The 144,179-nt window shown below is 43.8% G+C and overlaps 2 protein-coding genes across 2 annotated transcripts; one reads left to right on the forward strand and one right to left on the reverse strand.

Annotated features, from left to right (window-relative positions):
* Positions 1–24,143: 24,143 nt before the first annotated feature.
* Nhlrc2 (NHL repeat containing 2) lies at positions 24,144–75,368 on the reverse strand. The gene is made up of 11 exons (XM_041660729.1): positions 75,007–75,368; positions 70,831–70,983; positions 58,019–58,474; positions 52,512–52,633; positions 50,402–50,531; positions 38,663–38,762; positions 35,862–36,093; positions 35,248–35,370; positions 33,987–34,193; positions 32,867–33,086; positions 24,144–30,318 (listed from the first exon to the last, which is right to left on the reverse strand). The coding sequence occupies exons 1-11, from the start codon at positions 75,182–75,184 to the stop codon at positions 30,062–30,064; spliced, it is 2,178 nt and encodes a 725-aa protein (XP_041516663.1). The 5' UTR covers positions 75,185–75,368; the 3' UTR covers positions 24,144–30,061.
* A 3-nt stretch (positions 75,369–75,371) lies between these two features.
* Dclre1a (DNA cross-link repair 1A) lies at positions 75,372–96,256 on the forward strand. The gene is made up of 10 exons (XM_041660728.1): positions 75,372–75,652; positions 76,133–77,185; positions 78,163–79,782; positions 81,128–81,261; positions 82,127–82,245; positions 83,335–83,475; positions 85,327–85,472; positions 86,468–86,622; positions 94,112–94,253; positions 95,752–96,256. The coding sequence occupies exons 2-10, from the start codon at positions 76,717–76,719 to the stop codon at positions 95,910–95,912; spliced, it is 3,087 nt and encodes a 1,028-aa protein (XP_041516662.1). The 5' UTR covers positions 75,372–75,652; positions 76,133–76,716; the 3' UTR covers positions 95,913–96,256.
* The last annotated feature ends 47,923 nt before the right edge of the window (positions 96,257–144,179 follow it).

Raw genomic sequence — 144,179 nt, forward strand, 5'->3', positions numbered from 1 at the left:
TGAGTGTGTAGCTTGTGTTGGCGTGTTTGTGAGTGTGTAGCTTGTGTTGGCGTGTTTGTGAGTGTGTAGTCTGTGTTGGCGTGTTTGTGAGTGTGTAGCCTGTGTTGGCGTGTTTGAGAGTGTGTAGCTTGTGCTGGCGTGTTTGTGAGTGTGTAGCTTGTGTTGGCGTGTTTGTGAGTGTGTAGCTTGTGCTGGCGTGTTTGTGAGTGTGTAGCTTGTGTTGGCGTGTTTGTGAGTGTGTAGCTTGTGCTGGCGTGTTTGTGAGTGTGTAGCTTGTGTTGGCGTGTTTGTGAGTGTGTAGCTTGTGCTGGCGTGTTTGTGAGTGTGTAGCTTGTGTTGGCGTGTTTGTGAGTGTGTAGCTTGTGCTGGCGTGTTAGTGAGTGTGTAGCTTGTGCTGGCGTGTTTGTGAGTGTGTAGCCTGTGTTGGCATGTTTGAGAGTGTGTAGCCTGTGTTGGCGTGTTTGTAAGTGTGTAGCCTGTGTTGGCGTGTTTGAGAGTGTGTAGCCTGTGTTGGCGTGTTTGTAAGTGTGTAGCCTGTGTTGGCGTGTTTGAGAGTGTGTAGCCTGTGTTGGCGTGTTTGAGAGTGTGTAGCCTGTGTTGGCGTGTTTGAGAGTGTGTAGCTTGTGCTGGCGTGTTTGTGAGTGTGTAGCTTGTGCTGGCATGTTTGTGAGTGTGTAGCAGCTACAAAGCTTATATCTGGTTAGGTCTCCTTATTTTGACAAGACAGGAGAGGCTGCTCCAGAGCCAGGCAGCAGGAGAGGGGAGGGGAGAAGGTCCAGCTGAGACGGGGAAGGGAGCCACAGCTCTTTCTAGTGCTCCCCTATCCCACTGGGACGTCAACTCAGGGATCTTCATGCACACAAACATCCCAGAATCAGAACCAAGGGACCCTTCACCCTGGCTCAACTCAGCACTGGAAGGGGGTGGGGGTGGGGTGCCTAATCAAAGTCTCTTAGGTCCCAAAAGGAGGACAGGGTCAGGCCAGGACATTCGGGGTCGAGGACCAGGAAGTCTGTTCTAGACAAAGTGTGAGCGAGCGGTTTCGTAGGACTCACCCCAGCACAGACTCCAGCAGATAATACCGTGGCAGGCTGCCCCTCAGAAGAGGAACATCAAACAGGGAAATGAGAAGTCACTTACCTAATATGGGGAACCCAGCACAGAACCTCTTAAATCCCTGCTGGCCTCTGCAGGTTGTGACAGAAATGAACCCTTCTGGAAGAGGTGGTTAGGTATTGACCAGATCAAAACCTTCTTAGCTTTGGGTCCAGTGGTTGCATTAATTGAAGCCCCAGGATTAAATGCCAAGAGTCCTTACTCTAATTCTGGCACCCCCAGTCAGCATGCCTCCGGGGGCCAGCAGTGTTTATCACGTGGGTCCTTTCTGGGGGTGATGAAATGGAAGAAACAGGAGGGGTGTTTATGAAGCATTTACGGAACTCCAGGAAAGTACGGAGCTCTTTTCCACGTGGCCAACCTGAGTCAACAGTCCGCCTTGATGGTGTGGAGAAATTCGTCTTTTTCCAGTCGAGCACGTGAAATCACACGAATACAGATTCTATTGTCTCTAGGTTCTGCTGGAATTTTGTGATAGCAAATATTGATTGAAGTTGCTGAGCCGCTGGCAGGGTCTTGTCAATGTTTGAGTTCTCTGGAAACTGACGGGATGTAGGGGAGAGCATTGGAGTGGGTTCTGGCCTGGTCTCTGTTACCAGCCAACAGTGTGTCCTTCCATGACCTTCAAGGACTCGTGGCCCATACAGCTACCACATTTTAGAATGATGGGGTTGAACTAGATCTTTTCCAGATCTACGAATGGGTGATTTTATAACATGAAGAGGGGGACACAATGGTAAAATCATCTGATGTTAATTTGGACTTCAACCCCATTTTGATAAATGTTTTCAGGCTCAGGAGGTGTCCTGAAGTGCACTTTCAAAAGCCAAACTGATCTCTTCCAAAGGCCAAGTCAATGGAAGGCTTGTGGCCTTGGAGAGCCACTTGGAATCTCCAGCTGCCCAGATGGTACAGTGTTTGGTGCCATTGACAACAAAGTTCGGTCCACATCTGGTTGGATCCTGCAATTAAACCAGTTTAAGGTTTTTGTGCTCCCATTTCTAGCTGGATAGGCACTGTTCAACTATGACTGGAAGTTCCCAATGAAAGTGATTGCCAGAATTTCAGTGATAATCTCTCAAGAATATTAAAACCCTATTAAGGAATGTTCTCAGCCCCAAATCCTACTGATACAGACTGACTCCCAGCAATCAGATGAGTCTGAAGTTGTAGACACCAGGCAGAAACAGGGCAGCTTCTCCTTGAGGAATCACAGGAACCCTGGCTGCCGGCAGGGTCTGGCCCCATCTCAAACATCCATGGCTCCCCTTTCTCAAGTAAGGGACAAAGTGAAAAAAGGTTTTCATTGATACAAGGGATATCAAAGCAGCCAATGACAATGAGCAACTTTCTTAATGGTGCAAACTGATCACACCTATTTTGGGATTACAGACACAATTTAGCTTCTAAAGCATTCTTTAGTTTGTTTATATAAGTGTTCCTTGAAGAGAAAGCCGTCAATATGGACCTTGAAACAGCACATTTGTGGTGCGCTGAGTAGTTAGGTACCCATGGCTGCTGGCCATCCTTGGGTGATGATCTGAGGAACTAGCTTTCTCCTGCAATCCCTATATGACACATCCCTTCCCTGTGCCTACTGTTTGCATACACATTTGTGACATAGGGGGAAACTCTTCAGGTCTGTAAGAAAAAACGATGCAGTGTACAGAATGTCCCAGCCCTACAAGCAGCCCCATGAGACACCGCGTTAATTGGAACTCCCGCTTATTTCCAGTGGTGGTGGTGTGGAGGTCAGATGCCTCCAGAGAACAGACTGTCCATGAATGTTTAGATTAGGCATGGAGATTATTCTCGTATACTTCATCTAGAGTCACATTATGAACCACGTGGTTTTGCAATTTGAAGATTAACCCATTTGCCCATCTTCAAAAGTTGTACTAACAAGACCTGCACAAGCTTAAGCCAGTCAACATCCCAGAATGGAGGTGAGAGAGGGCCCTGAGACCCCACCTGTCATGAAGGTTTTATTGACAGTGGATGGTGGTGAAAGAGGGACTCTTTTGGTGTCCTGGCTGTTGGTAGATTGCTCATACTCCAATGGATAACCGCACACCCATGTGCATATGTGGGCAGAGCCAACCGGATGCAAAAGCTCATCAACAGCAGATGGATATGATCAAAGGATACATACGCATACCATTTTCAAGGAATAAATTTTAAAATTTACTGATTTTTCTTAGTGTACCCTATGGTAGTTCTCTCCTGGAACTCTTCACATTCTTTGCAGTTCATTCTCACTTCTCCTTAGTTAGTGTACAATCACACTTTTAAATAAAGAAACACATTCACTCTCATCAGGTGTGTACCACTGCTGTGGGGCAATGCCCTTGTACCCTGCAAAGATTTGTCACCTGTATTAGTTTAATAAAATGCTGATTGGCCAGTAGCCAGGCAGGAAGTATAGGCAGGATGACCAGACTCAAAGAATTCTGGGAAGAGGAAAGGCAGAGATGCAGTCACCACCCAGATGCAGAGGAAGCGAGATGAGAATGCTGCACTGAGAAAAGGTGCCAAGCCACGTGGCTAAACATAGATAAGAATTATGGGTTAATTTAAGTTGTAAGAACTAGTTAACAATAAGCCTGAGCTAATAGGTCAAACAGTTTATAATTAATGTAAGCCTCTGTGTGCTTCTTTGGAACTGAACAGCTGCAGGACCAGGCAGGACAGAAACTGGACAGAAACTTCCGTCTACAAATGGTGCCCAAACATTTGGCAAGAATTTCCACATTATCCCACAGCATCTGTGTGTGTGTGTGTGTGTGTGTGTGTGTGTGTGTGTATGAATGCATGTGTACTTGTGTGTGCGTATGTGTGTGTGTATACACAGGTACACACATGTGGGGGGGTGTTATGTGGACAACAAAGGTCAATCTTGGGCGTTGTTTCTCAGGAGTCATTACCTTGATGTTGCTTTTGTTTGGCTCACCAAGTAGGCTGTGTTTCCTGGCCAACAAGGCCCAGGGATTTCTCCTCCCCCACTCACAACCCTTGCACTAGAACTACCAATTGAAGGAGGATGACTATGAACCATCTCCTAGGAGTCTAGTTTGTGAGCACTTACTTCAGCACCTCTAGAAGGCACATACAGGTGGAATCTCTCATGTGACTAACCTCCCAATGGCTGCAGAGTCCTGGAGGAACCTCTAACTTCTAATAGAAGGCCCAGATGCCCACGATCACCCATCTTGCCCCAGGCTCAGCCTCTACTCCCTGCTCCTCCAGAGGCTCCATATAGAACTCAGTTCTGTCCCTGACCAACCCGCATACAATATCTTTTCTAGGTCTGAAGCCAAAGTCCCACCCAAGGCTGGGGTAAGAGAAGGGACCCAGTGGAGTCATTGCCTGTGATGCCAAATGATAAATATTACAGGACACAGGCTTGAGAACGTGAGGTTTTTTTTCTTCTTTTATGTGACAGGCCAAAGATGAAAATCTCTCTGCCCTTCTCCCACTCATATTCTTGAACTTGAATGCACTTGAGCAGCTTGCTAACAGCAGCTCTGTACGTCCACGTCTCTGTCGCCTGTAACTGTGCTAGCTTATAATAAGAAGCTAAGGTCAAGGTTCAGCCAGACGAGGGGGTGGATGTGGTGGGAACGTCTGTGGGACATGCTGTTCTGTGCATTCAAGTTGGCAGGTTCACACAGAGGAGGTCAACAATGCTGGGCACAGAAAAGGGAAGCCAAGGGGACACTCTTCAGATTCAATGCCATGGCCAGGGATGCTCACATCTGCTGAGCACACGGAAAGCACGAATTTCCTCCTGTGGGAGGGCACATTCACCAGAGCCCAGTAACTGGGAATTTATAGTTTTGGTCAGATGGAAGGAACATGAGACATGCACCCAATACCCTCCTTTAGCAGAGTGAGAAGCCTGAGCACAGCGATTCTCTCTAGTTTTTTCCCCAAACAAGTGAACAGAGGGCTCTGCTGTTTCTTTTTACTTCTGTCCCTGCTGTCCTTTCCTTCAGATTTCCCTCCATCTTATAGAGTTAGACCTTACATTACCTACAGTTTAAGTTGTAGGTTCCAATAGGGTATAACTATCCAACTACTCACACGTCCTTCCTTCCACCCCTCTATCCACCTACTTTCACATCTGTGGTGATGGATGTTAATCGTCAGTTTGAGACAACACACATGGGAAGAGAGCTAAAGATTAGGTTGGTCTGTGGCAGCATCTGTGGGGAGTTGTCTTGATTCCATTAACTGATACAGGAAGACCTAGCCCACTGTGGGCGGCACCACTCCCTAGGCAGGGATCTTAGCCCGTGTAAGCTAAGCGTAGAGAGGGGTCTGAGCACAGTATGCACACATTCTTCTCTTCCTCTTTCTCTTTCTGTGGATGTGACTAGCTACTTAAGTTTTTGCCTTGACTTCCCCATAATGAGGGACCATTATCTGCAACTATAAACCAAATAAATCTTTTTTTTTGCCAAATTTCTTTTAGTTATAGTGTTTTATCACAGAAACAGACATGAAACCAGAATATCACCCACTCCATCCCATACTCATTGAGCAGACAGCTATGGATACACCACTATGTGTGTTGGTATCTCTAATGGATGCAGAGATTATTAGAGCGAGATCCAGAGAAACAAACGATAGTCTAATCAGAGAGATAAACCATGTATGCAAATAGACAGTCTCAAACTCATCCCCTTCAAAACAGTAGCTCCCCAGTGGGCAAAACTGGAGAGTTCTTCCCCATTGAAGGACCAGAGAAGTTGGTGGTGGCGGCGGGGAGCATAGGCAGGTCTATAAGTAGGACTATCTACTGACCTATATAATTTGAAAAGTTTGTGAACTATATATTTAGCAATGGACATCCTGAGATTTTAAATAACTTAAAATATTCTATTCTCTTTTTAGCTCATGTGTCCTGGATGTTACTTAGTTTCCTGCTACAATCATGGCTTTTGAACTCAAACTTTCTCCATGGCTTTCTTTAACATCACAGAATGGTTCCTTGGACTTCAATCCTAGAGTCCCCTGGTCCAGTGTATCCATTCAGCATAGAACAGCCCTATGGAGACTATATCTTTATCAATCACAGAACAGATTTCCACGGGATGCATACGAGAAGCTACATGAACGGGAAGAGCACTATTGTGAGTGGGAGGCAAGGAATGTTGAGGGATAGGCATCAAAACTGTGTAAGACCTCTTCCCACCAGGGCCGCAAGTGCTGGGGACGAGGCAGGACATGGTCTCGAGAGATGGGGAGGGGTCATAGTGTTCTTTCTCTTTGTCATTACTTGCCCTGGTGTGAACTCTGCTAGCCCAGAGCTCAAGGGATGGGGCCTGAAGATTTAAAGCTCACAGGCAGGGGTCTTTAAAGTCGTCACAGTTCTGTTTTATTCATAAAAGAACTCCTGCCTTCTTTCCCCAACAGTTTGGAAAGAAAAATAAGTGAACTCTTCCCTTTAGTGAAAATGCTTTTTTTCCTTCTGTGTTTGGACATGGACAGCCCCCACGTAACCATGGACAAACTTAAGCAGAGTCGGGGAGCTTGCCAGGGATGGTCTGAAGACACCAGGCCTTCCTTCAACTTGCTGGCCCTCCCTGTGTGGCCTCTGTGGTAGCCCTATTGCTCTCGCAGAGACTCTCATCTTCTCATAGACATTGTCTTTCTGGGCTCTTAATTAGAACTGTCAAAGCCATTTAATAAGTATGTTATATGCATACTCCAGGTATAATAGACAAGCTTAGATTAAATCTGTTATGAACAGAAATTTTCCTTCAAAAAAAGGAACTTATTCTGTTCAATAAAACACATATTGAGCACCAACTATGAACCAAACCCTTCCAGAGCTGAAAGGTCAGGAGTCCTTGGAATGAGGTGAGGAAGTGAGGAGGAACTATCCACCTGGAACAAAGAGAAGGGTGCCTCCTCCCTCCTGGGGGAGGTTTCCTCTTTCAAAACAAGTCGCCTGGACCTGAAGTGTTTTACAAATCAAATCATGGATAGACACAAGGCGAATGCCCTAGATTTCTTCCTGAGAAACCCCAAGGCGCTGGTCCAAATGCTTGTCTTGATTAGTATTATCTAAAACGAAGTTCTGAAGAGCCGTCTGAAGACAGTTGCTCAGGGCTTGCCCTTGCCACCCTGCAAAAAACACTCTCCAGTCTGCCAAAGATCCTCCAGCGTCAGGCATGCACTGGGTGGTAGTGGGTACCATCGTCAGGTGGGAAAGGTTGGGAACAACATGTTATGTGACAAGGCCCTTGCTTTCCTTGTGAAGGAGCCGAGCTCCTCTGTGGGTTATTGACACATGGAGTCTGCAAGCCGGACAGTGCTCCATTTCTCTTCTGTAATGTCACAGCACCGATTCAAGGAAGACACATTTCCTGTGTTGGTGGTGCCAGGCGATGACTGGGCCTGGGCTTGCCCATGTCTGGGAAAAGATCTGCCCTGATTTGTTTGCTGTCCTTCCACTCACAGATGTGACTGAGTCCTGTCATACTCCACTCTGTAAGCGGAGGAGATCCACTTCCCCATTGCACCCATGGATGCTATGGTGCAGAGCTGCCCTAAAAAAGTCCGTGTCTTCCAGGTCCCTGTGGCCCCCAAACCTTCACCTCTACCCCATGTCATCCCTGGACTGCACCTGTGGCCCTCTCTTTGCTTCAGTTTTTCTGGGAAGTTAAATTTGTGTGGCTTTGCTTGGTGTGTGTGTGTGTGTGTGTGTGTGTGTGCGTTTAATTTTTCTTTCTTTTTTCCTGAGAAACATCCCCGTCTACAGGTGCCAGTCACCTCCCCGCCCCCACCCCCACCACCTTTTCCTCGGGTGTAGAAAGCTCTCGTTAGAACATCTGGGAGTTCAGGGCCCTCTTCAGAATCAAGGCAAAGAAGAAAGCTGGAGTGTGTGTCTCTTGACAAGACTGCTTAGCTATAATCATAGATCTGTCTGAAAATATGCAGGCTTATGAGGGGTTGTCACAGTTTTCCTTGAAGTGGAAAATGTCTGAGCGGGGAGGGGGATTCGCTGAAAGGAACAAAGAGAAAAACTCAAGAAGCAAGTGACTTTGTGATTTTTACAGAGCCACCATGCTGCAGACCCTGTCTTGGCTACAGAGACTGCAGAGGATTCCAGAGAAAGAGAAAGATGAAACTGCAAGCTGAGCGCACAGGAAAGGGTCTCCATGCTGCTGTTCCTGCAGGTTTTGGTTCTTAGCCTTAATTCTGAGACAGTGAGGTGGGGGAAGTGTCTATTCCTCATCATTCTAGTGGAGACATTGTTCTGATGGGCAATGCCGAAGGCCACTGCTTCGTAGATGCCCAAGATTCTCTGATGCTAACCTCCAGGGAGTCTATACCATGACTCCAGATGATTTCTGGATTCTCTGGCATAAAAAAAATTCCTGGGGCTGGAGAGAAAGCCTAGTCCATAAAGCGCTTGCTCAGCAAGCAGAAGGACCTGAGTTCAAGCCCCAGTTCCCACCTACAAGAGTCAAGTGGGGCGACCTGAGCTTGTAGTCCTGGGCCTGCAAAGGCAAGACAGGCAGCCTCTGGGGCTCTTTGGTCAGCCAGCCAAGGTGGGTTTGGATTGTACTGGGCTAGTGCGTTGTCAACACGAACACACACACTTCTTTTCAAAGTCATTTGCGTTTATATTTCAATACAAAGGAGGGAGGAAATGCTCTGAGTTCTGTAGATGGGATCCCTGGAGGTGTTCTAGTGTTTCCAGGCTGGTCTCTTCACTGCTCCTTGACCATCAACCTAGCCCTCTGAACTCAGGATACCTCCCTCTCTGTCCAGGATACTCCCTCTCTCTGTCCTCAGCCCTTAGCTGTTCCTAGGGTGTATGCCCCGGCTCTTCACTGCACAGCATTTGGAGATAGGGTTAGTGTGTGTGTGTGTGTGTGTGTGTGTGTGTGTGTGTGTGTATGTATGTATGTATGTATGTTTCCCTTGGGCCATCTGGTAGACCTGGAGTCCTGGTCTATGGGTCTCAGAGTCCCTAGAACACATAATCCCAAGGAACTCCACCTCTTTGAATTAAATAAGGTTTCAAGCTTACACTGAGCCTTCCTTTCCCTCCTACCCATTTCTCCCACCGCTAAGCCCTGGATGAAAGGTCTGTCAGCAGGCACATTTGTTGAGCCCCCAGCTGCCCAAATGATACGTTTCCTTCCTACAGTTCTCTAGCAAACTTCTCACGCCCCGGCCAAAGGAGAGCTCTGCTTGGCGATGCAGCCTCCTCCAATCCAGAAAGCAGCCCCGCCCTTTCAACTCCCCAAAACTGTAACAAGATTGTCGCAGATGCCAATTTTCAAACACAATGTAAGCACCCTTTCAAGTACCTAATCCTAATGTAACTAAGGTGGTGTTGTTGGATCAGGCGGATGAGGGCTCAAATTAAGTTAGATTGTACGTGCACATGTGAAAGCAAGCAAGGGACATCAAAGAAAGGATCCATTTGGATGGCAAACAGAAATAAATGCTGGCTACAGACGTTGAAGACATCTGGCTTGTTTGGGAGTCTGATGTTTGTTTCTTAGGTGGGGACAGTTAGCAACTATAAGGAGAGCTGGATGAGCCTTGTCTCTAACTCTGCTGGGGATTTGTTTCTGAAGGCTTATTTTAAGAGAAGGTTGTTTTCATTTTAATTCTGCCTATGTGCCTGTGTGTGGGTATGAGCACAAAAGTGCAGCTGTCTGAGGAGGCCGAAAGGGCCGATGGGTTACAGGTGGCTATGAACTGCTCCCACGTGAATGCCCAGAGTCGAACTGGGATGCTCTGGAAGAACTCCTGCTCAGAAGGGGTGAGTCATCCTTCTGCTCTGCCCATAGACCAGCGCCTCGCTCAGCCATCATCAGAGAAGCTTCCTCCTGCAGCAGATGGGAACAAACACAGAGACAGGCATTATGCAAAGAGTTAGAGACCTTGGAACACTCAGCCCTAAATAGGACGCCTCCAGCAAACCCCTCCCCTCGGGGCTCAGGGAATCCTGCAAGAGAGGAGGCAGACAGTAAGAGTCGAGGGGATGGAGGACCCAAGAAGCTCCCTTTGGAGGCTTTGAAGGAAATATACTTTCATTCCTTGCAGCCTCTAGCAATCAAGAAAGACTTTGGGAGAGGGAGGTATTTAGAGCTTGCTTACATGGAAAAACAGCATTTGTAATTAATGTGTCTTTTTATGGACCCAAATATCTTGTGTTAGCCTCTTATGTAATTTTTACTCTGTCTCTTATGATCTTTTTATAGTCGATTTCTCTCTCTGCAAAGGCAGGCTCTATTGATAATACCTCACTAAAAGGGTTTGGTCGTCCACGAGGAAGCAATGTCCACCACAGCACTGGAAGGGTGATTCCGGGCATGCCCTTCCCTTCTCTGGGGTTCGGAAAGATGCTGGCCTTGGCTTCCTGGTTGCCCCTTACCACAGGGCGGGGCTGGAGAGGGCAGAGCAGGAGCTGCTACCAGGGGATTTCTGCGAAAGGGCAAAGACTGACTCACCAGCATTAGAGTCGGGAAAAGGTCTCCGTGCTCAACGCCACCTTTCCTAGGAGGAGCCCAGGTGACAGGACGCCTCCTGCTGCGCCAGTTTAAACCCTGAGTAAATGACAGGCTTCCTCTCAAGGGAAGCAAGGGCATTTTGTCATGGGCGCAAACACATTCTCTCACTCTTCAGACGGTAAGCGCCAGCTGAAAGGACACCGCCCCCACAGTTCTTGGGCTGTGCAGAGTGAGAAAACGCCCGAGAGTTTCTGATCAGCCTGCGGAGCAATGGTTGAGCCCTGCAGTGCTGCTGCTTCCCCAGGGGACTTTCTGGGTGCCTGAATGCTGAGCTTGATTTTGTCTAGTCTGTTCTCGGTGCTGAAACACAACACCCCACACGGGGTTGTTTAGAAATGGCAGAAATGCATTGCTCAAAATTGTGAAGACTGGGTAGTCCAAGATACCTTGTGAGGTGCCTGGCACGACCCGGGGAGATGTGGCATCCCGAGAGGTGCCTGCAATCACCCGGGGTTTGAGGGGGGATGGGGGGTAGAGGTAGCGCCAGAGCCTCTTTACACAGGCTCTAATTCCATTTGCAAAGAAATCCTCATGGTTTAATCTCTTCCCAAAGCCCCTGGTTCTTAACATGATTGCACTGGGGACTTAATTAACATGTGGCTGTAGAGCCAGGTGACTCAAACCTGTAACCCCGCTGCTGGAGGCAGAGCTGAGGGTCACTGCACGTTTAGGGCTGGGCTGGTCTACACAGTGGATTCCAGATTACTGTCAGCAACAACAATAGCAGCAGCAACAATAATAAATTTGGGTGGTCATTTATTCAGACCATAAATATGGCTTGTGGGTATCCTTTCCCCTAAGGTGTGATGTTTCTGAGTTGAACCCCATGATTTCTTGAGCTCTTGGTGCCACTGACCAGCCCTCACAGGCTGGCATTTCCCACTTTGGAGTTAATGAAGGCTTCAGATGGTAGTGTTGGGATCATCTAAAAACACCTATCTTGCAAAGAGGCTCAAGGTAAGCTAGGATTCCCCCTAAGTGGTTATGTTCTTGGAAAGGACCCCTCCCAGTTGTGCTCTGGAGTGACCGGCCACAGGCAGGCCAGCCACCACCTCATGCATCTTTGTCATGTATCATTCAGTGGGGCTGCCCCATCTCTCTGATGGGCGCTGTGGCTAATGGGGAATGGGGTCCCTGTTTGATGAAGAAACAAGCCTGACAAAACTTACTATTGACTGGAACAATGGATGGTCTCTTAGGAGAAGTTCTGGAACTTTCCATACTTAGCTCCAAACTGCAGGCCCTCGAGTCCGTACTGCAAACATGCCAGCTGCCCTTCAGTGGCAGTGCATGCCACAGTGACTTCCCCATCTGTGTTTCCCCAACACCGGCAATTGCACTTGCTCCACCTGAAGGCCATGTCCACTCTGCCTGTCAAGAGGAGCTTGCAAACTGAGTCCATCTCTGCTCCTTGTTAGACACTGAAGCTGCCGTTTGCAGTCAGAGGGTGAGCAGCCACTGAGCAGTGAGTGAGTCTGGTCTGACAGTTTATTTGTTAAGATACAGACAATGAGTGTAAGTAGAGCGTGAGCGTGGTTGCAAACCGGCAGACTCAGTACAAAGACTGTAGCTGCCCTGCAAGTCACTCCTCTCTCCAGCCCTCTTCCTCTGTCTTCTCCCCGGTGCTTGCAACATCTGCCTCAAGGCCTCCTTGCTTCCCACAAACGAGCGATCCTCTTGTTCTTCTCATCTTCTTAGGCAGAAAGGGCTGAGAGTTTTTTGTTTTTATTTTGTTGTTGTTGTTGTTTCTGATTTTTTTTTTAGGAGGCTTTATTAGTCCTTCATTTCTTTCAAGCAAAGGCTGGGATGACAGCTATTAGTGCCAGCCTACAATCCACAACCCCAGAGAACCTAGACAACACAGAGGACCCTAAAAGAGTCACACATGGATCTACATAGGAAGGAGAAAAAGACAAGATCTCCTGAGTTAACTGGGAGTGTGGGGGTCATGGGAGAGGGTTGAAGGAGAGGGGGAGAAAGGGAGGGGAGCAGAGAAATATGTATATCTCAATAAAAACAATAAAAAATGTGGCAAAGGGTGATTTAAATGCTGGATTTAGGCAGCATTGACAAGCCATCGGTGACTTGAGGGCCACCTCTGCCCAGGTCCAGGGCTGGGTTATCGGGAACCGGCCTGGCATTCAGACTCATATTGCCAGTCCACTCCGGGAAGGCAGCCCTGTCAGAGTAGATTGATGCTGTGGGTTACCGCACATCTTTGCTGGCTAGGGAAGCTGAGGCTGGAGGCCTGTTCTCTTTCCTGCCCTTTGTTAATGATGTGGATCAAGGGCACCTGGGATTTCCTAGGGTCATAGTACAAAGAATACAGGGACTTATGGCCAGAGGTAGATATAGAGACAGTGTATTGAGAGCCCTGAGGCTGGACATGAGCAAGAGATAGAGGCCTCTGGGTCACAGTCAGCATCCGGGGGGTGGGGGATGTTTTTCTGCACATGTATGTCCCTTACATGTAGCCTTAGTGGAGGGAGTCTTTCTGCCAACTGACCTCTCTCTCTCTCCCTCTCTCCTTCCCTCCCTCCCTCTCTCCCTCCTTCCCTCCCTCCCTCCTTCCCTCCCTCCTTCCTTTCTTCCCTCCCTCCCTCCCTCTCTCCCTCCTTCCCTCCCTCTCTCCCTCCTTCCCTCCCTCTTTTCCTTCCTCCTTCCCTCCTTCTCTCCCTCCCTCCCTCCTTCCCTCCCTCCTTATTCTCTTGCTCACTAGGAAGTTATTCTTGTTTCAGTCTCATTACATACTCCAGGCATGCCTCAAACCTGTGATCCTCCTGCCTCAGCCTCCCCAGTGCTGGGACAGAGCACAGGCATGCTCCACCACACCCAGATCTCCCTGTCTTTTCTATACCAGAACATCGCGTCTGTATTAGTCTTCCATGCTGATCCTGAACATGGCGATTCAGAACACCGTGCATCTATTCTCTGTTATGGAGGCCACAAGTTCAAATGGTCCTGAGAGAACCAACCTCAAGCTATCAGCAGTCATGTGCCCGCCACAGGCTTCCTGGCTGTTTCCAACTTCTTGTCCCTTGGTCTGTGGCCCCTGCCAGCCTCAGTGTCACTCAACCTCTGCTTCTGTGGTCACAATTCTTACGAGAAATCTTGATATCTAGGGTTCTCGCCCCACCTTGAGGTGTTTAATCACACCTGCACAACACTGCCCTACATAAGACAGTGTCACAGGTTCCAGGATATCAGGCTGTAGACATCCTGGCGGGGCCACTGATCTGCTTACCACATGATCCAGCCCCCTGAGTTCTGGATGGGAAGTTTGGATGGGGTGGGAAGAGGCCAGTAGTGATGCAGGGGAGTGCCTGGATGAACAGGGAGTCCAGAGACTCTGCAGGACTTGGAACAAGTCCATCACTTATGCTATATTCATGCATAACTCTAGTTCATATCGTGTGTTGGGAGCAGTGAGACCCCAGATCCTGAATTTCTTGTAAACAACTTGTTTTCCCCTGATCTGAGTGCCTACAGCTGCTCTGAGCACGAGACCTTCAGGAGTTCCTGATGGCAGGAGAGTGGTTTCTGGTGCGTTTGGCTAGGGTGTGGCTATCTTTATATAAGCTTTCCCTTGAACACAATAAAGGGGGCATTCTTGGGGCATTTGGCATCAAAGATGACCCATGTCTATCTCTCTCTATGTGTCTTTGTGTGTTTCAGTCTCCAGCCCCTTGCCCGGGGCACGAACGGTATGGTGGCACATAAAGCACAGAGGGGCGTGGTGTGCCACAATCGTGAGTCTTATCAACTGACATCAGAGTGCCATGTGAGGGTGACTACACACAAACTCACATTTCCAAACTCCCACGTTGAAGTTAGGCCTGTTCCTCATGTGTTTAAGTTGTTGCCTGTTCCGTATGGCTGAGGTGAGCTCCTGAGCCCCCGAGGAAGCGGCTGGAGCTTCCAAAGAGATAGGAAACTCCGCGAGTATAAACACAAGTCAACTGACTTTGCACCAGGCAGCAGAATGGACTCAGGCCCTGCCCATGTTCACCATTGTCTGTGTGCATTCCTCGCTCCACAGTAAATACAATCAGGAATTTCCCCAAAGTGGACTCCATTGTCGGATTTCCTTCCACAAAACAAATGGCAGCTGAGGCCACCAAAACAAGAGCTGTAGAGATGGCCCCAGCCTTGGGACAGTGAGTACCACTAAGGGAAATCGTTTTCTTTGAGGGTCCAAGGCTAATGAGAGTCCCCTCCAGGCCTTTCTCCTTGCTGCGCTTCCCAATGTGAACACAGTGCTGTTAATCCATGTTTGCTCATAGACATTTTAAGTTATTTAACAAAATCCAACATGCTTTCAAGATGAAAACTCTCAAGAAATCAGGTGTGGAAGAAAGGATTTGCTCTTCCCCCGGCTTGTGTGGATCAGACCATGTCCAGATTTGAGAATGGCTGAGGTCAGAGAAGCCATACTATGACAAAGCCTAGTTTGATATCATTGTAATCTTTACAAATGACTAGTTCTCTGAGAGTTTCATAAATGTATGTTGATTGTATTCAACTCTTCGTGCCTCCTCCTAACTTCTGCCAGATTCTTCCCCATTGCCCAGGTGCCTCTCTCTCGCATCTTCATCTTTACTACAGTTGCCATAGGTCAGTCCCAAGGGACTACTAAATTAACCTTATTTGTGGAGCAGGCCTGACTAACATTGGAAATTTGCCAGAAAATAAGGAAAACTAAATAAATGTTGTCAGCTGTATAAACCTCTGAAAATCACCCTACCTCTCTGTTGAATGAAACTTTTGAGTTCAAATATCTTTATTATTATGTAGATTTACGGGATACATCTTAGTCTCTTTTCCTGTTGCTAAGATAAGATACAGACAAAAGCAAATTCGGGGAGACTGTGCGTGTTTCAGCTCAACGTTCCAGCTCGCTGTCTTATCATTTTAGAAAGTCGCAGCGACAGACACTCGACACGACTTGTCACACCACATCCATGACCAAGAATCACAGATAAGTAAGTTAATGTGTGCATGCTAGCGTTATCTGTATCACAGATGAATAAGTTAATGCGTGCATGCTAGGCTCAGCTATCTGTATCATAGATGAGTAAGTTAATGCGTGCATGCTAGGCTCAGCTATCTGTATCATAGATGAGTAAGTTAATGCATGCATGCTAGCGCTATCTGTATCACAGATGAGTAAGTTAATGCACGCATGCTAGCGCTATCTGTATCATAGATGAGTAAGTTAATGCACGCATGCTAGGCTCAGCTATCTGTATCATAGATGAATAAGTTAATGCATGCATGCTAGTGCTTGGCTATCTATGTCATAGATGAGTAAGTTAATGCGTGCATGCTAGCGCTCGGCTATCTGTCTCTACTCCCACAGTTCAGGCTGGAGAATGGTGCCTCCCATAGTGGGACCCTCTGTTTTCACACTTTAGTTAGCACCATCAAGATGAGCCTCCCCTTACAGACTTGCCCACAGGCTAACATGGTCTAGACAATCCCCCGGGAAGACCCCTCCTCCCAGGGTGATTCTAGACTGTGCCAAATCAATGATTAACCACCATGGCACTCTGGTCTATTAGATAAACCCCAGCATTGTGGAGAATTCATTGCATCTGAGCTAATTAACATGAGTACCTTCCTTTGTTTTGCTGGTGAGAACACTTAGAATCTATTTTCTCACCAGTTTCAAGTGGGTAGGGTAGTGATATGTGGTGTGGGAGGTCCTTCTGTCTATGTGTTTCTTTTATTGGTTAATGAATAAAGAACTGCTTTGAGCCTATGGCAAGGGCAAAACAGAACTAGGCGGGAGGGGGGGAGGGGGAGCTAAGCTGAATGCTGGGAGAAAAAAGGGCAGAGTCAGAGAGGTGCCATGAAGCCCCCACTGGAGACAGATGCTGTAACTTTAGCCAGTGAGCCACAGCCACATGGTGATACACAGATTAATAGAAATGGGTTAAATTAATATCTAAGAATTAGCCAATAAGAAACTAGAGTTAAAGCAACGATTTACTTAATACAGTTTCTGTGTGATTATTTCAGGTCTAAGCTAGCCGGGCAGCCGGGAACCAACAAGCGGCCTCCCTCCTGCAGACATGTTATTCATTAGTTTCCAGAACCAACCCACTTTACATTGTTGGACTTCTGTGCCCTGGCCAGCACTGCCTCATATTTTCTCCTTCTAGAACCTGGTGTCTGCCGTTCCACTCTACATATCTGGGAGGCTGATGATGACCATGACTTCTTCTCTTCTTGGTTCTAAAAGTCAGATCCAGAGCTTTGCACACCAGGGCAAGCTTGCGCTGACTCTCTTAGCTGCCACCTAAATAAGATCACATAGTCTTGTTTTCCTGTATCCGGCACATCTCACTTTGCCAGCATTTCCTCCTTCTTGAAAGTCAAATGCTAGTCCCTTGTATGAACATACCACATTTTAAATCCATATATTTGCCATTGGAAGTTCAGGTTATATAAAAAAAATCAACATCTTTTTAAGACTAAAAATGATGAACAAATTTGGTATTGAAGGAATGTTTCTCAGTATCATAAATGACGTATATAATAACTACAGCTAGCGGTTTCTTCAATAATGAAAGACGAGTTTCTTTTTCTCTAAAAGCAATTCTATTCAACACAGTATGGAGAGTCTTACCCAGAGCAATTAGGCAAGAAAAGGAAATAAAAAGCATCCGGATTGGAAAGAAGTAAAAATTTCTCTGCAGATGGCATGATCTTATATATAGAAAACACTAAGACTCTACCAGAAATGCTAGAATTAATAAGTAAACTCAGCATGCTTAATAAGGTCCCAAGCTCTCTCCAGACTGGAAACAGAACGCACGGAAGCTCACGGCTGCGTGCAGAACATGACTGAAAACCTACTAGCAATAACAGTGGTTGATGCTGAGACACCTGCCTGACTTTGGGTCTGTGTCTGTTTTGAGATGCGGTTCAGTACGTACCCCAGGCTGACTTAATGTGCTCTGCGTCACTCAGGCTGGCCTTGCACTCGCAGCAACCTCCCTGCCTCTGCTGGGCAATGCCACGCCCAGCACTGAGATTACAGTAGATTTGGGGGAAACATTCAAACCACAGCATTTTCTTTTTCTTTTGCTTTGAGACAAGGTCTCCCTCTGCAGCTCTGGTTGGCCAGGAATTCACAAAGTAAACCAGGCTGGCCTTGAACTCACAGCCTGCCTCATGTCATGCACATTTTTAAAAGGTCTTTAAAATTCGGTTAAAAGGTAGTCTGCTCTGTCCTTCACCCCGCGGCCCTGTGAAGCTGACTCTGCTCTAGCTGATCCCTCCTTTGTCCCACAGTCCAGTAGAAGCACCCCACTCCAGCCTGCTGCTGCCGGGACCACAGGGTACCTTCCCCAACTCTCCACAGACAGGTGAGACGTCAACATTTCTCACCTGGTCCCCAGCTCATCGGCAAGTGTGGCAGAGAAGTGGCCACTCTCATCCATCCAGCCCTCACTGGTGGAAAGAATGGGTGGGTATCTGCTTCGGAAAGAGCACATTATAAAAACGGGGTTTGTTCTCAAATGAAAAGTTTCATGCCAGGAAAGGTGAATGAATAGATAAACCGAGGCACATCCAGGTAACAGGATGAACCATAGCCATGAGAGGATTTGGGGGAGGCTGGAATGCACGGTACTATGTTCAGGAAGCCATGAAAAAAGGCTCTGTACTGTGTAATTCGGGAAAAGGCAAAAACAAAACCATGGACACAGTGTCAAGATCAGTGGTTCCAGGGATTAGTGGGGACAGAGGGCGGCTGGTGTAGCACAGAGGAATTCAGGACACTGAAATTCTGTGTAACAATAATGTGTAACAATAATGGAAGACAGCATGCTTACCGAACCCACTAAATGCACAGCACCAAGCATGTACCCCAAACTGCAGACCTGATTGTGAGGGTCATGTGAGCTGATGATTATAACTCATGAAGCGTGATCCTGGGGGGAGGGGCTGTATGGTTGTACACGTGGGAATGCATTTGTTATTGCTCTGTTTTAACCTCCAGCTGTGTATGGGATGAGAATGCCGGTGGCCTTGGCCTCTTAAGGAACTAGCTCTTTACTTGGAACTGGGAGTGGGGAATCCCATCTTCAAGGCCACACATTGAGTGGACTGTCCAATATATCCACCCGGGTCAGTGGGTCATGGCTACAGGGTCACAGGTCACAGTCACTCTGAGATTGAAATCTAGATTCTCTTAAATCAATTTATGTTCTGTTTGCTATATTTCCTTAGAACCTTGGAACCATTTCTATAGACTTCAAATGGTTATTTAATTTTATTTTTCTTTTTTTGTTTTTCGAGACAGGGTTTCTCTGTAACTTTGGAGTCTGTCCTGGAACTAGCTCTTGTAGACCAGGCTGGCCTCAAACTCACAGAGATCCTCCTGACTCTGCCTCCTGAGTGCTGGGATTAAAGATGTGCGTCACTACCGCCCGGCTAAAAATAACCTTCAACAGATGTTGACCATTCACTAGAAAAAGGGACTGCGGAGCCCCCGTGGGCCGCATGCAGGAGGCATGCATGCCTTTACTTCCAACATCATTGATCTTCTCTACAAAAGGATCTGCTTCACTCCTGGCTTTCCAGCTTCAGGTAGCTGTGAACAGATTGGGAAGGGCTGGGAGGAGGACCAGAAAGTTGGCACAAGGGGCATGCATGTGGGCAATCCTATCAGAGGGGCTAAAACGGCCAGTCTTAGACACGTGGCCAATGAAGGTCATAAAGACCTAGCTACGTGATCATTGAATAGAGAATGTGTCTGATACAGAGTAAAGTATATGGATTAAAGCCAAGAAATAGTCTCTAGCAGGCTTGTTAAACAGTTGGCTTTGTGTCCCAGAAGTTTCCAGAATAGCATTTAAAAGCATGATAGACCCTTGTCTTTGTAGGGCTAAACTCACAGTAACAGAACCTTAGCTCCTATATTTACACCCATCCTAGACGAATCTGATAGAGACATTTGCTAATTAGAATTCCTCAAATAATTTCAGAAGTGTCTGCTCACATCCAACCCTAGCCTACGGCGAAAGCATTCCAGAGTGCCTGGAAGTTAATAATACTGAGAAGCAAGAGAACCAAAGATTCTTGGCCACGTGGCTATCAGCTCTTCCTTGAGGTGAAGCAAACAGAAGCAGCTGCTTTTCTCTCCTTGACTTTCAGCAGGGCTGATGTGGCTGGCCATGCCACTTAAAGAGAGGAGGAGGACATGGCAACCAGCCGCACCAGGCCCCTGGCAATACTTGGGATTCCGAGGTCGCGCCAGCTTCCTGAACATGACTAAGCCATTGTCTTTCCATTTCCAGGATGGGAGATAAACTACACTCTAAATATTTATTTTTCTTATCTCATGGATCCTAATAAAGGGATTTGGTTGAGGTGACATTTCAGATGAAATGCTAAATATAGAACAATTTCAATTTACACAGAGAGAAATCATTCATTGGGTGATTCTTTTCAAATTCAGGTCATAAACACTAGGGGAAATGGATGCTTCTCACGTGTTGGCAGGGGTTCAGAACTCAGTCTTCCTCCGGAACCCCCATCTGTGGCAGTGCAGTGACCCTTTCAATAAGGGAAGGAACCCCCGACACACGACATAGCAATGCTATCTGCTCACTTCTCTTAATGTTAAAATACTTTGAAAAATGTCATTGGCAAAGTTTGACTAGACAGCAGCTACTTACCAAAAGGACATCCTTTAACCTATAGGATTTGACTGCAAACACAAAGAGAAAAGCAGAAATTGCAACACACACGCTAATTATGCATACCTGCATACATACTGTTACACACATGTAGAGATAATCACACAGCATACATGTAATTCGTGTGTCCATCACAACAGAGACAGAAGCACTTTTTAAGAGTCATGGATGTTCTCAGACTGTGGTGCTGGGATTGAACCTAGGCGAGCACATCACTGCCGAGCAGCATCTAAAGCTTGTTAAGGACTCTGACGAAAAGCAAGGTGACACTCTTGATGTGCCCTCTCTCCCATCTTAGTTTTATTAAACTGATTTACCCCTTTGTTTATTCTAAAGGTATCTTCCTTCTCTGAAAATGAGCACGCCTTGCTTGTTCCTGGATGCTGCTGTTTCAGAGAGGAAGGGGCAGATTCAGGAGGAGCCTGAAAATACAGTTGTCTGTTACTCTGGGAGCCTGCTGGGTAAGTCTTCCCCTTAACCACTGGCCAGGTAAGTAACCGAAGAACAATGACAAAGGATTAGACGTATCCCTGTGCCTTGTTATAAAACAGACAAACGAAACAAAATGAAAAGTAATAAAGAACAGTATACTTTCTAGAAATTGTTAAGATGGAAGTCAAATAAAGGTCTTGGAGAGAGCAGGGATACAAGGGACATACCTAAACATAATTAGGGCAATATACAGCAAGCCAACAGCCAACATCAAACTAAATGGAGAGAAACTCAAAGTGATCCCACTGAAATCAGGAAAAAGACAAGGTTGTTCACTCTCTCCATATCTATTCAATATAGTACTTGAGGTCCTAGCCAGAGCAATAAGACACCAAAAGGAGATCAAGGGGATACGAATCAGAAAAGAAGTCAAGCTCTCACTATTTGCTGATGATATGATAGTTTACATAAGGGACCCCAAAAATTCTACCAAGGAACTTCTACAACTCATAAACACCTTCAGTAATGTAGCAGGATACATGATTAACCCCCAAAAATCAGTTGGCCTCCTGTACAGAGATGATAAATGGGCTGAGAAAGAAATTTGATAAATATCACCCTTCACAATAGATACAAACAGCATAAAGTATCTCGGAGTAACTCTAACCAAACAAGTGGAAGACTTGTATGACAAGAACTTTAAATCTTTTTTTTTTTTTTTTAATTTTTCGAGACAGGGTTTCTCCGTAGCTTTTGGTTCCTGTCCTGGAACTAGCTCTTGTAGACCAGGCTGGCCTCGAACTCACAGAGATCCACCTGCCTCTGCCTCCCGAGTGCTGGGATTAAAGGCGTGCACCACCACCGCCCGGCTAGAACTTTAAATCTTTGAAGAAAGAAATTGAAAAAGACACCAGATATTAATCCACACACCTATAAACAACTGATTTTTGACATAGAAGCAAAAAAATATCAAATGGAAAAAAGAAAGCATATTTAACAAATGGTGCTGACATAACTGGATATCAACATGGAGAAGAATGAAAATAGACCCATATCTACCACCTTGCACAAAACTCAAGTTCAAATGGATCAAAGACCTCAACATAAAACCAACTACACTGAACCTCATAGAAGAGAAAGTGGGAAGTACACTTGAACGCATTGGCACAGGAGACCATTTTCCTAAATATAACCCCAGTAGCACAGACACTGGGAGAAACAATTAATAAATGGGACCTCCTAAAACTGAGAAGCTTCTGTAAAGCAAAGGACATGGTCAAAAAGACAAAACAGCAGCCTACAGAATGGGAATAAATCTTCAACTCCACATCGAACAGAGGGCTAATCTCCAAAATATACAAAGAACTCAAGAAATTGGTCATCAAAAGAACAAATAATACAAGAGAATTATTGTACCATTCTGGCTGAGACAGAAGGATCTTTGAGTTCTAGGTCACACTGGGTTCCATAGTAGAACCTATCTCTAAAAGAAAAGTATTCAGCTTTGCTGGTGGTCACAGCAACATAAAGAGACAACATTTTGTGATCAATTTTGACAGGACAGGGTTGGAGAGCACGTGGCCAGTCCTGGTGTAACCAGTGGGACCTCTGGATGTGTGGCCTGGCACTTCCTCACAGATTTCGGTGGGAATAGATCACTCACTGTTCAAATGCGGCTGCTGAGTCTGGGTGTCCCTGTGTCTGGTTAAGGTAAAGAGCCATTTTGTTATCAACAGGCTCGCTAAGCAGCCTACAGAATCGGCACATCATTTCATTCCTGCAAATTCCTCACAATCGCATACTAATGTCCCCTGATAATTTCCTAAACTGGTACATTCCCAATTTAATAATTCACAATATTAATTCTCTGTCTCTCCTGTCTTGAGTTTTCTTTGATGTGATGGCTTACATGAGAATGTTAGGCTCAGACACTTGAGCACTTGGTCTCCAAGCTGGTGGCAGTTTGGGGAGGTTGTGGGACATTTGAGTGGCACAAGCTTGCTGGAGGAAGTGTGTCTTGCCTCCCTTCCTGTCTGCTTTTTCTGCCTTGTGTTTGTGAATTAGAGTGCTGGCTCTCAGCTTTCTGCCCTGGCTGCTATGCCTCCTAGCCAGGATGGACTCTTATCCCCAAGGAACCATAATCCCAAATAAACCCTTCCTTCTGCTAGTTGTCCAGGTCATGGTGTTTTACTAATGCAACAGAACAGTAACACTACACTTGACTTTTCATTTCTGCTCACTGTGTTACACAGATACTTACAATGTGTATATGGTCACACGCACCAATCTTCGCAGTCATTGCTTTTGCGTCTCAGTAATTTTCAGTAATGTCATCTCCATCCTAGTCTTCATCTTCTGCGCTTTTGGTAATTTCTCTGAAGTCATTAATTCCTTTCAAATTCACAGTTTAGGTAGAGCCCAAACTCCCCCCCAGCATCAAGTAGTGACTTATAGCTCCCTCTTTCTCAGTTCAGCTGTATAAAAATCTGCCACTATAACTGTCTTATTAAATATTTGCTTACAGTGGATGGAGACATTGCTCAGTGGTTAGGAACACCAGTTGCTTTTCTCCGGGATGTGGGTTTGGTTCCTAGCAACTATATGGCAGCTCACACTTGCCTGCAACCACAGTTCCAGGGAACCAGGAACCCTCTGCCGGTCTTTTGTAGGCACAGCATACACACAGTATACATCATCATCTAGGCACAACATTCAAACACTGGTCCAACCACTCTGACTAAGGGACTACCCCCAGGAAGGCGGCTCATTAAGCCATGCTAGAGTTGGACAGAATAATTAGGTCTTTAAGGAGATGTTGTACTTTTCCCTTCCCAGAATCCCTGCCTCTAATGCAGTAGCTCATGAGCCACAGCTACGAAAAGGTCAAAAGTCTGCCTGCTCCAAAAGCCTCTGAATTATCCAGAAATGGCTGCTGCTTCCTATTCCTTTCTAAGTGTGCCTTCCCTTTCCCCAACATTTCCTTCCCTCCACGCGGCTACTTGTCCACCATGTCTCCACCTTCCATGCGAGCTGCAGCGGCTTCTTCCTTCTCCTCTAGGAAGCTGCTGAGATTCAGTGTCTGCCCTGGGGTTTCTCTCCCAAACTCTAATACAACTGTCCTTGGGCTTCCATCTGAGTCCATCATAAATTGATGGAAGTAAGAACTCGAGAGAAGTTCCTGATTTCCCCCGCTGTCCACACCAGCTCAGCTGCTATGTGAGGGTGGAGGCCCAAATTCCAAGCTTTATCCACGAAGCTATTTCTCCAGCCCAGCTTACAGGTTTCTAAGTAGTATAATTAGTGATATACTTAAAACACACAGCACATTAAAGAGAAACACAACTTTAGAGAGAAAATATTTAATTTATTTCATGAAAAAAAGTACAAAGCTTTGTAAAAGAGGTTTAGGTTTCCATGTACAGTAGAATACTCCCACTTCCCAGGACCCCAAGAACCGCATTTCTTTTGAGTTGATGAAGGCCACCAAGCTCTCATTCCATCTAACCACATACTTTAAAATTCACTCAAGAGTTTGGTCTACAAAGAAATGTAAAATACAGTTGCATAAAAATATATTAATCAATCTCTATTAAACACTTAAAAAATGCACAGCAGGTAAATTCTTTTAGACCAAAGCATGTCTAGAATAGCAGTATCTGAACTTGCACTGTTAAGGCATGAAGTCACACGGCAGACCACCTCTAGTCTCACACATGAAACTACAAAATGGAGCCACCCAAGAGGGGGAAGTCTCTAATGTGACATGTCTAGGAAACATTCCTTACAGGACAGATAGACAGACGGACATCTTGATTACACAGCAAGCATGAAGTACTAACAGTAACAGTGTCTGCCCTGGCTCTCCACGCACTCCTACACAGGGACTGAAAACTGCACCATCCGCCCATGTACAATTAGGATGCTTTACTTGAGTCACACAGGGTCCTGGACCCCTGCCTTTGAAAAATAAGACATTACTAGAGATTCTAGAAAAATAACCATCACAACAACATTTCCCCATTCACAGCTTTGTGGAACGCTGGCTCCTCAAAGGCTCCAGAAGCTCCAGCTACTCCTGAGGGAGAAGTCAAGGACTTCAAGAGGGGTTCTGGCTTAGGTTTCTGCAGGTAAACGGCAATGATGACATCACAGGCATGCATCAACAAGACATTCCAACTCTATGCAAACAAAAACCATTCATGTTCCTGGTGGGACTAAAAAGAAAGATAACTAATTTTTAAAAGAAAGGATGATTCAGTGGCTATGTTAGGGACTTGTGTTTTTTCCCCCTTAGGGTTTATTTATCTCAACTTATTTTCTCATGAAACTAGGTACAGAATAACAATTCCCTTTGAACTGCCCATATCTCAGAGGATCTTGACCCTTGTTTTCAAGTGGAAAGCTGTAATTAAGCATCCCAAGAGTACCAACGGCTTGTCTACACTTCAGACTAAGTTTCAGATTATTTAAAAGCAGTTTTGCTCAAGTCCATTTCTTAGGCAGGGCAGACAGAACACTTGTGGCACAGGGCTGCTGGCTTAGTGTTCACTTCTAACCTAAAGCTGACGTGCACACGGGGGAAGTGCTCTTGAAAATGCTGGCAGCCCTTTCCTTGGGTGAGAAGGCTGTCAACAGCAGTGTCCACAGGCACACGAGTGACGTGCCAGGGGAGGAGAGCACACACCAAGAATGAGTAACTACACCCAAGCACGCATTCCACAAGTGTCTAGGGTTTGAGCTTTTTACCTCTCACCTCTGACAATGATTAAACCAAAGCTGCACCAGGAGAACCTGCAGGAGAGCTCGTCCTATTCGTCTCCCAGCCCATGTGCTCTCTCTTACAGCCATCTGAGAGCTGAGCGCCAGTCTCTGCCACAAGTCAGCATATGCAGGAGCCGAGGTTTATTAGCCATAGAATGCCATGTGGCTCAAATCCCATTCTTTCTATTGCCCTGCTGCACAGAAACGGAGCAAAGCACACTTCACTAAGGTCAGGGTGAGACCAGCGGCTTGGTGAGTGCCAATTCTTCATTCAGGCTATGGGACACAGGTGGGAAAAGCAACTGGTGAGTGGCACTGTGTCTACCTTAAGGTAAGTGACCAGGACAGTCAGGCACGGACACCAGGAATGACCCTCGCGACACAGGCAGAGCATGCTCACTGCACACAGCCTACCTCACTACCATGTCACTTAACTCCACCCTGGGATGCCCGTCAGGAAGCAGCACTGGCTTGCAGTGCTAAGCTGACATCAGGAACAACTTCTGAATCACCAGAATGTCCGCCCGCACAGGACCATTAAGGATGGAGGAAGGCAGAGGACTTCACACTTCTACACCTCACTTCTCAGGACCGCACCAGCCCTGTTCTTTGGGATGAGGTCACTCGGACAGTCCTGACTGCTATTTCTGTACACACACCTGCTGAGAAGAACTAAGGATAATGGCTGGAATCGGGGCACAGAAAAATCCTCTGGGAAATAACAATTATATATACACTATTCCAAGGCCCAGGCAGTTAAGAGTTTAGTTAAAGCTACGTAATTTAAATGGCATTATTTGAATTTCAAAAACAATCACTCCTAGGGCTCCTGGAATTCTCCAGATTGATAAGTTACTACATAAAGGCACGAAATATGTGAACCATGCATGTCTAAGAGACAACACGGCAGGCAGCGGGCAGACAACTGTCCAGGCTCTGCCACTTCCTCAGCGTCTGATTGGGGTTTACCCGTCCTCCACTGCGAGGCTGTGCTGAGGACACACAGTCAACACAAAGCACTCGGGGAAGCACCAGCAGATGGCAAGAACTCAATGGCTGTGACTCCCCTGCCCCGTCTTGAAAGCCTGAGGCGGTGGGCGCAGAATTACTCCTCCACTCCCCATCTGTGAGAGCCCCAGTCAGTCCTGCTGCTCACTAGTCACACAGCCATCAAGGACACTCATCACACCCACTCACGCCCACATACTCGGCCCTGTTCTAGGCCCTGGACTCTATCATAGGAGCTTCCTGACCTGCGGATGGGCTACCACCATACCAAAGCAGCACCCGTCTCTACATGGCTCACACCTATCTAGTCTGTATGTTGTACTGAAGCCCACCCCAGGAAATCAATGTGAAAGCACTTTGAAGATCCGGAGAACAGCATCCCAGGGAGAGACAGTACCCTCCCGGGACATTCTGGTTACAATCTCAGGATGCTTGTACAAACTATAAGAGTGTGGTGAGGTTTCCAGCTATGTCTGGATTCTCTATGGAATGGATTCACTGGTTAAAGTCCCAGAAGATCTTTTTAAACCCTTCACTATGGGGGTCCTTCTTTATGAACACAAGGTGGTGAAAGAGTAACACACCCACCACTAAGTGCCCTTTTTCTTCTTGAGCCCAGATTCTACCGGGTATACTAACATGTCAGATGGGGAAGAAATATTTTGCTTTAGAAGCTGGAGTTGTGAAAAAAATGTCAAGCACGTGTCTGCGGCCATAAATTATTGTCATTATTAGTAACCAAACTGATAAGTAGCAGTTCATAAATTATTCCGTGCTAAATGCCGTGTGAACATTTCACTGAATCCTGGCAGCGAGCCCGGGCAGCCCTGCTTTACAGGGTTAGACTGCCACAGAGTCCACGCTCTGGCCACCACACTGTGCCACACCACAGAAACACCACGACTACTCCTTCCTCACCAACTGACTTTAAAGGAAACTGGTAAATGAAAAAACTCTAAACTAGATCCCATCTTTGGTAATGGAAGTGGCTTTAGAAAAGCTATTACATTAGTGCTTTCTATTCAGATTTATCTTTAAAGATATTAGATCTTTCTAAAGTGCTGATCATTGAAAGATAGAGAAGCAGAATGAAAATAAACACCAAGAGTTTGCTCATTTATGAGCATTAATGATGCAGCCTTCCTGCAAATATTTTTGTTATTGTCCACTACAAAACTTCACTCTCCATGATTTTTTTCTCCCTCTGACAATTGAACCCAGGGTCTCTACACATGGCAAAGAAACATTCTCCCACTGAGTCACAACACTGTCCTGCCGATGGCAGCAGGTAAGCTCAAGTCTCTTCAGCTGATAGACAAGAACGAGCAGTCAGTTCTGAATCTGTGGCAAAATTGTAGTCACACATTCTCATTATGCTCCCCAAATTCCCAACCTTGCAAAAAGTAGGCCAACATCCTTATCTCGGCAGCAGGAGCCCCAGAGCAGACAGGCTGTAAGACAAACAGCTCAACAGAGAAAACAGAAGGCTGCTGCAGGTCCTCAAGTTTTTAAACTTTCCAGTGTTTCCTTATGTGATATTATGTCACCCATGAGTCTAGGAAGCTATGTGCACTGTTCAGTGTGAGTTTTCTAAACCTACACTAATCTACTACTGATAACACTGTAGCGTCAACAGGAGCGTAGAGAGGCAGGGTGAGGCTGAGGAGTCAAACTGTGTAAACTGTGCATTCGGAAGACCAGGGAACCACTGAGCACTAAACTAACATTCTGCCCAGACAAAAGAAAACCAAGGAATTCTAAAGAGGATTTGGGGAATTTTTAAGGTATAGAAACTACAGAATACACACTTGTATTTTTAGAGTGAAAACTGTGTAACCCTTATTTCTACATTAGTTAAACCGTATATACTCTGTTCTAGAGAGTGATGCTGTTTATGTCCTCAATCAGGAACAGTTGAGCCAAACTATTCTCATCCTGCCCAACTGGAAAAGAGAAACACAACAAACCCAACAAAGAGGCAGTCCACAGGAGGGTGCAGTCCACAGCCCATGGGCTACAGACGTAGTTACAGACCCTTTGCTGTAGCCGCTCTGCTGCAAAGGTCTCCCGGGCAATCGTGTGCAGCTCTGACCAAGATCTCTGCCCCTTTCCATCTGCATTTCTCTCAAAGAGCAGCTTCTGCAGATTCTATATGTTCTTACTCCAGAGAACTTTTAGCTAACTCAATAATAAAACAAGCAAATTTTACCCGTGAAAACTACTTCAAAAATCAACCAATATATGTGTAGAATGATACTTAAATAATTACACTTCATATCTAGTTCTTTTGGGGAAAAAGGAGGGCATGCTATGCCAGACTGTGTACAGATACTTATTGAATTTATAGATGCTTCTGAAATCTTATAATCTGAATAAATAAAATAGATGCCAGGTTAGTTTTAAAAAACAAATGGGCTTTTAAACCATTATGATGATGTTCTATGACAATGACAGCGACAATGAGAATCACTCCCCGTATTCGGTCTCAGTCATGTCTCTTCCGGGGCTAAAGAACTCAAACACGAAGGCAGTGCGAGCAAACCGCTGCTTCAGCACCAACACTTTAAATCACAGCACGAAAGGGTGATTATACCCGTCAGCTGCACTGAAATACTTTACACGGATCACATCAATTTAAAGGTTTACATGTGATTTTTTCAAAATATCAGAAGTAATGATCATAATTTAAATTCTAAATATGGGAACCAAAATAGTAACAAAAATCCCAAACCCAATAAATCTGTATTTAACTCTTAAAACTGAAATGTAAATTCCCCAAACAATATAATACTTATATCAAGTTACACCATCACAATAAGCTATCATGCGAAGGAATATGGCCTGAATCCCACCTCAAGGGTCAGCACGTCTCTGGTTATCTAGGCATTGTCTGCTAGGCATATAAGAAGAGGTCTGCATGCTCTCAGGAATTTTCTTTTTTCTGTATAAAGTTATAAGGCATTAATAATGGCATGTTAAAACAAATAATTTATAATAAAAATAGATTAAAACTCTCTTTTACAAATACCTCAGCTGAGAAAACACGGAAGAGATAGTAAGCAGCCCTCTTGTACTCTCTGGGGTCTACTGAGCACAGCTTTTGTTCTGGCTTCAGACAGACCAGAGTCACTAAGTGGAGGTGACTCAATAAAGGCGCACGGCTTAGGTCTGTCCCGTGACTATGACCGCCACCGATGAGGGCAGAGAGGTTATTTAAAACACCCAGTGCTATTAGAAGTAACTGCACAACACAGTATTCTCTACTATGGCATGGACTGCAGCCTCGTGGCAAGAGCAGCAAAGCTAATGCTACAGTGGTTTACACGATGCCCGATGACTTGGCTAGTACACAGCTCAAATGAAGCCATTTGTTTAGAATTAAAATGTTAATAAGGAGAGAAACTTTAATTTGGGATCGGTTGTTACAACTAAGCAATGGACTTTTAATGCTTTTTTCCTAAACGGCAGGTGGAGGATGGATGGGGCTGACTCCTAGAATACATGTGTGAGCTCTACAGGAGCTCCACAGCCTGGCTGGGTATCGGTTATCTGCAAAGGCTGCCTGAACAAGATCCCCTTCATCATACAAGCACTGCTGTCTGCACTGCAGTAGTAGAGAAACACGCTGACGGACAGCACAGCTTCAAGTGACAAGCAATCGGTAGGAATCCGCAGGGCAATTGTGGGTTGACTGGAAATACTCTCTATGTCTCCAGATGGGGCCTGCTCCTGAAGAAGCCACTCATTGCCTAGAAAACAGGAGAGAGTATCATACAGACTACAGAAGACACAAGAGGTCAGTACAGCTCTGGGCCTCACCCATGTGAGAACCAGTGGTCAGACCTCAAAAGTCACCTAAATGCTGGGTGTAGGTGACACCTACCTGCAATCCCAGAGGACAGGGGTAGGGACAAGGCATCCCTGAAACAAGCTGGCTGGCCAGTCGGACTACTCAGGACAGTGAGCTCGGGCTTAGGGGCAGACCCTTCCTCAACACTTTAGGTGCAGAGACGTCAGAAAGACATGTGGCAGTTAACTACCTGCACACAAAAACATGTGCATGTACACACATACACACACACACAATGTAATCACACCATGTAACACACTCACACACGAAATATACATACATTTGAAAAGATAAAAGTAGGAAACTAGAAAATTCTAAGAAAAGTGTCTCTTAATCAGCAAGTATTTACTATAAAAGTCTGTGAATGCCGGCACTTTGGTCTGTGGAAATGACACGCGGGCGTGAGACATAATGACCCCCACGAGAAGTTCCCAGACTGACAATCTCTGTATTTCGTTAATGCAGCTCTTCCCTTCTGTGAAATCTATAACACAACTGATCTCTCCTGGAATGAAACTGAGAACTGCAGCTATGGCTCCTTAGCTCCTTCTCACCCCTGCTCAGAGTACATCTATCACTGAATACCAAGCACAGGGACAGTGAGACAGCTGATCATTTTCACCCAAGAGGAAAAGCTCCAGGGACCGTCTAAAAACTACAGAATGAACTTCCGAGAGTACAAATGCACACAGCTCTGCAGTGACTTCTAAATCCAGACAAGACAGTAAAAAACTACTTTAACATTAAAATCCAGAAATTAAGACATCAACTATTTCTTTGTGTATTTTTCATATATATCACATTTGTGATTTATAAAGACGTAAGATGCATGTAGTTCTTTAAAACATTCACATATTCTAGCCACTTTAACTATTTCTCAAGAACCAGCCCCAAGAGAAACAATCTTCTATCCCTATGTGAAGACATGGCTCTATAATACTTTCAGAATCTTTGAATTACTAGGATTCTTGCCTAAAAGCTTATTTGCTCTATATAGTGAAAATAGAGACAATATTGCAGACAAGTAATAAAACATTTAGGTATTTGACCCCTCCAGTTTAATGCCATCTTCACTGTATATGACAATGATTCGGAATTCAACTATTTGAAAGTTTAAGAATGCAGAATTAAAAAGGTTAATTGTTGTCAGGTCGTGGTGGCACATGGCTTTAATCGCAGCACTGGGAGGCAGAGGCAGGCGGACCTGAGGCTGTCCTGGTCTACAGAGCGAGTTCCAGGATGGCCAGGGCTATACAGAGAAACCCCTCTTGAAAAGCCAAAACAAAACAAAAACACAAACAAACCAAACAAAAAAACAAAGACAAAACAAACAAAAAAGGTTAATTATCAACATCTTACTTTAAAAAAATACTGGTCTCTAATTACACAGAGAAATTAAATATGTGATCTGTGATTCCCCAATTGCTGGGGTGCTTTGCTACGTATAGACACAGGCAGAATAGCTATACCCTTCCTAGACCTCCTGGAGCCCAGAGAGGGGATGTGCTGTGCCCAGTGTTTGTAGTTTGCCCCCAAAGCTAGGCCACATGTACAGCCTTCTTTCTTGTGGGGATCAGAGGAGGTGGTTCCCACAGGCTTGGGAAGCCACCTCGGGGCCAGTCCAGACTGTAACCAGCAGGCCACCTGCAGATCCCCTTGGCCTGGACATCACACTGACTGCTACAGATCTGCAGCTTCTGCCTGAGAACGTATGAAGGTGGGCAGGCTCAAGGCCAGGATTGGGGGACACAGAAGAACTGTGTGAGAGGGTGTGGGAGAAGGAGCTCAGGAAATGGGAGAGTGAGTGAGAATGTGCCAAAGAGCGTGGGAGACGAGTCAGAGGAAGCGCATCTGAGACGAGCCCAGGGCTTCTCTGTAGACCTGCTGTCCGCTGTCAGAATGGTGCTGCGTCCGACGGCACTGACAACAGCACAGAGAACACCGACTCCACATGAGACAAGACACACACAGGCCGAGAAGGATCCTAAACAAGGAAGCTCCACTTCATGTCTTCTCATCAGACTTTCAATTCTTATTTATTTAACTTTGGTTTTCTGACCGGCTCTCTCACTCTGTGGGCAGATGGCCTGGAAATCACTATGTAGCTCCGGCTAGCCTCAATCTGGCAGTCCTCCTACCCCAGCCTCCTAAATGCTGTTTAAGGGGACAGCAGGAAGAGGGAGACTAAGGTAAGCATGCAGGCAGGTCTAATTCCCAGAGCCCGTGTTGTTCAGAGATGAGAGGGCTCTCGTGGGCCACATCTTCTTAATGAAAAGGAAGAGGGGACAGCAAAGGCCAAGAGAAAAATATCAAACTGGTGTTACAGCTAGAATCACAGTTTTCACATAAATTTCCCTTAAATCTTGCCCAAACACACAGTAAAATATCTAACAAAGCTATCGGCTCAGCCTCGGGGCTTTATCCTGTGTCTGTGGAGCCAGCCCTACCTTCAGCAGTCAGGAACCAGCAGCTGGGCACACCTTCTGTCAGCTTTGTTCCTGGGGGAAGGTCCAACTTGAGCTTCAGCTGCAGAGTCTGGCCAGGACACACAGTCACAGGGGCGAGTTGGATGTTTGGGGCAGACTTGGGCACTTTGGGTACTGTCTTCTGTTTCTCTCTGGGGAAGGGGCCATCCACCATGGCACTGTCAGGCTTGAAGATAGGAAGCTAGAAGACCAGAGGATGGGTTATTGAAGCAGAAGCACTCTTAGGACCAAAGCGAGAGAGCCTGACCTCAGATGGGGCAAAAACACGACATTCTCTATCAATGACATCAGTGCCCCCCAGAGCACAGGGCAACAGTTCACCTCAGCAGTCAGATCACCCCTGAGACCACAGAATCCAACCGCTGCCCCGTGCTTACACACGGCAGGAAACTAAAGCTACACTTTACAAATCTAAGGACCGTGAGGACGATACATGCTCCTAACCTTCACTACCAGGAGGGATCCAAAGATGATACTTTTGCTGCCATTCTGTGGCATTTATTTTTAAACAAAGTACCTCATAAAAATAAAAAGCCCCCTTCCATCCAGGTAAATAGGATACATTAATAAAGCGGTGGGAAACACTGCTTTTTTGAAGACAAATTTGAACTTGGTCACATCTGCACTAGTCTATCTCATTTTCAGAGGCTGGGGGCTGTGACTTCTAGAGGTTCCCTCAGAAGATGACTTGGTAATGGATTTACCACAGGAAACAGACAGATAGCAATAATCTAAGGATCACTGAAAAAAATAAGACAAAACAACAAAAAAAAAACCAAGGCCACATAGCACACAAATACAGTGTGTCATGACTTCTATGCATTTAAAAACAGACCCATTTCTCTTCAAAATCCAACACTTTCCTCATCCACTCACAGCAGATGGAAACTTCTATTTTAAGACTAACAGGAGACCTTCAAAGCAAGTCCCTGGTCTGCTTGTCCCTGAAAACAACAGGGGCATCCACTTCCGGCTCCCGTGCTCCACGTGTCCAGTACACATCAGAGATGGCCAGGGCAGCGCTTTAAAGCTCAGTCGCCCTACACCCACGTCCTCTAAGCTACGCCTTAAGATAACTCACCACAGAGACTGTTTCTGCTTCCAGATCCATCACTTTGATTTGGTGATTATTAGTGTCCGCTACATATAACAGCCGACCACTCTCACCGACACACAAGCCTCCAGGCTCATTAAAAGCTGACTCTGCAAAACTGGAAGCTGCATCATTTACATCTCCGGTCCCTGCTAGCGTTGAGCAGACTTTTGTTTTTGGATCCACAACTTTAATCTAAAGAAAAATGAACAAACATTTCCCTTGCAGTCGGCCCTGTTCACAGCAGTGCCAGGTAAGCCAGGACTCCTGGCTGTTATTAGCATCCTCGATAAATACATCTTCAAACAGTAGATATTTCCTATTTTCCCCAACATCTGAATTACATCATCAAAAGGGAGCTATTTCATCCCTAGTAAAACCTTTAAAAAAAATCTTAGTTATATCATAGTTTCTTGTTAATTTCAGGATTTCCCCTCTGGAATTAAAAACAGCCTTTTTTTTCTGCCTCTTAGAGAACACAGCTAACCCAGCTCCCTGAGAACACTGTCTGCGGATTGCTGCCTCTTAGAGAACACAGCTAACCCAGCTCCCTGAGAACACTGTCTGCGGATTGCTGCTTCTGTTAAACACTGAAGTCTTGCCACATAGAACTCTGCAGGAAAGCAGAGACAACCAGATGGCAGAGGAAAAGGTGCTCAGGATGGATTTGACTGCTCATGGTCACTGTCACCATGCTACAATTCAAAACTCTTCATCTGCTAGTGCCCCCGGGAGCATAACTGGCAACCTGACACACTCTAGTCAACAGAAAAGGGAGCTTCAATCAAGGAAAGCCAGTGGGCATGTCTGTGAGGAGACTCTGTTGTTTATTAATATGGGGAGGCTCACCCCACTATGGGTAGGGCCAATCCCTGGTCAGGTGAGCCTGGGTCTGTGAGCAAGTAGCAAGCAGGCCTGCCTTCACTTCCTGCCCTGACTTCCCTCTGGGACGGCCTTAACCTGGGTGTGAGCCAGATGAATCTCTCTCTTACACTGCCTTTGGTCAGTTTTACCATGGCAACAAAACGCAACTCCAACACCTGTGCTCACACTTTCCTGACTTCCTTACCAAGCAGCTTTGATGGGTCACAGTTCATACATTTAAGTCACAGGCACAGGAATTAGCCAGCATTTCCTCAGGACAGACACCACAAGGCTCCGAGGGCTACAGCTGCTCTCTGCACTAGGGTGGCACTGGCAGGTAGCACCTGGGTCAAAAGCAAGCCCCGTGTCTTCAGCTGTGACTCACCTTATGATTATAGGAGTCTGCCACATAGAGCAGATTCCTCTTCGCGTCCCATGCAACCCCGAGCGGATGCTGAAGCTTCACATTGATGCCTACTCCATCAATATCACCAAAAGCAAATAAATTCTTTTATTGTATTTTTTAAAGAGAAAGAAACAGCAGTTATTAAAAACTTTCAGTGTTTTGTTAGATAAAGTGAACCCTAAGGTCGTCGTGTTAGTAAAGCTAAAGGGGAAGCTCTGGTTCCCGTGGGGAGCTGGGAGTGTGACACAGACTGGAGAGTGCAGCGAGGGTCTGCGGGCTAAGTGCCGTGGCACTCAGAGGCCAGCGTCTGCTCAGGAAGAGGCCAAGTCTGCAGTCTAGTGCTCTGTCCAGTCCACCGCTACACCCAAAGCAGTCTCTCTGCTGTCCAACAGCAGCTACTTTATCAGATGCTCTAAGGGAGCCTCAGCATTACGTGTGACCAGGCAGGGTCCCTCTTCAAGGCCTCACCTGAGTTTCTTTACAGTCACTGTCTCTGGGTTAACTACATTCTATCACAGATAGGCTAGGAATGAACCTCCTAAATTTTATGAATAACTCAAAATCCAGGGAACTGCACATAGTGACTTCTTTACCATGGGATCTCGTTCTCCTCCTACGAGGTGCTTCACGGCTCCATCTTTGAGTGAGATGGTTCTCACTGTACTGCTCTCACTATCCGCCACAAAGAGGCAGCTCCAGGGATCTTCTGAGGCTAGAGCGAGACCTGAAGGTTGGGCAAACCCCGCCTTGTGAGGATATGCATTATTACGGTTCTCTTCATTGCCGCTCCCAGCAACACGCAGGCAGGTTCCTTTCTCTAGCTCACTGAAAGACAAGCATAGGCACAAGTTACAAAAGGAATGCAATAGACCCACAGAAGCAGTGATGACTGCCTGTCCACTACTGTGTCTGTCCAGCCATGCTCTTGGTGAGCCACTGTGCAGTGCTCACTTCTCTTCAGTATACTAACTACTGAAGTCACCCTCTAAATCCCTGGATCAACAATAACGATCAGGTTATTGAAATAATGAGATGATTTTACTCTCATTTTAACTTCTTAGTTTCATAGAACAGCAGTTCTAGAAGGGAATTTATTAATAAAGAGACTAGTTTTCTTTAAAAACGCCTGTGTCTTCTACAAGCATGACCATTTTCAGAGACGACATAACGACTGCTGCACTAAAGGATCAACTGTACGACCATCTCCTCTCCACACTGGGGACAGCCTATGAGAGCAGCGCAGAGCAACAGCTGCCTATGAGAGCAGCGCAGAGCAACAGCTGCCTATGAGAGCAGCGCAGAGCAACAGCTGCCTATGAGAGCAGCGCAGAGCAACAGCTGCCTACTGAGAGCAGCGCAGAGCAACAGCTGCCGACATCATGTCTCAAAAAGTTGATTCCTTTTGTAATGCAGAGAAAGTTTACACCTTGATTTCTAAATTTATGCCAAAAGGATTAAGAAGACATGGTACTGAGAAAGAGGAAGCCGACTTCAAGTGCAAAGTGAGAGACTGTGTTCTCCATCTCCAAACATGGCGCGTCACACAGAAGTCCAATGTGACCAGACTCTGAACTGGTACCTGCTCAATGCTAAAGCAAGCAGAAGCAGGTGATGGAAGGCAAGAGCACAGAATGCACGAAACATGGCCAGAGAAATATGTACAAGACCTACACTGCAAGGGAGGAAGTCACAACATACAGGAAACCTATGATAATAAAGTGGATGAGAAGAGACACTAAAGCATTAGGGGTCACTACTACCTGCGGATCTGCACTAGACACAGTCTGTGCAGTGCTGTACTAACTTTGGAGTAATCCACCAACAAAATTAAGATGCAGGTCAATGTAACTTGAGCAACCATTTTCCTATTATAAATAGTGACACCCCTTCTTACGGGGAGACACAGGCAGCCCTGACAGCATATTCTGCTGCTGTCACTTGTGGGTGCTGGTATAGTCACACCTCATGTATCACTGGTGACCACAGTGCTCACGTCACTATTGTCTCTGGCCTGGAAGACAGCTATAGCCTCCTGAGTCACACCTTGTTCCACTCTGAACACTAGAAGGGTTCTCTCAAGAATACAGATCTAACCAAGTCACTTCTCAGCTTAGAACTTTCTACATCAGCTTCTGGAAAGCTCTAGTCTCTTAAAGGACTCCAGGTGTGACAACCTTTGTCCTGACATCACGGCATGAGTGGTGGCTCAGAAGACAGGTTCTTTGGGGCTATTAGCTGTGGGAACAAGGCAGGACAGAAACCCCAACAAGTCTGCTCCTTCATGTTACAGAGAAGGAGGAACTTCAGTTGAGAAAACTCTTCCATCAGACTGCCATGTGGTCAAACTTATGGGTCATCTTCTTGACTGATTACTATTATGAAAGGGCCCACTGTGGGTGATGCCACTCCAGGACACATGGTACTGAGGTGAATAAGAAAGAAAACTGGGCAAGGCAGTAAGCAGCATTTCCTAATGGCCACTGTTATGTTCCTTCCTCAGGCTCCTCCAGGAGGGACTAGCCTGTCAGCTGAAATAACCCTCTCCTCCCCAAGCTGCTTCTGGGCATGATGTTTATCCCAATAGAAACCTCACCAGGACTTTCACTTGTTTTCTTACTCTAAAGCTCTTACTGAGCTGTTCTGTACTAGACACACAACCATAATGGGGCAAGACTGCTTTCTTTACAAGGTAGTCTAGTAAGAAGAACAAGTTAAAGATAAGTGTGAGCCAAGAGAAGAGAGGTGAGAGAGAAGGCACAGAGTGAAGCCACAGAGGAGAGTGGCCAGCTCTGCGCGAGGCTGAGGGAGAAGTAAGAGACAGTGGAGAGATACTGCCTCCCATCCTCACAGGCTCAACAGTGGCAGCAATCCCATGAGGTGACCCAAGAACATGCGGTGACAGAAAATGACAGAGAGCTAAAGGGGCTCGCCTATGCTTACACAGTAAGTAGCAGCTGGGATTCTGTTTCAGGCCTGACTATGTCTGAGCGGTAACCACGCAGCACTCAGCCACCTGAAGGAGTGACCACAGACACTTGTTCTGTGGCAAAGAATTAAAGCCCCACCTAATCATTTCTAGTTCTCTCTCTAGGTACTTGGAAGAAAGGCCTCCCCTAGGCTCTTAGGAATTAGATGCAGCCACAAAGCTTAACCATGGCTGATGAAATACAAGTCCAAGTGATGTATGTCATTTCTGAGCAGCAGCTTCGGGAGCCAGTTAGTGACTCACTGCCTCCCCCTCTCAGCAGCTGCTTCCTCAGCCTGGGGACCAGTGCTCCAAGCTTTCCTACAGTGTGTGGCCAGCATGCTGACAGGTACAGCAGCAGGTGTTATGAGGATGATGACCTGGGGAAGGGCACCCGAAGGACCCCAAAGAGGCACAGTAGTCACTTACCCTCTCTTTGGTAGGGAGCCAGAGTCCAGGAGGAGCGCCCATATTTGATGAGTCCCAGCCATGGCTATCCACAGGATGTTATTTCTTTGGACCTCTGAACCTTCAAAAAAGTACGTTGAATGTATTATATATCTATCAGATTAGTATGACACTTCTCAGAAATGGAAATTTAATGGCTGATACTAATTTTTAAGTCAGCTGTTTTGGAAAACGCTCCTTAGTGAGAGATCGCTCTACAGATCCATCCTCTCACCTGCAACACTTTCACCAGAACTCAAAGTTGTAATGGTTTTTAATTAAATGCAGTACAGGGCGATAATTCAATACATGTTTACAAACTGTAATGACAAAATCGAAGCCATTAGCATTTCCATTTCCTTCAATCAAATCCACACATTCTTAATAGCAGAATGTCAACCTGCACCTCTGGAAACAATGCTTTTAAACACTGATTCATAAACAAAACTTTGTGACACAAAAAAAAAAGTAGGCTGATATTATGTAAGAAACCCCTGCAATTTCTATGTAAGAAAAGATGCTTTCCAGAGCAGGGCGGTGGCACAAGTCTGCAGCCCGGAGCCCGGGGCCAGAGGGGAACAGCTCAAGCTGGAAGCCTGTTAAGACTGCACAGCAAGTCCCAGGCAAGCCTGGGCTACAAAGTGGAGACTCTGTGTTAAAATGACAACAAAAAGTATAAGGAATGTGTCTTTTATGACCACATGAGATTTGACATTTAGACACAAAGTACAACAGTCATTTAAAAATCCATTGGTCTAGTTGGTTATAGAATTTATGGGCGTGTCTGTGGGAAAGTGCACGCGTGTGAACATGGAGGCTAGGGGTCAATGTTGAGTCTTCTTCAGTCATGCTCTATTTCATTCCCTTAGTAGACAGGCACTCACTGAACCTGGAGCTTGCTATGGCTGACTACTGGGAAGCCCAAAGTATCCTCCTGTCTCAGTCTCCCAGTGCTGGAACTATAGGGACATGCCTCAGTGGCCGGGCTTTTATGTGGGTGCTGCAGACGAGTTCAGATCCTCACACCACATGGCAAACCCTTTAGCAACTGAGCCACCTCTCAGCCTTGGCTTATCAGATCAAGAGGACAACACATTATAGTACAGCTGCTGACTGCACTGCTTTCTCCATTCTACTTCTAGACACTGAATGATGTAACACTTATTAGAAAGGAACAAAGTTCTACTTCTCAGATTAATTCAGTTAACCCATTTAATTTAACTAGGAGGTATTCTGAAATAACAGACATTTTAACTAAAGAAGTCTGGTAACACATTATCTTATAGAAAGTTATTTTATTTGTAATCTCTTTAACTTCAAGTATTTTGTGATGAGAAGGGTATTTCTTCCTTAATTAGTAATAATTTTTAAGCATCTTTTAGTTTAGTAACAACAAAGACAACCCACAATAATGATGGTTCTCAAATAATTACAGATGCTACAATGCCAAGTGCTTCCCCAAAACTCATTACGGTTTTCTCTATTAGAAAGCCTAACTCCAGGAGAGCGACTATGCACGGAGAGGACAGCAGGTCAGGCCAGCGGCTAGTAAAGGAAGAAACTGAACTCTGGGCCCAAGCCAGGCCGAGCTCTGATGTGCTGATGTCCTCTGTTCTTAGCTGCTACGATAGAAAGTATCTCAGTTTACCTCCTTCACACAGTCAGGCCTGCAGATGCAAGTGTACGAACGGGCACACTGCTGTCCGTGTATTATGGGGACTCAGTCTCTGCTTTATCACGTTAAAACCAGATCAAAGATGTGCACAACTAATGTTTTACACACCACACTGCTCCTTCAGTTATTCTAGGTCTACTACTCTCTGGGACTACTAAAATGACTGTCATCTAAGCTAATAAAATATTCCGTTATTTCAGATATGATGACATTCGGATGAAAAGTGCCTACAGGCAACAATACTCAAATGTTAGCCATGACCATTATTCCATGCACCGGCTCTTACTTCTACAGCATGCTGCATTAGGCAAGCACTATTGCGTCTACAAGGCCACACGTCCTAGAGTCCGACACAATGTCTCCCACAGGCGTTTGACTGCTGCTGTCCCACAACAGACGACACCCGACAAAGCACTGAGTTTACAACTGCTCACTTGTGCTAAAGCCGGCACAAATCTACGACTAAACTCATCACATCAATCAATGACAATGAGCTCATGCTCCTGATTAGATAGTGGCATTATTAACTAAGGAAATGAACAACAAAATATAATAAAAGCTTCAGTAAGAAATATAAATAAAAGGCAGAAATGAATAATACTTTACATAATCAGTAATGTTCCCCACTCACGATACTCCACAGCCTGTATTTATCCAGTAACATATTAGACTAACACTCAAAGAACCGTAGACAGTTATAGTCTGAAGCCCTCCTAATTCTCTTAATGGATCTAAATTATGCACCTCGAGTTGTGACAGCCTCTGAAACAAGCATTGCTCCCATGGCTGAGGAGCCAAACAGTTCAAATTTGAATACTGGCTGAAGTTTCTGCGATGCTATGACTGCCCATCTCAAAAGATAACCTGAACGATGAGCAGAGGCTCTGGAAGTTAAGTACCACCACAGGACCGGCACATGCTGGGCACCGCACATCTGCTCAGCTCCTACACAGGACCGACACATGCTGGGCACCACACAACATCTGCTCAGCTTCTACACAGGACAGCACATGCTGGGCACCACACAACATCTGCTCAGCTCCTACACAGGACCGCACATGCTGGGCACCGCACATCTGCTCAGCTCCTACACCAACTTTGTTCCTCTTCCCTCCTCCTAGACTTTCACCTTCAGCCCCTAGCATGGAACTCAACTCAAGACTTCTTTCTTACTTCCCTACCCAACACAGCTTGTTCGTGAGTGAGTGAATTCGTGGCGAGCACGCAGGCATGCACATGTGTACACACACATCTGACCTATTACCCTGCATCACTGTTTCCTGTGGTGCTTGTCACCATCCTATGTGCAGCTTGCTTGCTGCTCTCCTCCATTCAGCACTTCAAAGAGGGAAGAAGCTTTGCTTCATTCAGCTTCACTGTCAACAACTAAAACAGTGGCTTCCCATAGCAGATTCTCGGCAAACACTTACTGAGTAAGTAACCTTTCCCCTGGTCAACAGCAGAAAAATGTTCTCATTTTTCCAGAAGCCCTGAAGTTATCCTAATGAAGGCTGATCTTTCTAATACTGCTAATAATTTGTCTCTAATTAAACAAGTCTGCTATCAATGCAAACCTGTGCTGCTTCCTCCAAGATCAGCACACTGAAGGGGATGAAATCTCAGTCTAAAGCCAGCTTTACACAGAGACAGACATTACCTTGTATGGTAACCAAGACCAGGCCGGAGCAGTGACAGAATGAATCCTTATTTTATTATAAATCACTTCTATTTCTTTTTTAAATGTTAAAGACATGTAAGTGTAGCTGAATTACACACAAAGTGATTTCACTTTGCTTTTTTTTTTCAGATAATTTACAATGGAGCTAGGCTTAGTGTCTCACAGGGCTGAGACTTCTCAAGCTATAGATGAAAATACAGTCTCTCAGTACTTTTTAATGGTTCTAGTTTTAAAAACCCTGAGGAAACTAAGATCCACAGATAACCCATTTAATTTGATAAAGAATACTTTCAAAAGAATTGATAGCAACCATCACAGTTAATGAAGAAAACTCTATGAATACATCCTTGCCAACAGAAATGAGATAAACAAGAGTCTTATCATTACCTCTATATAACATCAGATGAAGGCCTAGCGTGCAAAACAAAAGGAAAAATGCACATATTTTCAGTGGAACTGCAAGTATCAGCAGGTGACAGGATTAGAACTGTGAGTTCAGCAAGGTCAGGGATGCGCTCAGAGAATAAACTACATGCACACTGTCCGTGCGTGACTGTAACGGGGCCAACAACACTGCACAAGTATGCACGTCCCCTCTTCACCAACCACCATTACAGGACCACCATGAACAACTTGGCTTCCCATCTTGCTTCTTGGGTTGTGAGACCTGACGTCACCCTCCTTGATACTTTTTCTCACAGACCACACAATTCACTAGCACATTCTGTTGGCTCTTCATTTAAAATGGATGAGGAATTGGATCAGTTTGAGCCTAAGGCACCATCGGGGCACTCTGCTCACACCTAACACTGGCCCCGCCTCTCTCGCTGGGTATGTGGAGCAAACTTGTAATCCCAGCACTCAAGAAGCCAAGGCAGGAAAATCACAGGGTTCGGGACACAGTCAATTCTAGGCCAGACTGTGCCACACAAGCAACACTCTGCCCAAACAAACCAAAAGAGAAACATGGCACAGGAGAGATGAAACGTTAGGATGGGTGAGTCAGGCAAAGTTTACTTTCAACTTCGGAGTCTCTCGACTAAAGCCTACACAGGAGCTTTGCAAAGGAGTGCTCTGCTGGAGCACACCTGCCTGAAGGATCAATGTGGTCTCCGCAGTCTGGGTCTCTAACTAGGGTAGGTCAGCTCAGGTGGTTCACTACACACGAAAGGTCAAAGTGCGCCTGTCAGAAAGTTTGGGAACTGTCTGTTCTTGGCCTGCACACTGGTTTCCTTTACAAGTTCAAACAGTGAGGTAGACACAAATGTACAGGCTGTGTCTATGGTCTAGTCTTTTGGAGTTTCTGAGAAACACCAATCGGTGAGGGGATAAAAATAGCCATGAGGATGCATTCTGGCACAGGCGCTGAGCTTGGGGAATCCTTCTGTCATCATCTTCCTTTATGAAGGAACTGAAACTCAGAGAGGTTAAGTAATGCTTTAAAAACTTGCACAGCCAGATCTGGAGCTTGAGTTCATTGGCGATTTACCTCGTTGGTGCTGGCAGAAGAAAGAAAGCATTCTGGACGGGAACTTATGTTCTGTCTCTTTGCTGGCATCTTTCCCTCTGGCCCATGGACACTCCAGCCCCTCTATCTAGAGGAGTTTTTATGCACGAGATACTCAGCTTTACCTGCAGGTTTTTACTCCACGATGTGAAGCTAGTTGACCCCTTCTAATGTCTAAAGCCTTTTTAAAAACATTAATTATCAACAAAGATTACTAAAACAGTTTAAAAAATAGGAATAGAGTCAATAAAAGAAATTTGAAAAAATAAATCCAAAGTCCAGTTTTGAAAAATTCTGCCTTATTTTAAGCTACTGTGGCCAGCATCCTCCTGCTGGCCTTGTAGAATCTGTAGTATAAACAGATCTGTCTCCACAGTTCTGAAGCCTCCTGGTAAAAAGCAAAGTGGAGGACTTCTGCCAGCCACAAGCACGGTGGAGTCATGAAGGAGGAAGGAGCAGCAGCGCACACCTCTTTCCTCAGCTGGGCTAATGGTCTTCCCAAGACTGCGCAGCAGCGAGGACAGCCAAGTCCAGAGCCAATCCAGAAGACTGCTCTGGGGATGCAAGCGTACAGAGAGCACCATATGTGGCTCCGTGTCGTGGGATGACAGAACACAACACTGAGGGTAAAGAATGCCATCAATAGGACCCACAGGTCGCTAGACCCCCACTTCCCACACTGGCACCACCCAACAGCCCACCCAGAGGACCTGGGCGGCTCCAGGGCAAGCAGTAATCTCAGCTATAATAAAACCCGGCCAAGCACAGCTTCCGTCCAAACGTAGTTCCCCATGATAACACAAGCACTATTTATCGCAGCCTTTATAGTTCTAGTCAAATATGACAGGAGACAAACATGAAAGCCAGAAGAGGAGGAAGAGGAGGAGATGTGGATGACCACAACATCCACTTTTCAGGCACAAAAACAATGAATTCACAAGAGTTGCTCTGAGACTCCGACTTAAGTCTTCTAAGGACTGGAAGAGGGAGCCAGTGGTCCTAAAGGATGGGAGTTTTCTGTAGAACCAACAGCAGAGCAAACTGTTTCTCTTTAATGCATGGAACTAGAAATGAAGAACTCTTCAAAACAGGGCCATCAGCTGACACGCAGTCCTGCAGACAGGCAGTCCTGCAGACAGACAAGCAAAGTCACCTAAACAAGGAGAAAGGAAGGGAAGGTGCAAAGGCTCTGGGACAGAGGGCCGAGGCATCTGACCTGAGCAGCTGCATGTCTACCAAGTCAGAAAGGAACACAAAGTGAGGATGTGCAGAGATAGCAGGATTCATAGAAAAGAATCAAGGGCACCAAACTACTGAAAAGGAAGGCATCACACCACAGGCAGTCCAAGTGGGCTAACTCAGGATTAACAGCCAACCTGCTGAAAACCAAAAGCGGAGGCCTCAAAACAGAGAAAACACACACCTTACAAACAAAAGACCAAGTGCAAAAAGTAGAGCAAACTGCTCAGCAACTATGCAAGCTCAGCCCACACTTACCTGTGAAGTAGAACTACCTTCTGAAATGAAGGCTAACCATTTTCTCAACTCAGAAAAACACAAGAAATCAGCACAACTGTGTTAAGAGAAATTTAAGCAAAGTCCTACAGGCGGAGGAAAGAGCTTTAAGCACACACTTGGGACTGAAGAAAACAGCCACTTTGGAAAACAACAGCAACAAATTTCATTTCTAGGCATCTACCCAAGAGAAGCAAATGCATCATGACCACAAACAATAGGAACCACAAATGTTGGTGAACGGGTTAGTGTATTACAGCTCCCAGCAACCAGAGGGACCAAAGGGCCTGTGAGGAGCCACTCACTGCACTGCTTCTCAACAACAAACAGCAAACCAGAGCAGGCAAGACCTTGGCAGTGTTAGCTCAGTGGAGAAGCAGACACAGAGCACTGTATTGAGGAAGCACGGACCACTGCTGCTAGTGGCTAGACTGGGCGTGGTGACGTGGGGAGACTGAGCAAATGGTATGAGAGAACTTTTCTGGGATGATGCAGCACCCCTTATCTTGACTGTGGTCATAGTGACACGAGTATACACATTTATCAGAAATCACAGTTTTACAAAGTAAGAACAAAATTTGCATTTGTAAATTTTACCTCATTAACCTGAAATGAGATAATTTAAGAATCTTCTCATAGAGGAGCTTCCTCCTACAGGAGCTGGGAACTAACCCTGGACAATGCAGTGGGAGACTTTGGAGCACTCGGTCCTAAACGGGAAATCTTTTTGAAAGCCTCCCTGTGGCCCCAGGGATCTCTCTGTATAAGAGGAAGTGGAAAGCTTTTAAGGACTAGGGGGGTGGAAGCCTCCAAGGAAGGAGGGTCCTCCAGACACAACAGGACAGATGGACAGATGAATTCAGAGAAAATGGCAGCACAAGGCCCATATTAGTTCAAGACAGATGGGGTCCCAGCACTAAGATGGGAAAATGGATATGGAGTGCCCACCACTAAGCAGGACGCTATCTGCAACTAAAGCTTGCTTGCTAAAGAAAACAGTTTTCTCCAATGGAGTCTTACTGGGTATACAAACCACACTTTAGGATGGGCCCCAGGCCTAGCAGTAGGTAATCAAGACAAACAAACTCAACCATTCTTTTGTAGACTTTTCATGTCTCGTTTTGCTTTGTTTGGAACTGTTTTCTTTTGGTCTTATTGGTCTTTGCTTGAATACTATGGTTTCTGATTTTTGTGGAGGTTTTGTTTGTGTGTGTATGTGTGGTGTGGGTTTCTTGTGGTTTGTTAACCTGTTTGTTTTTTAAAGAAAGAAGAAAGGAGGTAAAGTTGGATGATGGGGAAGACTAGGAGGAGTTGGGATGATGGGGAGGACCTAGGAGGAGTTGGGATGATGGGAAGGACTAGGAGGAGTTGGGATGATGAGGAGGACTAGGAGGAGTTGGAATGATAAGGAAGACTAGGAGGAGTTGGGATGATGGGGAGGACTAGGAGGAGTTGGGATGATGAGGAGGATTAGGAGTCAGGATAGGGGAAAGCATGATTAGAGCATTTTGTATGTCAATTTTTTTTCAATAAAATCACTGTATATAAAAAGAATCTTCTGTCAAATTTTAGGTATAAAGATACAGCTGTTTTTCAAAATAAAAAGTGCACTGGCCACAATGCATAAAATGTATCCCTTTAAACATGCCTGCATCATTGGATTATATTTAAAACAAAATATTTACTGGTATTTCACAGAACATTAATGAATGTCATGTGATATATCTCAGTATGTAAAGGCCAAATTACATTTTGTCTACAGACCATCAGCTGAGCACACTTGGGCTGGATTCTAACCATTATAGGCGAGGGAAGAACAGCTGGGTTTGTATCTAGAAACGCTGATCAGAGTCAGAGGCGGCTGGTGGACTCAAGCACACTGTCCTTTCTATAAAGGCTTCTGAACCCGGGACCATGGGAAGCGCTCAGCATTGGCAGGTTCTGACCTACAGGAAACCCACCCCATGTGGTCTGGCACCAGATGAATCATAGTAAACAGTTGCTAAAAGATGAGTCCATCACAGACATCAGCATCACACAGAGAATTAGGTGGTAGTAATGTGCTAAGATCAAATTCACTTTTGTAAAATTCACTTTGTTAATTATTTCTACTTGTTTGTAGCAGTTGTATAATTAGGTCAAATGTACAGGCACTATTCAAAAATACACACATTTACAAATTACATATATATTTAGAATTAGCAGGCATTTAAAGTCTATTTCTTAATGTCTCCTTGAGGTATGCTGTTTACCAGCTGAGATTCTTGGTCAAGTACAAATTCAACTGTATCTATCTTTGTTACTTTTCATTCTTTTTTCTTACCTATTTTTTCTTTACTGTTTTACTTTTAATTAGATACATCACACAGAGAAATAAATGTAATACCGAAAGTTTAAGTAACTAATCCGATAGGCACTGCAAGTGAAACCTGAGGAGAGCATCATGTGAAGACCTCAAGCACCCTCTACGGTCACATGTCCACTATTCTTTCTGGAAGTCAGTAGTGTAGAAATTGGTTTTTTTCATTCCCTTCTCTTTAAATTTACATCTGTGCGGGTGTATCTCCACTGTGTATCTCCATGGCTTCATGTGTCTTAACTTCTTCAGGAAACCCAGGAGGCCCCTTCCTCAGACTCCTGACACTTGTCCATGATGCTGGGTAGTTGTGTTCCATGCATGTGCACTACACACAATCCACTATTTAAAGATATTACAAGCTAATCCATTTCTCATGTTTTCTTTCTGGTAATTCTGTCTTCTCACATTCACGAAGTACATAAAATATAAGGAAACTATAAATTTTTTAAAACATTAGAAAGAGCTTAAGAAGAAGCATTTTCTGGAGTGGATGATGCTCTCAAGTGTCTTAAGGGATCAGACACTCAAGTGTGAGCATATGGAGTCACTCTCATTCAAACGACCACAAAATGTGTTCAGAACTAAGTTAAAGGCAGAGCTATGAGCTGAGCTGAAGCAGAATTCAAACTAGGGTTAATAAATGCATACCTCAAATGGCATGTCACTTGACTTAGAACCTAACAGAATACCTGTCAACAGAGTTAGAATTTTTCTTAGGGAGAAGATGAGTGTATTTTTAATACAAAGATACACAACCAGCAACACCACACTACAAGGTACAACTGAAAAGCTTTTAGCCTGGATAAAACTCAAAATACTCCTTGGCCATTATGTAACTTTTCTTAGTTAAGTGCACTGTGATTTTAAGCGATGAAATTCTGGTAGACATGATATAAGTTGCACATTTCTGGTTCTTTGCCCATCTGTGTCTACACCCTTCCCATAGACAGCCTCACAGCAGTAAAGTATACATCCCTGTCCTCCAACTTGGAACTAGCTTGTGTGCCTTGTGCTTCTGTTTTACTCTTGGATGCCCTGGAGCCGGAGTTACAGGTGGTTGTGAACACCAACGCGAGTGAGTGCACAGGTCCTGCAGCACTCTTAACGTATGACAAATCTCAATTCCCAGGCCTTGTTCTAGTAACAGTAGGCAAGTACTCTATATGCTGTGAATATGTTTTATTTCCATTGGTTCGTAAAGAAGCTACTTTGGTCTATGGCAGGGCAGAATATAGCAAGGCAGGAAATCCAAGCAGAGATAGCAGAGGAATGAAGGTGGAGTCAGGCAGACGCCATGTAGCTGCTGAAGGAGAAGGAGGCCAGAACCTTTCTGGTAGGTCACAGCCTCGTGGCGATACACAGATGAATAGAAATGGGTTAATTTAAGATATAAGAGCTAGGTAGGAATACCCTTAAGCTGTTGGCCAAGCAGTGCTGTAATTAATACAGTTTCTGTGTGGTTATTTGGGTCTGGGTGGCCGAGAAATGAAGGTGAATTCTGTTTACAAAGTAGATAGAATATGAGCAAAATCTTATGTATGTTGTAGTTTGTCTTCTTAGGTTGTTTACCTTCTGTTAAAATCAAACATGCTACATAGACCACACAAACCAGATGTAGACTCAAGACGCAGCTTGAGAGAAGCCCAGGTCAGCTCAGGCTTAGGTGACTCATTTGCAACACTATTTGTGCGGAAGAAATAAGGAATTGGGTTTGCCGAGTCTTCTTAACATAATCATTGTGTTAATTACTAACAGATACAGAAGACATAAAGTAGCAAATACGAACAACACTATTTAAATACTGGCTATTAATTTTACATATAAAGCATAGACTTTTCCCTCTCTTGAGAGATGGTACTAGCATGGCAAAGTAAGGCAAGTATCCTCAACACAAAGTCATTCAAATAAGCAAATATGATCACATGAACCACTTAGTTTCAAATTCTAGTTCCAATATATTCTACTTTCTCTACGTTTGATCTTAGGCATGTAGCTAACAGCCATCCCAGCACTGCTGAGGATCAATGACAAGAATCCTGGCATTTCTGCTATTGATACGATATTGATGTATTGACATGGGTAACATAGACCACACAGACAGCATGGCTCGTTTATTATCAGCATCTGCCTAACTCATTAGGGAATATTTTATTACTCAAAAGATCTATCTTAGTTCAATATTTGGGATTTTTTTTAATGAAAAAGGTAAGTTAGCTTCCTCTTTGATATCTCAGTTTCTTTTTCAACTAAAGTAAGCAAAGATATTGTTAAGTAATATGGCACTCACGGACAATCTTTGTAGTTCCTGAAACCACAATTCCATCAATTTAAAAATATTTAGACCTACAACAATTAAAGATGCAGATTAGATGAGAGTCTTTAAATTAGAATTTATTGTGTACTGAGCCGATCCAAGAGTGAGTCAGCTAATCGTTTTTGGTAAAGTATAATATGCTACATAGAACAGGTCATTCTTCTTTATGGGGGGTTCAAAACAGGGTTTCCCTGTATCTTTGGAGCCTGTCCTAGAACTTCCTCTGTAGACCAGGTTGGCCTTGAGCTCACAGAGATCCTTCTGCCTTTGCCTGCCAAGTGCTGGGATTAAAGGTATGCACCACCACCACCGTGCAGAACGCGCATTCCTATGGCTGCCTCTGTTTTACACCATCAGTAAGTTCCAAATCACAATACAAATGTATAAAAGAAGCTACATGATTAACCCAAATGATCATTTCAAGAATATTTTAATTAAAAAAGTTAGAAAATAATTTTTTTTTCTCAAGACAGGGTTTCTCTGTACAGCCCTGGCTGTCCTAGAACTCTATAGACCAGGTTGGCCTTGAACTCAGAGATCCACCTGTCTCTGACTCCTTAGAGCTGGGATTAAAGGTGTGTGCCGCCCCTGCATAACAGAAAAGAATTTTGTAAATATCAGATCTTATTTTTATTAGCAGACGTTCCTGGCATCAGTGGCTAAGCTCTCGTACCTGAGGTTCCGACCACGACATCCCAAGGGGAGCTGATGGGCTGCTTCTCTCCTCTCTCTCCCCCCTCTGTATCTGTCCCTTGAATGCCAATGCCAGCTACAGTGCTCACCTTCTCAGCGTCTAGGTCGATCTATAAAAAATTCAGTAAGCCTTTATTCAATACATGTTACTTTGCTTTCAATACATGAATAATTCTAATAGAACACACAAAATATTCGAAACACAATGTTTTAAAGAGTAATTACAGCAGACTTGTCACTTACATATACACAATTATCTCTCCCATTTCCTAGTAATAGAAGGGAATGAAGTCCCAACATGCTACCTCATGGATGAACTGTACAACATCAAGCAAGACTGAAGAGGAAACCATCCCTCACAGAATTCTACTGTGTGAGAGGTCAGGAAGGGCCTATCGAGAGACAGAAAGTTGATCCTAGCGCTGGGTATGGCGATTATCTTTGTGTGACAATTCTTAATTGGGAGCTGAAAAATTCTAAAACAGCTTAAAGTTATGACTACAAAACCTGTTAAACTGATTACAAACTAGTGAGTTCTAATTTACTTGGGTGGTCTTTTTGACGTTTGCATAATAAAGTCATTAAGACAATCACGAGCACAGGACACTGAGGCTTTTCAGGGTCCCATGCAAAAAAGCATATCAAAATGGCTATCTATGGTTTGCTTGTGTGAGGGAATGGCAAGGGAAGTGTGAAGAGTGAAGAGGCAACATAACGTGTAAATTGGCCAGGCAGCGGTGGTGCATGCCTTTAACCCGAGCATTAGGAAGGCAAAGGCAGGCAGATCTCTGAGTTCCAGGCCAGCCTGGTCTACAGAGTGAGTTCCAGGACAGCCAGGGTTCTTACACAGAGAAACCTTGTCTCAAAAAACCAAAACAAACACACAAACAACAACAAAAACAACACCCAAACAACCCTATAGGTTAATCAAGAAATTGTTCTAGACAAAAGAGCGATGTTTGTGTGAGAGACTGTGAGAGGGTGATGAACTTAGAAGACATCTGCAGACGAGGTCTTCAAATTAAAATGCAGTAACTATTACTTTTCCTGTCTTCGCAGACACTGTCCTGTCACACAGAATGTACGGACTTTAGGAAATCCACCATTTTTGTGATTATACTACTTCAATAAACAGGCATTTGAATAGCATCTCATGCAGTACTTGGAAATCACCAAGCTGTGAAGCAGGGGAATGGGCACAGCTAACTAAGGACAAGCACTTCTGCCATGCTGACTTGTCCTCTCACCACTTCCCAGAATGACCAGACAGCTATGACAGAACCATAGGATAACTCCGCAATTATTCAGAAGAGCTCAGTAATTAAAACCGCATCATTTTCCTGCAACCTTTGCACAATGATATTAACAAAGAGCTGCCTAAAAAGGGAATGTAATAAATAATAGATATTCCCCTAACTATATCAATAATATATTAGCATATTCAAATGTCTAGAAAGAGTTTCCTAGACTTAAAAACTCCACTTTAGTTCTTTAAGTCACAATGTATATTTATAAACATAAATACATACAAAATGTTTCACTAAATGCATGTATAATTTGTTAATAACAAATATCAACTGAACATTTTAATAGGCCAAATCCTACTCAGTAGCAAAGAAAATGCATTGCTTTTATCAAGATATACCTCACAGTGGATATTATTATACAGTCTGGGTAAATACTTGCTAACCAACAATGACCCTGGACACCTGATCAACATCAGAGTTTCTTGACTGGAACTATTAAAATTTTAACTTAAAATTGAAAATTACCTCTGAAAAAGCATGGGATAAAACCGGGCTCACTGAACATAGCGGACAATGAGGACTGCTGAGAAGTCAAGAACAACGGCACTGGGTTTTGATCCTACTGCATGTACTAGCTGTGTGGGAGCCTAGGCTGTTTGGATGTTCACCTAACTAGACCTGGAAGGAGGTGGGAGGTCCTTGGACTCCCCACAGGGCAGGGAACCCTGACTGCTCTTCTGGCTGATGAGAGAGGGGGAGTTGATTGGGGGAGGGGGAGGGAAATGTGAGGCGGTGATGGGGAGGAGACAGAGATCTTTAATAAATAAATAAATTGAAAATTACCTTTCTTATAAGGTGGTTTTCAGTATCGGCCACATAGATGGCATTATTCACGATAGCTACACCCTGTGGAGAATTAAAAGATGACTCTGAAAACATTCCGTCTTTTCTTCCAGGATTAGGTCCTAAAAGACAAGATAGTTGTGAGACCATTTTTTTTCACAATAAAAAGCAACTTCTAAGTAACATCCTCCAAATAAATAATTTAAAAAACTGCATTTAATGCTGGAATTTTTAAAAACAAATAACATAGCATTTCAGTATTTCTATCTAAAAATTAAGAAATGGGGCTGGAGAGATGATTCAGCAGTTAAGAGTACTGGCTGCTCTTCCAGAGGACTGGACTCAACGACCAGCACCCACATGGAAGCTCACAGCTAGCTAACTAGTCTCCTCCCGTCTTAGAGGGCGCTGCACACACAGTGCACAGGCATATGTGTAGGCAAAACATCACACACATAGAAAAATGAAGATGTTTGCTACTTCCCTCTATTTCTCTGTATGTCTATTCTGGGTAGAATATAGCAGAAGAAAATAATTTTAAAAGCATTTTAAATACCTGCTACCTAGACTAGAAAGATAAAAATAACTAACCTATCAGTAGTCAAAAAAAGGATTAAAAAAGATTTATTTTACATGTGTATGTTTGCCTGCACATATGTATAAGCACATGTGTGTGCCTGGTACCCACAGAGATCAGAGGAGGTCATCAGATCTCCTGGAACTGGAATTCCAGATGTTGTGAATTGCTATGTGGATGTGGGAATGGAAACCAGGCCCTCTGCAAGAACAAGTGCTCTTAATCACTGGGTCATCTCTCCAGCCTCCAAAGGAATGATCTTTTAAAAACAATTTGGACAATAGACTCCTTTGGCAATAAAACACTCCTTCCCTAGAGAAACCTTCGCCCTCAAAACTGCTGTAAACAGTACCATAGCTCGAGAGCCACCAGTCTTCCCGAGTCAAGAAGCCCAGGCGGACACTCCTTCCTTCCCTGCTTCCCTCTCCTAAAGTCAGGCAACGTTCTCAGGTTTTGGAATACCATGACTCCAAGGAGGGACAGCCTGACACGGCAATACACAACTGCTGCTTCCCAAAGTCTATAGGTCAGTAGCCTCTTCTGTAAAGCAGAACTAGTAATGCCCAGGTTCACAGCCTTACAGGAGTGAAAATGAGGAAATGCAGGCAGCCTGCTCAGAATGAAGCAGGCATATGGCTGGCCACCACTCACCACTACCAGTAACACTATTATTGTTGTTAACCTCAAGAGATTGCAAAAAAAGTAAGAGACGGGAGAAGAGCTCTATGCAGTCCCTTCAGATCTGCAACCTGGAATATCCTGGAAACACTGCCAGAGTGAAGTGCCTGCGAAACCTGACTATACCACCACCACCAAAATCTGTTAAGTCATGTGAAATCAGTAGTTCTTGAAAACATGTGACCAAGGAAATCTTTTTAAAAACTCAGCTGGGGACTGGCAAGCTGGCTTCACAAGGAAAAGAACTTCCCAAGCCTGACAACCCAAACCTGATCCTCTGGCCCATTCTGTGGGAAGAGAGAACCAGCTCCTATGAGCTGTCTCCTTACTGCTGCTGGTGGGACAGGGAAGCCTCCAGATGACATGGGCTCAAAGGAACCCACAGCATCAGCACATACTGGACTTTTCTATCAGGGGGCTAGGGAAAAAGACACTCACATTCTCCCTTGAAGGTTTCCTTCAGACCTTTCCTTAGTCTTCTTTTGCATTCTCTAGTCTTGATTTTCCTGGTGATTTCTCTCTTTCTTGATATTTTCCTTCTAGTTCCTTCTAACTCTTTCATTCTTGATGTTTTCCTTCCAGCCCATTTTAACTCTATCTTTATTCTTATCCTTACAGCTTATATACCCCAGCAAAATCTTTCAGGCAATAAAAAAATTATAGTGTGGTTACATTCTCTTTTTTAAGTGAATGATTATAATAAATACAAAATAAACAGTAAAAAGATAGCATGTTTTCCATATCCCTTACATAATTAAACATTTTACATATTACAGATGAAAAACAAATTATCCCAACATCCCATATATATTCATACCCAAGCAACTTGTTATAGATTAACCATGTGGCAAGTAAGCTATTCTTCTCAGTCAGGTCTTTTACTGGATGGCTAGGTTTTGCAGTTACAAAGAAAGGGCCAATCACTTTATTACTTATCTTGAAAGGTAATCTTATAAGAAATCTTAAAAGAATCACAAACCTAAACTTTTATACATAAAAAAGAATCACTCAGCTCTACTTTAAATCTTTAGGGCACATACCCACTCTCGAAAGATTTTCTCTATCAGGAGACTGAAGAAATAGGTGTAAGGAATTAGTCACCACCTTTGGTCATTAGCCAACCATAGCAAGGAAAGTCGTCAGCTAGTAACAACTGGGCTGCTTTGCATTTTTGACCTCAGCTATGCGTCCTTGTGAACTCCAGGGCTTTTCATCTCGAAGCTATTATCAAAACATCTGATCCAACCTGGAGTTATTTTAAGGTTTTGTTTCAGCTAATGGTGCACACCGAAGCCTGTGACTGCATCTCTCAGCATTAAGAGAATTAGAGCCAGTCTGGCTCCTGGGGACTCAATTGTTTTTCTTTTTTCTTTTGCTTTTTTTGAGGCAGGGTTTCTCTGTAGCTTTGGAGCCTGTCCTGGAACTAGCTCTTGTAGACCAGGCTGGCCTCGAACTCACAGAGATCTGATGGAGGAAGGTCATTGGTTAAATAAAAAGAAACTGCTTGGCTCTCATTGGTTAGAGATAGGTGGGAGGAGTAAACAGAACAGACCGCTGGGAGGAAGAGAAAGTGAGCTCAGACTCCACAGCTCTCCTCTCGGGAGCAGACGCCTCAGAGAGACACCATGCCCCGCTCCCAGGCAGAAGCATGCTATGAAGCTCCAACCCAGGATGGACATAGGCTAGAATCTTCCCGGTAAGACCGGTGCTACAGTTTATTAGAAATGGGTTGATCGGGATATCAGAATTAGTCAGTAAGGGCTAGATAGAAATGGGCCAAGCAGTGATTAAATGAATACAGTTTGTGTGTTGTTATTTCGGGCATAAGCTAGCCAGGCAGCCGGGGTGCTGGGGACGCAGCCCCGCTGCCCCTATTTACTACAGAGATCCGCCTGCCTCTGCCTCCCGAGTGCTGGGATTAAAGGTGTGCGCTACCACTGCCCAGCTTCAATTGTTTTTCTTAATCATTAACTTGAGTTACAATCTATGCAGCTCCTTAGGTGAAACTCATAGGCCTTGGCTGTGTAACATTTCCTTGCATTTATTTTTATTCATCAATACTCTGTATAAGCTAACACTATTGTCAATTAGACAGTGTTATTATCAGCTAGGAAGAAATTATCTTCACAGTAATCCACAGGTAAAAATGCCCAGAACAGGATGTTTCCATGAGATAAACACACTACATTACAGGCAGTTGGGGTCTCCCCACTTCCATTCACACCATGCCAGATACCAGAGAAATATCCTGGTAGCAAACATGGAAAGGCACAGCAGGGGCAAAGAAATTCTGGGGTCTGGGGTCTTGGGGCCTTGTCTATTGGAGACTATCAGGGGATTCTTCCTGGTGGGCTGACACTTTGAACTTCAGTTGCCACCTGCTACTCCTGACATGACCACCCGCATCCTGACCTCTATGCCAGGACACACAGCACCCTTCTACTCTCCAACACACAATAAATCATAAATATAAGAAATAATATTAGGTGGGTGTGGTGACTTATGCTTATAAATCTTAGCACACTGCAGGCAGGAGGTCTGCTATGAATTCAAGGTGAGTCTGGGACACAGTGAGTTCCAGGCCAGCCTGAGCCAGAGGCAGAGACGCTGTCTAAAACCCACCAGGTCAAAGAGGATGTCGGGACACAGCAGCATTCTTTGAGGCACACTCAAGAACACAATTTGCTGATGCTGTCTGTTAACAAAGAACACTGTTGGGCTGGGTATGGCAGCACATGCCTTTAATCTCGATTTAAGAAGCAGAGGCAGGTGGATGCATCTCTGTGAGTCCAGAACAGACTGAGCTACGTAGAGAGTTTCAGGACAGCCAGGGCTGCATAGTGAGACCCTGTATCTTAAGAAAGAAGACCTACGCCATTTTGAATGTTATAACAAATTAAAATCTGGGTGAGAAGAAGGCTCAGTTGGTAATGTGCCTCTATACAACCATGAAGATCTCCATTTGGATTGCCAGTGTACACAAAAGCCGGGCATGGTTAGACATACTCTTAATGCCAGAAGAAGGTGGATCTGTATGAGTTGAGGCCAGTCTGGTCTGCAAAGAAAGTTCCAGGCCACCTAGGACTTCATAGTTAGACCCTATTTTAAAACAACAAGAGCAGCAGCAGCAACACAGTGGGGGAGGGGGTGGTTAGAGGCCAAAGCAAGGCCATCTCTAGAGTTCAGTGGTTAGCAAGCCTGGCCAAACCAACAAGCTTCGGGTTCACTGGGAGACCCTGCTTCAAAAGATTAGGTGGAGAGCACTCGAGGGGACACACAATCTCATGTGTCAGCATACAGACTCACATGAGCATGTACACACACACACCACACACACCAAGACCCATAGAGACTAGTAAAATTCAAGACATTTTCAAGCAACAATTCTCATAACTGCCTGTTACAAGTAAAACTAACAAGTAGCACGAACAAAAAGGCTCCACAAAACAACACGATCTCAGCTGACACAAAAGATGAGAACACTTGGCATACTGCAATGAGCAATGGCTTAGGAGCAGCTGATCTACTCCATATATAAAATGTTTCCTAGGCCATGAGATGGGATTGGCGGTAAGGACATGACCCCTCCCCTGACTAATTTGTTGTGTGTCAGTCAGTTCAGCCCAGATAAGCGGATTAGTCTGAATGTACTTAGGAGATTTTGACTAACAGTGCAGATGGAAACCAGAGGCATGTTCTTGTCTAAGGCAGAGAGATATGGAATGAGATGGCCTGTACTCTCATGGAAAGGGGAGGGACCCAGATGCATGCTTTAGTTCTTAAAGACGAAAGAAGAGAAAAATAAAATCATGTACAAATCCTAGACTGTTTACTTTATAATCTAGATACCGAGTTTCTTGGTTACTGTCCTGAGTTCCTGTCTTGAAAACTGTATGAATAGTATCTTGTTAGAGAAGAAAACATGAAACTTCTACTTAAAACATCATTGACCTAAAATTTTGGCATATTTCCACGAGTAAATAAATGAGACATTTTTATTTAAAAAAAACAGGATGGAACACACAAATATACCTAAAAACCATATAACTTAATGATTTCCTCCTTTTGACAGGGAGCTTCTGGGTTCTGTTTGTTCTGAAAAGGAAAGGGAGGTTAACTCGGATACCACAGACTAAATAACAAAATAACTTGGTGATAAAGTCAGAAGCCAATTCAGGCTGTTTTGTATATCTATTTGAACTATTTTTAAACTGAAAAATATATTACATAGTATGTTAGAAGCAAACCTTACCTCCAATGCTATATTGAATCTGTCCATTTTTGTGAATGACCAAGATTCGATGGTGCCCAGTGTCTGCGACCACCAGTCTACCTGTAGCATGGTCTGAGGCTACTTTGCCAGGGAACAGCAGTGGTGAAGGCGGCAGAGACTCTTTAAAGAGTTTTATTCCAACTTTTCCATCTCTGATCTGTCCCCTGTCTTTGTAATACTTTAAAGCGATAGAAGTATATGAAAATAGTTTATCTTTATGTCCCTCTCCAATCAAAGAAAACAGCATGTTTCCACGAGGTCCCAGTATGACCAGTGTTGGCCAGCAGGAGACTTCAAGCTCCTGCCAGAGGCTGGCGTCTGCGTCGTTAACCACAGGGTGGGTGATGTCGTATCGTAGGATAGCACTCTTGATATTGTCTGAGACTTTTTCATTTGGAAACTTAGCTGAGTGAACACCAACAATCAGAAGACCATCTGAAAATGGAAAGTACATTAGACACTATGAAATCTTAAAAACATCAGCCATATATTAGTTTGCTCAATAATAGAAACAATCCACAGATTCAAAAGGAATTACAATAGTGCACTTAATTTATTTAAACATATGTATACAAAATTCACAATCACAGACAGTCTTGATTTCTACATATAAACACATAGGATCAGACTCACGTGCGGGACTGTTTTTCAGATAAAGCTACTAAGGGCAGTCATAGGGAGGCACAGCACAGCAGGGCAGGAGCCAGGTGTTACCAAGCCAGAAGCTCCACAGACAGCTGAAGCCATATGGGCATCTAACACTCTAACTGAACCCACTGCATTCTGGGCAGAGAACCAGGGAGGCTGGAGAGTGAGGGGGAAGCAGTGAGAATGTTCATGTCTCAGCTTACGAAACTGTACTTGCACACAGGAAAGACCAACAGCACACAACTGCTGAGCACTGAGAACTGAATTACTGCGTAGACAGGAAAGACAGTTACGGATGAGCTGAGGGGTAGAGGGGATGGCTCAGTGGTTAGGAGATTGCTCCTCTCACAGAGGACATACGGGGTGCCTGGCACTCATATGGTAGCTCACATCCATTTGTAACTCCAGGTTCAGCGCCCTCTTACTGCAGGCATGTGTAGCACATACACACAGGCAAAATACTCAAATGCATAAAATAAAAACAAATACCTTTTCTAAAGGATGAGAACTTATTATCAGAAGTAACTGGGCTGAATGGCTACTAAACGAAGCTAAAAACATCCATCAGGACTTCAATAGAACCCAAGTTCCAAAGTTCCACACATTATACGATTTCAACGTCTCAGGGACAACGCGAAACTATGGCTTTACAAAGAATGGTAAACCAATTCCTGGTCATCCAGAGCCACAGTGAGAGCACGACTCAAACAAGTACCACAAAAAAGGGTATGTGCTTTGTCATCAAAGGACATAAAAAACAAACAAGATATTGATGCCGATATAGAATCATTTGATTTAGTAGAGACTTACAACAGCTTTGAAATTGTGTCCCATGAAGTAAAAGAAAAACTCAAATGAAATGAATGAAAAGACAGAAACTATAAACAGAGAGATGAGACTGCAAAGGAAAAACTAAATGCGAATGTTAGAGCTGAAAGCCGGGCAGTGGTGGCATAGACCTTTAGTCCTAGCACTCGGGAGGCAAAGGCAGGTGGATCTCCGTGAGTTCTAGGCCAGCCTGGTCTGCAGAGTTAGTTCCAGGACAGTTAAGGTTACACAAAGAAACCCTGTGTCAAAAAACAAAACAAAACAAAGTAAGTGTTGAAAACACATACTTGAAACAAAGAAATTGAACACGCTCTCTGGAAAACAGGTGCAGGGGGAAAAGCCTGGAGCCCACAGGCAGCTTATGAGAAAATGAAAACAAACACAACTTCCTCAGGCAACTTGAGAGCAGTTTAGGAAATCTAAGGAGTTGCAAGAATCCAAAGAGAAGAAACTTGGGAAAAGCAGACATTTGAATAATGTCTAATCTTCAGATTTTGGCTAACAGCAGAAGCCTACACAACTCAAGGTCGGTACACCACCAAGACCCAACTAGAAGAAAAACATGTCTTGGTAGATCATAACCAAACTGTCAAAAAACAGTGACTAGACAAACAAAAGACAACCAGACAACCGTGGAATCAGCTTTAAAAAAAAAAAAACTCGTGAGGAGTGGTTGCCTGGGAATTGGATAGAGTGGGGAGAAGTGGGAAGGATTTGAAACTTTGGCCAAATTATTTATCCTTTATCAGCTTTCTCACTTGTGAGAAGAAGAAAATATCAGGTATGACTTCCTAGGTTAAATGAATTAAGAGGTAATCTTCTGTAGGGAGTTGAGCATAGTACTCAGTATACAGTGAAACCTCACCTAATTTAACCACTGTTTTTTTAAATTTAAAAAAATTAACTTCCCTAAATTTCAAAAGAAATCAGCAAAATTGAGCTGCAAAAAAAAGACATCACATTGAGAAACAGAGGATGTAACCTGATATACATATATACACTCACAAGACTAAAGATGCACAGATGCATGGGCTCATCTAGTTACAGGAAAAGATTGGACTCTAACATTCTCCTGTATATGAGACACAGCCTACAGAAATTAATTAAGCTAAAAATAAAAGAGACACAAAATCTTAACAGGCTAATGGGACACCAGGAAATGGGAACTGTGACACCCCCACCCCAGCTCTCTACCTATGTACAAAAGGGCACCTGTTAGTCGCTTCTTATCTAAAGCAGAACCTACGAGGGTTCTAGTTTATCCTTCTTCCTTCTGCCTTTCTGTACCCTGTTGGGGAATATTATTTTAAGGTGAGTGTTGCTTTTGTTTATGCTGCATTTGTTTAACTTTGTGAAGTTGCGTTACTTTGCCTGTCTAAAACACCTGATGGTCTAATGAAGAGCTGAATGGCCAATAGCGAGGCAGGAGCAAGAATAGGCGGGACTGGAAGCAGAGAGGAAATATAGAAACGAGGCGAGGAGAGCAAGAGAACGAGGAAGACATCGGGGCCAGCCACCCAGCTACACAGCAAGCCACGAAGAAAGAAGTAAAGAAAGAGATACAAAATTAGAGAAAGATAAAAACCCAGAGACAAACGGTAGTTGTGATAATTTGAGTTAAGAAAAGCTGGCAAGAATGAGCCAAACTGAGGTTATTTATAAGCAATAACAAGCCTCTGTGCATTTATCAGGGAGCTGGGTGATGGGCCCTTCAAAGAGCCAAGAGTGACTTCTCACAATGGTACCCACAGCTCATCTGCACTGCAATACTAGACAGAAGCAATGGCCCCGTGTAGACTGTTCAGCCAGCTCTGCCATTATGTAGGTCAGCTCCTACAGTAAATCCTCCTGTTACCTCCCGTGGTTCTGTTTTGTCAGAACAAACGGTGACCACCACACAAACCTCTATCTACACTGCTATTTTCATCCCAGCTCTGCATCTTCATGTATGATACCTTCATCCAACCATGGCAGTTTCCCTCCTTACCCAGAATTAGGTGAGAGCTCCTCAGCAATGGCAGGTGTACACACTAGCCTGGAATCCTTCAACTTCCAAGTTTGTTACAGCCTTGAGGCTTGAAGGGCAAATGGATACAATATGCTTGCTTTCTGCTTCTTCAGAGTGTAGGCTCTGCAGTCCATTGGGACAACTCAACCAGTCTAATGCACATAGTTTGTAACTAACCTTTTATCTGGAGCTCTTAAGACTTTTCTCTTTATTGGGGGGTGGTCTGTAAAGTTTAACAGTTCCATTAAGCTGTCCCTAGGACTTTTCTGGGCTAATATCCTGGTACCTGACAGGCCCTCTGAAGATGAAGAGTCAACATTCTTTTTTCTCCATATTCAGTTTCCTTCTGTTCTAATTTCAGGTATGAGTTTGGGGTGGTTGTTTTGACTTTGAGGTTCTCCAAGTAGTCTTATGTTGCACCTTCTTTGCTTGTCTTCTTGTTCTGTCATTTTGTCCCTCCACTGTTTTATCCTGTGCTTAGCTTATCCCCACCCCAGAGACCCCACCCCCGTGTTTCAATTCAGCACCACCCACTCCTTTATCATCTGCATTTATCCCCTTGGACATCTTGTAATAGAATCTTGAATTTTTTGTTTCCTAAATTCAATCAATACCTATTTCTTCTTTTTCTTTTTAGTTTGTAATGTTTCTGATCCAGGTTGGTTTCCATTAGTCTCAAATGCTGTTTGAAGCTAGTACTCCCGGAGGGAACACTACAGTTGTCAAGTCTGTGGCTATTAATGACAACTGTCACACATTCTCTTTACTGTACACGGCTGTCATCACCTTTACCGTTTGTTTTTGAGGACAAGGTCCCTAGCTTGAGAGCGCCCTCTTCTGACAGCTGTTTTCTGTGCAGGTGCGTTTGTGGACATCATTTATGGAGGGGTTACAGTATCTAATTCTCCTTCACTTATATGGATCCTTTACATCCTCTTTGGCTTTAGGGATCCATCCGAGTGAAGCCACGCCCTGCCTGTATGCTTGTCCTAAACCGACACTTCTCCAAGCTTTCCATTCTCATCCCTCCGGAACACTGAAGAGCTGTGATCCAGGCATTCACCTCAATGTTCAGTGTGTGCACCTCGTATTAGGGCATTTCTTACCAGGGACGAAGGGACTATTCTGTGTGTTTGACTCAGTCTTCTGAACTGCTCTGCTTTTTCTTTCTTTTTTCAAAATTGTTACATTTTATTTTTTCTTTAACTTTTTTATTTAAAATATTTTCACAGTTTGAGGGTATAGTCTGTGATAGCCCCAAAGTCCTGGTGGAGGAGAGTGAGGCGCCTGCAGTCAGGAGGCGAAGAGTACTAAACACTAGCGGTATTCTGCAAGCTTCTCCTTTCTATTCAGTCCAGGAACCCAGCAACACAGACTGCTGCCCCTCAAAGATAAGGTGGATTTCCACAGTTCAATCATCCTGATACAGTCAATCCCAGAGACCTGTTTCCTAGATAACCCTAGATCCTGTCAAGTCGACAACATTAACTACCACAGGTGGCTGCCATTCTCCTTAAGTTTGGAAGTAACAGACGAAGTTCTGTTTAACATCATATTTATAATTTACATAAAATAATTGATTAAATAAACATAATCCAGCCTCAGAACAAGTCTTTTAATGGAGAGAAACCAGCATAAGCACAAGTCAGAGATCCCTGCCTGCTCTACTGTATTTGACAAGGGGTGGAGATACAGACAGGGAGATGGCAAAGATAACTACATGAGAATCAAAGACAAGAACTGCAAAAGCATTTGCATGCATGTGATATAATCAGTATAGCAGAAAAATCCCTGACAATTAGCTTAAAAGATTCAGCAATTCTGAAATAAAATTAACATGAAGATATCCTTTATATATCAAACAATAAGCAGTTATCAACTTAAAGAAAAAGCTACCCGCATGATAAACTGCCACATTAAGTATGTGGAACGGTGTCTCGACAGGTGAAAGTTAAGACACTTTGCTGAAGCAGTAGGAGGGACAGACACACAGACAAACATACTCTCAACTAGCAGGAATGCAAGTGAGCATAATCCCAGGATGGGAAGTTTAGAAATATGCTACAGAATGACTTCTGCAGTCTCAGTTGTAGGAAATGACCGTAAGAGAGCCCGTCATCACGTGAAAACCTGTCTCTCCATCAGATTATTCACCGTAACGACTGAGAAAGAACCTGAGAGCCGGCATGGAGAGAAACAGCTGAATGAAAGACACAGTACATATACTGTGAAATACTATGCACAAAATGTCTCAAGTGCAGCACTTTCTGTTTAAGAGAAAAGGTAATAAGAAATGAGATAAAGTACAAGGCAGAAGAAGGCAGGAAAACGGGTGCATGAATGGCAAACCTTTCCGTTTAGTTCTCACTGTGAAAACCAGGCTGTATCTCTCTCTCTCTCTCTCTCTCTCTCTCTCTCTCTCTCTCTCTCTCTCTCTCACACACACACACACACACACACACACGGTAATGGAGGTGCTAAAATGAAACCTAAGGGGTAACAGGTGACTCCTCCTGCCCTTCAGATGAACACTGTGACTGCTGCGGGGAGGCAGCTGGAAAGACTTGTTTAGGTCTTTGAGAGGGACTGAACTAAATACAAAGTCAGCTTAGGAACCACGAGCTCCTTAAAGATAGGGTAACTTTGGGGGATGGGCTATGAAAGCACAGGAGGAACTAGAAATATTCTGGTGTGAAAAGGAAGTAGTCCAAAAATGGCATGAGCACAGGAGGCAGCTTGCGGGGCAAGACACTGACTAGATCTAGGACAAGGCAAACGCTGAAATAAATAACAGCAATGATTCCAAATTAGCTAAATTCAAATAAGGACTCACAAGTTAAGCCATTTATGCATATTATATAGCTGTAATAATATTAATCAAAGTGTGTCATGATACTTCCTACCTACTTTCCCCTAAACAATATCTCAGCGATGAGAGATGAAATGAGGTAGAGAGTGACAGAGAAGATTCAGGGAGAAAAGACAGCACATACAACGAGGATGGAAGCTCAAGGTCTTAAGAACAATCAGGAAGAAAGAGCCTGCCTTGAAAATCATGGTCAGAATTTAGCCCTTTATCCTAAGTGCAATGGAAGTTATGTGGAAAATGAAACACAAGTATCAGAGATACTTCAAACTGAATCACAACCTTCCCTCCAGATCCGTATTTTCTTTGGTGTTTTCTGTTATGGAACTACATTATCAAACATGCAATTCTAAAAGCAAGAACTCCATCTAGAATGTCTCCATAATAACCCATGAGCTGCCTTCATTAATCCATATTGAATTCATGACTACACCCTGCTGCTCTAACCCCCTACAGCTGGTTTCTGCCTGTTACACCATCTCACAGAGCAGAACAGCGTTACCAGGCCTTCCATATCCACCTGTAGAGATCACAAGGACCGTGTGCTCACAGGTAAGCACTAGGGAAACCAGGATGTTACACACACACAGGACTGTCTTCTCAACAAAGGAGATGTGTACCAGTTGTCACCCAGAGGCTGGGAGTGGGTGTGGTTAACAGCCTGGTGAGCTGTGCCAACTGCAGGGCCAGGCCACAGCTGAATCCTGGACCCTTCCTCCTAGGCCTTTATTTTGAGCATCGTTTCTCAGTCATCAGAACCCAGCCTTAGGGGAGATGCCACATGTACTTTGTAGCTTGGTGACCTCCATGCTGCTGGTATGACCAAGACCTCACCAGATCCTCCCCTAGGCCCTTAAGGTACAGAAACCATCTTTATGGAAGAGGTCACACATACTTTGCAGAGTTTTAATGTAGGCATGCTTTAAACTTAACTGTGTACGTAGAATTAACTGTTACCTGAGAACTTTTTCCCAAAATTGCACTGCACTTTCATATGCCTAAAACGAACTGACCAATGTCAGCTTCTAAAAGTCTGAGCCAACGGCAGACACTGCCATCGTCACTCTGCCAACCCTGGTGTTTGCAGAGACCATACAGCCCTTACCCACAGCGAGTTTGCTCCCTAGAAGTCAGACTGATCTCTTTAAAGAACAGATATGGCTGAGTCACTACCTTGTAGAAAATCCTTCACTGTTCCAGAAACATCTCCACATCTTTTGCTTTTCTCAAAGGTGTTGTAACAACCTGACCTTCCTTCAGTTCCTTAGAAATATCACCACAGTATCCATCCTTCTTTCTCATCTTTCCATGGCTCTGGTGATCTAAAATTACTGAGCAGGAAATCACAGAGGTCAATAATCATGTTTTAGACTGCACACCCTCCTGAGTAGTACAATGGAATCTCAGGCCCACTTTATCATGTTTGGTGTCTATAATCCCTTTTTCAAAGTATCCATGTTGAATCCACTACCCACATTAGCCAGTCACTTGCTGTATTAGTTCTGAGTTTGTGTAACCAACGTTGTATATGATTATGGTCCTAAAGCTCAGAAACAGTAATGGTAGAAATTCATGTTTGTCAGTGAAGAAGTCATATACTGTCCCAGTGAAAAGGTGAGAGATTTTGACTTAAGGAACGAAAATAAAATCTATGGTAAGAATGCCTATTTATGCATTATCCATGAAGATGGAAAAATAAACCCGTACTTGTCTTGTTATTATATCTAAAATTCAAACATTATTGAAGGCCACAATCTGACAAGCACTCAGCAATGATAAATGGGGCCTCCCAGGTATTAAAGGTCGTGAGCAGCACCCACAGGGCCTTGGGCATGTGCCTCACAAATCAGGGGCACTAACATGTAAAATAGAAGGTAGTACAAATAGGATGTCTACACTAATTCAGATACATTCGGTCGTCGTGTATTTATTCTCACTTTTTGGCATTAAGAATCTTAAAATATACAGATATTTTTCTTAAACTATTTTGCTTTTCTATTACATAGGTCATAAAAGTTAGGATGAGAAGATTCTTCCCCCTATGACTCTTTCCAACATAAGAATCAAAACCAAAAAGAAACATGGTAGGAAAGAACAAGAGAAGAAAGCAAGGAGGAGTGAGAAGGCTGGAATAGAGAGAAGAAAGGAGAACATTTTCCAAAGTATCAGTAACAAAATAACTTCTAAACAAACCTTTTCTTTTCTTTTGTTGTTTCTGTTTTTCTAGACAGGGTAGCTTTGAAGCCTATTCTGGAATTAGCTCTTGTAGACCAGGCTAGCCTCGAACTCAAAGAACTCTGCCTGCCTCTGCCTCCTGATTGCTGGGATTAAAGGTGTGTGCCACCACCATCTGGTCAAACAAATCATTTAAAAAACTTGAAAGTGTGGTGATCTGAATGAGAATGGCCCCATAGGCTCAAATATTTAAATGCACAGTCACCAGGGAATGGAACTCCTTGGGAAGGAGGAGGAATAGGTGTGGCATGCCAGGCCCAATGTCTCTATCTCTGCCTGCTGCCTGCAGATCAGGCTGTAAATCTCTTAGCTACTGATCTAGTATCAGGCCTGTCTGCTCCTTGCCATGGCGACTATGGACTAAGCCTCTAACACTGTAAGCAAAACCCCATTAAATGCTTTCTTTTATAAGAGTTGCTTTGGTCATGGTGTCTCTTCGCAGCAACAGAGGGATGACTATGACAGAAGGATAAACACACAGAGATTCAATTGTATACACTGTAACAGAAAGTATAGTTTAGCAAGTCTACACAAAAATCTAGTCAAATATAGGGACTGAAAATATTTGAAGCCTTCCGAAGACATTAAAAACGTAAAACCCGCAGCCTAAACGGCAAGCATAACTTTATTACATGAAAAGGAGAGGAAATCATCCCAGGCACAGGGGCAGTATGGGTAACAGTATTAAAAAGGAAGAGGGCCGGGAGACGGCTCAGTTGGCAGTGTTGCTGCTCAAGGGGAGATATGAATTCAGATCCCTGGTGCCCATGCAAAGGGTAGAGCAGAGGCCTTGTCATCACTGCACTGCAGACACAGAGGCAGGCCAACCCCAGGGACTGCTGGCCAGACAGCTTAGCCAGTCTGTGAGCTCCAGCTTCACAAGAGAACTCCACAAGTGAGGAGGAAGCCTGAGTCAACCTTGGCCTCTACACACAACAGTAATACAGAGGGCCTGGGACAGGGCTAGGGAGGCTGAAACAAAGCAAGGAGGGGACCCATGGGCAGAGGACACTGGACAGTAAGAACACCTAAAGCAGTGGGAACAGTGAAATCAAAACCACTCAAGATTAAATTGAAGCAGAGATCAGAAACAAAACACAAAAGACAAAAAAAGTTATTAGGTTCTTGGTCAGACTAAAGCCCTGAAAATGTGCCATAAAATGACCGACAGCTCTACAGGAGCTCAGCTATCTAAGAACACAGCATAAGAAATAGATGGATTGGGAAAAATACATATAGGTAAGAGTTAACATAGCAGACCCAACTTCCCAAAAAGCCTAGAGGAAGAAGGGCTCTTGCCCAGCACCTACGTCGACAGGCTCCCACTTTCTCTAGCACAGGCAGAGGGCTTGCCATGTCTAAGCTGTGCAGAAACCGTGTGGTTTAGGCCAAATAAGTGTTTTCATCTAGGGAGTCTGGTATTCTGGAACAGGCCACAGAAAAGAAGCTGCTCCTGCAAGCACCTCCAGTACAAATCATGGGAGAGGAACCTAACAACTGGCAGTATGTTCCCTGGCTGGCAGTGTGCTAAAGGTGTCCCGGCTCCTGGCTGCAGGAGCTGTGTGTTGTGTGTCCATGGAGAGTGGCCTGACACCTTGTGTGTGCTCTCCCCAAATCTGGTCCTTCCTAGCCCCTCTTGACCTTGCTCGAGTTCTTTCACTGCGATCACTTGGAGCCACAAAGGCAACTATCTTGGGAATCCTAGGTTCTAAGTCCTCACTGCTCCTTTATAAGAACTATCATTGAGGGTGGCTTGAAAAAGAAAATGAATTAAAAGTAAAATTGTTTGGTTAATAGCATCACCTCAGCCCCTAACATTCTTATCCAAAAAAGTCTGGAATGCTTGTTTGGAGTTACCAGGATTTTCATATAGTAGCATATTATTGCAGCGATGTTTCTTGGAAATTACAAGTCTGAGACCACTTACCAAAGCAGGTTCCAAAGCTTAGAAATGTATTCCACAAACAATATTCACAACAGCCACATGCAGAGACACAGAGGAGTCAGTCAGTCTGTGGCAGTGGCTCCTAACCTTCCTAACACTGCAGCCTTTCAACACTGTTACTCATGCTGTGGACCCCAACCATAAAATAAGCTCGTTACTACTTCATAACTGTAATTTTGCTAGCGTCATGAATTGTAATGTAAGTATCCAATATGAAGGATATCTGACATGTGATCCCCAAAGGGGTCGTAACCCACAAGTTGAGAACCATTGGTCTACAGTCTACCAGCCTTGCAATAAGCCACTTGGGTAGCAAATCACATCCCATAATATGCTAGCAAACTAGCTCTTTGATTTGATGGAATGATCAAAAACAATTTACAAAATTCCTTGATTTATAGTGTTTGTTGATTCTCATGGTCTAAATACTTCCCCTATGGCCAGTTTCAAGTTTATAGCTGCCTCATAAAACTGTCTATAGAGAGAGAGAGAGAGAGAGCAAATGACCCCACCGCTGGTAAAGAGACTGGATTTCTCCACGGGGGCACAAGTTTACCTCCATAAAGTTAATTGTGAAGACAGAAGTTAAGCGCCCCCTCCTTGTTTGGAAATGGCATTTCACTCTGTAATTCAGGCTGTGCTCAAACTCCTCCCTTTCCACAGACTCGTGTGGGTGGATGCTTGGCCCATAAGGAGTGGCACTATTAGGTGTGGCCTTGTTGGAGGAAGTGTGCCACTGTTGAGGCAGGCTTTGAGGTCTCCTTTGCTCAAGCTATACCCAGTGTGGGACATAGTCTCTTTCTGCTGACTGTGGATCAGTATGTAGAACTCTCTCAGCTGCTTCCCTACCTGCATGCTGCCATGCCAGCCATGATGATAATGGACTAAAGCTCTGAAACTCTAAGTCACCCCACTTAAATGTTTCCATTTATAAAAGTTGCTGTGGTCACAGTGTCTCTTCACAGCAATAGAAGCCCTAAGACACTCAGCTTCCCCAAAGCAATGTGCCTTACCCTCTCTGAGAAGTGGATGATGGGGGAGGTGGGGTGGAAAGTGGAGGGGATGGGAGGAGGGAAGGGAGTGGGAACTGGGATTGGTATGCAAACTATTAAGGTAATTAAAATTTAAAAATTTACATACATTAATTTTATACAATAATGGATTTTGCCATCTTAATGCTTCTTATTCTTATTCAGATTTGTTCCACATTTCCTAAAAACACTCCTTAAGCACGCTCAATAAATGTGCTGGCTTGAATAAGAGACACAGGCACAAACTACCCAGGGCATGACAAAGCACAGCTCTTAAATCTATACACATCAAGTTTTGATGATTTAGTCATTTGTAAATCTTTCAACTAGTATTGTAAAAATAGAATATATTATAGCTAAAAGTATCTAAATCTTTATTTGTATTTTTAGATTTTGTCAGCGGTCTTGTTCAACTACATTCTAAGATATCTGGCTGGCATTTGTGCATACACATGGTCCAGGGCAACATCTGTTCAGAGGACCAGCGGCCCAACTTGTTCACACAGCTTACCGATGCATTTAAACTTAACTACATGAAACCATTTTATTAATTTTACTCGTGTTGTCAACAAAAAATCAAAACCTGATTATTTTCCAACTTGGACAGCAAACTCTAAGCACAATGCTTCCTACCTCCAGAAGCTCTAATGCTGTAAGAGGATTTCCCAGTGTACTTTGGAAAATATTAACTGCAACAAATCATCTTTCAAAGATGCAAGGTCAAAGGAAAAGGATCTGCTGTGCTCTGCCCTCCACTGTGCTTCACGTCAGAGGCCTAATGGCATTTCCTGCGAAGTAATTTAAACCTTTGCACTGTCACACAGAGAGGAGCAGCAATTTGGGGCCAGATGTTTCACTTTTCTCATAGAACATATTTAGTAAAGCCTGGGATAGAAAAAGACTTTTCTAAGTATCTCATCATGAAAAAGTAAATTAGGCAGGAACCCTCAGACAAAGCCTGAACTCTAAATTCTGGTTCTCAATTAAGCGAACTGTTATCACTAAGTTTAACCCATGCTCATGAGGAAGCCCATGGAAACCAGGCACAGCCAGTTTAGTGGCAGCTGGGAGGCAAATCAGGGGCTCTAGAAATGGAGGGCCATCCTGACAGCACAGGAAACGGCGTCTTCCTGCTCACAGGTTAGGACCACGCCTAGAAGCACGCACCACAGTCTTGGAGCAAAGGAGCTATGTACAACTGTCTGTGAGTAAGCAATCAGAAGCAGATACCTGTATCAGAGAACCTGCGTTCCAGGGCGTGGAGATCAGGCAGCACGTGGATACAGTTAATGCAGCAATACGTGAAGAAATCGAGGACAACCACTTTCCCACACAGGTCCTTGTGAATGGAGAGAGGCTCTTCTGTGTTCAGCCACTCTAACCCTGGGGTTTACAAAACACAAAATACAACCGCTGAAGAAAACAAGAAAGAACAAGGGGTAATTGACCTACACTGCCCATTAAAATGTGAACCTTCTCTCCAAGATGAGTGCAAGTAGTCACACACTTTAAGAGACGACAGCACTAAAGTCTGTGGTATCTGAATTATTATTCTGTTTCTACCTGGGCCTCATTTCTATTACTAAATAAGAGACCGTCTTCATGATTGTAACCAGGTAGGTTATGTACGATTTAATGAAAAAGCTCATGTGGAGATTAAAGGCTCAGGGGGAAGAAGCAGGAGGAGGGATGGTAACAGGCTGAGAAAGGAAAATCCGCTGTTACGAGGCAACTGCGAGCATAGTAACAAACAAAAAAAAAGTACTAAATTCTCTCAGAAATAGTGGACTAGTCTAGGGGAAGTGAATAAAATCAACACAGTCAATCAAAAACATGAGGAAATAGGAATTATTTTAAAAATCTAACTGCACGCATATGTAGGGTTAGCCCAACCCATTAGGGGGCGTGTTTGCCTAGGGCTAATGTTTACATATAAATCTGGCTTACAGTTTGGCACCCAAAGTGGGGCGCACAGACTCGTGGGGGGGGGGGATTCAGCTATCCGCCAAGTCGCCCTTTAGGAGTCCCGTTTGCCAACTTTCTAGCAAGCGCCAGGAAAGATTGAGTCAGCTGCTTCTGCCGCTGTAGTCGGGCAGAGCGGATTGGCGAGGAGCTGTGTTGAGAGGCGAGGAGCTGTGTTGAGAGGGTACAATCTGTGTTGAGAGGGTACAATCTGTGTTGAGAGGGTACAATCTACATGGAGGGAGAAGCCTGAGGGGGGGGGCCTGGCTCCCAGCGGTCGCCACACAGGAGGCTCTGATTCAGGGCGCCAAACTGTAAGCGTTGTAATAACCAGGCTAGCTTAATATGAAACAGCAAATTTTAATGAAGGGATAGCTTACAACACCAGGGATCCAGCGATGAGCAGGAGATACAAAAAAAAAAGAGCGGGCAGGGCTCACGAACACGCCCCCTAATGGGCTGGGCTAACCCTACACGCATAATTAAATATAAAAGCAATACCGAAAACAAGATCAAGTTTAAAAAGCAGATATGGAAAAGATCAGGATGTATACAAGGGTAAACATAAAGTGCTTAAAATAATTTTACAAAAGAGAAGTTACCATGTTCTAGAGTTGGACGAAACCCTAAGTATAAAATAAAACATTTTAAATGCAAAGTTAGAAGAAACATTAACACTAATGAAGATCATGTTACCTTCCCTCCAAAGAAAAATAGGAACTTAAACTATAGTTTTTTTAATACAGAATTTATAATTAGTTGACAATGACTCAAAATTTTAAACCTTTAGTATGAAGATTTTGTTAAATTAAAAGGTATAGCATCCTTATTTAACTCATTTAAGAAAGCAAGGATATTTATTGCTTATAAGTAAATAAACAAAGCTATTAAAGCACGAATTATAGCTCAAAGCAGACAGAAATAGTTTAAAGAAACTAAAAGCCATAGTTGGATAGGGAACACAGACACAGGAGTCCCCTCTGGTCCTGTCCGCGGTACAGAGCCTGGTCAGTGGCCCTCTTGCATCTTTACATGTTGCCTTACTTAGCCACATTCGAGTTCCAGGCACACAGCAAAACTGTGCAGTTCTTTTTCCGTGTTCAAAATCTGATGGGTTAACATGCACTCTCGCTACAGACCTCAGAACCACAGCACAGGGCTGCTCTGTAGAGTCAGGAAAGTCACCTTCTCGTTTACAAGAGGAACTTCATGGCTTCTTTGTGGAACAGCCAACAATCATCATCACTCCTGCATTTTGGGCCATTATGAAGTGGAATAGACTATCTGGGCACAAGCACTGATCTGAAAACCAAGACAACGACTGAATGGCTCATGGTGAGGAGCAGCACACACGACGCTGGGATGTGGACAGGTTTGGCTAGTCATGAACAGACAGAAGACGGACATGCTGGAGAAGACACAGGAGAGCACAGTTTCACCGTGCTACTTAGAATAATGTACAACTTAAAACTTAGGGAGAGTTCTTTTAGGGAACTTTTCATTTACTATTTTGAGGTGATTAACTAGAGGGTTCCTGAAACCAGACATAAACGGAGACTACGGTAGCAAAGAGGACGGCCAATAACGGGAACTACAGTTATTCCATTATAACAAAATTCTAGAAAGGATTGATTATCTCAAATCAAATTAGAATTTCCACCAAATACTTTAAAGGTCTCAAGGTTCAATAAACATTTAATTATTTCTCCTTATAAGTATTATATACCTAATTGATGACACAAAACTATTAATTAAATCAACTAATTAACACGTATTTCACATCCCACATGCAAGAAATTTAAGATTCTGTCTCTATAAATTGTTAAAAGCGACGTATTGAGGACACAGAGTGTTATCACATTGAAGTTACTGTGCTAGGTGTTCACAGATATAATAATGTATTTTCAGCAGCAATGATTACAACGAAAACAATGACTGGCCAACTCAGTAAGTCTCTGTTACCCTTCGAATATGCCTGAATTCCCTCCACATAATAACCCTGTAAATAAACCTTAGCTCCACTTTACAAGCAAAACAAACCAAGACCTGGAGAAGCCAAGCAATGTGTTGAAAAGCAAAAGGCTAACAAAGAAGGAACAGGGGCTTAGTGTTGGTTGGCCTGGACCCGCCCATCAGACTGCAGGTGGCAGCTTCTAAGGCATGGGTATTCTCTCAGTTATCACTGAGCTACAACCGCTTCGTTCATTTTTAGCGTGCTGTCCTTAACAGTCGAGTCCAGCAGACTATCAAGCTATCTGGAAAACAAAGTCCGATTATTTCTCATGAGTATGCCTTGAGTCACAGTGGTCAAATACCACAGTAGTAAAGCAAACTGAAAGGCTCTCCCAGAAGTCTAGCCGATGGCTTGCTGGTTTCTAACAGTGTATTTCCTCCTTGCTTTATTACAAAGCTTTCAGGCGATATGGATACACCTGTATATATGTCTTTGCTATTCTGAAGTTTCTCTGATGGGATAAACCTCTACACGGCCATGTTTTTTCAATTCCACACTATTTTAAATCCACTATAATAATAAAGGGGGAAAGGTGGCAACCCCCCTTAAGTCAAGTGCAAAAGGGTAAGAAAGACACTGACATTCAAGACTGTTGTGGGATGGAAGAGGTACTGATACATCCTGAGGGACGTGAACCCTGCCACAAGTGACCAATTAACTATGCATGCGGTTTCAGTTTCCCGCCAGGACCCACGCCAACAGCAGCAAGATAAACAATGACACTCCCAAGCGAAGGTAAGGCAGCATTTTGTTTAAACTACACTGCTGGGAGTATCTATTTCCTCGTGCTCTGACACCCCCACAGCTAGGATTCAACCCTGGCTGCTGAACTAAAAAGGACTCCAGTTTTTAAAACTCAGTAGGTCCGCCACCGCTTTGAACGTGGAAGCGCGCGCGGCAGGGCTAGAAAAAGCATCAGCTCTGAGGTCTGCAGAACGTAGTGCAGTTCGACTCTAGTGTTATCAAATGGGCAGTGCCCTAGTCCTCCTGGGACTCAGTTTCCTTAACTGTAAGGCAAGACACACAAGAGCGCCCTGGAGGTTGTACCGAGCCTCAGGGAAACTCCCGGAATGCTTAAAACAGTCTGTGTTGCACGTAGAAGTGATCGATAAACATCGACGGGAATAAGAAGCGGTGAAGCTGGGATAAGACACGAAGGGACAGGGTGGTCCGGGTACCCCGGTCACTGGAGACCTAAGCCACTCAACATCCCTGAGGTCATGGGAGGCAGGCCAGGCAGAGATGCGAACACTGGTCCTCACCCTCCAGAGCACCCCGCGCCCCCGCGTGTTGCCACTCTGGAACTCCTCAGGGACGTGGGCGGATCGCAGGGACCAGCGCCCCTGCCAGCAGGCGGGAAGGGCTCCGTCCCCCACCCCGAGGAAGGGGAGGACCCGCGAGGGGCCCCGTCCCCGACGCCAGCCCCTCACCTTCCGGAAACTCGGGCACCGCTAGGTCCTGCTCCCAGCCGTCCACCTTCTGCAGATACTGGTAGATCAGGTCGTCCTTCTCCTGCTGGGTGACGGCGTCCAGCAGGGCGTACTCGAGCGAGGTTTGCGCGGGCAGCAGGCCCGAGAGGCTCGCACTGCGCGCTGCGGGGGCCGCCATGTTGGGCGAGCAGCCTAGGGCTCCGGGATCGAGGGCGCGGCTCGGACCGACGCGCCGCCGCCCTCCCGCCTCGGAGCGGTGCCCGGCCCGCCCCGATCTGCGCCACCCACGTTTCTGTCTACCCTAAGCCTTCGTTCTGACGCCAGGGGCCAAAGGGCCGTGCTTCCCCAGCGCGTAACCAAACTCCTGCGCGGCCCTCCCCGCCCCTTCCAGGTCTCGGGCCGCCGCCGCGAAGCCTGGACGTTCGGAGCGCCAGATTCGACACGGGAAAGGCCGCCCAGGTCGCGCCCTAGAGGGGCTGGGGAACCCATTCCCTTTGAAGCCCAGAAGGGTTTCCAACATAAATAAAATCCAAATTAAAAAGATCCTACTTGAGAAAAACAAAACAAAAAACTCCTCAGTTGTTCCACTGTTACACCGCGATCAGCCGATTCGGCACGGCAGTTCCCGCCAAGAAAGAGCTGAAAGGTAAAGGGGGCGAAGGAATCCTCAAAGGAGAAGGGTCGTTATTGTAGGGAGTGAGGCCAGTGGTTCTGTGTCAACAACACCAATAACAACAAGAGTATCCTGTCACTCTGGCGGTGCTGAAAGTGCCGGAGCGAATGGCATGTCCCGCGGGGGGGGGAGGGGAGGCGGCGCGGAGAGGCAGCTGCAGCTGGTCCCGGGCTGCCAGCCCAGGTGCACCCACAGGGATGCCAGGGCGAGCCGCTGGGCTGCAGAGGGCACCGCGCTTTGGGAGCTGTCAGTGCCTAACCTGAGAGTCACTTCTGACCCCCTTCCTTGGCCTTCCCCCTCCCCGATCCAAAGGAAGGGGCTGCGGAGGAGCCTGTGTGCGTTTTTTGTACTTGACCTCTCTGGACGTCAGGACAGGGGGCTGATGACAGGCCCTGCGGTCTGGAGTGCAGTGTGGCCTAAGTCTCACTCGTTTGAACTTTGTTCCCTGTGCAGGGTCTGGTCCTATGGTGGAGGAGAAATGGAGTCACCCGGAAAACTGAAGCCGATCGGATCTCCATGAGTCACAAATAGGGGCAGTTTTGTCACCAACACACCTCTTTGATTATGGTGTGGCTTGTTTCAGTAGTGACCTGAAGCACCCGATTGACAAGGAACTGTGACCCAACTTGTGAGTGGGCGCTTGCTTGCCCACGTGAACGAGAACCAGGATAGCTTCAGTACAGTTATATGGAGCCTGTCTTAAAGTTGTTGGGCCGATACTTCTCAACCATGCTTAATTTTCAAGGCATTATTGATTCTTATTTTTATGAATTAAGTCCTGGAAAAGAAAAAAAGTTCTTGAATGAAACAGTATCGCACTGTAAAGAAAACAGTACAGACATTAGCCTGTGGTAGGGCCTCTTATTTATTGTGGTATAAACGGAGCAGCGTGTTGTGTGCCTATATCGATCATCACCAAAGGTTTAGAGTCCCACCAAGTTAGTTGGCTTTTGGTTATATTTGTTCCTATTAAAAACTGTAGCAAGGAGAGGACTCTGAATTTACTAAAGGCTCACGTACTCATAAAATCATTTGCCATGTTAGAAGAAGACACACTTTGGGAGAAAGACATCTGGGAATATAAATCTAAACGAAAACCAAAACCAGCACATCCAAATAATTGTTCTCAAAATATCCCAGAATCTGTTGGAAAAGCAACAGATGGAAAAGACCAGTCAAAACGAAAAGGAAACAAAAGAAGAACCACAGAGGATAAAGACAACCCAAAGGGCCCTGGCGTATGCCTTGAAGAAGCAGGCTGTCCGATTTCTGTAGGTGCCAGTCAGAATTCTAGCACTGGAGAGGAGGTTCCGCAGTCTGAAAGCAAAGAGACTACTCCAAGAAAGAGCCGTAGGACGCCCAAAAAGAAACAAGTGTCCCCAAGGGTACGCCCAGTTTACGATGGATACTGCCCAAGCTGTCAGATGCCCTTTTCCTCCTTGCTAGGTCAGACGCCCCAATGGCATGTTTTTGAGTGTTTGGATTCTCCACCAATCTCTGACACAGGTAAGAAGCCCCAGTGCTGTCTCCCCATTGCTGGGAGATGAGAATGTGCAGCCATGCCTGGCTTGTTTATTTAAGGGCTGGTAATATGAACCCAGGCCCTTGTGTGTGCTGCAGGTACTTTATTGACTGAGCCATCATCCCAGCTTCTCCGTTACTTTCCATAAATGTTCACTGAAGTTTGCGTGAGCTATTGCCGCTCTGCTTTCTCTTACTTGACTCTTACAAGGACAGCATAAGGTAGATGGCATTAACATCTTATGGATGAGGATTCCTATAAGCTAAATAACCGGGCCAATTTGTTATCCTATTTTAGAGTTCGATAGAAATTATAAACACATTTAGTTTCTAAATATGGGTATATGTATGCATCATGCGTGTTAGTAACCGGAAGAGGAACTAGAAGGTCGTCTGAAATGACTCAGAGTCTCTTAAAAATGTGCCAGCAGCAGAAGTGGTGCCATGTTATTATATTTTAAGATAAATGTCATATTTAACATGTAGAAATTTTTACTTGATCTATATGTAGAATGAGTTATGACTGTTTTTTTAAGTTATCTAAAATTATTTTCTTGTGAAGAGAGTATTTGAAAAGCAATCTAAAAGTATTTGGTTTAAATGTAATAAATAGTACATTGTAAAACTATGTTGGATTAACCTTTGGTGTTTTAATGTTGGTCTCAGTAACAGCTGTCATGCACTTAGACATAGCTATTGCCATAGTTCTTCAAGGCTACCCACGGTGGGCTGGGTGGTAGCACATGCCTTTTATCCCAGCACTTGCAAAGGCAAGTGGATCTCTGTGAGTTTGCGGCCAGCCTGGTCTACAGAGTGAGTTCCAGGAAAGCCAGAGCTATACAGAGAAACTGTCTCAAAAACAAAATAAAATTGTGACCAGTGGTGTTTGTCCTTAGAGGTTACTTTGTTAGTGCTGTCAAAGTTTATGTGTAAAATGATCTTTTTTTTTTAACTATTTTCAGAGTGTCCCGAGGGTCTTCGGTGTACCTGCACAATTCCTTCTCATTTTAAGAAATATACTCACCTCCTGCTTGCTCAGAGTAGGGCTAGCAATGAACCTCTCAGCAGCCCGACACAGGTGTCGGCGCCCCTCAGCAGCCCGTCACACACACCGGCTGGACATTTTACTGCAGCAAAGCCAGACCCTTCCTGTAACCCCGAGGAAAAATGGCCCGTGCATCTGAACACGGAGAATTTAAGGAAAGTTTTAGAGGATTCTTCGTTGCTGGTACAATGTCTAAAAACATCCCAGCTTCCAGCCGAGCCTGACAGAAAGATTCCCCCTTCCACGGGCCCTCAGGTGTCCCTGGTTCCACAACGTGCAGGGTTTGTTAAGGACAAGCTTGTGGGGGGTGATTTGCCTCTTTCCGCGGATGCATTAAATGGTCAAAGCAGCTCCCAGAGTACGAGGGTGCCATCGCCGGAAGACGACAGCGGCAGCTGTGAGATCTCTTACTCCCCGCTGCAGAGTGATGAGGAGACTTATGGCTTCAATCGAGAGCCGGATGATTCACAGCCGGAGCTGTTCTCTACCCAGAGCTCTAAGGACAGCTGCCTGGAAGAAGATGGCTCTGCCATATTTGAAACATTTCTTGATCCCTTCCCGAAAGAGCGAGAGGGAGTCCGCCCGCGGGCGAGAAGCCTGCTGACTCAGGCTGAGTTCAGTGGCTTGTGTGAAGGCAGTGCTGTGAGAGGTTCATTTCAGCTTCCGTCCCGAGGTGCCCCACCACACACAGACACGAGCTTGCTCTTGTTTTCACCTGCATTAACAACAGGGTGTGCTGCTTCTGATGATCAAACCACTAAAGCCAAACCTGGTGAGCCGCGCAGATCTCACTCACTTGGATCAAGCCATCAGACACAGAAAATTGAAACGTCAGCTGTTAGCGGTCAGGTCTCTCTGCCTTTCCGTACAAGTGCCATGTCAAAGCCGCCTGAAAAGGAGGGAGACCACCTGCCTTTGCATCCGACCCAAAGTCAAATAAGAGGGTTAGGGAGTAAGGGCTTGGGTGCTACCATCGCTAACTCGGCCTGTACCTGCAAAAAGGGAGAAAAGCCTTCTGGTGCACCTCTCGCCAAATCTTTGAGCACTTTGCCTTCCAGTCCCAAGTGCAATGCCAGTCAACCTTCCAAGAAGGCAATGAAGCAGATGGACATAGGTGTGTTTTTTGGATTACCACCCAAAAAACAAGCAGAGCCCTCCCCGAGGACAAGTGCGGTAGGTGGGCCAAATGCCAGTCCAGGTGTGAGTCCTAAGGACAAGAGGCGCCCGCTGCACAAGAGGAAAGCGGAAAACTCCCTAAGTGACTTAGAATTGGATTCAGGGAATTTAAATGAGAGTCAGCACTCTACAGAACTGTCCCAAGAGAGGACACAACGTCAAAGGAAGAGACATAAAAAGTCAGATTCACCGTGGGAAGGAGCACCTCAGAGGTTAGAAGTGGGAGCAGTCAGTTTAAACCAAAGCAAAGCCTTTGTAAGCCGGACTCTTGACAGGCGGCAGAGAGGGAGCAGAGGCATTTCAGAGTCGTCTGGTGCCAGGGAAGCGAGAAGAACCTGTCCGTTCTATAAGAGAATCCCCGGTAAGTTGAAATACTGACTTCAGCTTCCCAGCGGAGACACAGCAGTGTTTAACTTCACTTTCCTTGTCACTGGGTGGATATATTTGAAATAATTAGTGTTCAGCATATATTTTATTTGCTCTTTATAACACTATGAATCTTTTAGCAGAATTGAGGCTTTTGTTTTTTGTTTTGGTTTCTCCATTATCACCAGAATTTTATCAAGCATTTATTTTCTATATGCTTCTGTAATGATTAGGTAGCTGTTATAGATTACAGGAAGGCCAGTGAGCAGTGGAGGTTCCATTTAGCTGGAAAGAAAAGACGACGTCGGTGCACATATCATAAAATCCCGTGGCTGAGCACTCCCGAGGCGGCACAGCGGCTCAAGAGAAGGGGAGGATAGCAGGCTGTGCTGCCTCAAGTGCCAGTTTCAGAGCAATCAGAACTCGTGTGTTTATATATTCCAAATGAGTATCTGCCCAGGCCTTCACAGATGAGTTCATACAAAAATGCGCATGGAAATGAATTCTGTTACTAAAGAAACCACTAACTCTTTCAGTGGCATACAATAAGACAGCAGTAATATCCTCAGCTTCTAAATACCACATAAAAATGCGTCACTGATGTTTTGTTTGCAGCGATGATTGCGATTTGCTTTTGCACTCTGTGCTGTGTATTGGTGGCCTCAGCAGAAATGTGAAGCTGAGTCTTTACCCACGCATCACCTGCCGGCACCCTCGGCTCTTTCTTCCATAAGCTCATATCAGAACAGTATTTCTCAACTTAATTTTTGTTATTGTTCCTCTGGGGAGACTCTTGAGGCGATCCCTTCTTCTTTCCTTACTCCCCACTACCCTGAAACGAAACAAGGACTGTAGATAGCCCTGTCTGTCTCTTACTTACTGTGGCCCTACCAGGGAGAACTGCAACCTTTGTAATGCCTTTGGCCCCTACTATTTCCAACCCTAGAGAAGTGAATAAGTGTCACCCCATGGGGAATTCATGGTTTTGGACTTCTAAGTCATTCTTCGTTCACTGCTTTGTAGAAATGAGAGATTTCAATTGCCCCCTAAGTATCAGCATTGTAAAAGTATTAATTGGGGCAAAGAAATGATTGGTTTGTAACTTAGTGTCTTTTAACTAATTGTTTTTGGTGAGACTATGCCCAAGTCTCTATACTGGGATGTTTAGTAGACACAAAAGTTATTCTTACCTTTTGGTAAATTTATGTTTTAAGTAAATCCTAGTTAAATTGAGGGTTAAATGAGAGGTACCTATCAGAGGGGCCTGATCTTTGAGGGAACCCAGGCACATGCATGACCACCTTAGCTCCTGTTCATCCCACGGGGGCATCTCGTTGCAGGAACTGGCTTCACCGTGGACGCTTTCCAGTATGGCAAGGTTGAAGGCTGCACCGCCTATTTCCTCACGCATTTCCATTCCGATCACTATGCCGGCTTGTCTAAGGACTCCACGTTCCCAATTTACTGTAGTGAGGTAAGTTTTAGCGTTTTAAACTCTGGCTCGGTGCAATGTTGTGACTTTGAGAAGCATGGTAAAAAAAAAAAAAAAAAAGAAAATAGAATATTGAAAACTAGACGAGCCAGCATTATAGTGGAGAAGGTGGATAAAGCAGATCCCAAACTGTCACTCTCAAGAGTTACAACCTGCTTTTACCAATGAATTTTATTATGTGAGAATAATAAACGTTCCCACAGTATACTCAATAGTTTTACTCAGCAAACACTCTTTGGAGTGCCTAACCGATATACAGGCAGTACACTTAACCGTAGAGGACTTGTAGCTTCCAGGGCTAACATCCACAGATAATGCTAAGGTGGGGCTGTTCTGCAACAGAGCTACCTCAGACCCTGTCCCCAGCCAAAGAGAGAGGGAGTTTCACCGTACAGAATACCTTCAACTGCCTGTTAGACAGTGAACATTGGAATTCCGGTTCCCAGGGGCTTTTTCTGGATTTTGATTTAATCCTCACAGCAGACATGAAGTGTCCTCTCGGGTAGTTTGTGGAGAGGCACAGGCACCTCAGAAATGTGTACTTTAGGTTTCCAGAAAGTTCAGAGTCTCCACCACATACCAGGAAGAAACACGGGAAAACCCATACTAGTGGGCCGTGACCAGGTGAGGAAGCATTCTGTGCCTCCTGCAGGGAACAGCTAGCTTTCCCAGGTGAGCAGGCAGAAAAGGAGCAAGGCTGTCTTACAGACTTTTTCCTGGTGTGGATGGAGCCTTCACAGGCATCTAAGTGGGGACACTGAGATTATCGAGACAGCATGGTTCTCAGCTGCGGTGACGCACAACTCTCAGGGTCCTGCTGCCGCAGTAACAAATTCACCATCTGCAGATAACCGGCAACTTGTTGAAGAAGAAGCTCCGTGTGCAAGAGCAGTACGTCCATCCGTTGCCGATGGACACTGAGTGTGTAGTGGATGGTGTCAAGGTCGTTTTGCTGGATGCCAATCAGTAAGTGTGAAGTCCCTCGTCCTCTCACTTGACTCAGAAGGCAGGACAGCAGTCTCATGCAGGGTGCCCGTTTTAAAGTGTTGACAAAGGAAGCAGTGGCGGGCTTGGTCTAGAGCCTGGAGCTAACGAACTTGGCTCTTAACTAAAATAATTTTAGTATCAGATTAAGTATAGAGAGAATCTGTTATCTAACCCATGTTGTCAACCCATGTTGACTTATGACACTTCATCTTTTTTAAAAGTACGTTGTCACTGTTCTTCAGAGATGTTTTCCATGTTCTTAAATATAATTTGCATAAAGTGAAATCTTATATTCCATTTGGATACCAGAGGATTGGTGCCTTGCTTCCCACCCTAAACTAAATGATTTTAAGCTAAATAATAAATAATAATAATTCAATTTTAGACTGTAAAGATTTGGAATGTTTCTTTTTCCCATGGAAATAGGGTTTTTTTCCTCTGTCTCTGTTGTTCTCCCCTACCTGTCTCTTTCTTTTTCTTCTCCCTCCCTCCCTCTGTGAGATCTTTTCCCCTCTCTATGACTGTCCCCCAGTATAAGGTACCATCAAGATTCATGTCGCCCAAACACAGCTACCAGCTATGCTTCCTTCTGGGCTGTGAGCCTATCCATAGAGATCACGGGTATTTAGAGAAAGAAGAAAGGCTAAATCTAGATTTGCTGAAGTCCAGGCCAATATTATATTAGCATGTTAGATTATTTAAAAGAAAAAAAAGTTGTTGTCCAGCCTTGTTAGTATTCCTTTTGTTCATGGCCAGTTTGAGTTCTGATATTTTTTGGAGTTGATGTTATTGAAATATTTACCACAGATGACATAGTTCACATAACTGCTTGTTCAAGCTAATATCTTTTCATCAATCAGAAACTATCCTGAGGGCTGAGGGGCCAGCCTGTCCTGGAACCAGGACTTCTTAGGACTGTTTACCTGTAGGCATGGGCAGCTCCCCCTCCCAATTCCCACCGCCATACACCTGTGCTCAGCTCATAAAGTTCATGCTCCCACTGATGCTGAAAGAAATGCCCTTGGTCCAAGTGCTTTTTCTGTGCTCCTCTAAGATGTCTTTGTCCAGCTGTCCAGGTGCTACCATGATCCTTTTCCGTCTTCCCAATGGCCCTGTCATACTGCACACGGGAGACTTCCGAGCCAACCCCAGCATGGAGCGCTCTTTTCTCGCAGGCCACAGAGTCCACACGCTCTACTTAGACACCACGTAAGACATGCTTTCTCTGGGTGTTCTCTTCTCACCGAGAGCTCTGCTCTACATTTTATGGGTAATTTAAGCTTTTGCTTAGATAATTAAAGTGATGGTTTACAGCCAATTATTTTTAAGACTGTTTATCAAAAGGATGCCATTAAAAATATACCTGCTAAAAGGCAAATTTAGAATTAAATGTCATAATTTATTGTTATTTTATTTTTGAAAATGTTTATAGGACAATTCTGTTACTAAAACCAGAAAATTTGGAAAATAGATTTTTAAGAAAATCCCCTTTAAATTATTCTTTTTCCAAAGGTCTGTATAGTTGTTGGGTATAATTGTGAAGGGGAAACGGGCTACAATGTAGTTTTGTTTGTGACTATTGGAATTACTTTTGTTCTTTTCTTAAAAAGGTAATTTTTAAGTAGCACCTTTGAATTCTTCAGTGATAGAAATATAATTGCATAAGAGATTATATTTGAATTATGTAGTCTCAGCTTTATTAAGATGTAATTGACAAAATTATAAATATTTATTATATACTATGTAATGTCATATATTAAAATAACCCATTGATTTGTTGGGAATTAATTCTATTAAACATTTCTAGGATTTGTTTGGATGAGATATAAAAAGCAGACGCACAAAGGACAAGCCTTCCCACAGATAGTGGCTCACAGTGACACTGTTTCCTCCTGTGTCCCTAAGTCCCAGCCAGTGGCTCACAGTGACGCTGTGTCCCTAAGTCCCAGCCAGTGGCTCACAGTGATGCTGTGTCTCTAAGTCCCAGCCAGTGGCTCACAGTGACGCTGTGTCTCTAAGTCCCAGCCAGTGGCTCATAGTGATGTTGTGTCCTCCTGTGTCCTTTAAGTAATAGATAAATAAAGAAGTGTTTATTCTTCATATGGTTCTGAATGTCTTTGTGAGTTTTCATAAGAGAAAGTATCCAGATTCTTTCCTGTTTTTGATGGCTGAATAGCAAAAACAATTCTGAAAGTCATGGGAAATCATTTGTTTGGTGTTTACAGTATGTTATATTTTAGCAAAATCACTCTTTTCATCTTAAAATATATGCAGATAACAGCTGGGAGCCAGTTCTTCACTGGGTGTTTTGTATCTGGGTCCAGATAGAGCTGTTGTATTTTTTAAATGATTTGTTTCGTTATTTTTAATTGTGTGTCTGTGTGGTTTGCAGTTGAGTGCAGTGCCAGTGGGGACCTACGACACTGGATCCCCTGGAGCTGGCGTCACAGGCTAGGCTGGCATCTGACTGATATGGGTGCTGGGAACTGAACTCCGGTCCCCTGGAAGAACAGCATGTCCTCTTAACCCCTGAGCCATCTCTCCAGCCCCATGTCTGCTGTATTCTTGTGATGTATGCATTTATATATCTGTGAAAGGTGATAGCGTGTGGACATCACCGTTAATGTGAAATGCCACATTAAAATTCATGTTAAGTTTTCTATTTATTATGTCAGAATTCTTTCCTACAAATATAATCTCTTTCAATTATATTTTCTTTGATAGTTACTTGGGCTTTAAAAATAGGTATGAGGTTTATCATTCATGGTTAAAATGGGTAACTGGGTGGAAATATTCTTATTGAGAAGAAAATATTTCAACAGGAAATTTCTTTGAGGATGATAAAAGCATAATTAAAATATCTGTGAAAAACTCTTACCCTACCATAAATTGGCAGTGACTGGAAATGAGCATTTTCATTCTAGGCAGTGTGAGGCAGTCCTTTGAATACTTGGTACTCGCGGAGAATGTAACTGGCTGGTTTGTTTTCCTCTAAAGCAGCCTCCAATAGAGCCAGTTTCATATTCCCCTGTTAACGAGAACTGCGTTTCCTTGTCACAGATACTGCAGCCCAGAATTTACCTTCCCGTCCCAGCAGGAGGTTATCCAGTTTGCCATCAACACTGCCTTTGAGGCCGTAACTCTAAACCCTCGTGCTCTTGTTGTCTGTGGCACGTACTGTATCGGAAAGGAGAAAGTCTTCCTAGGTGGGTGCGAGCGGTGTCTAATTTGCATTAATATATTATAAAGATCAGATTCTCTTGCAAAGGGCCCTTTCAGTCTCTGCTCTTGCATTTGATATTTATTTTCTGAAATGATCCAGTATTACCTTTGAAGTTAAAGGGAAGATGGGTAGCGTTTGATAAATTTAAACCAGAAGGCTAAAATTTATGGAAACATTTGATAAGTGCATTACGTTGACACTTATGTACAGACTGTTTATCAGCAAAATCTGTGTAGCATTGTGATTTTAATTAGCTCGGAAAGGTGCTTACTGCACAGCCATATTGCACCATTCCTGCGGTAACCACCAGCAAACTGTCCGAGAGTAATACAACTTTTACTCTTGAGTGGTTTCTCCTGTCTTCCTGTAGTTTGTATAGGTGATGTGTTGTTTTGTCTCTGTGGAATGCTCCCCATTTCTTCTTAAATATGACCATACTATGTCAGCTTCCAAGAGATGGAATGATATGGCCAGGGTTCAACATGTCTTCCTTTCCAACTACCGCTTACTTTTTTATGACTAATTTTATCTTTAATCATGTGTACGTGTATACATATTTGTACATGTGAATACAGGTGCCCACGGAGGCCAGAAGATGGCAGGCACCCAATTGCCTTGGAGCTGGAATTACACGTGGTTGTGAGTCGCCATCTAGGATGCTGAGGACAAACTTGGGGCCTCTGCAAGAGCAATATGCACCCCTAACCACTGAGCCCTTTCAGCATCTCTGCCTTCTATACTTCTTCTGTGGTTTTTAAATAAGTATAGACCTTTAAAAATAAATCTTTGGCTTTGGTTGTTAATTCCACTAACTAAAGAGCAAAGTCATTTGGCTATTTGTGATGAAAGTGTGAATGTTTATTTTTGTGAATTTGTTTTTTATTTGGTAAGTTATTTTTTTTTAATTTGAGTAAGTTATAACCCTGTTTATTTAACGAACCATGATTTTATTGTTTTTCATCTCTTGCTTGCCTACAGCCGTTGCTGATGTTTTGGGTTCAAAGGTGGGCATGTCCCAAGAAAAATATAGGACTTTACAGAGCCTCAATATACCAGAAGTCAGTTCCCTCATAACTACAGACATGTCCAGTTCTTCAGTTCACCTCCTCCCAATGATGCAAATTAATTTTAAGGTAAGCACTCGTGATGTGTGTCTTTTAGGATGAACCAGCAAAGAGTATTTGACTCTAAGGAATTCTGAAAGAATGAAGTTCCCCTCAAGGGAAGTATTTAATGCTTTTAGCTTTTCTATGTGAGTACCTCTGTAGAGTAATTTATATGCCTACAAGGAATTTAAACACTAGAGGATTAGCCCAAAGGAAGGCACACAAACAGAATCACGTGTCTCCATCTGGCTATCCAGACTTCTGTACCAGGACCATGCTTCCTAGGGTGGGGGAGGGAGTTAGACAGGTGTAAGTTCATCCCCTCAAGCCTGTCCTGTTCAGTTCTGATATTCAGCCCTAGTCATTAGACACTGGTGTCTACTGAATGAGTTATTATTTCCTTCTTAGGTCCTGAGGGAGTTGAAGGTTAGATAGTTGTAGTTATAGTTTACCAGATGCAGAAAGCAAGTTACAATAGAAAGTCAATTAGGTACAAGACTTTGGACTCACCAAGATAGGATAGATATGGAGTATTTTCTCTGAACTTATCAAATGCAAATGGACTAGACACTGTTGATGTACTTACTGCCTGTATGGTATATAGTTATTGTACTTATTGTATATAGTTTTTCTTATATTAGTTATAGCCTTTTTTATTTTAGACAAAAAAGGAAATAGTGGTATGTTATTTGTTTTTAATAAATAAAGCTTGCCTGAAGATCAAAGAGTAAACTAGCCATACTAGTGCGCCATACAGGCCCGGGAGTGGTGGCACACACCTTCAATCCCAGGACTCGGGAGACAGAAGCAGACGGGTCTCTGGAAATTCAAGGCCACTCTAGGCTACAGAAAATTGAATCTGTCTAAAAGAGAAACATAAGGTGATCCCAGCACTTGGGATCACACACCTTTAATCCCAGCACTACGGAGGTAGAGACAAGAGCCATATGGCTGGGTGGAGAGAGGAATATGTAGGGGAGGAGACAGGAACTCGGGGGTGGTGTGGAGTTTGAGGATTTGTGGAGACTGGATCTTGCCCCATTGCGGTTTGAGGTAGAGGTAAGAGCCAGTGGCTGGCTGTTTTGCTTTTCTGACCTTAAGGTTGAACCCCAGTATCTGACTCTGGATTTTTATTAATCGTAGCTTTTCTGAAGCTTTTTAAACTAGGAAGCCTGTGCCTTACAAATAACAAGCTATCAAGAAAATGAATGCTGCTTCCTGAGCGGGGATTCTCCCCGCACACCTTTGCGCAGGTGGTGAAAGGATAAGTTTAGGACCTATTTTTCTGGGTTTGTCATCCATACATTTTCAGGTTTCGCCAAGGCAGGGTTTTGCACATTGCTAATTGAGTCATCCCTGTGAGTGTTTTAAGTTTGGGAGCTGCCTGCCTGGCGGAGAGTCTCAGGGGACGCTGGTTACTCTGAAGGATGCATGGCATTGTCCTGCCTGGCGGAGAGTCTCAGGGGATGCTGGTTATTCTGAAGGATGCATGGCACTGTCCTGCCTGGCGGAGAGTCTCAGGGGATGCTGGTTATTCTGAAGGATGCATGGCACTGTCCTGCCTGGCGGAGAGTCTCAGGGGATGCTGGTTATTCTGAAGGATGCATGGCACTGTCTTACCTGGTGGAGAGTCTCAGGGGATGCTGGTTACTCTGAAGGATGCATGGCACTGTCCTGCCTGGTGGAGAGTCTCAGGGGATGCTGGTTACTCTGAAGGATGCATGGCACTGTCCTGCCTGGTGGAGAGTCTCAGGGGATGCTGGTTACTCTGAAGGATGCGTGGCACTGTCCTGGACGACAGGCAGCACTTTTTAATTCCCTACTTGGTTTGTTTCATCTGAGCAGATTGTCAGGGTGGCTAGTTAGTGTAATGGAGGTTGAGGGGTTAGAACTTTTCAAAAGGGTGTTCCCAGATGCTGTCTGCTGCAGAGAAGGCCAGAGGGAAGGAAAGCAGACTGTGACTAGAGCAGCCGTGCTGACCAGCACAGGGGCTGTGCAGTGCAGTCACGATGGGAGGGAGCTAAGGAAGGAGGGAGAAGACCGTAACTACTGTTGAGAGGGCCTGGGGAGACTTGAGCCCTGTGTGTGCTTTGCAGTCTTAGCCCTGGGAAGCAGACAGGGGAGTCTCTAGACCTCCCTGACCAGCTAGCTGAGGTGACTTGGCAAGCTTCAGATAGTGAGAAAGCCTGTTTTAAAAGCAGATGGAGCCCAATGAACAACACACAAGATGACCCTCTGGCCTGCACAAGCACAACACATACCTGAACACATACACGATCACGTGCACTCTCGTATCTGAAAGTTACGGCTGAAATCCTGCAAATGATGCTTAATTCACACTCTGGCTCATGCCAAGGTCTTACAGGCGTCATATGGTTGACTGCCACCTCAGACTTAACCCGTATTGTCTAAATGTGGTAAGACACAATCTACGGATGCTGTGGGGAATGGTTGGCCTTCTGAAGGAAACTAGTGACATTACCAAGGCGTTGTCCTCACAAACTGGTTACTAATAAACAGAGAGAGACAGTCATAAGTCAGGGACTTTGTGTTGACCGAATAGTTTATAATAGCTTTCCTCGTGAGAAGTCCTGCAGTTGTAGCTAGCGTACAGCTAGTGGTTGCTGGCAGCCTTCTCTGCAGATTTGGCTCATGGAACCATGGCTTTCTATTTGTAGCACTGGTTTATATCACATGCTATTTTTAGATTAACCGATTTGTCTCCTAGGTTCTCATTTAATTCTTTCAGGTAGTCTTGAAGAAACAAATAGAAGTGGGTAAGTTGGTAGCGATGCTGCAAACCCAACCCCAGTTTACGGGACTATGCATATATTAAACTTATTATCCACAGTTTATGGGATGATGCATATATTATACTTATTATCCACAGTTTACGGGATGATGCATATATTATACTTATTATCCACAGTTTACGGGATGATACATATATTATACTTATTATCCACAGTTTACGGGACCATGTATATATTATACTTATTATCCACAGTTTATGGGACTGTGCATATATTATACTTATTATCCCCCAGTTTATGGGACTGTGCATATATTATACTTATTATCCACAGTTTACGGGATGATGCATATATTATACTTATTATCCACAGTTTATGGGATGATGCATATATTATACTTATTATCCACAGTACGGGACTGTGCATATATTATACTTATTATTCACAGTTTACGGGACTATGCATATATTATACTTATTATCCACAGTTTATGGGATGATGCATATATTATACTTATTATCCACAGTTTATGGGATGATGCATATATTATACTTATTATCCACAGTTTATGGGATGATGCATATATTATACTTATTATCCACTGTTTATGGGACCATGCATATATTATACTTATTATCCACAGTTTATGGGACTGTGCATATATTATACTTATTATCCCCCAGTTTATGGGACTGTGCATATATTATACTTATTATCCACAGTTTACGGGACTATGCATATATTATACTTATTATCCACAGTTTACGGGACCATGCATATATTATACTTATTATCCACAGTTTATGGGATGATGCATATATTATACTTATTATCCACAGTACAGGACCATGCATATATTATACTTATTATCCACAGTTTATGGGATGATGCATATATTATACTTATTATCCACAGTTTATGGGATGATGCATATATTATACTTATTATCCACAGTTTATGGGATGATGCATATATTATACTTATTATCCACAGTTTATGGGATGATGCATATATTATACTTATTATCCACAGTTTACGGGACCATGCATATATTATACTTATTATCCCCAGTTTACGGGACCATGCATATATTATACTTATTATCCACAGTTTACGGGACCATACATGTATTATACTTATTATCCACAGTTTATGGGACCATGCATATATTATACTTATTATCCACAGTCTCTGTTTACTGTTGCTTCCTTTCTTCTGGAGCACAAAGTGAGGAAAAATAGTAAATAAGAAAATAACCAAAACAAAAACTTGTTAATTGGCAATGCCAGGGATGTAATGGAAACTTAAATGTCTGTAGCTCCTGCTACAGGAGTTGATTAGAAATACGAGTTGTTCATGATAGATAGCTTTATATTTGCTTCACATTAATGAAAGGTTTTGGTTGTTACAAAGGCAGTAGAGGGGAGGCTGGGAAGAGGACTCAGCAGATAAGAGCACTTGCTGCCTAAACATGTGGCTCTGGGTTCAAATCCAGAGCCCATGTAAAAAGCCAGGTATAGGTGCAAGTGCTCACAACCCTGGTGCTGTGGGGCAGAGACATGAAGGTGACAGGGGCTGCTGCCCACAAGCCTGTTCCGGGTTCAGTGACTGACCCTGAGTCAAGGGAACAAGGCAGAGCATGGCAGAGCAAGATACCCATGTCCTCCACACGTGCACGGGCACACACACACGCACACGCGAAAATGAGGCTATTTCATCAATGAAGTGCATTTTGATTCATTCTAAGCTTTTGAAATCCTAGGTTTCAATCTGAAAATCAAAAATGTTGACCTTAAAAAAAAAAATCCCTTTATGTTACCATTCCCATTCTTACTATTACCACTTTTCAAAGATTTGACTTGGAATAGATTCTTTTGTTTGTTTGTTGTTTTGTTTTGTTTTCTAAGACAGGGTTTCTCTGTAGCTTTAGAGCCTATCCTGGAACTCACTCTGTAGACCAGGCTGGCCTCGAACTCACAGAATTCATCTGCCTCTGCCTCCCAAGTGCTGGGATTAAAGGTATGCACCACCACCGCCTGGCCTTGGAATGGATTCTTAGAGGGTTTCGAAATGCCGTAGCTCATTATGACTTTAACTGAGGCACTTTATTCTACTCAGCTCTTACAAGAAGAGCATGTGTGGTGCTTTGGATAAGGGTGGCTCCTATAGACTCATATATTTGAAGGCATAGTCATCAGGAAGTGATAATATTTGATAAGGACTAGAAGGTGTGGCCTTGTTGGAGGAAGTGCCTCATTGGGGGTGGGCTTCAAGACTTCAAAAGGCCCAGTCCCTCTGTCTCTGTGGATCAGGATGTAGCTCTCAACTACTTCTCCAGCACCATGGCTGCCTTGCCTGCTGCTGTGCTCCCTGTCTTGATGTCAAAGGACTGAACCTCTGAAACTGTAAGTAAGCCCCCAATTAAAGGCTTTCTTTTATTAAAATTTCCTTGATATGGTGTAATCATAGAACAGTACCTAAGACAGAAGTTGGTACCAGAAACTGGGTATTGATGCTTGTCAGAGAAATATGGAAGGCTTTGGGAGTTTGGACTAGAAAAATAGTTGGGTGCTTTGAGCAAGGGTTACTGGGTCATCCCAGGAGGGCCTAGAAGACAGTGCTGAGGGCGATCGATCTGTGTGGTTCCAGCTCCCAGAGGTTCAGAGGTGAAGCTTATCAGTAAATGGCCTAGAACCATTCTTGTGGTATTTTGGCAATGAACATGGCTGCTCTTTGCCCTTGTCCTAAAAAAAAATCTTCCTGAGGCTAAGTTAAAGAGTTTTGAATTGATGGCATTGGCAGAGGAAGTTTTAAGACAGCCTAGTATTGACTGTGTTGTGCGATCATTAGTGGTCACTCATATGCAGGTCTATAATGAATATGAACAAACTGAGCAAAGGAAAATACAAAATGTACAGTTTGAGGAAAGAGAGCACCAGGAAGTGCGATGGCGCTAAGTCCAGTGCTCAAGGAGGTGAAAAGTTTAAAGAAAAGCCTGATAGTACTGGAAGAAAGGGAGTGCTGACCTCAGGGCAAGACTCCACCCAGCTAGCTTCCAACTTCTGAAAAGAAATAGAGCTTCCACAGTGAGGGAAACCATCTATAACAGAAAGCTGATGAAGATGCTGTTGAATGAGGGGGCCATGTTCCAGGCCCAGTAAGCAGCAGAACATGGCAGCTTCCGTCACATGGTTCTGGCTTTAGAGTCAAGAATCCAAGAAAAGAACAATGTGTGGAATCCCCTCTATAGCCAGGCGTGTGTCAGGAGTGTCCCTGCGTGGAGGTCCAGGAACAATGTGTGGAATCCCCTCCATAGCCAGGCGTGTGTCAGGAGTGTCCCTGCGTGGAGGTCCACAGAGGCCATGTGTGAAGCTGTGAAGGTGGAGCCTAGACTGCCTTGGAGACCCCAAAATGTTGGAAATGCCAGAGTTGTGGGAGACCTGCCAAGGAAAGGAGAGTGGAATCAGCTTAAGAGGAAGAAGTGTGTTGTAGTCAACAAAGCTGAAAGGCGCTAGAGATCTGAAGAGTGCTTTGGCCTCAGACATGAAGCTGCAGAGTTTGGAGATTGGCCTGCTGAGTTTCCAGTCTTGCTTTGGTCTGGTATTTCCTCACTCTGCTCCGTTTCCTCTCTTTTGGAATGGCAATATGCATTCTGTGCCATTGTATTTTAGAAGCATGTGATTTGGTTTTTTTTAATTTTGATTTTATAGGGGATTACAGTTAGGAGATGTCATGAATCTCAGAAGAAACTTATGAAGTTTGGATTTTTGAATATTATTGAGACTGTCAGAGTATGGAAACTTTTGAAGTTAAACAAAATACATTTGCATTATGATACGGTTACAAACCAATGGGGTCTAAGAGTGGAATGTGGTGGTTTAAATAGGTATGGTCCCTTTAGACTCACATATTTGAATGCTTAGTTACCAGGGAGCGGCACTATTGAAAATATTAGGCGGCGTGGCCTTGTTGGAGTAGGTGTGTCACTGGGGGGTGGGCTTTGAGGCTTCAGAAATCCAAGCTAGTATCCCTGCTTCTGTTTGAGGATGTCGAATTCTTAGCTATTTCTCCAGGGCCATGCGTACCTGCACCGGCTCCCTGCCACAGCGATACTGTACTGAGCCTCGGAAACTGTAAAGATGCCCCAGTTAAGCATTTTATTCGATAGGCGTTGCCTTGGTTGTGGCGTCTCTTCACAGCCATAGAACAGTGATAAGAAGCACGGTACTCCTGATTACAGGGCCTGAAGACTGAAGATGAGCCCAGTTCACATTTGAGGGTGAAAAGCAAGTGCCCAAGAGGAATGCTAGGTGCATTTTTAAAGTGTGGATCCGTGCTGCGTACAGTACCACTCTTAGCTGGAGACATCTGTGTCCTTGTCAGCTTACACACGAAGACTTATGCTGCATGTATGTTTGTTGTTATAATATTAATGTCTCTGTATGTGGGGTTTGGGAAGAGGTGGGATTTTGTAGTTAACTCAGTCATAATTTAGTTGACTCCGTTACTTAACTTGCAAACAATTAATTGTACCTTTTCCCAGGCGTTGCCTTACTGGTTTAGGAAAGTCAAAAAGAGAAGCTGTGTGTGTGTGTATTTCCCATGTCTGTCTTCCTAGAAGCCTGGCTCTGGGCTGCTGCACACGATTCTTAACAGCAGGCCTGCCTGTGGCTGCCAGTGCTGCTCTCTCATCTCGCCCTTTGACCCCACGTGGTCTGTTTCTGCTGACGCTGACCAGCAAACCAACTGTTCTCATTTGACAGGGCTTACAGAGTCACCTGAAGAAGTGTGGTGGGAAATATGATCAGATTTTGGCTTTTCGACCTACAGGATGGACACATTCCAATAACATAACAAGCATAGCAGATATCACTCCCCAGACGAAAGGAAATATATCAATATATGGTAAAGTTGTTCAAGTTTCTCATTTTCATCAATTTCTCCTTTTCTACTATATCTTTATTTGTGCGAGTGTACCATGTGTAGCCATGGAGCTCAAAGACAGCTTGCAGGGTCAGCTCTCCTTCTACCCTGTGGGTCCTGGGGATCAAACTTGGATCATAAGCCATGGCAGCAAGTGTCCTAACCCACTGAACCGTCATTCTGGTCCAGAATTTCTCACTGTAATGTTTGTTACTGTTCATTCCATAAAAGCATTATGAAATTAAGAACCAAGGAAAACAGACAGCAAAGAATTTAGCAGCTCTAGAGTTTCAAGGCTCTCCACAACCCTGAATTCCTATCCAGTCTTGCAAGCCAGCAAACGAGAGTTGGTGACATTCTGATGGTGGCTGAGGCAGATCACTACATGCTGTAGTCAGGGTAGTAGAGGAAATGATAGAAGTACTCGAAAGGACAATGCTGTGGTTTTATAGCCAAGTTTAGCTGGCAGGAAGTGGTAAGGTCTTGATAGGAAGAGGTGGGTTAGATGTGGGGACTTAGGGGTGACAGCTGGTGCATGCTTGCCTTTGTTAGTTCCTTGGGAGACATGCGCTGTGTCTCCAGACCACTGAGGACTTTCATTCAGAGACTCCCATGACCCTCCTCCGTGGGACTTTAACTGTAAAAGACACAAAGGGATTTTTAGAATCCTCTTTTTTTGCTTCTTGCTTTTTATGTACGTAAAGCTTGGCCCTGGCATTGGCTTTCGCTAGAAACCAAAGTCTCCTGCTTGCCGTCCTTCTCATTATCTCACATTTCCTCTGATTTCCCTGACGTTCACAGTGAGTGAAGTGTTTGGAGCCGTGGTTCCAACCTTCCTAGCGCTGTGACCCTTTAATACCATTCCTCATGTTGTGTTGACCCCAACCAGAAATTTATTTTCTTTGCTGCTTCATAACTGTGATTTTGCTACTGTTATAAATCCTAATAAATATCTGTGTTTTCTGGAGGTCTTAGGTGACCCCTGTGAAAAGGTTCTTCAACCCTCAGAGGGGTCGCAGCTCACAGGTTGAGAACCACTGGTTTAGAGGACAAACATTCCAATTAAATATAATTCTAGAATACTTTTTAGGTATGTGCATTTAAAAGTTTTGTTTTGGGGTTTTGTGTGTGTATCTGCATGTGTGCCCTGAGTTTTCTGTTTATGTTTTAATCTTTATTAATCATAAAAACATCAAGTTTTATTATCATAACTAAAGCACTGAATTTTTTTTTTTGAGACAGGGTTTCTCTGTGGCTTTGGAGCCTGTCCTGGAACTAGCTCTTGTAGACCAGGTTGGCCTCAAACTCACAGAGATATGCCTGTCTCTGCCTCCCGAGTGTTGGGATTAAAGGCATGCACCACCATTTCCCAGCTAGCACCAGAATTTTTTAACAGCAATATTCTGTACTGATTTTCTATTTTCTTTTACTTTTATTATTTTGGTTTTTAGTAAATAATCTCTTCCTTTGGGCCTTACAGGAATCCCCTACAGTGAACACAGCAGTTACCTAGAAATGAAACGTTTTGTCCAGTGGCTGAAACCACAGAAAATCATTCCCACCGTAAATGTCGGCAGCTTTAAGTCCCGGAACGCGATGGAGAAGTACTTTAAAGAGTGGAGACTGGAGGCTGGATACTGATGCTGTTGCGGAAGAGTCAGCAGGTGTTGGTGGTTAAGTCTAAGCCAACAGGAAATGCATCTTATGAAAGCAGTCTCAGGACTGTGTTTCTCAACTCATCTTTGAATACTGTATCCATGCTACTGAATCCTCCCAGATTCCTCAGGGACAGCTGAGAGGGCGTCTTCCCCATGCCTTTAATTCTTCATTCTTTCTCCGTGGAAGCAATAGTAATCTTCAGCAATCTGATAGGAGGAAACCAAAAAGATTCATGATAATGGATACTAGACCAAAAGTAATATGAAATAAAACTTTTATATGATATGCATTCTTAAATAAAAATTAATATAGATATTATTAAACCATCTTTTGATGGGTTTTGTCATTTCATTTTCTTTTTAGTAGACTTAATTTTTTAAAACAATTTTATACTTTGCTGTAGACAAAGGTTTCTGTCCTACCCAGTCCCACAGCCATTCAGTCCCAAATAAACACACAGAGGCCTATATTAGTTATAAACTGTTTGGTCTATTAGCTCAGAGTTATTATTAACTAGCCCTTACAACTTAAATTTACCCATAATTCTTGTGTATATTTAGCCACATGGCTTAGTATTTTTTTCTCAGTAAGGCATTTTCATCTTGCTTCCTCTGCGTCTGACTGTTGACTATCTCTGTTTCTCCTCTTCTCAGAATTCTCTTAGTCTGGTTGCCCTGCCTAGACTTCCTGCCTGGCTACTGGCCAATCATTGGTTTTATTAAACCAATATGAGTGACAAATCTTTACAGTGTATTAGAGCATTGTCCAACAACATTTCTCCCTTTTTTCTTTTCAAAACAAGAACTTATATCCTTTGTGTATAGGAAGGCGACTGATTTTTTTGGAGTTGATCTTGTATCCTGCCACATTACTAAAGGTGTTTATCAGCTGTAGGAGTTCTTTGGTGGAGTTTTTGGGGTCACTTATGTACACTATCATATAATCTGCAAATAACGAAAGTTTAACTTCTTCCTTTCCAATTCGAATCCCCTTGATCCCCTTATGTTGTCTTATTGCTATTGCCAAAACTTCAAGCACTATATTGAAGAGGTATGGAGAGAGTGGACAGCCTTGTCGTGTTCCTGATTTTAGTGGGATGGCTTTGAGTTTCTCTCCATTTAATTTGATGTTAGCTGCCGACTAGATGTCCTTCAATGGAAGAATGGATGAAGAAAGTGTGGAATATATACACATTAGAGTACTACTCAGTGGTAAAAAACAATGACTTCTCGAATTTTGCATGCAAATGGATGGAAATAGAAAACACTATCCTGAGTGAGATAACCCAGACCCAAAAAGATGAACATGGGATGTACTCACTCATAATTGGTTTCTAGCCATAAATAAAGATCATTGAGTCTATAATTTGTGATCCTAAAGAAGCTAAATAAGAAGGTGAACCCAAAGAAAAACATATAGTTATCTTCCTGGATATGGAAAGTAGACAAGATTGCCGGGCAAAAAATTGGGATCTTGGGGGTGGGGTGGGAAAGGGGTAAGAGGAGATGGGGAGAGAAAAGGGAGAAGGGGAGGATGGGGGGAACTTGGGGAAATGGGATGATTGGGATAAAGGAAGGGTGAATATGGGAGCAGGGAAGCACATATCTTAATTAAGGGAGCCAACTTAGGGTTGGCAAGAGACTTGAACCTAGAGGGGCTCCCAGGTGCCCAGGGCGATGTCCCCAGTTAGTTCCTTGGGCAGCTGAGGATAGGGAACCTGAAATGACCCTATCCTATAGCCATACTGATGAATATCTTGCATATCACCATAGAACCTTCATCTGGCAATGGATGGAGATAGAGACAGAGACCCACACTGGAGGACCGGACTGAGCTCCCAAGGTCCCAATGAGGAGCAGAAGGAGGGAGAACATGAGCAAGGAAGTCAGGACCACGAGGGGTGCACCCACCCACTGAGACAGTGGGGCTCATCTATTGGGAGCTCACAAGGCCAGCTGGACTGTGACTGAAAAAGCATGGGATAAAACCGGACTCTCTGAACATGGTGGACAATGAGGGCTGATGAGAAGCCAAGGACAATGGCACTGGGTTTTGATCCTACTTCATGTTCTGGCTTTGTGGGAGCCTAGCCAGTTTGGATGCTCACCTTCCTAGACCAGGATGGAGGGGGGAGGACCTTGAAGTTTCCACAGGGCAGGGAACCCTGACTGCTCTTTGGACTGGAGAGGGAGGGAGAGAGGAGTGGGGGAGGGGGAGAGGAGTAGGAGGAGGGGAGGGAAATGGGAGGCTGGGAGGAAACGGAAATTTTTTTTTCAATAAAAAATAAATAAATAAAAACCAAGAACTCAAATCTAATTTCCTTTGTTTAGCTTTTTTTCTGACCATTATCCATAACAATTTATAGCCAACTGTTGCAGGGAGGGTCACTTGTTTGTTTCCTGGCTGCCCAGCAGCTCAGACCCGAAATAATTACACAGAAACTATATTATTTAAAACACTGCTTGGCCCATTAGCTCTATCTTCTTATTTGCTAACACTTACATCTTAATTTAACCCATTTCTAGTAATCTGTGTATCGCCACATGGCTGCGGCTTATGGGGTAAAGTTCCCAGCATCTGTCTCCCGAGGCTACATGGCTTCTCTCTGACTCTGCCTCCTTTCTCCCACCATTCAGTTTAGTTTTCCCTGCCTAGCTAAGTTCTGCCATGCTATAGGTTCAAAGCAGTTTCTTTATTCATTAATGGTAATCACAGTATACAAAGGGGAATCCTATATCAGCCAACAATCTAAATAAAGACAAACATTCATAATCCATTTTTTAAGAATGTGGGTGTGGTTTTCTAGGCTACTTCCTGCTAATTAGGGGCACTGATAATCTTATGGGGACCCAGAGAAAATTTAGGATTTGGTCAAGTCCTGACTGGAGTATTCTTTGAGGCTGGATCATCTCAGCTAGCAGTCTTGAGGCAATTCTGGATGTAGAGCTCAGAGGAAACTGTAACAAATGTACTCTGAAATGTTGGACCATCTGGGCCACCCATTCCCATTGGAGTTTTTCAGGGGGTCTTCCTCAATCAAGCTTTATTTTCTTAACCCAGAATGAACCCACAGCCTCTCATTTCCTGTGAAAACAAAAGTAAATTCTCTTCTCCAAATAACATACCTTTTGACTAAATTTTGAAGTTAAGGCATTTTCAATAAATATAAGTTGAATTAATCCAGCATCATTTATAATCAAATGTCTTTTAGCAATTGTTGCTCTTTCCTCAGCTTTCAAACATTCAAAGTCAACACAATAACATACGACATCCAGATTCTCTTTTATTTTCTGTCTATACACGGCTTTTTCTTCTATATTTTTATTTTTTAGTTATTGTTTTTTTGAGACAGGGTTTCTCTGTGTATTTTTGGCCATCCTGGAACTCACCCAGTAGACCAGGCTGACTTTGAACGCACAGAGATCAACCTGCCTCTGCCACCTGAGTGCTGGAATTAAAGGTGTGCGCTTCCACACCCAACTACTCTATTTCATTTTTAAAGGACTTTCTCTATCCTTTTTCTTTTCTCTCCCAAGACTACCTATATTACTAAACACACTGTAAATCAATTAAAGGTTATTTTTTTCCATTTGAAACTGTCTTTACTGTATATATCTATCTTTTTCTGAGAACATGAGGTTTTAATCTGCTAAGAAGCATGGCTAGGATTAAAGCTGCTGTTTTGGTGACTGAGTCCACCCATTCCTTGGCTTCCTGGGAGTCTAGCTTTATGGTGGATGTACTGGCAAGAGCCATGTTTATTGCCACAACTCTATGGAGTTTCTAGGTCTCTGCCACCACCAAGAAGCATGCTGCTGACTGTTCATAAACACCATTTAAGTGTTTGGTAGCAGTGCTCTTAAAAGAGCTGCCAGGTTTTTGCTGCTAACACTGATTCAAGAAGCCTTTCTTAAATGATTCTGTCTCTGCTCACCACCAGCAAACAGAACCTACTGGAGTAAGGATGGTTACCAAGAAGCTGCACTTTGTTTTTGTCTGTTTTGTTTGTCTCGGGCTTTATGTGGAATTTCTTGCTCCCACATTGGGTGCCATCTGTAGATGGAAGTATCAGTCCCACCTGGTCCCTCAGCCATTAGTTCCAAATAAATACACAGAGGCTTATATTATAAATTGTTTGGCCTATTAGCTCAAGCTTATTATTAACTAGTTCTTGCAACTTTAATTAACCCATAATTTTTGTCTATGTTTAGTCATGTGGCTTGGTGCCTTTTCTCAGTAAGGTCAGTTAGTTAACAATGATTTTAATCATGAGAAAGATACTCATCATGAGCCTCATTTGTGTGAGCTTGGATTTCACTTTGTTGGGGAGGTAAAAGGTCTAGGTTAGACAGAGTGGAAAGGGTTGTGGTGCCATGATTTAACTGTTCTCAGTTGACCAAGCTTAAAATATTTTCAATTGTTTTGATGTTTTAAACCTTTTAAAGTTTTTAGTTAAGGTTATAATTAGAAGGATGTCACATCCTCTATAGGCATTTTTAACATGGGGACATGGTTAAGTCATTAGAGTCATTTTATTGTCTTTTCCTAGAATTGTTTTCCCTCCTCCTCTTCCTTTGTTTCCCCCAATGATGCATATTGTACCTGAACCTGTCATCTCCAGCCCATAGTTTTTATTGGTATTTCTCAATAATTTGTAACATTTATCTTTTAAAATCAGGTGTGTCCCTTTTCTGAGCAGTCCCAGCCTGTAGCCCTCTGCAGTAACGTCCTTTGTGCAGACATCACTCGGGTAAGTTGGCATGGTTTGTGCTATCGCTGCAAAGCATAAATCCACTCTGGGGTCATAGCATACTGTTTTATGAATAGATTATGGCCTCCACCAAATGTTCCAGCTCTGTCAAGCATATGGAGCCCAGTGGTTTGGTTTGGTTTTGTACTACTGTGGATTCAGCCTAGGACTTAGTGTAGTAATAAGGGCGGCAGGGCTGCGTCCCCGGCACCCGGCCACCCCCCCCCCCAGGCTAGCTTTACCCAAAATAATTACACGGACACTGTATTCTTTTAAACACTGCTTGGCCCTTTAGCTCTAGCACTTACAGGCTAATTCTCACATCCCGATCAACCCATCTCTAATAATCTGTGAGAACCGGTCTTACTGGGAAGATTCTAGCCTAGTCCATCCTGGGTCAGAGCTTCATGGCATGTGTCTGCCCAGGAGCGGGGCATGGCGTCTCTCTCTGAGGCCTCTGCTCCCGAGAGGAGAGCTGTGGAGTCTGAGCTCACTTTCTCTTCCTCCCAGCGTTCTGTTCTGTTTTCTCCTCCCACCTATCTTCTAACCAATAAAATGGGCCAAGGCAGTTCCTTTATTAGCCAATGACCTTCCTCCATTATTTTCCCTTTTTCGGTTTAAACAAAAAAAAAAGGCTTTAACTTTAATATAGCAAAATTACATATAACAAAACAGTTATCAAGTAAAAGTTACAATAATCTTTATCATAACAAAGGAAAACTATAACTATAACTAACTATTCTTAACTCCATCAAAGACTCCAGAAAGATACAATACTACCTAAGCAAACAAGAAAAAAGCAACTTTTAAAACTCTAGAAATGACAGAGACATCTCGCTGCCTGGACAGTCACCCAAAGTTCCTCTGTACCGTTGGGGCATCCATCTTCAGCCTTCAGGCCCATAGTATCCAGCAGACATTTCCATAAAGCAGGAAAATTCAAAGTCAGTTCAGTCACTATCTGTTGTGTCCTGCAGAATGTCTCACAGACTCTTTCATGAATCAGGAACCCCGAAAGATCATCTCACCTTAGGCAAGTTCAGTAGTCCTCTCTCTGCGGGTTCTCTGTGTCCAGTTTATGCAATAGTCCAGGCAAGAGCAGTTTCTTGCCCAAATGGCTATCAAACTCCATAACGAGCCTCTTCGATGCCCATCTTCCTCTTGAAGTAGATTGGTGCTGCCAGGAGCAGAGTGTCTCATTGTCATGAAAAGTCCTAAGTTATTAAAACATTTAAAATGCCATATTCTATAATCTTTGAAAAATATGAAGAATGCCTATCTAAAATATATCTACGCACATCTAGAAAATATTAACTAACATGACTACAAACTTGACTATTATTTATGATTATCCATCAACAACCTATATTTCCTAATTATAATTACATTTTAATAATGAACTACACAATCACAATACCTTAATAAAGATCAGAAATACATATACATATAATAAAATTGACCGTAAATCTCTATCAATAAAGCAAAATCTATACTAATGCAAATTATTCATATCTATATCATATCCCCCTTTAAATGTTAAAGAACGTTTATAAACCATATTTGGGAACATGGGCGCAGTTTTTTCTCTCCAAACTGCTTCCTGCTGAATGGGGGCGTCGTTAATTAGGTCTTTCACTGTATAACCTGTGTGCTAGTTTCATCTCAGTTGGCAGTTGAGCGAAGCAATTTTCTGAAGATGTTCACTGCAACCCTTCAGGAGGGCGTGGTCCATCGTGCCAAATCGGAATAGAAGAAATGAACAGCGTCTCATCCTCTGTGAAAACAAAATAAGAAACTCCTTTCCAAAGCATCATGTCCTTAGATCCAAATTTCAAAGTCAAGGCATCAAAATATCTATGTTGGATTAGTTCAGCAGCATTTATAAATAAATATCTTTTAGCATCTGTTGCTCCTTCCTCAGCATTTAAATAATTTAAAGAGAGCATAATAGCATACAGTATCAAAATTCTCTGTGTATTTTCCATCTTTGTGCAGCTTTGTTTTAACCTCTATTTTGTTTATTTTTACTTTTAACTCTTTGCTTTTTGAGACAGGTTCTCTGTATCTTTGACCTGAAGTAACTCTGTAGACCAGGCTGTCTTTGAACTCTCAGAGATCCGCCTGTCTCTGCCTCCCAGGCATTCGGGATTAAAGGTGTACACTACTACACCTTGAACTCACAGAGATCTGTTTGTCTCTGCCTTCTAGGCACTGGGATTAAAGGCGCGTGCTACCACACCTTGAAGTCACAGAGGTCAATCTCCCTCTGCCTTCCAAGTGTTGGGATTAAAGGTGTGTACTACCACACACAACAACTCTCTTCCTTTTTTTTTTACTTTAAGAACTTCAACTTTTAGTCTGCATATATTTTTAACACACTGTAAATCATTTAAAAATTTTCTTTGTCTTTGAATCTCTCTTTACTGTATCTCTCTCTGTTTTTCTGATCACATGAGTCTTTAATTTACCAAGCAATATCAGTAGGATTAAAGGCGTGGCTTTGACGGCTGGATCCAGTCCATTCCTTAGCTTTCCAGCCTCATGGCTGAAGTACCGGCTGTAGGCATGTTTACTGCCACAACTCTATGGCATTTCAAGGTCCCTGCCAGCCAACGAGCTACAACAGACAACACTCAAGTCCTCTCTCGGTAGCCGGCCCTCCTCCCTCAAACAGTCAGAGTTTGCCCTGGCAGGATGGCCCAGAAAGCTGGCATTTTTAAACGGCACAGCTTTTTTTTCCTGCTACTGCTGAAAACCGAAAAGCATGTGTTCAGCTTTTTGTCAACACCATTTAAGTGTTTCATGGCAGGACCTCTTAATGAGCTGCAGGGTTTTGCAGCTAAAGCTGAGTCAGGAAGCCTCTCTTAGATGAGGCGCTTGCTTGCCTCTAGCAAGTAGAGCAGAGCCGAGAAATTGCTGCTACCAAGAAACCAGGCACAATGCTTTCATTTTGTTCTAGAATTACTTCCCAAGCTGTCTCAGGCTTTATGTGGAAGCAGTTGTACACGTGGGCGCCATTTGTAGTAATAAGGGTGGCAGGGCTGCGTCCCCGGCACCCGGCCACCACCCCCCCCAGGCTAGCTTTACCCAAAATAATTACACGGACACTGTATTCTTTTAAACACTGCTTGGCCCTTTAGCTCTAGCACTTACAGGCTAATTCTCACATCCCGATCAACCCATCTCTAATAATCTGTGAGAACCGGTCTTACTGGGAAGATTCTAGCCTAGTCCATCCTGGGTCGGAGCTTCATGGCATGTGTCTGCCCAGGAGCGGGGCATGGCGTCTCTCTCTGAGGCCTCTGCTCCCGAGAGGAGAGCTGTGGAGTCTGAGCTCACTTTCTCTTCCTCCCAGCGTTCTGTTCTGTTTTCTCCTCCCACCTATCTTCTAACCAATAAAATGGGCCAAGGCAGTTCCTTTATTAGCCAATGACCTTCCTCCATCACTTAGTGTGTGCTAGGCAAGTGATCTGCTATCCAGCTACAATCCCAAGCCTGTTTTGTTTTTATTCTGAGAAAAGGTGTAGTAAGTTGCCCAGGTTGGCCTTGAACTCACTGCACAGCCCAGCTTCCAGCCTGAGAGCCTTCTGCCACTGCTCTTACTTGGCCGAGGCACAGGATGGGTCGCCCTGTGTGTCTTGCAAGGTCTTCTCTAATCTCCAACCGTTTAGTGAAATGAAATGAAAGAACCACCACCATTCAAAAGAGATAAGCCACAGCTCAGACCGTTCTGAAAAGGGGCTGAGAAGGAGAAGGGGTTGAGCTGATCTAGAGGGAAGCGTTTTTCTTTATGCACATGGGACTCCTCACACAGTTCCTTTGTAGTGTTTTCTGGCCTCGGACCCTCCATCGTCCTTGAAAGAATTTGCTAGTTCTGAAGACTTTGATATGATATAGATAAAACCTTTGTCCTTTATGGTCAGTGCCTTTGAAGTCCGTTACCCTTCCTCTATACTCACCGTGGGCCTCTACAGGAAACTGCCCTCTAGGACACTTGTTTTGAATTGTGCTCCTTTTGTTGTTGAGTTGTAACCCTGTGGACCAAGCACAGCCTGAACTTCCATCCTTCACTCTGAGGAGCCATCAATAACTCCTAAAACACTGAGAAGAGAATTATTTCTGGTATTGATTCCCAAAGTGATCTGTCTTAAAATAATTAATTGGCCAGTATGCAACTTATCTGATCTCATTTAATTCATTTGATATTGATTTTAGAAAGATGCTAATAAAATAATTTGAATGGCAGCAAAATCAGCAGATATCACTGAACAATGGGAAGGTGAATTGTGGAAGTTAATCCGGTCTGAGTAAGAGGACATGTTGACCTGGCAGCCATTAAAAGTTGTGATTATCTTTCATCTTCTCGCTTCCGTTAGTATCAACCCTAGCCCCACAAAGGACATAGTCTCTTTGTATAGTAACATGCTCTCCCCCATGATTTTACAGCTAAATAATTCATAAAACATTTATCATGGAGTGTTTAAAATGTATGCAAGCCAGAATAACAGAGAATTGATTTTTTTTCCCCTCTCTCTTTTTTAAATGTCCAGCGCTGGGCCAGTAGGGTAGAGAAATACTCTGGGCCCAGAGTTCAGAGAGCTACCCCTTCCCAAAGCTGACTGTGCACTGTCGGCCTCTTAGCACGAGCATCCCCTCTTGGAACTGTTCCCTTAGAATCCTCTCTAGCCTCAGCACAGTCCCCATCCACAGCATCTAATTATGCTGTTTTGTTCCGAGAGTACTAAAAATGGATTTGCGAGGGATTCTTTTCAATAGTTCTGTTCTTGGTATATATGAGAACATCGGTGCTATAATCTGAAGCTAGAATTTCACAGAACTTCTAGAAAGAATGATGAGCATTAATTGGTAGCAGGTTTTCCTGAAGCACCAAAGCCCTGGTCCCTCTAAGATCTGTCCCATGGTGCATTGCAAATACCTATGGCTGGGGCTCATGTTTTATTCATCTGAGGATACAGTCCCTTGCAGTGTCTGGCCCAGACAGTTCTCATAAATGATAAATGCTCGAATGGACCTCAAATAAACCGTGACAAAAATCCATCCACATTTTAAGAATGGGTTTTCAAAATTCTTTTATATGTATCCTTCCTGTGAAAATAGGCTTATTCTGGAATACCCACTGGAAATAAAAATGTATTGAAACTAAATATACGGTGAATTTTTTCAGTATATTCAAGTAGGTATTCTCCAAATTGAATGAGGTTTAGGGACAAGTCAGAGAATAAGCATTTTTAAGGAGATAAGTCAGCTTAGTCTGGCTTAAAATCTCAGCTACTCTAGAGGCGAGAGGATTGCAAATTCAGTCTTTCTCAAAAGCCAAGACTCGAGTGAAGGTATTCATTCTCAGTGACTTAGCACATGTGAGAGGGAAAGATGGGTCCGGTGATTTTTCTGTCCCCTGGGAAGTGACACTGGGGTCCCTGAGGTTGATGATGATCCAATTGGTGGAAGAAAATTTATATGAAAATAATTTGGGAGCAGTAATATGCAAATAGTCCGTGGGTGACAGCTTGCTTGATTGAAATCAAACTTGGATTTATGTAAATACTACTTGTATGGTTTGGAGTGAATCTTGTGGTTTTAGCTTCTGATAGACCCATAGTAGTTTACATAAGGATTTAAGGCACCTGAGAATGCTATGTGCTTTGTCCCAACTGTGACTGACATTTTTCAAGGAAAAATTTTTAGTAAGGTCAACTTGTTTTATCAGTCTGAGTGCTTGTGATTTTTCAACGTGAAAGGCAAAAGCTTAGGGTCACAGGATGACATCAGAGTGTGACTCTAGCTTGCTGTTAGATGATATTAAACTGCTCATAAGCTCTTGTGCAAGAACTGTGGCAGACTTCCTGTGGAGGCCGGAGCTCTGATTGCACAACGCGTGAGACAAGCAGATAAACATGTAAACAAGCTAAATCAGTCACAGTGTCAACCTGCAAAGGACTAAAGGTCAAAGGTCCCAGTCAGTTGATGATGATGATGAAGATGACATCTTTCATCTATGGAAGGAGAGCCATGTCCTGTTTTTATGTTTTTTTCTTTTGGATTTTCGAGGCAGAGTTTCTCCGTAGCTTTTTGGTTCCTGTCCTGGAACTAGCTCTTGTAGACCAGGCTGGCCTCGAACTCACAGAGATCCGCCTGTCTCTGCCTTCCAAGTGCTGGGATTAAAGGCGTGCGCCACCACCTCCCAGCTTTGTTTTTGTTTTTTGAGACAGTTTTTCTGTGTAGCCCTGGCTGTCCTGGAACTCTCTCTGTACACCAGGTTGGCTTCAAACTCACAGAGATCCTCCTGCTTCTGCCTCCCAAGTGCTGGGATTAAAGATGTATGCCACCACACCTTGAACTCACAGAGGTCTGTCTACCTCTGCTTTCCAAGTGTTGGGATTAAAGGTGTGTGCCACCACACCCAACTCTCTCTCTCTCTCTCTCTCTCTCTCTCTCTCTTTCTATTTTTAAATTTATTTTAAGGACTTTAACCTTTTTCTTTTCTCTCCCAAGCCTGCATATATTTTTAATACACTGTAAAACATTTAGAGGTTTTCTTTGTCTTTGAATCTCTCTTTACTATATATCTCTCATTTTCTGACCATATGAGTCTTTAATTTACTAAGCAATATGGATAGGGATTAAAGCTGTGGCTTTGACAGCTGGATCCAGCCCATTTCTTAGCTTTCTGAGATTCCAGCCTCATGGCAGAGGTACCGGCTGTAACCATGTTTATTGCCACAACTCTATGGCATTTCAAGGTCCCTGCCAGCAAGCAAGCTGCAGCAGTCTCCTCACAAACCACACTCAAAAGCTCTGTAGCTGGACCTCCTGCCTGAAAGAGTCAGCATTTGCACTGGCTGGCTGGCCCATAAAGCCAGCATTTTAAAATGGCACAGCTTTTTTCCTGCTATGGCTGAAAACCAAAAAGCAAGCAGTCAGCTTTTCATTAATACCATTTAAGTGTTTCATGGCAGGACCTCTTAAAAAAGCTGCAAGGTTTTATAGCCAAAGCTGAGTCAGGAAGCCCCTCTTAAATGAGAGCACTTGCCTCTAGCAAGCAGAGCCCACTCAAGAAAGTGCTGCTATCAATAAGCCATGCTTAAATCTATTCCTTTCATCTAGAATTGCTTCCCAAGCTCTCTTGGGCTTTATGTAGATGCAGTTTCCATGTGGGTACCATTTGTTGTCAGGGGTTTCTGTCCTGCCTGTTTTTTTCTTTAGTCTTGATTTGTTAGATCATGATGTTTAACAATGAAAAGTCTACAATTTTGGCCCAATAAGAACAAGTTAAATTAATAATAGGATAAATTTTATTTTAAAAGCATTTTTGTGTGTATGAGTATTTGCCTGAATATATATGTCTATCTACACACACACACACACACACACACATGCATGTATGCACACACACACACACACACACACACACATCACTCCAGCTTCCTATCTGCGGAGGTCAGAAGAGACCATCAGATCCTCTGGAACTATAATTACAGACAACTGTAAGCTGCCTTGTGAGTGATGGGAACTAAACGCAGGTCCTCTGCAAGAGCAGCAATTGCTCTTGACTGCTGAGCCATTGCTCCAGCCCCAGTAGGATAGTATAATGCACAATGGAGTTCTGGGGGGCCATGAAGTAGCTGTCTGCAATACAGGTAAAATTGTTGCGGACACAATACACAATCAATTTCACAATTACTTCTTGAAATGGTACTAGGGATCAGTGGGTTTAAAAATTCACAATGGTATGACCAGTAGCTTTAAAAATAGCCTATGATGTTGATGTGAATATATTAAAAAAATCCAGTTTTTATACTTTCCAGATGCAGCATGCTATCAAAGACAGTATCTGGAAGCTACATAATTCAATATTTCATAACTAAACAGATAGCAGATTTAGTTCCTCTTTAGCTCTAAATCATATTATTCCTGGCCAAGATCGGGTTTTTCAAACAAAGATACTAAAACCTCAGAGTTTTAAACAATCCAGCTATTCTCGTGTGCTGGGACTAATCAGCCAAGAAACATGTTCTTGCTCTAAGAGACTCTGAAACTGTTTACATAGGCTCTCTATACTGGTTCCAGATTGTGTCTTTGAAATTTATTAATATGCAATAAAATCCCTAACAAGTTTTGATGAAGAACAGGTAAGAAAAGGCAGGAGTTGTCAGAAGTTTAGCACAGTTCTTCGGTGAGCATTTGAAATCCCTAGACGAAAGGAAACAGATGGATTTGGCTACATTATCCTTGCTGAGCCGAGTAAACAGCTGGGAAACATTAAACGTCCTTCAGTTATAGATCTGCTCCTAGGCTGGGAAGGCAGTGAGCAGTGCCTTTTCAACTGTGCGGCAGAAGCTTGAAAAAATTACCAGATAGCATAAGAATAGTTAATTGACATGCTCGCGGAGTGGCTTAATGTGTTCATCTGGGAAAGGTTTACACAGTGCTGGTTCTGTTCAGACACACTGCTGACAGAGGCAGGTTCCTGAGGGAGAGCTTCAGGAGCGAGGTGACATCCCAGATGGGTTGTAAATGTGAGTACAGTCCAGGGCACTCACAAGGCAGAGGAGAGGGAAGAGTGGCAGATCTCTCTGAAAAAGACCACAGGTGGCTGCCAACAAAATCATTCTCTCAGGAGAAGGTCGACACACAGCCTGGAAATATTTAAATGTCTGCTAGGTCATTCAAGCGGTGAGAGGTGGGAGACAGATACCAGCCTTTAAAGGGCCAGCAGAACAGGCAAAGTAAACAGAAAATCCTAACCCACTGCAGGAGAGAGCTCTGTGTGGGAGAGGTGAGGACAAAACCAAGAGTAGGCGATGGAGAAGAGTGGGGTCTTGTTAGATCGGAGCCACCTTGTGGTCCCCTTCTGGTGTGCAGTCACAATTCCCAGAAATGACACCTGACAAGAGAGAAATAATTTTCATCTTTCCTGTTGCTTCTCAAAAATGACAATTGGGAGGTGCATTACCAATACATATTACTACAAGGTCAAAGTTAGTGTCAAAGATACTTCAGTAATGGTGCTAATGGGATTTTGGTTACATTGTTGGAGAGATTACATTAATGTTTCCCGTTCTATCCTGATTCATTAGCATGATAGTAAGTTATGATAAATGAGCAGGTTCAAAGGACCAGAGAATTAATACTCATCATTAGTGGGTAAGATCTACAGCCAAATCTTGAAAGGGAATAAAAAAAAAACCACACAAAACAAACAAGCAAACTGGTTAGAGTATTTGATTTGATAGATGGTCTGGTGTTGTGTTTGTGTACGTAATTATATAAGTGCAAACCAACAACTATCGACTTGAAGCAAACTTCACACAATACTGCCCTCATAACGAACAGTGATGACATACTCATGGTGATGTAAGCAGTGATGGGTTTAATTATTTAGTAGTAAGAACTGCTTACTAATGCTAATGAGGAACAGAGAAAGAGGGAGATAAGGAGAAGAAGGTCTTGCTAGCTCCCTGCTGAAAGTTTGTTCATGGCTCTAGTTGTGGTAGAAATAAAGGTGAAGTCCCTTGTGCTGCAGATGGCTCTGTGGATAAAAGCACTTGCCATGTAAATGTGAGGACTAGAGTTCAGATCTCCAGAGCTGATGTGAAGCTGGAAGCTGTAACAGCCATCTGTAATTTCTGCACTCCTACCCTGATGGAGTCAGTTCCTAGGCCAGCTAGCTGGGTGTTTACAATGGGGCTGAGATCTTATCTGTCCCAAAAAAACTGAAGGAGGAAACTGATACCTGAGGCTTCTCTCAGACCTTTGCATGCACTCTGTGACACGTGTGTGCTTGCACTCGGGCATAGGAGCATGCATGCATGTGCAGGTGCAAAAACCAGACTGCCCTGCTCATACCCCTACTCTCCTTTCCTCTCCCTTTGGTGATGCTGGTATGCTCGCTCTGTTGTTTGCCCCCCCCAACCGTGTGTGTGTGTGTGTGTGTGTGTGTGTGTGTGTGTGTGTGTGTGTTGGCATGGTCCCAAGCAACAGAGGCTGGCCTTGAGCTCACTAACCTTGAATTCTGATCTTCTTGCTGTTTCACCCTAAGGGGTACAATTATCAATAACCAAATTATTTTTCTTATTAAAACAAATTTTTAACTTCATCAAAGATTTTGTTGTTAATATTTCCTCTACATAAAATAATGTTATTTTGGCTAGGCTGGAGGAGGTCTGAGTCAGTGAACTCCACAGGAGCAGGTACAAGGGAGCAACTGTTGAGAGAGTAGGTAGGAACCAGAGTCCTCTGTGGGTCTAGGCACGAGTCTGGGACCTGTGAAGGATAAGTCTGAGCCAGGACCTCTGTGGGTCTGGACACAAGTCTGGGACCTCTGAGGGAGTAGGTAGGAAACAGAGACCCCTGTGGGACCCAGGCATGAATCACAAGAGCAGGCCCAAGGCAGCAACCTTAACCAAAAGAGCCCCAGGCATGCAATCTCTGTGGCTGCAGGCCCTAATGACCCCTGGTATTACAGAGCAAACCCCAGGAGCACCAAGCAACCTCCAGGATTATGGTATATTACAGAGCAAACCCCAGGAGCACCAAAAACCTCCAGGATTATGGTATAATCAATGAGGTGACTGGAACTGTGGCCCTGACTGCACCATGAGGAGCAACCATCTGATCCTTGGATCCACTGGCACCTGGAAGATTGATCACGAGAGTCACAGATTGCCCCAACCACACCAATCAGAGGAAAAGATGGGTAGACAAGGTAAGAACACATGCAATACCACAAAGAGCAACACGACACCAGTAAAAACTAGTGACCCTACAACAGCAAGACTTAAACAACCAAACAGAGATGAAGCAGAAGAAAATGATCTAGAAAATAACTTTAAGAGAATGTGTGAGGCCCTTAAAGTGGAAATGAAAACTTCTCTCAAAGAAATGAAGGAAAAGACAAAAAAATTGGGAGGCATCAACAAATTCCTTAAAGAAAACCAAGAAAAAGCAATCAAACATGTGAATAAAAACTACTCAAGACTTGAAAATGGAAATAGAGACAATAAAGAAGACACAAGCCGAAGAAATTATAGAAACAGAAATCATGAGAAAATGATCAGGAACCACAAATGCAAGCATAAACAGCAGAATACAAGAGATAGAAGAGAGAATCTCAAGTGTTGAAGATACAATAGAGGAAATTGGCTCATCAGTCAAAGAAAATGTTAAATCTAACAAAAGATTAACACAAAATATCTGGAAAATATAGGACACCATGAAAAGACCAAACCTAAGAATAATAGGTATAGAAGAAGGAGAAGTTCAACTCAAAAGCACAGAAAATATATTTAACAAAATCATAGAAGAAAACTTTTCCAACCTAAAGAAAGATACGCCTATGAAGATACAAGAAGCTTACAGAACACCAAATAGACTGGATCAAAAAATAGTCCCCTTGCCACATAATAATAAAAGATTAAACATACAGAATAAAGAAAGAATATTAAGAGCTGCAAAGGAAAAAGGCCAAGCTACATATAAAGGCAGAAAAATCAGAGTTACACCTGACTTCTCATTGGAAACAGTAAAAGCCAGATTATTATGGTCAAGTGTTATGCAGACATTAAGAGACCACAGACGCTGACCCAGACTACAATACCTATCAAAACTTTCAATCACCATAGAAGGACAAAACAAGATATTCCATGACAAAACCAGATTTAACCAATACTTAGCCACGAACGCAGCCTACACAAAGTACTAGAAGGAAAACTCCAACCCAAGGAAATTGGCTACATCCACAAAAACAAAGACAATTGACAATCTCACAGCAGTAAATCCCAAAGAAGGGAAAAACACACAATAACATCACCAACAATGAAAACTAAATTAACAGGAGATAGAAATCACTGGTAATTAATATCCCTTAATATAAGGGATTATATTATTCAACTCACCTATAAAAAGACACAGGCTAACGGATTGGATACAAAAACAGAATCCATCTTTCTGCTGCATACAGGAAACACACCTCAACCTCAAAGACACATTGTCTCAGAGAAAAGGGTTGGAAAAAAAATTCCAATCAAATGAACCTAAGAAACAACCTGGTGTAGCTATCCTAATATCTAAGAAAATAGACTTCAAACTAAAATCAAAAGAAACAAAGAAAGACATTTCATATTATTCAAGGGAAAAAACATCAAGAGGAAATATCAATACTGAACATCTATGCCCCCAAAACAAGGGCATCCTCATAAGTAAAAGAAGCACTTCTAAAGCTTAAATCACAAATTAAACCCCATACACTAATAGTGAGAGATTTTAACACTCACCCTAACCATTGTACATGTAAGTAAGACAAAATATTAACTGAGAAACAATGGAACTAACAGATGTTATGACTCAAATTGACTTAATAGACAACTATAGAACATCCCATCCAAACATAAAAGAATAATACCTTCTTATTAGCACCTCATGGAACCTTCTCAAAAATGGATCACACACTAGGTAACAAAACAAACCTGAAAAGATACAAAAAAATTGGAATAACACCACCTATCTTATCAGATCACCATGTCTTAAAATTACAATTCAACAGCAACACTAATTCCAAAATGCCCACAAACACATGGAAATTAAACAATGTTCACCTGAAGCATCAATGGCTCAAGGAAGAAATTAAAGACTTCCTAAAATTCAGTGAAAATGACCACACAACATACCAAAATTTATGGGATACAATGAAAGCAGTGTTAAGAGGAAAGTTTATAGCACTAAATGCCTACATAAAAAAAAAGCTGGAAAAATCCCACACTAGTGAATTAACAGAACATTTGAAAACTTTAGAACAAAAAGAAACAAACTCACCCAGGAAAACTAGATGGCAGGAAATAATCAAATTGAGAGCTGAAATCAACAAAACAGAAAAAAAGAAAACAATACAAAAAATAAGACACAGAGTTGGTTCTTCGAGAAAATCAACAAAATAGACAAACCTTTATCTAAACTAACCAAAATGCAGAGAGAGAAAATCCAAATTAACAAAATCAGGAATGAAAAGGGGGACATAACAACAAACATGGAGGAAATCCAGAGAATCATTAGGTCATATTTTGAAAACCTGTACTCCACAAAACTGGAAAACAAAGGAAATGGACAACTTTCTGAATAAATATCACTTACCAAAATTAAATCAAGACCAGATAAGCAAATTAAATAGACCTATAGCTGCTGACCTATAACTGCTGAGGAAATAGAAACTGTCATCAAAAGTCTTCCCTTCCCCCCAAAAAAAGTTCAGGACCAGATGGTTTCAGTTCAGAATTCTACAAGAGTTTCAAAAAAGAACTAATACCAATACTCCTCAAATTGTTCTACACAATAGAAACAGAAGGAACATTGCCAAGTGGTTTTTAATGAGGCTACAATTACCCTGATTTCCAAACCACATAAAGACATTACTAAGAAAGATACTTACAGACCAATCTCACTCATGAACATTGATGCAAAAATACACAATAAAATACTGGCAAATCAAATCCAGGAACACATCAGAACTATCATTTACCATGATCAAGTCGGCTTCATCCCAGAGATGCAGGGATGGTTCAACATACAAAAATTTGTCAATATAAACAAGCTGAAAAATAAAAATCACATGATCATGTTATTAGATGCCGAAAAAGCTTTCGACAAAATACAAGATCCCCTCATGATAAAGGTGTCGGAGAGAGCAGGGATACAAGTAACACACCTAAACATAATAAAGGCAATATACAGCAAGCCAACAGCCAACACCAAACTAAATGGAGAGAAAGTTTCAGCAATCCTATTGAAATCAGGAACAAGACAAGATTGTCCACTCTCTCCATATAGTTCTTGAGGTCCTAGCTAGAACAATAAGACACAAAAATGATACAAATTGGAAAAGAAGAAGTCAAACTCTCACTGTTTGGTGATGATATGATAGTTTACATAAGCAATCCCAAAAATATTACCAAGAAACTTCTACAACTCATAAACACTTTCAGTAATGTAGTAGGATACAAGATTAACTTAAAAAAATCAGTAGTTCTCCTTTACACAGAAGATAAATGGACTGAGAAAAAAATCAGAGAAACATCACCCTTCACTATAGCCACAAATAGTATAAAACATCTTTGAGTAACTCTAGCCAAACAAGTGGAAGACTTGTATGACAAGAACTTTACATCTTTGAAGAAATAAATTGAAAAAGACATCAGAAAGTGGAAAGATCTCCCATACTCTTGGGTAGGTAGAATTAACATAATAAAAATGGCAATTCTACCAAAAGCAATCTGATGGAGGAAGGTCATTGGCTAATAAAGGAACTGCCTTGTGGAGTCTGAGCTCACTTCCTCTTCCTCCCAGCCTTCTGTTCTGTTTACTCCACCTACCTATGTTCTAACCAATAAAATGGGCCAAGGCAGTTCCTTTATTAGCCAATGACCTTCCTCCATCAGCAATCTACAGATTCAATGCAATACCCATCAAAATCCCAGCAAAATTCTTCACAGACCTCAAAAGAATGGTACTCAACTTCATATGGAAAATCAGAACACCCAGGATAGCCAAAACAATCCTGTACAGTAAATGAACTTCTGGAGGCATCACAATCCCCGACTTCAAACTCTACTACAGAGCTACAGTACTGAAAATAGCCTGATGTTGGCATAAAAACAGGCAGGAGAACCAATGGAACAGAATTAAAAATCCAGATATTAATCCATACACCTACAACAATCTGATTTTTGACAAAGAAGCAAAAAATATCAAATAGGAAAAAGAAACATATTTAACAAGTGGTGCTGGCATAACTGGATATCTACATGTAGAAGAATGAAAATAGACCCATATCTATCACCATACACAAAAGTCAAGTTCAAATGGATCAAAGACCTCAACATAAAGCCAGCCACACTGAACCTCATAGAAGAGAAACTGGGAAGTACACTTGACCACATTGGCACAGGAGACTACTTCCTAAATATAACCTCAGTAGCACAGACACTGAGAGAAACAATTAATAAATGGGACCTCCTGAACCTGAAAAGTTTCTGTAAAGCAAAGGACACAGTCAATAAGACAAAACAGCAGTCTACAGAATGGGAAAATATCTTTACTAACCCCACATCAGACAGATATACAAAGAACTCAAGAAATTGGTCATCAAAAGAACAAATAATTCAATAAAAAATGGAGTACAGACCTAAAGAGAGAACTCTCAAAAGAGGACTCTAAAATGGCTGAAAGACACTTAAAAAAATGTTCAACATCCTTAGTCATCAGAGAAATGCAAATCAAAACACCTATGAGATTCTACCTTACACCTGTAAGAATGGCCAAGATTAAAAACACTGATGACAACTTATGCTGGGGAGGATGTGGGATAAAGGGAACACTCCTGCATTGCTGGTGGAAGTGAAAACTGGGTATAGCCCCTGTGGTTATCAGTATGGTGACTTCTCAGAAAATTAGGAAACAACCTACCTCAAGACCCAGCAATACCACTTTTGGGTATATACCCAAAGGATGCTCAATTGTACCACAAGGACATATGCTCAACTATGTTCATAGCAGCATTGTTTGTCATAGCCAGAAACAATCTAAGTGTTCCTTGACCAAAGAATTGATAAGGAAAATGTGGTACATTTACACAATAGAGTACTACACAGAAGAAATAAATGACATCTTGAAATTTGCAGGCAAATGGATGAAGCTAGAAAACATCATATCGAGTGAGGTAACCCAGACCCAGAAAGACAAATATCATATGCACTCATTCTTAAGTGGATTTTAAACATAAAGCAAACAAAAACAGCCTACAAACCACAATCCCAGAGAACCCAGACAACAATGAGGACCCTAAGAGAGACATACATGGGTCTAATCTACATGGGAAATAGAAAGAGACAAGATCTCCTGAGTAAATTGGGAGCATGGAGACCATGGGAGAAAGTTGAAGGGGAGGGGAAAATAAGGAGGGGAGTAGACAAAAATGTATAGCTCAATAAAATCAACAAAAAATAATGTTATTTTGATACAAAATGAATCGGCCCCTGATACCTAGTCTCCTTTCTCAGGAAGCAAATTTTAGCTTAGTGCGTGGCTGCTCAGAATAGAAACTGCATTTCAATTATCTCCTACAGCTTGGTGCGTCAATGTGACTAAGGTCTGGCCAAAAAGACATAGGCAGAAGAGATGGGAAATTTCAGAGTTGGCACCCATACAGAAAAAGTATGCCCTGCTCCTCTGCTATTCTTCTTACTCTTTAGACTTCATGCTGAGGTGTCCAGGGATTTGCAGACATGGAGTAAGAAGGGAGAAGGAGCCTGGGCCCTGGTTAGTCTGTCCTGAGGCTACTGTAAGAAGCAAATGCAACGTTCATTTGCTAAGCCATTCTTGTAAGGTCTCTGTTACCCAGAACAGACCTTCCTCCAATGCACAGAGCTTCCCTTCCACCTCAGTGTCTCACGATGCAGGCGTTTCTCAGCACGTAGGGCTCAACTCAGATGTCACCTCAGAGGAACATTTCTTTGCTACTCTGTTGAAAGCCAGTCTATCCACTTTCTATCAATGGCGAATATTTTGCACACAACCCAGCAGCATGTTAGCTTCTTTTGCTCAGCACCGCACTTTCCAGTCACCTTTTCTCTAAGAGTTCAAGTTCCGTGGATGGAATGCCCTTGTCTCTCGCACCTGTGGCTAGATCCCTAATTCCTGGACAATGTCTAGTGCATGGTGGGGGAGCATAATTTAGTTGTTGAATGACGAAGTATATCATACTGTGAAGTTAACAAAGTATAAATGAATCTTTTTTTCTTTTCTTTTCTTTTTTTTTTGGTTTTTTGAGACAGGGTTTCTCTGTGGCTTTGGAGCCTGTCCTGGAACTAGCTCTGTAGACCAGGCTGGTCTCGAACTCACAGAGATCCGCCTGCCTCTGCCTCCCGAGTGCTGGGATTAAAGGCGCGCGTCACCATCGCCCGGCTAAATGAATCTTAAGACCAACATACACATATTGTTTGGAAGCATAGAGCTAAGTTAGGAGACACAGTATCTAACATGTTCTTAGATGGCTACTTCTGGGAACCAGGGCTGAAGCGGAGCGATGTTACAGGATGATCCTGTTTGTTGTTCTAGGTGTTACAGGATGATACCGTGTATTGTTCTAGGTGTTACAGGATGACACTGTTTATTGTTCTAGGTGTTACAGGATGACACTGTTTATTGTTCTAGGTGTTACAGGATGACACTGTTTATTGTTCTAGGTGTTACAGGATGACACTGTTTATTGTTCTAGGTGTTACAGGATGACATTGTTTATTGCTCTAGGTGTTACAGGATGATACTGTTTGTTGTTCTAGGTGTTACAGGATGACACTGTTTATTGTTCTAGGTGTTACAGGATGATACTGTTTTAATGTTCTAGGTGTTACAGGGTGACACTGTGCATTGTTCTAGGTGTTACAGGATGATACTGTGTATTGTTCTAGGTGTTACAGGATGACACTGTGTATTGTTCTAGGTGTTACAGGATGATACTGTGTATTGTTCTAGGTGTTACAGGATGATACTGTTTGTTGTTCTAGGTGTTACAGGATGATACTGTTTGTTGTTCTAGGTGTTACAGGATGATACTGTTTAATGTTCTAGGTGTTACAGGATGATACTGTTTATTGTTCTATGTCTTCTGATAATACTTGATTTTTTAACTTGTGCCTGTATAACTTTGGAAAATACCACACTTAAAAGTAAATACTGTGTCAAGTGGTACGCTTGAAGACTACTTAATGAGACAGAAAGGATATCCACAATATGAAAGCTAAAAGGTTACATGGCATGTTGTTACATAGAGCAAAAATGTCATTTATTGAAGTGTGGAGTACATGTATAAAAAGAAGATAAGTTATAGTTAATACACAGGATGGTTTCCCATGTGCAACCTAAGTGGATAGCCCCGTTCTGAAGACAGAATGAGTGCTGCTTGGTTAATCACAACGAATGGACAGCTGAAGACCATGTTTGAAGGACGCAGCTGAAGCTTCTGCCCCAGGGTGTCCATAAGCCTTGGCCAGCCCTTTGCTTATGGGAAAGAGGGAGGCGCTATTGAAATATGCTGAGCTGAGGTGGTGTGATAAAATTGGTTTCCGGTAGACTTGTGAAATGGTGAGAAGCTGAGAAGCTATTGAGACAGCAAAGCTCCAGACCATGGAGACCAGAAGCAGAAAGCTGGAAAGAAGGAGGGTCTCAAAAGCCCGCTCAGAGAGTTAGCCGGATTGGCTGGAGTAAGGAAGCCAGCGTCCAGGACCCCGGCTCCACGAGGGTAAAGGCAGATTGGCCCTGTTTGCTGTTTCATTCCAGCGTATACCCGGCACAGCTGAGGTGCATTCTGAACTGGATGACGGCTGGGGCTTGCAAGACCGGCTGATTTGCCTGTGCTATGCAATCTCTACAGTCTTCCCTGAGCAGTGGGAGGGCCCTGGTGGAGGAGGCCAGTGAGCTTGGTTTGGATGTACTGCATCATCATGTCGGCACTTGGTCAAACAGTGGACAGTATTTGACAACAAAGCTGAGGACAGAGGACAGCACGGGACCTCCAGGCACCTCCCAAGCTGTAGGACTGGAGGGAGTGAAGTGTGGGGGAGGGGACGGTAAGAAACACTGTCAGTACAGCCCTAAGGTTAGTTCTGAGAGCTACCCAGACTGTAGCTGCTGCTGGGGCGGGGCCATATGCACAGGGCATTGGAGATTGGAGCCTATGTTAGGAAATTAGGGACACTGATTGGCCCATATACCACATTGTCTTTCTTTAAGGTGTTTGTTTGTTTGTTTTCCTGCTTCTAACTTTAAGAAGTCTCTGACTCATACCCACTGCTAAATTATCACCATCTTATCAGGGTTCCAATAGCTGTTTGGCAGTGGGGAGGCTTTTCCATTGCTCCCTGTCAACGCTGCTTCACAACGTGGCTTCTACACGACCAGGACTTCCTGCGTTAGGTCACACCCACAGGTTCTGTGAGCCCTTTCTGTCTCTCCCAGGGTAAACACATACTTTCTTTCAGCGTAGAGAACGGTAAAAAGGTTTCACAACATTAAAATTAAAAATAATGTTCTCATCATGTTCTTGATTAGCAATTGATATTTGGATTGTGTGTTTTTCCAAATTTTCTTGGCCAAGGATATTCTCAGCACACAGTTATTTCCTGAGTACAGATTTTTATTTTCCTTCTTTTTCTTCTTTCAATTCATCATATTTTAAAAAGATCACGTGTGTGTGTGTGTGTGTGTGTGCACGTGCATGTGCGTGTGTGCTCGTGTCTAAGGATGCGTTCCTGTATGTGTGAACATGCATGTTCATGTGTGGAGGGCAGAGGCCAACGCCAGCTGTCTTTGTCTGTCATGTTACAGCTTACTTTTTAAGACCGAGTCTCTCTGAACTTATGTACAGCACAGCATTCAGACCGGCTCACCGGCGAGCACCAGCATCTGCTTGTCCCTGTCCCCTGTTCTGGGGTGACAGACATGCTCCACTGTGCCTGCCATTTAGGTGGGTGCTGGGACCTGCACCCAGGTTCCTCAATTGTGAGTTACTGGTTGCCATGGCTGGTAACAAACCTGGATGGCTTGGAAGAGCTGCAAGCCCTCTTGACCACTGATCAGCCCTCCAGTCCCAGAACCACATATTTCAACCTGTGGCTCAGTATTTACTTATCTAACCGATTTTGTACCAGGAAGAACAGACCTTTCTCCTGCTTAGGTCTGGAGTGTCAGAGGCAAAGTAACAGTAGAAGCTTTTTCTCACGCTGGTGTTTACCTCAGCATGGTCACAGCAACCATAAAATGATGCAAAGAGTTCATTACAATGGAGCAGCCCACCGGAAACCATACGAAAGGCTAAGGGAGAGTTAGCCAGCATTTCCAGCATCTCATGGGCACACAGAATGGAACAAATCCATATATGCAACCGGGCATGGTGGCGCACGCCTTTAATCCCAGCCCTCAGGAAGCAGAGGCTGGCGGATCTCTATGCATTAAAGGCTAGCCAAGAGAATGCATACCTGCAGAATATTCATTTTTATAAACAATTCATCGACACAAATAAATGGTAATTCCTATGCATCACACCAGCAGCCAAATGCTAGCTCACGGTTCAGTTTAATGCTGTCATACATGAACTGACTTTGACAGAGCTACTGAGCCACTTTGGTGACTTCTGAAGGATCTGTCCCTTTCCTGGAAACAGAATAAACCAGCGACCAACCTTGCAAAGGCTACTTAAAGGCATGAGGGAAGATGTGAGAGTCAGAACTTGCAAATGTTGCCCTGTGTAAGAGCTGCTCACTCCCATTCCTAGGAGACTTCTTCGGTGTACCGTTCTCTCCATGTGTTCAAGATTCCTCCACAGTCTTGGGATAACCACTTTTCCATATGGCAAGGATGAATTCCCTCCTTAGCAGGCAAACATGGTCTAATGCCTAGTGGGAGCACCCAGAGCTGCTTGTTTTTGGAAAGGAGAGTAGGTTTTTAAAGTCTCACTCCTCCCCATGATTCATCTAGGGCTGCATTGTCCACAGCAAGGAACTGTGGGTGCATGTGGCCACAGTTCAAACCCACTAAGGATGGCTTGCTTGTTTATGCAGCTCCTGTTTTTCCATTCCAACAGCTAAATGCTAAGGACAATGAGCAGTTCCCTCTGTTTCTAAAGGGTCCCTGGAGACTTCTCCATGCCCTGGCTTGGGGAGAGAGGATGTTGTTAATCCATTGCCATCACACGACTAATAGGGCAGCTGGTTTGCTTCTCTGATAAAAGAATGAAAGACTTGGCTTGTCAATAGCTTCACTGTGCTCACAAATCTAGAATGGTCTTCCTGCCTTCACATTCCCCCAAAGTAGCTTCAAAGGCCTGGTTTCCTTCCTAGGGTGTGAGCTGTCCCTCTTACTGATATTGGTAATTCCGGGAGCTCTCCGCGCTGACTCCCTGAGTCTTGTGGCAGCTTCTCCCTTGTGCTGAAGACTTAGAAGTTGGGAGGACAGTAGACTGCAGTCTGTGTGCCTGTTCCTGCTGTGGGGGTGGCGTGGGACGTGGAGGAATGTTTTCTTGCTGGAATCTGAGCTGTGGTGTGGTATTGAATTTTTCCACTGTTTTACATCATGCCCACCACACTCATCTTTAAAAATAAGATGGATAATGTATTCCCAACCTGCGCTAGGGCTGGAGATAGGGGTCCCCTGACTTTCTGAAGCTCTGCTAGCATTTGCTCCGTGGCTGCTTCATCTTAAAAATAGCTACCTGATGGATTGCACACCAGGAGGGAAAGAGAATATATACATGAATGAGCCAAAATGAGAGGAGCAGAGAGGAGGAGGGGGAAGAAGGGAGGGACTAGAGAGAAGGAGGAGAAAAGGAAGAGGAAAAAGAGGAAAGGGGACAAGAAAGAGAGAAAATGGCAGTTACATGATGAAATAAGACCTTAAAACCAAGCATCGCCTTTATCTGGTTCCAAGGCATCTGGAACACATCCCACAACCTCTTGCAGAATCCGTCCATTCAAAAAGGACTCCGATTCCTCCTGCATTTCCCTAACCAGCTTGATAAGCAGAAAGAGCTCAGGTGTCAGAGTTACCAAGGACTCTAATGAGAAAGAGGGGAAAGGAGAAGGAGGAAGAGGAGGAGGAGGAGGAGGAGGAGGAGGAGGAGGAGGAAGAGGAGGAGGCGGAGGAAGAGGAGGAGGAGGAGGAAGAGGAGGAGGAGGAGGAGGAGGAAGAGGAGGAAGAGGAGGAGAAGGAGGAGGAGGAGGAGGAGGAAGAGGAGGAGGAGGAGGAGGAGGAAGAGGAGGAAGAGGAGGAGGAGGAGGCCAGCCACTCAAGTCAGTGTTTGCAGAACCAAGATTAGAAATTTGCAGGCATTTTCCTTTTTGTGTTAAAATGGAAAGGCCTCAGATGATTCTAGTGCAAAAAAAACATATGGATTCACAGCTTCTTTTCCCCTGAAAAAGGTAAAATGTAGTCATTTTGTAGGCTTGAATCATCAGGAAAGAAGTGTGGGCGTGTTGCCTAGCTCTAAGCAACTGGAAGTGAAGCCATGTGGGTGCACACACCAAGACAGAAAGGAGAGTCTGCACACGTGGTGGACAGCCGAACAAGTGGGTCCCTGGAGAATGAGGAGGAGTTGCAGCCCCCAGTAGCTTAAGCGCCAGTAAAGTGACGTGTAGAACAAGGACACACCTAAAATGGAAGCAGAGAAGGGCTTGTTAGGGCGCCTTGGGACTCTGCAGCACAGCATATGTCTCTCCGCACTCAAGGCCCAGCTCCTCCCCATCTGAGGACACCTACAGAGCAAAGGCTGTGGGTCCATGACCTTTAATATTTCCATTATCCTGGAAAGATGCTCAGCCCTAGAGTCCAGCCGAGTGGCTGACACAGCACCCTGCTATGTGAGAGCAACTACCAACAGCCGCTATTTCCCACACAGTGAAAGTGTTTAAGTGATCAGTAACATGTCTTGAACATCTACTGAAAATAAGTTACAGAGAAAACTCTGTTTCTAATCAAGTTTATATTGATAAATTAAGGAGTTTCCCAGTTTATTCAAGCCTAGGTTTTGATAAATACTACTTGTGTATTGACCCCGCACTTTTGCTGTTTTGTTTTTTCTTAAGAGCAGGCAGATGAGGAAGCTGCAGCCAGGAAAGGAAGAGGAAGAGAGCATTTGTGAGGAATGAACAGGGTGTGGAGAGGGTCTTGCTGAGGGGGAGCTTGGAGCCTTTGATGTAGGGCAGGGCGGGTAGGACACAGGCGCTGTTGAAGGACTTGGCTGAGTTTGGCGAGGAAACTGGGCCGTGCGCTGAGGGAACCTGCCAACATCACAGGGTTCTGCCAGTGGCCCAAACACATTCATCAAATTTTGCAATAAAAAGGATAGAAAAAATAGTCATCCATATTTTATTGTTATCTTTATTTTTGGTTTGACTTTTTATGATGCTAATTAATTGATTAGATAATATATTATTTTGAAAGTATTTATATAAATACTTGTAGCAATGACCACACTTGGAGGATAACTGAGCATGCAGCTATCAGCTAGCTGGCACAGGACCCCATCATCACAGATGCTCAAGGGGGTCATAGATGAGTGGGAAGGGGCCAGATCCCCAAGGATCAACAGTGCCTGTTGCACGTTAGTGGAGGGCCACACAGGAAAAGATGATGACAACAGTGGATGGAAATGGCAGTAAATGAAGTCCTAAAATAGCCGAATGTTTTACATCCTGGGACCTAAAAACAGACAAAAGCTTTTCCTGTTAAGCTGGCCTGTGATCAGCCAGTATGAGAGTGACCCTGAGTATTAACATCGAGGATGTGATTCCAAGGCTGTGTCACTTCCAAGAGCTCAGAGATGTCCCTCTGATGTGGCCAGTGGTCTCGCTTCCCTTGTCCATTTGGAAGTTGAAGGCGGCTTTCCTGAACTCATTCGTGCCTGTATAGCTCCTGGTGGGATGAAGAGTCTCTAAATTTTATAAGATGTTCAGAAATGGGTTTATCTTGAATTCTATTCTTTCTAATTCTGCTGTCAAAATATTGCTACTTCCTACTCATAAATCTCTTATCAAGCTTGTGGCTTATTCTTTCTTTCAGGATTTCATTATAACTAAATAGAGGAATGACCTCAGAACTCCTACACTCTTGAAAGATGGGGGAGGGGAAAGGGAGGGAGGAGAAGATGCAGGGAGGGGAGGCAATACCTGGGCCCAAAGTGAAAATGGGCTGCTGATTACAACGGCCACAAGGACACCCCAGGAGAAATGACAACAGATCAGAATAAAACCCTAAAGAAAATCAGCCTGTCGGAGTCAAGACCTGGGGCATCAGACAGCTTCTGTGGGGCGCTTGCCTCCCAGTGGCAGGGCGTTTAGCTCCCAAGTCTCGGTTCCTTCTATAAAGTGGATTAACAGTCTTCATTTCTTGGGGGTGGGGGGACACTGAGCGGTGGGTAGCTTCCTGCATGCTGGGTACCTCCTACAGAGCAGGTACAGGCAGTATCCCAGACTGCCACGCTCTTCACAGAATATTCTGTCAAAGACCCCTGTAAATCTCATCCTGAAGAACCCTGGCATGGCAGCCTTGGCCCTTCTCTGGCAGGTCTAGGTGTGTGACCGTTGGACTGGGCCTGTGGCAGTTTGAGAGCTTGGTTTGCATGGCCCTTCCTGAGGACCCTTGACACTTATTTGATGGCACTGGCTTTTGCTTGTAGTACCCTGACTTCATGCCTTCAGAAAACTCCATAGACAATGGCATCTAAATGATATTTAGGCCCTGTGATCATTTAAGCATGGTTTTCTTCATTCTCTCCCCTACACGGCAATGTTCCACTTCTGTTCTGGCTACTGTCTGCACCTAGCAAACTCGTCTGCCACTTATTCTATGTTGACATCTGCTCCCAGGAAAGAGACCTAGCTTGATCTTGAAGCCAGAAGACTTCAGTTCTGGATTGCTTACCTAATCCTAGCACAGCTGCTCAACAGTCATGAACACTGGAAGCGCCCATTGGAAGAAGAATCATTAATACGTCCCTAACCTATGATCAAATTCTCAGTTCCTCTGGGCTGGCTTGGCTCTGTCTGTAATGTATAAATCCACTGAGATAATTTGTGTATCAGCCTTGGATGGTCTTTCTGTCTTTATCTGAGATTTGACTTTTGCACAATAAGCATTAGGCACCTGAGACCCATTTCTAGGGCTCAGTGCAGTCCTCAGAGTCGAGGAACTTCCCACTCTGACCCCCAAAAGCTGTTGCACTTCCGCTCCTTATCCTGGGCATGGGCCAGTACACACTGAAGAGTTCCCTGCCAGGGAGACATGATTAGCAACCCTAATTGTTTTATGGTCTCTATCACCTCAGAGGTTGCTTATCATGAATCAAGCCACGTAACTGGAATTGATATCCAGCCCTGGAGATTTCCAAGTGCCAGATGCCCCCAAGTTGCTACATCATAAGAGGATTGCTTGCAAAGTGGTCGCTCTGTTTATGGCTCTCATCAGCATTGGGTCATTACCCCAGTCAGTCTCAGTCAACCAGGACCTGAAAGTCCCTTGTTTCTTTGGTGAACTAGTCTGCCATCTTTCCTAAGCCAATACTGGAGCCCGGTTGAGATAGATAAACTTTCACACACACACACACACACACACCACACACACACACACACACACACACACACACACACACACACACGCATATGCTTGTAACTCCCCAAATGCCGAACCTGGGTTTTTATGGCATTTTCTCAGACTTGTCACCCAGTGTCCCTTCTTTATCAGGAACCTGTCTGGGGACAGGAAGAGAAGACCATCTTTCAGTCCTCTCCACTGTCAGCCATTCCGACTGGTCTTCTGTGAGCTTCTTGTGTTTTCTTCTGATCTACTCAACAGCCTTGAGAGTTGGAAGGTCTAGGAAAATGTTCCATTTCTCTATGGAGTAACACTGGGTCTTTAAGGCTCACTCCATGGCTGAGAACAGTAGGTCACACAGTCCCCAATATACCTTCCCACTCCAACATTTCTTGTATTGCAAAATTTCTCTCTGTCTCTCTTTCTCTCTATCTCTGTCTCTGTCTCTGTCTCTCTCTCTCTCTCTCTGTGTGTGTGTGTGTGTGTGAGAGAGAGAGAGAGAGAGAGAGAGAGAGAGAGAGAGAGAGAGAAACACGAAGTTGGTGTTGGATGTCTTCCTCAATTGCTTCTCCACCTTTATGGCGTAGGGGTCTCATTGAGGTCAGAGCTCACAGATTTAACTAGACTGCCTGCAGCAAGATCTGACCAGCAGTCCCAGGTATCCTCCTGTCTCTGTCTCCCCAATGCTGGGATGACACATGCATGGTGCCGTGCCTGCTTTTCGTGTGGAAGTGGAGGACCTGCTCTTGGGTCCTCACGCCTGCTCAGCAAGCGCTTCACCCAACCGAGCCACCTACCTCACTAGCCTCATCATAAGCAGCCTTTGAGAGGTTCTTAGAAGTGGTGGGACTTATCCTTCAGTCCCATTGGCACAGTTGTGAAGTTAACAGGCACACAAGAGTCTGGCTCTAATAGTATAAGACCGTGTTGGGAAATGCCCCAGCCGCTGACTGCTGAGGCTCACAATTCTGACAGCCAAGCTTGAGAATATTACTTAACAAAGTTGGTAACCAAATCTGTGAGCACTTGGGAGGCCAGTATCACCAACAGTCTTTTGCAATTTGTTGGAGCAGGGACAGACGCTGGAAATTGCAGATATTTACGTAGATGAAACGCAATACTCTAAAAGGATTATATTATATCATAGCAAAATTAAAAATGTCTAGTCACCATATTGTAAATTTAATTCTAACCAAAATTCTTATTAAGCCTTTTGGAGAAAGAGGACATGATATATAAACATTTTTAAAATTCAACTGCTGTCGAGAGGCCAGACTCCAAGATACAGCAAATCTCCTTCCAGCTGCTGGAAGATAATGTCCCATTTGAGTCGCATTTAAGCATCTTGAAGTAAACCATCAGCTCCCAAGGAGCTGATCATTGAAATGGTCAGGAAAACCAGTTTCGGTGAGTGTTCTCAGGTATCCTTGACATTGAATCCCAAGTCTTCAGCTTCTACTCTACACATTGAAAAAACTTGTTAAGGGTTTGACCTTGAAATTCTAATATACTTCAAAGCAAGCCTTAATATTTTTGAGAATTTCACACATTATTTCATACTATACTTACAATATTTTCACCCTTCCGTTTCCCCGCTCCAACTCCTTCCATGCCCCCAATCCCTCTCAAACTCATGACTTCTTCTATACTTGTTATTGATGCCTACATACACACAAAAATCCTACTGTGCCCATTTAGGGTTTCTTCTATGTACTTATGTTTAAAGCTGACCACTTGGTATTGGATAGCCTAGGGGCTCATGGTTGAGTCTCTTTTGTATCAGCCTTTGGTTTTCTGTTGCTCTTTATCTAGAGATGGGGTGTTGTGAAATTTTTCCCATTCACATTGGAATGTCAACTGGTGTTGTCTTTATTCAGGTCTTGTTTAGGTAGCCATATTGTTGAAATGTCATGACTGCTGCACCCTTGTCCTGTCTAGAGGACATTATCTAGCAGCAGGATCCTGGTCCTGGCTCTTCCAGTCTTTCCCTGCGCTCTTCAATGATGTTCTCTGAGCCTCAGCTGTAGAGGTTGGGTTGTGGATGTCCCAGTGGGGACTGAGCATCCCATGATCACTTGTTCTCTGCATTTGATCAGTTGTAGATCTTGGTAATTGTGTCTGCTGCGAACGAAGCTTCTTTGATTAGGAATGAGAACGACTCTTATCTATGGGTGCAAGGAAAAGCATTTAGAATATGGTACCAACTGTACTGATTTACAAAGGTGAGAGAGTAGCTTCCAAAGCAAATTTAAAATTAAAAATTTAACCTGGTGTTTCCGAAAATCTTGAAAGAGATTTGGATTTCCGTCATCTTTCCCCCTAAACTCCCCTGAAGCTGATGGGCATCAACTTCAAAATAATATATTTTATGCATTAAGGTTGTACTGTTTTAAACATTTTTCAGTTTATATGTCTGTGTGTCAGCCACATGTGTGTGCAGTTCCCATGAAGGCCAGAAGAGAGCATCAGCTTTCCTGAATCTGGGGTTTTTAGACAGCCACCAGATGAAGGTGCTGGGAACAGAGCAAGCATCCTGTGGAAGAGATGCAAGTGTTCTTAACCACTGAACCATCTCTCTTCAGATCCAAGATATGTCTAACTTCCAATTCTATGGCTCTTTTAACTTCATTATGATGAAAGCATAGAGAATTAAGACAGATGAGATGCAGGTAAATTATAATGTGTTAAAGGACACAAAGGTTTGAGTAGACAAGACAAACAAATTTGGAGATCTGTTCTATGGCATGGTGACTATAGCTGATAATAATTCATAGCAGACTTGGAATTTGCCAACAGTAGATGTTAAGTGTTCTTATCACAGAGAAGACAACTATGTGTGGTGGTGAATATATTAATTAGCTTGATCTATGCATATATCAAAACATTATGTGCACAGGAATTAAATGAAGGAAGGTTAGACAGACAACAGATAAATGAACAGACAGACAGACAGCAGATAATGAATTCATGTTTTCCTAGTATCTTTGTATAAAAGCAATTTTTGAGGAAGAATGATCTTTTGTTCCAGGATTGTTTCCCCTTCTGTGACCTTTTCCAGCCTTTCAAATACTTTGCCTTGGTTGCAGACATTGAGCCTTCCAAATAGCAGACCTAATTATAAATTTCAGGAAAGAACCAAACACTACAGCCTTGAGAGTAACATAACAAGTTCTTTGGTCCTTGAAGATGCTATTGGTGCTTGTTGGGCACCCACTGGGTTTCTGAGCCTGGCAACTAGCCTGGTGGGTTGGTTTTTGTTTGTTTGTTTGGTTTCCCTGAGACGGGCAATGGAGTTGGGTCTTGATTGGGAGGGTGGGGTCCACATTCAGCTGGCCAGAGTGGACCACAGAAATAGATGATGCACAAGAGAAGGAGGAGGGGACAAAGAGATGCATGGGACTCTGAGTGGTGAAGCCTGGAGGGCAAAGGAGGCTGATCATTTTCTCCATCGCTCTGTGGATCCCCTAATATCTGACCCACTATTTTTATTAATAAAACAATAAAAGAAGCCATTTTATTCCCCTCTACTGCTATCTACTGGCTGTAGATATGCAATGGCAATTTCCAGACCAGGCCATGTGATCAATCGTGTGTGTGTGTGTGTGTGTACATGCCTGTATGAGTTTACATGAATGTGGCATGTGGAGGCCAGAGGTCAATAATGTTGGGGTCTTTCTCAATCACTCCCTACTTCTCCATCTTTTGAGACAGTGTCTCACTGAACACTGAATATTGGGTGGGCACGTTAGCTGCCAATGAGCCTCAGGGTTCTGTCTCCCTAGAACTGAGATTATAGACTAGCACTGTGGACCCCAGACCTTTGTTACACATGGATGCCATGGATTTCAGCTCAGGTCCTTTTTGTTCACATAACAAGTGCACTACCAGCTGAGTTGTCCCGGTAGCCTCTACCGATTGCATCCTGAGGTGGGACCCTGCAAGGGATGCTCGACCCTGCCTATGTATTAAGATCATATGGGATATTTGCAATGTTGATGGTTAAGTCCCACTCTAAAGATCTGATAGGTTTTGGATTGGGGAGGGCCGTTGGTATTTTTCTGAAAAGCTTGTGAAAGAATTCTAATAAGCAGCTAGGCTTGAGTCCGCTGATCTCAGCAGTCAAATCTCATAGCAACACACAGTGTGGAGCTAAATGTAATTATGAAAAATGTGCATTCAACTTTTCCATATCTAGACCAGGGCTCCAATTCATTTCATGCTCTTAACACAACCCATTTCAACTCAATGTGATTTTTATGGCTTAAGAAAAATTGAAATCAATTATTTTCTCTGCAAGCTTTCAGGATTGTCCTCATGACTAACCAGGAATCTGGCCTAAACTAAGTCAATGCTTTTATTTTATCGCATTTCATATTATAAGCTGTTGTATAAACAAATCCTAAAAATAAATTGAGCTATAAAAATGTATAATTTAAAAGGTGGGTTTTTCTTTTGCATTAATATTCTCATAAACTTAGCATTCCTTTACCATGAGTTCTAAGACTGAGTTCTAAGATAGAGAGAGCAGAGGCCTGCATTCTTGGCTTGTGGAGACGAAAAGGCAATTTATTTGAGATTTGATTTCTGTCCAGTCTTGAGGGAAACTGAAAAATTCTTAGAATAAGAAAATAATATGTAATATACTACACACACACACACACACACACACACACACACACACATTGTTGTGTGTAAATTACGAGCATTTGCACAGACAGTATTGCAAATAAGTGGGAAGGGGGTTGATTTTTCTTGGAAGTAAGTTAAAAAGATGTTTCAAAAACCCCAGTTAAAGGAGACAAGCGTTAACTCAGCATTGCCAAGAGATTCCTACAAGTCTTTAGGTCAGGAAACTTACTCTGGCAAATATGCCAATCAAATGAAAATGTGGCATGCCTATTCTGGTGCATTCTTGGGATTGTTGGCATGCTTCTTATCACTGGTGTAGGATGCTGGAGACTTTGCAGCAGGAGCTGCACCTGAGAGGCTCTGTGACCTGATAGGCCCAGTGGGAAGGAAACCCTGTGCTCTTCCTTGGGGAAAACAAAACAAACTCCACCAAAACCTAAAACAGCACTCGGGAGGCAGAGGCAGGCGGATCTCTGTGAGTTCGAGACCAGCCTGGTCTACAGAGCGAGTTCCAGGACAGGCTCCAAAGCCACAGAGAAACCCTGTCTCGAGAACAAAAACAAAGCAAAACAAAAAAATAAACAAAACAAATGAGCAGAAGACACACCTACTCTTTGCTTGCTTGCTTTTGCCTCTTCCTTTGGATTAAAGTAAAATGCTGTGAACACTCAAACAAAAAGCCCTTCATGCTTGCTAAGGCATCATGACTTCTCAGTGTTGTATGGGATGAGTGTTCTCTCTTTCTATTGGGGAAAACCCACTCTTTTAAATCATGGAATATGATCCTTTTCTCGAGTAGAGGATCTAAATTTACTGACCTTAAAAACATCTCTCATAAATACAAATACAGCTCAGAAAAAAAGAAGAAATGTATTCTTCAAAAATTAAAAATAGAACTAGCAAATGACCCGGCCATCCTGCTGCTGGACACACCACCAAAATAAATTAAGTCACTGCGTCAAAGAGCTAGCTGCATGCCCATGTGCATCAACACACTCTTTACAACAACCAAGAAAGGGGTCTACCAAAGTGTCCATCAGCTGGCGAACGTGTGAAGAAAGTGTGGTACAAAATGGAATACTTATTCAGCAATCCAGAAGAATGAAATAGTTGGTGGCAGCATGGATGGAACAGGAGATCACTATGTTAAATGAAACAAGCTCGACACAGAAAGAGACACTGCACTCTTTCACGCGTGCTCTTGAGAGTAGAATGGTTGTTACCAGACACCGGGAGAGAGGAGAGGAGGAAGAGAGGAGAGGGGGCTCATAAATGAGTTCTAGGTTACAGTCAGGGAGGATTAGGAAAGCTCTTGGTACTTACTGTGTATCGAACATTTCAAACAGCTAGAAGAAAGAATTTTGGAAAAAAATATTACCACAAAGATCTGATAAATGTTAGAGAGGGGTAGTTACAATGATTTAAACATTATACAAGAATCAGCACATATTGACCATTACATGGCTGCTTTTAAGTATGTTCAACTTTTATATATTTGTGCATCAATTAAAAACCAAAGTACAAGGAAATGAGAGAAAGGGCAGGCTCGGTTTCTTTTTATTCATATTGTCTGATTTCAAATGAGAAAATACTGTGCACTCATTTATTTCCACAGCTAGAGAAATGAATTGCAAACTGGGAGATGCGATCTTGAGATAATTTGCGAGCAGCCCCACTCACTCAGCCCTGTTTGATCTAGATGATTAAATTATTGTCCGTGAAATTGCAAATATTGTAATGTTGAACTTAACCAGCATGCCAGATCTGATCATTCAGGACAGAGATGGGCAGGAATGATGTGATGTAAAAATTTCCTGCCAAAATCATTTTATACCTGGAAAGAAGTCCTTTTAGTGCCCTCTGATATTGAAGAGTAAACACCTACTGCACAGTTCTTGACTGGTGTTGGGATCGGCCCAAAAAGCATCCCTCAAGTGCGTCCGAGCACCTGGGTTCTATTTCGGACTAAGCAGGCTTACTTCCAGAGACCCAGCACACTGACTGAATTTAAGTATCCCCAAATTGTTTGAGAGGGAGAGCTAAATTTGGAGAGCAGGATTAAAGCTCAGAGAGAGGGTGATTTAACAAACCTGCCAGAACCTACAGTGAGTCACCCAGGAGAGATGGGCTAAATCTAGATGTTGGCTTACAAGTCACCAAAGCCTCATTCGATTGATTACAGGTCACCATTGCCTCATTCGATTGAATTCATTGATTCATTTGTAGCTCTTTTCATAAATGGTTTCCTCTACGTTTTCCCCATTGCCTTGCCTTTTCCACGCAGTGTGCTTCAATTATTGGAATTGAAATTCTAGAGCCATTGACATCCAAAAGATGTTTGGTCCATTCCAATTACCTTGCAGACATGCAGCAAAATTATGAAGTGAAAAATATTTGGGGCATTTGTAAGAGTTGTACATATGGGACTGGTATTTCTCGGGACAAAAACAAGTTATTCAAGAGATGGCGTTGGTCAGAAAGCGACAGCCAAGACTATCCTGGCAACAGCAGCCATGGCTGAGCAAGACTCAGAGCTCGGAAACAGCAGCAAATTCATAAAAGGTTATGATGCTGTCTGTTAAATGCATTTAAAAATTTTGTTTTGTTTCGTTGTGTGATAGGGCCCATTTGCTTCAGGCTAGTCTCAGGCTTGCTATGTAGTCAAGACTGGCCTTGAATTCCTCTTCCACTAGCCTCCACTTTCTAAGTGCTGGGATGATAGGCACAGGCTACCAGGCCCTGTGCATTTAGATTTTTGGATGATTAATTTACAATGCCTGCATTAACCCAGAGTGCACTTGATTTTCGCATTAGTGCATGAATAGATTTTAAAATAATGATATGCTAAGCAGTAATCAGTATGCGTTTGTTGAAAGAATTATTTTCAACTCGGAAGGTCTCCAGGAATTCGGCAGGAAATGTAGTCGCACACAGCAACATGGAAAGCAGATCCACAGCAATCCCTCTGGCAGCAGCACAGGAGCGCCATGAGAGCAGCAGTATGCTTCCTTGGTCCGTTGCTGCTGGCTCGGTAAGAAACACGTGTGGAGCAAATGGCTCTCCTCAGGTATCAGGAGTCACCAAAACTAAGGGGTGAAGAATTCATCCTGGATAGTGAGCAATTAGTGCTTAGATTTTATTTCCAAATTCAGGTAGAGGCTGGTCATCAATTTGGAAGCCATAAATGGGACTTTTGGGTGTTCTTTCTCTTATTATTATTTGTAAGAGTGATGGTGGTGGTGGTGGTGGTGGTGGTGGTGGTGGTGGTGGTGGTGTGTTTACCATATGTGTGTAGGTGCCTGTGGTGGTCAGTAGAGGGCGCTGGGTCTCCTGGAGCTGGAGTTAGAGGAGGCTGGGCCAGTACAGAGTGGGTACTGGAAAGTCCATCCTCTTCAAGAGCAGCAAGCCTTTTATCCACTGAGTCATCTCTCCAGCCCCCAGGAAGGGATTTTAGCTCCGATGCTGATTTGTTTTCCAAACCTTGAGACTGTTTGCAGCCAGGAACTTGTGCTTCTAGACAATTTCCAAAACCAGAAATTCCCGTGGATAGAAGGGTCATGTTTCTGTGTGTCTTCAGAGTGCCTTGTACCCAATAGGTATGTATACTTGCATTGGGAGCTGACAACTTAGGTTCTAACCATAGCTTCTATTTTTCTGAGCATATGTGCATCTGGGAAAGAACTGACATAAGGATGGAATGGGTAAACACACTGTTATTCAGTACTGTTGGAATGATTAGGTTTGTTTTTATTTCCAGACCTGGGGGAAAAGCAGTTAGCATATGGAAAAATTCTGGGCAATTCCTCCCTGCTTCCAATCATTTTCAAATAAAACACTATCTGCATAATTTCTCACATAGTTCTACGCCATAACAAGATACTATGGTTGCTAAGCGTTTTAATACAAGGACCTTTTAGGGACCATGTTGGATGATGGTCACTGGCTAAACTTGCACCATGCTGGCACTTGTTGGCAGGACTGAACTCTCACCAGAGGGCAGCAGAGAGAGCTGGCAGTCAGAGAGGAGAGGCTGGAGAGAGTTCTGCCGGATTCCTCACCAATGCTGCTTAAGCAACTCTTTAGAGTTCAGACTTACAAGTCTTTTTCTAGTAGGGCTTTTCACGTCTGGAGCCTTGGAACCCAGAACTTTCCTATCAAAGAAGACTTGTCCTTTTTTCTTCTTTTATTTCAGAATAACAAACCAAATAGTTTGATTCCCATTACCACGTAACTGAGGGTCTACCCTTGAAGGTGAGTTTATGCTTTACAATTGGGTGACATCTTGACTGTTGTTTGCCATTACTGAGAAATATAAGTGGGTGTGGAGGTGGTTGTGCCAAGAAGAGGTGCTTGGGCTAGGATGTGGCTCAGTACATAAAGCCTTTGCCACACAGCACGATGTCCTGAGTTCACACCAGGTGTGAAAGTCAGGTGTCGTAGCATGTGCCCGTGATGCTAATGTTTTTCCAGTGAGCTGGGAGTAGAGACAAGCTTGCAGTCTAGTTAGCCTGGGACACAGCAGTGAACAAGAGACCCCGCCTCAAACAAGGTAGGTGAGGACCAGCACTTGAGCTTTCCCTCAGCCTGTATTAATTCCGAGTCACCAGAGAAAAAACAGCTCCACTGTTTTTGAGCCATATTTGACTCAAGCTTTTATTAACTTTAAATATTGACTAAGATGGACTTCAGGACCACGCCCCAGGACTTCCAGCTGTGTGCTCCCTAGACACGTAGACCACCGTACTTTCCCATAAAGCTTTGTTGTTATTTGTCAAGAACTACAACTCCCAGCATCCCAGGATGTTATCTGGTCCTTCGGCGGGTGGGGTTTATAGTTTAGTGTTGGGTTTTACACCAGTACACATGTGCACTCACATACACAAATGCATAAGTATGCACGAGAAGGAGGGAGAAGTCATGGCCATTAGAGAGGAGGGGTTTTGGGTTTCCTTGTTTGTTGGTTTTTGTTTTTAAACTAAAAGCACCAGTACCAAAAGCTGGCTTAGATTGGCAGTTGGTCATTTCCAGACCCGGAACCCACAGTCAGAGCTCTGGATTGCTCCACCTCATGGAGGGCGGTACAGCACAGATGACGTCACTTCCGTGCTGGAGTCTAGCTCTCCTCCTTGACTTCCTCAGGGACATCAGGGTGACTAATGAGGAGGGAAAACCGAAGCCTCTGTTCTAAAGCTTTTTGATGTAATAATAGGTCATGCTTTATTACTAAAGGGCTCAAAGAAATCAGCAAAGGATTTAAAGCCTGGAAGGAAGAAGCAGGGAATACCAATAAGTACATTAGAGACTGAATCCAAAATAGTAAGCGAATTCGAAGCTGTATGAATTAAATTAAATAAACTTTACTATACCACAGAAGCTCTAAAACTATCTTTCTCCTACAGACCCAAGGAAACATATTTCTAGAAACATTACTGGCAGGTAGGTCCTTCCACCTAACTCCCGTTTGTCAGTTGAACTAGGGAAATAAATTTCCCATTCAGTCATAAGCCATCTTCTCGTTCTTCCCCACATGTAACAAACATAGCTTATTAATGTTAAAAGTTATTAGATATCAACCTAGAAAGAGGAAGAAAAGTAGGCGTAGGAAAGCCCCTTCGTTTTATGCTGACATCAGAGTAGAACAAAGAAAGTGTGACCTCTACTGACGTCAGCGAAGATGATGTGGTGCGGCCCAGAGAAGCCTGACACGAGCCAGATTTGCTCTTCTGGGGGTAGAGAGGGGCTAGAAAACTCTCCAGCCTTGGGGTAGTTCCTCTCGCGGCTCACAGTTAACCCCCCATGCTTCCCACTCCTTCAGAGGACCCTGAGGTCAGTTGCCAGCACCCGTATTAGGTGATACACAATTTCCTTTAATTCCTGGGTCAGGGGACTGCCACGCCTTCTTCTGGCCTCCACCGACACCTGCATGTACGTGATACACGTCAACTCCCCCAGGCCACACATGCACACACAAATAAAAATGTCTTAAGAAGATATGGCCTCTGCATATTTAATAGGGGAAATGTGTTCATACAGATGTATGATCTTGGTGATTGCTGCAGCCGCCTGGCTTTGCACAGTCCTCTCCAAACACCTCTGCCTAATGTGAGCTGAAGCACAGAGTCAGCTCAGTTGTTCAGCCGTGGATCCTAGGCAAATCATTTTATTTGCTTCAAATGTAGATCCTCCTACAGGAAAATGCAGACAGTTTCGCCTCAACCTCAAACACACTGGGAGCCACATAAAAGTGGTGTCCCGAGCTTTGCATGCCCCCTATGTGTCTTTCCTTCCCCAGGCGTGTCTGTTGTCCGTCCCTGTGTGAGCCTTGTCCGCATCGAGTGCTCTCTTAGCTTACCGGCAAGCTCTCTTTCTCCCAGTTCCTGCATCGCTCACAGTTTATAGGCTGTGTCTGAGCACTTTGAATGTGTTATTTCTTACGTTACATAATGCTTGTCTCATAATTAGTCATGGCTCTCGGAGTGGAGTTAGAAAGAAAGGGCTCAGAATTACCAGGGTTCTTAAAAGAATGTGCTACCACTTTTCAAAAAAGGGCTCCAACCCCACCCAGCAGTAATTGGGTCCAGACCAGGAATGTTCCAGGTCAGGAAGCAACTAAGTGGCAGATTAACCATTAGGACCTTGGAAGACTGTGGTATCAGGCATCACATGAACTTGGCAGGTGAGTGAGTGGGGTTGACTCTGTGACCTGGAGACAGTGACCCAACCTCTGACCTCTCTGAACTTGGTTTTTCTCTCCTGTAGGGTGGTGTGGACATCACTCACCTCGAAAGTCATGAGGAGATGGAAGGAAACGATATTTTAAAAATTGTTTTCTAGCCCAGTAGATACTTGAAAGACCCCCGTTCCTAGAGGTTCTGATCTACCAGGCTCTAAGCACCCATCTGTCTACGTGACCTGAACTGAAGCCCTGCCCAATGGACTTGAACACACGGAATCGGTTCCCACGAGTGATGCAGTGCTCGGAAGTGTGGCATCCTTTTCACTCCAGCTTAATAGGCACTTATTATTATTCTTAGCGTGCTTCAAGAATCTTCAATGTAAAAATGACCAAAATAAAGCTTTCTAAATCACAAAAGGCCTAGAGATTTGCTTGGAATAGCAGATACAGCTAACCTTCCACATCTGTGGGTTCAACTACAGACTGGAACTATCTGGGGAAAAATTATGTCTGTATTGAACACAGTCATTTTTCCATATCATTATTCTCTAACCAGGCAGTGTAACTATGTACACAGCACTGACATTAAATTAGCTATGAGTGACCCAGAGGAGATTCTGAACATATGTGTGTAGGGCTATATGCAAATGCCGCATTGGTCTATATAAGGGACTTGAGCATCTTGGATTTGGGTGTTTTTCTGGGGATCCTGGAACCAATTCCACATGGGTGAGCGGCCTAGGAAGTGACGCAGAAGCATGGATGGGGCAATCGGTTCTGCCTGGACAGAGAAGCATGATATTTGAGCCGACTCTTGGGCCCGGTGTTTGCCAAGTAAATAAATCCTGAATTGAAAATGTTCTCCACATAGCGATGATGTTCCCTTTATTTTTCCTTTCATATTGACCTCAGAGAGTTCTAGAGTTACTCTTCTCCAGCAAGGAGAAAGGGGGCACAGGGACAAGGATGTATGTGTGCAAATTCTTTGATGATCGTGCATAATGTGTGAATCTCTAACAGCCAGGAGGAGCTCTGTGAAGGAGGCCCCCTTCTCAGACTGATGGTGACACCAGAGTCAGGTCTGTGTATCCAGCACGGCAACTGCCAATTCCATCAGAGTGTTCAGCACTAATAAATCCCCAGCCCTGCGTGAACAGGGCTTATGTAAGCTGGGGAAATTTTGGCAGAGTCCCTCACAGTTTCGCACACTTTGTTTGGAAGTGTGAGATATTAATTAAAGAAAAATGAGATGACAGCATTCGGCTTGGTGACAGCACCTTGCCAACCATCTGCAGTGGTGGAGACCAGTTTCTTTCTGAAGCTCCCCCTTTGCTGCGGAGCCCCCACCTTCTCCACTTAGCTCATGCCAGGGCTCCTGGCTCCTCAAGGAAAACTCTGAAGATCTTCTAAGCACAGTGTTAAGTGTGTGGTAAGATAGCACCGAAAGATGGCTTATGGGGACTGAAAATCCGATTAGTGTGTTACTTTCCCTCGGAGAACAGGAAAATCCTAGCGGTCTTAAGTGTGTGAGACTAAAGCAGCAGACAGGTTTCTCAGCAGCTCCTAAAGTAGCGGCTCTTAACCCCTTTGGGGACTGGACGCATTTCACAGGAATCACCTAAGACCATTGGAATACATTGCAATTTATAACAATAGCCAACTTGCAACGAAAATAACTCTATGGTTGGAGCAACCACAACCTGGGGAACTGTATTCAAGGGTCACAGCAGCATTAGAAAGTTAAGGACTGCTCTCCTAGAGGAAAGCTTCTGAGGAGACACTAGCAATGGCAGCACGGAGGCCAGTCATCAGTGTCCAGCTCTGGAGGAGTGGAGGAATTGTTATCTCATAAGAGAGCCTAGATGTTTTTTTCCTTCGCTGCGATGTAGCTCTGCATTCTAGCCTTTGAAAGGCTCCCCCCCCCCTCTCTGTAGGTGTATCTGTGTCTGACTATGTGTCTATGTGTCTGTGTGTGTTGTGTGAATGCAAGTACACTTGTGTGTGTGTGTGCGTATGTGCATGTCTATTTCTCCATGTATCTGTCTGTGCATGCAGGTACAGGTGTGTGTATGTGTGTGTGTTTGTATGTGCATGTCTATTTCTCCGTGTATCTGTCTGTGCATGCAGGTACAGGTGTGTGTAGCACAGGAGATCATCTCAGCCATCATTTGGCTTTTCTTTTTGTTTTTTCAAGACAGGATTTCTCTGTGCAGTCATGGCTTTCCTGAAACTCGCTCTGCAGACCAGGCTAGCCTCAGACTCAGAGATTCACCCTGCCTCTGGCTCTTGTGTGTTGGGATTAAAGATGTGCACCACCACCGCCTAATGACATTTGCCTTTTTAAAGACAACGTCTCTTACTGGCCTGGAGCTCACTAAGCGGCTAGCGAGCTGGCCAGAGAGCCCCAGGAATCTGCCTGTCCCCACTTGCCTAGTGCTGAGACTGGAAACTCACACCTCCACACCCAGATGGGTTCTAGGAAAGGAACTCAAGTCCTCATACTTTCACGGAAGCTCTGCCCAACAGAACCTGCTTCCCAGTTCTTTCCGTCATCTTCTGTTTTCCTTCAGCTCCAAGTTAAGACTCGTACAGCCATCTGTACCTACTACAGAGCAACCTTCCCACGGGATCCCTGCTTAATGTGATTAATTCATCTTATTTTCTTAAGTTTACTTTAATTTTTCTCCCTCACGCCCAGATTTATTTTTATGTACATTGGTGTTTTGCCTGCATGCATATCTGTGTGAGGGCACCATATCCCCCAGAACTGGAGTTATAGATAGTTGTGAACTGTCATGTGGGTGCTGGGAATTGAACCTTGGTCCTCTAGAAGAGTAGCCAGTGCTCTTAACCACTGAGCCATCTCCCCAGCCCTGGCTAATTTTATCTAAAGATACAGTGAGTAAGAACTGTTGTCTGTAAAGGGGTAAAGGATTCTTATTAAGCAAGGTGGCAGCTGGGCGGTGGTGGCGCACGCCTTTAATCCCAGCATGCGGGAGGCAGAGGCAGGCGGATCTCGGGGCCAGCCTGGTCTAGAAGAGCTAGTTCCAGGACAGGAACCAAAAAGCTACAGAGAAACCCTGTCTCGAAAATTAAAAAAAAAAAAAACAAAAAAGCAAGGGGGCAGCTGTCTCTTAGACAGGGATGCTTTTCCCAGGAAGCTCCCAGATGCTTGGAAAGCATCCAGAACCTTCTCCACCCTGTAGTTAGCATTGTGTGGCTGTGCACGGGGGCTCTGGAAACTCTACTCATCCACTAAGATATAGGACTCTCTCTCAGGCTCTCTCAGAATTCACCTATCTACGACGCTGCGTTTCCACACCAGCCACAGAGGAGTCCTCTTCACAGCTTTTGTGTTTCTGACACTGGATTTGGGTGAGAGGGCACACTCGTCTCTTAGTTAGGTCTGAGCGTGTTTGCCTTAGCACGTGTGGGAACGAGGTTTACAGAATCAGAGTCTCTGTTACTCCTCACTCCCCTGAGGACAGCCTAACGTTTTTGTCGCTGGAGATGTGTTAGTTGCCAACTAATGACCATAACATAGACCCAGGCCCATCTGAAAGGATGACTATAAAACATATAAACCTGTCATAAGAGGAGCGTTGATCAAATTCTAGTTGTTAGAGTAAAAACTAGGGGTAAAAACTGTAGGTTTTTTACTTTCTCCTGGATAAAATGAGGGAAAACGATTATGTTACCAAGACAAGAGGCCCATCCAAATGTTGAGTCACTCTAGGCAAGCCTTGGAAAGTGCGCTGCAGGTTTGTTCTGTCTCTGCCCCTCTCCTTTGTGTACCATCTGCTTCAGCGATGTTTCCTCTCTTCCACGGGTCTCCCAGTGAGGACAGTCAGGCTCTGGTCTCCAGATCCAGGGTGTCTGGTTTGAATCCCAGCTCTGCCATGCTCTCGCCAGTCATACCTGAAGCAGGTAAGTTACTTCCCTTCTCTGTGCTTCTGAGGCAGTCAGTCTTGACGTCATAGAACCATTGTAGGACTGGGGAGAGTGTGTGGAGATTGCCCTGCATACAGAAGGCACGCAGCAGTGTGAGTCATGATTAGCACTCTGTTTACGGTGGCCTCCTTCCTTTCTGAATGCCTCTGTCACCACACAGTGTGGTAATTTGTAGGCCTCTGGTTTTTAAAGAATAGCTTTATTCCCAGTCATATTTCTGGCACTCTCGTCTGGTGTAGGAGGTTTTACTGTTCATGTGTTGCTTTCATTGGGTAATGAATAAAGAAACTGCCTTGGTCTAGTTGATAGGGCGGAACTTAAGTAGGTGGAGAAAACAGAACTGAATGCTGGGAGGAAGAAGGGCAGAGGAGGAAAGCCATGGATCCTCCTCCTGAGATGGATGCCGGTTAGAATCTCCAGTAAGCCACTGCCACGTGGCAATATAGATTAATAAAAATGGGTTAAATTAAGATGTAATAATTAGCCAATAAGAAACTAGAGCTAATGGGACAAGCAGTAATTTAATTAATACGGTTTTTGTGTGGTTATTCCGGGTGTAAGTTAGCCAGGCAGCTGGGACAAACAGGGGGCTCTCTCCTTGTAACGCTCGCCTATCATTTAAAAGAGGCCAAGAGGCAAATACATTACAATACCTTACCATCACCCTGCCCTCAAGTCCCAAATCAACATTCCATAATGCCCTGGATTAAACACTGATGTCCATGTAAAAACCTCTGACACCATGCACTGCTGATTCTTAGCATGTGTACAGTTGCAACAAGCCCTGATATCTGTTTTATAAGTCCACACTTAAACAAAGAGGAGCTAAGAATGTCAGGAAATGCTCAAAATTTGGAGCAACTATAATTAACATAACTCCAAACCTAGACTTATACATTGGTGCTCCTCAAAAGAAAATGACCTTAGCACCGAGATCATGTAGACTCCTCTTTCTCTTCACTGTGGTCAGCAGTTTGCTGGAGAGTTGTAGACACTCTGTTTGCTTTCCTGTTTGTATAACAGCTCCCAGGTGTGCTGCCAACTCCACATAAACTTACTAACTGTTGAGGAAACAACTTATATGGAAAAGTCCTATAGCTGGTCTTTCAAGTTAATTCTATGATACCAGGCAAGAAAGAAGAGAGAGAGACAGAAAGAAAAGAAAAAAGAATAGCCAATGTTACCAGGGTTAGGGATGTTAATATTTTATTTTAAAATATCAAAATTGAATAATGTTTATGAATTAATACTTACTATGAATTGTAGTGGTTTCTTTCATTGGCATGTGTTTATCAAGCATTTGCTGTAAGCCGCTCACTGTATTTATTGGCTGGGAATATGGGGGTGAATAAGATGTAACTGTTCTTCTCCTGGGACATAAGATAGGGAAAAGTATCTGCTAGAACCTTCTATGATGGTGGAAAAAGTCTGTTTCTGTGTTATCCAATATTGTAGTTAATTACCATCAAAGGTTATCAATACCCCAAATGTGGCTAGTGCTTTGATAAGGAATTTTAGGTGTATTTAATTTTAACTAATTTTAGGCCAAACAGCACATTTGGCTGGTGGCTACCATATCAGGTAGGTCAGTCAGTCCCAGGGTCTAGCACTGTGAGTGCCAAGTTTTCCAGAACCATCTAGTCTAAGTGATTTGGAAAAGGGCCCCAAGATCCCGTGGGACTGTCGGTCATTCGGCAAAGATTTCATTAACTCAACATTTTGGAGAGCTTTTCCAAGAAAACACATGTGCTACTTAGTCCAACGTCAGAAAAGAACCCTGATGTGGTCCAGCTGAGTCCGAAAGCCTTGAGGTCTGTTTATCACGTTCTATTCTTCTCACTTGGCACACACCCTGAAGAGGAGGAGCAGACTAGTGACAGAGCCACCTGTCTTCACTCCCTGGCACACACGTGTGCACATATACCACACACAAACATGTAAACGTGGTCCTCTGCTCTCCACACAGAAAAGAAACCTTCCCGGAATGCAGACATGTCAACAGCTTGAGTGTGGCGTCGTGGCCTTGGCCCTGCGCGCTCATTCTCCTTCCTAACCAGCTGTTATTTGGAATTCCTTCTGAATATTTTTCATCTCAGCAGAGAGAACCAAATGAAAACCTCTGGGTACCCCTGCAGTCTGTTCTGGAGACCCAAGGCACCCAGTAGGAAGCTGAGAGACAAAGTCCCACTGAAATGCCATAATGTAGAGAAGGTATGGGTTGAGGAACTATATGGGTTCAGCATGGAGCTGGGGTACCCTCAGTAAATCATTTCCTGTTTCTGAGCTCTGACTTCTTCCTCCGCCACATCAGACCGAGGCCAGCTCTACTTCCCTTTGGGCCTCTGTGATCAAACACTTCAACCGGAAGCAACTTAGGGAGGAGAGGATTTATTTTAGCACGGAGTTTACAGTTCATCATTGGAGAAAGCCTGGGCAGAAACATAAGGCAGAAACCATGGAGGAACTACTGTTTGCTGGCTCACTTACAAGCTCCTGCTTTCTTACACAGCTCAGGACCAGCTGCCTAGGGAATGGTGCTGCCCACAATGGGCTGGGCCCTCCCACATCAATGAACAAATAAGACAGTCCCCTAGTGCTGCCCACAGTGGGCTGGGCCCTCCCAAATCAATGAAAAAAATAAGACGGTCCCCCTAAAGACACGCCCACATTAGACCAATCTAATCCCGCAATTGAGACTCTCCTCTCATGCGACTCTAAGCTAAGTCAAGTTGATGGGACATGGACAAAGAAGAGACAGCCAAGAACAGCTCGAAGCCATCCTTATTTTCTCCTTCACTGTCTAAGCAGATCCAGGAGGGGCTATCTTCCCTAAGAACAGCTGGACCAGTTTCTTTGCAGCATAGGCCACAGCCATTTACTTGAAATGTGGTCAGTATGGACATCAATGAAGGAGATCACAGATGGGTTTTTCCCTGAGGCTTCCTGGGCTCGCATCTGTTGGTAGCAGGGAGTGTGCTCTTCTCTTTGGCCAACTTGACCACAAGGTACTGTCTTTGTCAGGCCTGGCCTGATGGCTTTTCTGGCCTTCTTCTAGCTGATTCTTGGCTGTATTCTCACCTGGGTGACAGAAAAG

Source organism: Microtus oregoni, unplaced genomic scaffold, assembly GCF_018167655.1.
Source record: "Microtus oregoni isolate MIOR12 unplaced genomic scaffold, Mior012 000012F_ref0000307, whole genome shotgun sequence".
Classification (NCBI taxonomy): Eukaryota; Metazoa; Chordata; class Mammalia; order Rodentia; family Cricetidae; genus Microtus; species Microtus oregoni.

What these genes read in the sequence shown, in the direction of transcription:
- Nhlrc2 (XM_041660729.1), bottom strand. Translation starts at nt 75,184, where the DNA reads ATGGCGGCCCCCGCAGCGCGCAGTGCGAGCCTCTCGGGCCTGCTGCCC. An exon ending in ACGCAGGTTCTCTGATACAG is followed by an intron (nt 58,475 to 70,830) that starts GTATCTGCTTCT and finishes TTCCATTTTCAG; the next exon opens with ATGGTCTTCTGATTGTTGGT. An exon ending in AAGCAGAAACAGTCTCTGTG is followed by an intron (nt 33,087 to 33,986) that starts GTGAGTTATCTT and finishes CTGGTCTTCTAG; the next exon opens with CTTCCTATCTTCAAGCCTGA.
- Dclre1a (XM_041660728.1), top strand. Translation starts at nt 76,717, where the DNA reads ATGTTAGAAGAAGACACACTTTGGGAGAAAGACATCTGGGAATATAAA. An exon ending in TCCCAATTTACTGTAGTGAG is followed by an intron (nt 81,262 to 82,126) that starts GTAAGTTTTAGC and finishes CACCATCTGCAG; the next exon opens with ATAACCGGCAACTTGTTGAA. An exon ending in AGGAAATATATCAATATATG is followed by an intron (nt 94,254 to 95,751) that starts GTAAAGTTGTTC and finishes TGGGCCTTACAG; the next exon opens with GAATCCCCTACAGTGAACAC.